This window comes from Urocampus carinirostris, chromosome 10 (assembly GCF_059441175.1).
Source record: "Urocampus carinirostris isolate Australia breed hairy pipefish chromosome 10, RoL_Ucar_1.0, whole genome shotgun sequence".
Taxonomy (NCBI): Eukaryota; Metazoa; Chordata; class Actinopteri; order Syngnathiformes; family Syngnathidae; genus Urocampus; species Urocampus carinirostris.
The window spans coordinates 29,244,296-29,359,268 of record NC_142358.1 but is presented as its reverse complement, the minus strand read 5'-3'; the positions used below and the strand labels follow the sequence as shown (position 1 = coordinate 29,359,268).

Sequence of the window (114,973 nt, the reverse complement as noted above, 5' to 3'; positions counted from 1 at the left end):
AAATAATAAAAAATGCTATTACTTTTTACTTTTAAGTCAATACATATCACCTTTGCTAAAAAGAAACTATAGGCTACTGATAGTATCTGAATAATAGAAGCTAACCGACTGGAAAATAAGCACATTGTTATGTTATGGATCCCTTAACCACTAGGGTTGTACGGACACCATTTCCTGTAGTGCATCTTGGGAAAGTACAGCATGGATGTACCCATCCCTCTCCAGGCCCCAAAAAATAAAAATAAATAAATAACAATAATAATGATAGAAATCTATTTTACTTCTGAGTGCTTTTCAGGACAACAAGTCACAATACTTGGTCTCACTATTGCCCTCTGTCACGAGGCAAGAGAATTGCGTGCCTCACGCTACATCTCCAGACACTCAGCACAGTAATATTTGTATTAATGTTACGGTAATTGTATTAATGATGTTCATAATGTGATGTGAACATTCAGCAATTTTGAAATAGAAAATGCCAAAAATGTGAAGTTAAATTAGAAATTGAACACTGAATGAATATAACTAAGATATGTTGATTATATAGTTCCACAACCAGTTCAGGGTGTCCCCTGCTCACTGCCTGATGATTGCCCCAGCACCCCCGCGACCCTACTGAGGATAAGCGGTGCAGAAAATGGATGGATGGATGGATATATAGTTCCATGATGACTGGTGAGGCAGGGCCTAATCACAGGTTAGCTTGTTGGCTTTGAGATGGTGTCTCCATTCCAGGTCTTGGAGGTCAGGGTTTGAATCCCGGCTAAATTATAATTACGAACTACAATAATGGTACTCATTTCTTTTGTCACTTCGTGACTCGAAAAAGAAAGTCCACGATATACCAGTATTTCCGATATGAACAATCGGACTTTTAATTGCATGTTGTCACCTGCTAATCATTATGTGTTCAATTGAGGTGCAAGGTAGACGGCCATATCATAGGTGTCAAACATGCGGCCTCTGGGCCAAATCAGGCCCGCCTAGGTTTTTCATTTGGCCAGCAGGACAACACCCAGAGACACTCTGATGGTGCCACTCGCAAATAAACTGTAGCTACATTACTTTCTCTCTCTTTCTTTCCCTCTCTCTTTCTTTTTCCCCTCTTTCTGTTTCTCTCTCTCTCTCATTCTCTCTTTCACTATATCTCTGTCTTTCTGTCTCTCTGTCTTATTTCTTTTTCTCTGTCTAGTTCACTCTCTTTTCTTTCTGTATTTTTCCCTCTATATCTCTCCTTTTCCCTATATTATTTATTTCTCTCTGCTCCTTCTTACTCCCCCCCTCTTTCTTTCTGTCTTTTCCTCTCTTGTTCTCTCCCTGTCTCCCTCTCTCCTGTTCTGTCTCTCTGTCTGTCTTTCTTCTCTTTCTTTCCCTTTTCTAGTCTGTCCCTCGTGAGAGTATTTCTTTCTACCATGTTGCCACTGAGCTAAAATGAGTTTGGCCTGGGTTATGGAAATTTAATGTAATGTTTATGATTGAACTGATGATGGCACCAGAGAGTGTTCTTATACAAAGAAATCCACTCAAGCGAAAACTGAGCAGAACTGCAGGCAATATTTGAAGGGACGTTGTGTATTATGCATGAGATTACATTACAAATTATATTAATGTTTGTATGCTAGGAAAGTAGGACAAAGCTGTAAGTAAATCAAAAGAGAAAGGGTGTGGTTTGGTCACTTTTAGTCTTAGTAGTTTGTATTCCTCCTTATGTTTTGCATCACTCGTTTCCAGTAGCACTATAGCGACAGCTAGTGGTCAAATATTACACTGTGTCCCTTTAGAAACAAATGTTCCACAGCTTTGCTCTTCTAAAATAAAACATGGACAAGATGTTGAAAAATCGATCTCAATCAATAATAACGAATATAATACTGATGTAATATTACAACAAAAAAGGACAAGATTTTCGGAAAAAGTCCCACGTTTATTGCATCGATTTAATCTCACTTCTCAAAATTGGACATAAAATTCATGAGACATTTAATATAATCAAAATGTATACACAGTGTTCTGTACTACAATGTATGTACTGGATATTGAAATTCCTATGTATACCGTCTGACAGGTGAAAATGGCTACTTCTTTGAAAAATACTCTAGGCAGTGCTAAAAACCTGAAAACAAACAAAAATGACACACATACACGTTGATACACAAAACAAACAAAAACACACATCTGTGTCATTCTGAGATGAGTCTTGTTGGAACTGATCATGGGAAATATTGCGCCATCAGAAAAATAATCCATCGGGAGTAAAAACTATATAAATAGACGATCCCTAAAAACAAAGTATGATGAGATTTTGAGCAATTACAGGCTATTAAAACACACACAATGAAAATGAACCAGTGTCATCCTAATGAACTGATATGTACTGTATGCACAATGCATGTGCCGGTCGCAAGCTCACACCATTCGGGCTGCAACAACAAATCGATAAAATATTTTATTCAAAGCGTCGGCAACGGATTTCATCATTGATTTGTCGCGCAATTTATCCATTGAATTTCCTTGTGACATTGTAGTGGAGTTGGGCTGTTGAGGGGACAAGCTTGTAGTACCACTTCAATCCAGCAGAGAGGGCAACTCCAGATCACATTTTTATGCTCAGTTTTTTTCATCCAGCAATGATCTTATAGGGGGTATTTTGATGCATGAGGTATTCCTGATTAGAAGTACTGACATAATCCTCAAATGTTGCCTCTTTTTTTTGCACTTAATAAAAAAAGTACCTTACTTATTCGCAGGTGTTTAGCATGAATTTGTATGTATTGTTGTTTATTGTTAAGCTATTTGACAAACGCTTGGAGATTATTATTGTTTATCTTATAGACTATTCTGCTTAATTTTTATCCGTCCAAAATATCAATATATAATAAAATGATGAAATAAAAAAATGCTTTTTCAAAAAAATCAGATTTATCGATTAATCAAAAAAAAATAATCGACCGATTCATAGATTTTAAAAATAATCCATAGTTGCAGCCCAACACGCCACCCCCCCCCATCACACACATACACTTGTAACACTCACTAGTGTACATCCCTACACGAGGACGTCTGCGGGCTCTTCTATTTCTGGTCCTGAAGTGGAAACGGCTGATCGGACAAATGTCTACTGAGGAGGGGAAGAAGCTAGGTCTACGGCCCCCCGCTGTACGAATAGTCCGCCTTGTTGTGCATCACCAGTTTGTTGTCCACAAAGTAGAAGCTGTCAGATTGCGTCTCATAAGGATTCAGGATCATCTCACGCACTGAAAGAGAAAACAGAAAGTTTGAGATTTTGGTTTAAGAGCTTTGTTGACATGTAAAAATAGGCATGAATTTGACTGTGTATGCTGTATGCACGTTTTGCTCACTCAAAAGTATTTAAGCAACACATTCAGCTCTTGAATTTGAGCTAATTGTCATGATTACTGATGCGGGGCACCAGAGTCTGGTCCATTGGGGCCAACAACCGCGGACGCTTAATTGGCTGCTTCGTCTTTTTTAAACCCCCGCCTTCCTGACAACACCCGTCGGATTGTTTGTGAACCTATGCTACACGCTCGGCAAGCTTTTGTGACTCTATGCTGCCCTGTTCTCCATCTGATTCCCGTTGCCGACCTTTTTCTGGACCCGTTTACTTTTTTGCTCCTCCGCCCCGGCCATTGACCTCTTTTTTTCTCGCTGTCAACGACTACCTTCACTCGACACGGAAGTGCCACTTCCGCGTACCAGCTATCTGCTACCCGTGACCGACGATCATCGGATCATGGATGCAAGTCCTTTTCTCCTTCTAAATAAAACTGAGGAAAACAAACGCAATTGGGTCCCGTCTCCGTTCATGGTTCGTGACACAAATTGTTTGAGGCGAACGTGAATTTTGCATACCTACTGACTTATGTAAAAATATTCATTATTTTCGGGACTGCTTATCCTTATTAGTGTGTTGGAGTTGCTGGAGTCCATCTCAGCTGACATCAGTGGGTAGAAGACACCCTGGACTGGTTGCCAGCCAATCACAGGGCACACATAGATATACACCCACCCACAAACACAACATTAGATAGGGACAATTTGGAGCCACCAATCAGCCTGCCATGCATTTTTTTGGAATGTGGGAGGAAACTGGAGTGGGAGTGGTTCAATTGCTGAAAATCCTTAAGCCGTGTATAGTCAGTGCTTATAAGCCCACCACAGGTCCCTTTCCTCATTTGGTTAGTCTGTACCCTGACATAATCATTTTCAATAATCACATTTATTGTACTCTGTCGTGATTACCTAACCGGAGTCACCTGAGGTAATCAGCTGGTGTGCTGGAACGCGATCTCTTGATTGGTGGAAGTCTACTACATAAGCTGTCAGCGTCCAGAGATGGACGTTCGAGTGTCTTCCTCATTTCCTGAGTGAACCTCCAACATTCAAGGTACCACAAGCCCATGTATATTCCAAGTCTGATTCTCGTTGCCTGACCCTTGTCTGTTAAAAGTTTTCGATCTACTCTTCCGTCCCGGCCACCGACTTACCTGCCACGTTTCGCCACGCGTTTTCACCACGGAGTTGCCATATCGTCCCAAGAGGCTTTCCGCTGCCAAGGCTCGACGTCCCAAGCCTGCTCCACCGAATCTTGTCACAATAAATCCTTTAACTGACGCTATTGGATCCGAGTCCTTGTTCTGTTCCATGACAGAACACTCGAACCAAAGCATGGATCCAGCGACAGTTCGTCCCACCTCTGAGAGATGCGGAAATGCCGAACAGGAATCCGCGCTACAGCGCCTACAACACACCGAAGGCGCAATACAACAGATCGTCCACGACGTATCCACACTAGTTCGGCAAGTACAACGTCACCAAGATTTTTTTGAACAGTGCGAAGCTTCCCCGGCAACACGAGCACAAGATCCAGTTCCGCCCCTTTCTGATCAGGTCGGCAGTGTTGAACCACGAGTAGGTTCGCCAGAGAGATTCAGTGGAGAGCCCGCCCAGATCCGCCCCTTTCTTATAAATTGCCGACTAATTTTTGATCTACAACCGCGAGCCTTTGTGAACGAAAAGGCGAAGGTGGCTTTTGTGATAAATCATCTGACTGGCAGAGCCCGCCTTTGGGGAACGGCAGAATACGAACGAGGGGCGACAGCATGCACCTCTTTTAATTTGCTAAGCCAGGAAATGATTAAAGTTTTTGATTCTGGAGCCTCATCAGTCGATGCTGCTCGTTCAATCTTGAACATTCGCCAGGGGAGACGCTCCATTGCCGACTATGCCATTGACTTTCGCACACTAGCAGCCCAGAGTCACTGGAACGAAGAGGCGCTGGTCGACGCCTACCTCCATAGCTTGTCCGGTTATATCAAAGACGAATTGGTTTCCCACGCTCCTCCGGTAACTCTTGACAATGCTATCGAACTGACCGCCCGGATCGACCGTAGGGTTCAGGCAAGACGCAGAGAGAGAGAAGATCCCAGACAACCCATCACCCGGCAAAGTCAAGACATTAGTAAGATACCGAACCCCCCAACCAATTCTACCGCACCTCATGAGATGATGGAGGTGGACCGCACCTTTCTCTCCGTCGAAGAACGCCAGCGAAGGCGTACCGAACGGCTATGTTATTACTGCGGCGGCCAGGGACATAGGGTGGTCAATTGCCCGTTAAAAGCCAACGCTCGTCGGATATAGGGGACATCCGATTGAGCTCAGCTTTATTATCGTCCCCCAAGACTGATAGACCTGTTCTCCGGGCAAATCTCATTATTTCCGGTACATCTCAACCCTTCCATGCCCTCATCGATTCTGGCGCCGAAACAAATATCCTGGATTTGTCACTCGCACACAAGATGGGGATACCTGTTGAAACCCTTCCTAACCCGGTATCAGCTCGGGCTTTGGATGGCCACCTATTAGGCACCGTATCTCAAATAACGGAACCCATTGAACTACAGTTGTCTGGAAATCACAGAGAGAAGATACGATTTCACTTACTTCACTCCCCTAACCAACCCCTTGTCCTGGGTCATCCTTGGTTGGTGCAACACAACCCCCATTTCGACTGGCGCACTGGGTCGATACTTGAATGGGGCATGGACTGTCACCAAACCTGTCTGCAAGCCGCTCCTTACCCAAATCATCCTGTTTCCACGAGGGCTCCACCTAATCTGTCCAAGGTCCCAGCCTGTTACCACCACCTACGGGAGGTCTTCAGTAAAGCTAAGGCCTCTTCCTTGCCCCCTCATAGACCTTATGACTGCGCAATTGATCTCCTGCCGGGGTCTGCTCCTCCTCGGGGCCGCCTCTACTCCTTGTCCATTCCCGAGAGGAAGGCCATGGAGGAGTACATTTCCGATGCCTTGGCGGCTGGTATCATTCGACCCTCCTCTTCTCCTGCTGGGGCGGGGTTCTTCTTTGTGGGAAAGAAGGACGGGTCACTCCGGCCCTGTATAGATTATCGGGGCCTTAATGAAATCACGGTTAAAAATCGCTATCCCTTGCCTCTGCTTGCCTCTGCATTTGAGCTTCTACAGGGGGCCACGGTCTTCACTAAACTTGATCTGCGCAACGCCTACCACTTAGTCCGAATCCGGGAGGGTGATGAGTGGAAGACGGCATTCAACACACCCAACGGTCACTACGAGTATCTGGTAATGCCGTTCGGATTAACCAATGCTCCAGCTGTTTTCCAATCTTTGGTAAATGACATTTTACGAGATGTGCTTAATCGTTTTGTTTTTGTGTATCTGGACGATATCTTGATTTTCTCAAAGTCCCTCGATGAACACCGAAAACATGTCCAGCTGGTTCTCCGTCGTCTCCTAGAGAACTCTTTATTTGTTAAGGCAGAGAAGTGCGAGTTTCACGCCAAGACAGTCTCGTTCCTGGGCTACATCGTGGCGGAGGGGACCCTTCAGATGGATCCTGCCAAGGTATCAGCAGTCACCTCTTGGCCTGTCCCTGAGTCTCGGAAAAAACTCCAACAATTCCTTGGTTTTGCCAATTTCTACCGGAGGTTCATCAGGAACTACAGTTCGGTGGCAGCTCCCCTCACGCTTCTTACCAGTCCTAGAGAGCCATTTCGGTGGTCTTCCGAGGCTAATGCAGCTTTCAACCGTCTAAAAACCCATTTCTCTACGGCCCCCATACTCCAGGTACCGGACCCTGCACGCCAACTGGTAGTGGAGGTGGACGCCTCAGATGTGGGAGTGGGTGCTGTCCTGTCCCAGCGGTCGGACAAGGACCAGAAAATGCACCCGTGCGCCTTCTTTTCCCGGCGGTTGTCCCCGGCCGAACGCAACTACGACGTGGGGGATCGTGAGTTGTTGGCCGTCAAGCTAGCCCTGGAGGAATGGCGGCATTGGTTGGAGGGGGTAACGGTGCCGTTCATAGTTTGGACTGACCACAAGAACTTAGAATATATTAGATCGGCCAAGCGGCTCAATCCTCGCCAGTCTCGTTGGGCCCTGTTTTTCACCCGCTTTAACTTCACTCTGTCCTACAGACCCGGATCTCGGAATGTGAAACCCGACGCGCTGTCCCGACAATTCCAGAGTTCCAATGACACACCTCAGGGTCCCGCAACGGTCCTTCCAGCTTCCTGTATGGTGGCAGCAGTCTCCTGGGATATCGAGTCCCGAGTCAGAGAGGCGATGCCCGATCAGGCGGGTCCCAGCTCTTGTCCCGAGGGTCGACTATTCGTCTCCGAACCCTTACGGTCCGAGGTTCTCCAATGGGGGCACAATTCTCACTTTTCTTGCCATCCGGGGTCAGCTCGGACTCACAGTTTCTTGTCCCGACGCTTCTGGTGGCCTACCATGGCCAAGGACGTTAGGGAATACGTCTCCGCCTGTCAAGTGTGCGCCCAGAACAAAACATCCCACCAACGTCCGGCCGGTCTGTTACATCCACTTCCGGTTCCCCGCCGCCCATGGTCCCACATCTCCTTGGACTTTGTGACGGGGTTGCCAGTATCCGAGGGGATGACGACTGTACTAACTATCGTGGACCGGTTCAGTAAGATGGTCCATTTCGTGGCACTACCGAAGCTCCCCTCCGCCAAGGAAACTGCATTGATAGTCCAGCAGCATGTGTTCCGCCTCCATGGCATCCCTCTGGACATTGTTTCTGACCGTGGTCCCCAGTTCTCATCCGCGTTTTGGAAGGAGTTCTGTCGTCTGTTGGGTGCCTCTGTCAGCCTCTCATCAGGGTTCCACCCTCAATCCAATGGTCAGTCTGAACGAGTGAACCAAGATTTGGAAACGGCACTTCGCTGCATGGTCTCTAGTGAACCGTTGTCCTGGGCTCGGCAATTGGCATGGGTGGAATATGCTCACAATTCCTTGGTTAGCTCATCCACTGGAATGTCCCCCTTCCAGTGTGTGTATGGGTACCAACCCCCTATGTTCCCTAGTCAAGAAGAGGAAGTAAACTGCCCATCAGCTACGGCGAATGCACGTCGCTGTCGGCGAACTTGGGCTCGTGCTCGGGCCACACTCCTTCGGGCAAGCATGACTCATGCCGTTGGGGCTAATCGACGGAGGAGTCCTGCTCCGAAGTACCAGGTGGGCCAGAAGGTGTGGCTCGCATCAGCTGATCTTCCACTGAAGGTTGAGTCGAGGAAACTGGCTCCTCGGTATCTTGGCCCGTTTCCTATAGTAAAAATTATCAACTCCTCAGCAGTCCGTCTCCGTCTACCAAGATCTATGAGAGTGCACCCCACGTTTCATGTTTCCCGAATCAAGCCCGTCAGCCAGAGTCCGTTGGCACCCATTCCACCTCCTCCCCCAGCTCCACGCTCCTTGGACGGGGAGCCTATCTATACAGTGCGCCGCCTGCTCCGCTCCCGACGCAGGGGTCGGGGCTTCCAGTACTTGGTCGATTGGGAGGGATATGGTCCTGAGGAGAGATCATGGATTCCCAGCAGGCAGATCCTGGACCGATCTCTTGTGGCAGAATTCCATCAACTGCATCCTGACCAACCAGCACCACGCCGTGGTCGTCATCGTAGGTCCGACGCTGCTGCTCTTCCACCGGCAGACCCACCCGCTACCACCCCTTCAGATGCGGACGAAGGGGCCTCTATCCACTCGGAAGAATTCTGAGGGTTCATCGGACGACCTCTGGGCCCTCCATTTTTGGATTATTGGTGATGTATTTTGGGTTTTGGGGAATTATTTGTAACTGGCCTGTGAATTTTTTTCCCTTGGATTACCGGTGTTGCCATGTGACGTGTTTGGATTTATTTTTATTTTTCCCTGGGGGACTTCTGGAGCCGTCCCTTGAGGGGGGGGTTCTGTCGTGATTACCTAACCGGAGTCACCTGAGGTAATCAGCTGGTGTGCTGGAACGCGATCTCTTGATTGGTGGAAGTCTACTACATAAGCTGTCAGCGTCCAGAGATGGACGTTCGAGTGTCTTCCTCATTTCCTGAGTGAACCTCCAACATTCAAGGTACCACAAGCCCATGTATATTCCAAGTCTGATTCTCGTTGCCTGACCCTTGTCTGTTAAAAGTTTTCGATCTACTCTTCCGTCCCGGCCACCGACTTACCTGCCACGTTTCGCCACGCGTTTTCACCACGGAGTTGCCATATCGTCCCAAGAGGCTTTCCGCTGCCAAGGCTCGACGTCCCAAGCCTGCTCCACCGAATCTTGTCACAATAAATCCTTTAACTGACGCTATTGGATCCGAGTCCTTGTTCTGTTCCATGACAGTACTCTGAATATTTTATACACTTTGAATGGCAATTCTTTGCCTGAAAAGTGCTTTACAAATACTTTTTTTTAATTTAATTTGATAAATCCTTTTCGACACTGTAGCATCGCTTACAAGGCAACAGATTATCCCAGATAGTTCCACCCATTCAGCCCTTGACTTAATGGTCTTCTTTAATAAAATTCAATGCATACAGGAAGAAATTGCTAAAGACAGTATTAATACAACACATACTAAAGGGCTGAAATGTATAGATGCACGACATGGTGGCTGTCCAGGGAATTTGTCCCGTTTTAGTTAACTGTCACTCGATAATCTTAAACAGGTGGTGAATACGGCCAAACCGACGACTTGCCTGTTCGACCCGCTTCCAGGTTCGCTTATTAAAGGTCTTTTTGGGATCCTTGGACCTTCAGTTCTAAATATTCTAAACATATCACTTTCCTCAGGTGTATTTCCAGCAGCTTTTAAGTCCGCTGTTATTAAACCTACACTGAAACGACCCAACCTTGACCTGTGTCAAACCTACCTTTCCTTTCTAAAGTACTTGAAAAAGTAGTGGCACAGCAGCTGAATGATTTCATATCCGAGAATAACCTTTTTGAATCTATGCAATCAGGATTCAGGGCTAACCACTCTACTGAGACAGCTCTGATCAAGGTAACAAATGATCTCCTACTGGCAATGGATTCTGGCGCTTCATCACTATGGCTGCTGCTGGATCTTAGTGCTGCTTTTGACACAGTGCACCAAAATTTCCTACTAGAACGGTTGGAAAAATGGATTGGTCTCTCAGGAACCGTCCTCTCATGGTTCAGATCCTACCTCTCAGATAGGACGCACTGTATTATATATGGCGAAATGACATCTGAGCGTGTTAGTGTTACCTGTGGTGTTCCGCAGGGTTCAGTGCTTGCCCCCCTTCTTTTCAGCATTTACATGCTTCCATTAGGTGATATTATTCGCAAGTATAATATCAGTTTCCACTGCTACGCAGATGACACTCAACTATATCTTCCTTTGGAGGAATCTGCCACACTAAATTGTGGAAATTTGGAGGCCTGCCTCACTGAGATAAAAGAGTGGATGTCACTCAATTTCTTGCGTCTTAACTCTGAAAAGACCGAAAAGTTAGTTATTGGTCCATCTAAATGCCTTGACTTATTCTCAAAAACTGCTGTGAACATTGACAAATGTCACATCACACAGAGTGACTCAGTTAAAAATTTAGTTGTCATATTTGAACCCGATGTGTCCTTTTAAACACATGTGAAGAAAATTACTAGAACCGCTTTCTTCCATCTTCGCAACATTGCTAAAATTCGTCCTATACTGTCTCAGTCGGATGCGGAGATTATAATTCACGCCTTTGTTACCTCCCGTCTCGATTACTGTAATGCACTACTCTCCGGTCTCCCGAAGTCCAGAATCAAGAGTCTTCAGCTGGTACAAAATGCTGCAGCGAGGCTTTTAACTAGGACAAAAACATCATCGGAAGATCCACACTTCCGTGTTCGGATCACAGTCAGAGTGCGAGAGCGACTTGCAAAGCATGTTTTGGAAGGAGGAAAGAACCCGGAGGGCCCATGAAGGCACTCAGAGAACATGCAAACACCAGAGAGGGAGGCCAGTAGCTGGAATTGAACCTCGGACCTCATACTGTGAGGTGAACTTGCTAAGTCAGTCGCCGTGCAGCTCTGCTTTTAATCCTAACATTTCATATATTTCAATTAATTATGGCAGTATATTCATTATTTTTGAATCAGGATTGTCAAATGGCCAATAGAGGGGCCCATATTGTTTCGACCACTGTCGCGAATCCCAATAAATCAAACAAGGCTGTTACCTGCACCAAAACCTGCTCCATGACTAAAATGAGGAAAAAGTCCTTTTAAATTTACGTATCCAATGTGTGTGACTGAGCTTACTGATGTCTTCGGACAGTGCTGGGAACTCGTAGATGTGCTCGCACGTGTTCTTGCTGCTGGGCATGCAAAAGCCAAACTCAAAGTCAAAGCTTTTGAGCAGCTGATCACGAAAGTAGTGTCTCTCGATCATGCGGAAGTTGTTGATGGGCGTGTCGCCGACTGTGAACTCCACCCTGTGCACACAAGAAGACCACCCAGTTTAGATTGTTGCTCTAAATACAACCGAGAAACTAATTTGAACAAGTGTTTGTGTGTAGTTCTGCAGATGAAAAAGTTATTTTCTGGTTTGAGATTGAGCTGGGGAAGACTTAAGCGATAGACGGGCATGTCATGATAACTGATTTGGGGCGGCTGCCCCGTTGGCGCCAACAGCCACCGGACCTGATTGGCTGTTGGACTCTTCTTAAACTCCCGTCTTCCGAAAAGAACTCGTCAGACCGTCTGCGAACCTATGTTCTCAGCTAGGCAAGCTTTTGTACTCCCCGACACTATTCTGCCCTGTTTCCTGCCTGATACCTGTTGCTGACCTTTTTTCTGGACCCGTTTCCGTCTTTGCTCCTCCACCCCAGCCATCGACCTGTTTTTCTCGCTGCCAGCGACTACCCTCGTTCGACACGGAAGTGCCACTTCCGCGTTCCTGCTGTCTGCAAGCACTGTTCTCTTTCTTAATAAAAACTGAGTAAACCGAACGCTATTGGGTCCCGTCTCTATTCCTGGTCCGTAACAGGCCAACCAAATTAATGACAACCAATGCAATGGATATTTAGGAAAACACATGTGCAAATGAATATAAATAGACGTATAGATTTTAAAACAGAATGGTTAATTGAAATCATATGTATTTCTTTTTTTTTCAGTTATTTCTTGCCCCCATGTAGGTTTCAGATTAGGGGATGTTGAAATGGTGCAGTCCTTTGAGACTATTTGTAATTAAGCTAAAGAAATAAATACGAACTGACTTAACAAAAACAAACATTTCTTATTGTCTAACAAATACAAGTACTTTATTTTATAAATCTTTTTATACAGAAATAAGTTCTGTACCATTAAATTATAATTTTTGAAAATAATTCTGCTGTTTTATTGCACAAATTTATGAATTAAGGACTCGATCCACATTAATTGGGATGATTCTTTGCCGCCATCATGTGGGCTTTATGGAAAACTTTGCGGTTCTGTCCTACAGAAATGAAAATTTTTGAAAAAGCTCCAGGGAGCCAATAGAAAGCCCCAAAAGCCTGCATGTGGTACTGAGCAGATTCGGCGTGTGAAGAGGTCCAACTTTGTTAGCGAAAGAATGCATCTACTAAAGTGTTCTTAGGCTCAGGGGATGGTGTCATAATAGTCTTTAGTTTGCAATAATCTGTGGTCTGTGCATCCCTTTGAGACACCTTGTGAATAAGGGTGTCACAAATAAACATGACTTGACTTTTAAAAAATATACCTTAACATACTTAGGATTGAAGATAAATCTTAAAAGTATGTATTTAATCAGTTTTAAACAAGAATAAAAGAAAGATGCTCAAGCAGTATTATGAAATATATTTTACTTTTATTTAAGAATATGTAGTGAATTATATCAATCTGACACTCAAAGAAATGAAAGGATATACATTAAGTTAATAGCCATACATTTAATTACTTGTAGTTAAGAAAAATATAATGTATCATATATCATATATAATATGAAATTTATAATATATAATATATAATATATGATATATGAGTGGCCAATGGGATACATGCAAATGAAGAAAATGAGAATTTATTGTGTACAAGTATGATTGTCATATTGCTCTTTGAGTATGAGTATGTACAAATGTGCACATTTATGTGATAATACATGTGTTTTTTTCCTAATAATTTAAATAAATATTGTTTTTAAAAGGTTTTGTCAGGATCTAGCATGCCACCTTTCCCATTGGGCACCAAACGGGTGTGGAACTGGACACACCAATCTCCCCACACAGATTCCCAAATATCTATAGACTTTCCATTGACCGCTCAGACAGCTCAGTGTGCCGGGTCATTGCCATTGTCATCCTGGTTGCCATATCATTTCTGCTTTTTTCCACTATCATGTCAAGTTTTATTTTGTCTGGACATTTTGTCGTTTTATAACTACTTTTTGTTTGTTACTTTGTTCCTCTTTTATTTTATTAAATACCACCCCTCTCTTTATGCACATCTGCCTCTATTCTGTTTCCCTGCATTTGGGTGCACCTCCAAAACAAGACTGAATTAATTTTTTTACATGTAGAATATGCTAAATAATACATAATATCCTTCAAAGCAGGCATGTCTTGAGACTACAATATTTTAAGTCTGTCGTACTATAGACCTTCTACACCAGAACCAATGCAACATACAAAGAAAAAAAACACGTTAGTGGTCATTTATACTGAGATGATATTGCTTTGTGCTGCTAATTCAATGAGAGGTCCCAATTAAAGGTTTTAGTTTTGTAATTTGCAATATAATGTTGTCTTCAGACGATCCCACACGATCGAGTTAGTAAAATGCTGGTCTACTAGTGATCCCAAGAGCCAAGATCCGCAGGTTTGAGAGCGTTCTCCATCCGGGCCCCGGTGCTGTGGAATTCTCTTCCCCCTGAGATTTGATCTGCAAACTCAATGGAAATGTTTAAATCTAAGCTTAAAACACACTTCTAATCTATAGCATATGAATAACCTATATTTTATATTAACAATATCTGTGTATCTGTATATTATTTGCCCTCATGTAGGTTTTAGATCAGGTGATGGTGTCATAATAGTCTGTGGTTTGCAATAATCTGTGGTCTGTGCAGCCCTTTGAGACTCTTTGTGATTAAGGGCTATTGTCATGATTGCTGATTCAGGGCACCTGTGACTGCCCAATTGGCGCCAACAACCCTGAGCACTGATTGGTTCAAAGACTCTTTTTAAACCCCCAGCTTCCAAGAGGAAGCCGTCAGACCGTTTGCGAACCTATGCGCCCAGCTAGGCAATCTCCATACCTTCTGACATTTTCCTGCCCTGTTTCCTCCTGCCTGATACCTGTTGCCGACCTGTTTCTGGACCCGTTTCTGCCTTGAACTTCCATCCCGACCATCGACCTGTTTTGCCCTGTTTCCTGCCTGATACCTGTTGCCGACCTCTTTTCTGGACTCGATACTTGCTCTCCCGTCCTGACTACCAACAGTGCCACTTCCGCGTTCCTGCCACCTGCTACCCGTGTCCGTCGATCATCAAATCATGGAAGCAAGCACTGCTCTCTCTCTCTCTCTTTATCAATAAAACTGAGTAAACGAACACTACTGGGTCCTGTCTCCGTTTCTGGCCTGTGACAGCTTTACAAATAAACACGACTTAACTTGACTCTATCAAATGAAGGCGGCAACAAGTGCTTCCTAAAATGCATCGTTGTTTCACATTAACTAGTGACCAGCAGCATTGACAGCTTTTCTGTTGTGTATGTTCTCCTTCGGCAGCCCACACAAACTCCCACCACATCCTGTCTCACTGTTCTGGTGGAGGGCACACAAGTCCGTCTTTACAATTTTCACATTCTGCATCACTTTCTTTGTTTATCTCGTTTTCTCATTTGAATTCTTTGTTGGCTATCATTGGGTCAGAAGGCTGACTTACGTTGCTCCGACCTGCCGCAATTGTAGGAAGGCTGGGGTGAACTGGTAGCGGACAAAACGCCCGGCGTTGGGGTCACATTGTTTTCTGCCTCCTGCAACAAATAAATCGTATCGTTTTTGGTTAAAACAATATATTGAAACACAGTGTACCCTGTATCTTATTTTTCTGTTCAAGTCTTTTTTTGCATGTTTGGACTGGAGTGCCATGTCCAATCTCATTGCAAACAATGTTCACAATGTTGTTATTTATGACCATTAAGACGATTCTAATTTTTAAAGGAAAGATTGTCTGGGACCAGGAATACAGAACATGTATGAGTGTTCTAGTACAGTTGTTCTGCAGCATATTCATGTGCCGTGAGTCTTTTTTGGCCGTGTCACTTATAATTGTTGAATAGCATGTAATTAGTAGCAACAAATGTATAATTATTGGCAAAAATTCTGCTGTTGTCAAGTATCAGCGCAGTCTTTTAGTGTTCAGTGAAATAATGATAATGTTCTTCCGTATAATTAGATGAAAGCAGATCACTATTTTATTAATCATCTAATTTAGAAAATCTGAATAAGCTTATACAGTATTCAAACAAGTGATCATAAATAATATAATCCAACTGACAGACAAGCTTGCCCAATTTTTATGTTTCTTTTCTTACTAGAAAAATAAGAATAGATTTTCCTATGTATTTTTGAGAGCAAGCCGTTTTGAGGGCCTGTTTTTTTCAATGTGTTTTCATGCTTTTCGTTCCACAGTTAGCAGTATTTAGCCAATATAAACAACACATTTCAACTTGTTACCCCCCATAAAATGAGTTAGGAAACTATACAGTAAAAAAGAAAAAAATGTGTGAAATACTAGATTGTTTTGTTGACATGCGTTCTTATAGAGAAACTTGAAATTGAAAAGTATTTGCTTAACATTCCTATGTGTTTTTGGCTTTTGGGGGTACCCGAAGTAGCAAAATTGTAGACAAACATGTCTGCTCCCTCTAGGTCAGTGTTTTTCAACCCTTTTTGTACCAATTTACAATTTTATTTTTAAAAAAGGTCCGAGGCACACTATCCTTCGAAAATGTTTGAAAATTAAGTTATGTCAAATATTTCACTGTACTACCTCATAAGCAGATAATTAATACAGTGGGACCTCGCTACTTCGCGGTTCCACGTTCGCGGGTTCAGAGCTTCGCGTGTCTAAGAAATAAGAAATAAAAAATAAAATAAAATAAAATTAAATTCAATAAAATAAAATTATATATAGAAATATATATATATATATATATATATATATATATATTTTTTTTTTTAAGCATTTTTGAAGGGGCGTCGCTACTTCACGGATTTTCACTTTTGGTGGGTGGTTTTGGTCCCCATTAACCGGGTCTCAAAAATAATAATAATAAAATAAAATAATTTAAAAAAAAAAAAAAAAAACATTTTTGAAGAGGCGTCGCTACTTCGCGGATTTTTACTTTTCGCGGGTGGTTTTGGTCCCCATTAACCGCGATAACCGAGGGATTACTGTATATAAAAAGACGAAAATAATACTTAAAATAAAAAAGAATGTTGTGCTTTATTAATGTTTTTATTTTTTTACAGTGCAATCTTAAAAAACTTTGTTAAACAAATCAATTATTAAATGTACTCATGAGCAGATAATTAGGATATAAAAAGTATATAAAAAAGTACTGCCACCTACTGATATGGATGACTATTACAGTTCCTTGTCTGAACATAGCAAAAATACTGAATAATGGCCTGATTTTTAGGAAAGATAAACTTGGGCAAATTCCAGCGGCACACTAGACAAGGTTTCACGGCACACACTAGTGTGCCCCGGCACACTGGTTGAAAAACACTGCTCTAGGTGATGCTCATGTTGTGGATAATAAATACACATTTCTCGACATACACGTTTTTAAAAAAATGCCCGTTTGTATGACGATTTATGTATGTTTGCTTATTTTCCAATTTGATATACAGTTAGTATTATTATTGTTATTTTTTTTACCACAAGGAGGGGCTAAGAAATATACAATGTCCCTTTACTTACACAGCTTTTCAATATTTTGGGTATTTTGGAATGCATAGGAACGTATAAAAACAAATACCGTTATTTCGTATGGGAGAATATGTTTCAGTATTCAAATAAATTTGGTGGTCGAATACTGAAGTGTAGTGCAGTAGTTAACACATTCGCCTATCATGCGAAAAGTCCCCATTTCAAGACTGGGTTGAAACATATGTTGGCCTAGAGAAAGATAGGCGCCATCAGGCTGTATATGCCCAAGAAACACCACAGGAAATGGTGGCCCTACAACCATAGTGGTTAATGCACCCAACCAACCAAGCGAGGTATCACTGTACTTACACATTTTATTAATATTTTGGGTATAAATGATACGTGCATTCCTTGAGAAATGTGTGCTTACACTTTTAAAAATGAACCAATTTTATTTTTAAAAAACGGTTGACAGCCCTAAGGCTTTGATGGACTACCATTGGTGTGGACAAGCATTCAGGTTACGTTGGGTACTTATCGAAGCCTTTACTTTTTCACCTGTTTTCTTTGATTATTACATTTTAAAGAGCAAGAAAGGTTTCAAATCAAATCAGAGCGCTTAGTGAAAGGGCCAGGAAAATCAATGATTCTTTCATTTTACTTTTTATTTTGTGTTACCAAAAAAAGCCTTGCAATGCCATTAAAATCATATTTAAGACTTTACACTGACCCGGGGATCGGCAACAAGCGGCTCTTAAGCGCCCCCTGGTGGCTCCCTGGCACTTTTTCATAATGTTTGATAATGGAAAATTATATGGTTTCTGTAGCACACAAACAAACAAATATCCATATAAACAGTATATACACTATGTACAGTATGTCCATAGTGTATATACTGTTTATATGGCTCATATAAAACTTGTAGTTTTTGGGACTCCAAACATGTTTTTTTGGGTTGTCAACCCCTGCATTACCCATGTGAGACTTGACACTAACCCAGGGATCGACAACAAGCGTCTCTGGAGCTGCATTCGGCTCTTAAGTGGTTCTGGTGGTTCCCTGATGATTTCTCAAAAATGTTTGATAACGTAAAATGATATGGTTTCTGTAGAATATTTTGATAGTTTTCCAATGTATATAAATATTTACAGTATATACATGTACAGTATGTGTTGCCTTCCATAGATGGCTAATATATAACGTTTTATTTTTTGTGGCTCCGAATAGGTTTTTTTCAGTTGCCAACCCTGCATTATCCATTAACCAAGAAACTGAAAACTTTAGTGATCCACTTCCTGGACCACTGTGAAGCTGGCAGCAAGTGATTTGTTTCGTTTTTATGTTTTGTGGCAATGGTATAAGCTGACCTGGCGCTGGAGGTTTAGTGATCTCAAACAGAACCGTTCCCGTTTCCATATCACGAATCTTAAATCTGGTGAAGTCAATCATGTGGACGTTTTCTTCTGGTGAGCATAAGTAGTCTGAAACAGAGAAGAAAATAGACAAATTCACGCACGAGCCTGTTGCAAACTATAATAAAATCTTGGTCATTGGGAACGTGTGTGTAAATTGTTCATATGTGTGTGTGGAGCGCTCCTTTGCCAAAATGGGAGAAGGATTAGGTGTAAGAGGCTTATTGTGTTTTACCCTCACATGGACCAAGCACCTTGGGAAGTCTATTTTTTTCTCATCCCATGTTGTGCAATACATCAAGCCTTGAGCAATTACATTCATTGCAGGATACAAAACCAGCTCAAGGTTTACACCTGAGGTGTGCCAGTCCCTGTATACAAACACAACATCCACTTGAGACCATTTGAGTATTTCTGGGGGTTATAGAGCAGATGGCCCACACAGGCTTTAGCCACCTCTTTGTAGTTATTTATAGACCATTTAGAACAATTTTGCACACTATAGTTAACACCGAAGCTTAAGGTGGTCCATAGTGTGAGGAAGAAACTATTGACAATGTCAGGACCAGAACAGAAACAGGACCCAATTGCGTAGTGTTTACCACAAGGTTTATTGAAGGAAAGAAGAAGGGCTGCGCCCACGATCCGGTGTTCGCTGGACGTGGGAAGCAAGTCGCTCTCGTACTCGGATTGTGATCGGAAAACGGAAGTGGATCTTCCGTAGCTAGCGGTGGTGTCAGGGGCGGAAAAACTGGTCGGTAGCCGAGACTGGGAGAGCAAGGCGTGGTCGGAAACGAGTTGTAAGCCAGAACGGGAGAGTAGACGTAGTCGGGGACAAAATGAGGTCGTAAGCTGGGACGGGAGAACAGACGTGGTCAGGAGCAAAACAAGTAGCCGGAGACAGACAGGAGCAAAAATGGGACAGGTGGGAGTCAGGGTCGAAAAAGGGCTTGCCTAGTATACACTGAGGTTTGCAGACGGACTGACAACAGGGGACAGACAGGACTGGGTTCAAATACTGACAGGGAGCCAATCAGAACCCGCTGCGTTTGGCGCCAAATGAGCGGGCACAGGTGTATCACATCAGTAATCATGACAAGGGCTATTGTATTTATATGGATTCATTATGTCCCAATAAATATATTTTGTACATCTATTTTTTTTCACGCTGTGAGTATGGATTGTAATTGTAAAAGAGATGTAATAATCAAAAAGTAGATATTTCGATTAAAGTATTATTTGTCGATTAATTGATGTATCTCCCCAAAAAATGTTTTTACTTTTGAAATAGAATATTTCAAACTAGTTTAGGTTTCCCAAGACTTCAAAAAAATCAATTCAGCGGTAAAATTGCATTTCCACACATTAGATTGCTTAATGATATATAAAAATACCACCTTCAAATGTGAACTGACTGGTAATAGACATTTTTCGAGAAACCAAAATTTGGCAAATAAGCATTGTTCCAAACGTCTGCTAACTATTTTTTAATTTATCAAAATATTGTCTTTTTTGCTATGAACAATTGCAATCAGTGAATATTTATTGTTGAGAATTATATTTTATGATTTAATAATAATTCTCTAAAAAGTATATAAAAGAATGTCGTGAAATACAAAAATGTCAGGACCAAAATGGGGACAGGACCCACTTGCGTTACGTTTCTCTCAGTTTTATTGGAAGAAAGGAAAGGGTTGCACCCACGATCCGGTGATCGCTGGGCGCGGGAAGCAGGTCGCTCTGAACGCAGAAGTGGGACTTCTGTGGAGAGCAAAGGCAGTGTCAGGAACGGAAAAACGGGTCAGTAGCCGGGACAGGAGAGCAAAAACTGGTCGGGTTCGGGAGCAAGTCGTAAGCCAGGAGAAGAGAGTAGACGTGGTCAGGATCAAAAACGGGTCGAAGACGGGGGACAGACGGGAGCAAATAACAGGTGGGAGTCAGGGTCGAAAAAGGCTTGCCTAGTTTAAGCTGAGGTTCGCAGACGGACTGACAAAAGGGGACAGAAAGGAGTGGGTTTAAATAGGGACAGAGAGCCAATCAGAGTCCGAGGCTTTTGGCGCCAAAGGAGCGGGCACAGGTGAGGCATATCGGTAATCATGACAAAAAATGAAAGGTATATAAATAATTAAATGATAATAAAATCAGTTAAAGATTAAATCACAATTCCAACTAGTTGTCAATAAATTAATTATTCTGGCACCTTTATTTTCTTACTATTGTGCTCATCACTGTTGATTGAGGTCTTTCTCATCCCTGAGGAGCAGGAGCACTTTACAATAAAAAGCAACGGCCACCCGATGATAAAGGTGGTGTAACCGAGTCAGATCAGGAGGCTTCTTCTGCTACTGGTAACCATATGTTTCATGTGGTGGAGGAAACCCGGATCCAAAATAAAAACCCTGGAGAGGAATGGGCGTATTAAGGCTATACTTGCCCAAGACACACCACAGGAAGTGGTGCCCCACAACCCTGGTGGTTAAGGGACCCGTGAACCCTGATTTATGTTTGGCTCAACAGAGTAATTACAAATGCATGATGGCCAGTGGTGAACATTAAAAGTGCAAATTTACAATCACTACAATCTTTTCCCAGGCAAATTTTTACTACTTTCTGTTGCTGTTTTTTAGTCTGAAGTGCTTTCATTTAGCATTTCTCTCACAGCAGTGAATGTGCATTGTCTCTTAATGCAAAAAGTCATCCTTATTTATTGGAAAATCCATGTTTACTCTTCTCATATGTGTTTTTTACCACCTATTGTCAAAAGAGCATTTGCATAAATACAAATAAATCAACGACGGCAAATTCATAGAGTTAAAAGAATAATGGGTTAATCAATATCCAATGTATTTTCCTACAAGAAATAAAAGTTTCTCCCCCAGGGCCATCACCACCCTAAACAAGCGAGCAAGTATGTGAAAAAAAATTCTATGTAAAGAAAAAGAGTATTAATATCTCATTTCATGACGTATTGTAGAAATTTGTCACTACTTGTCACTATTTTTTCAATGCACTATTATTCTGATGCGCATACGACTTAGGCCAGTCTCCAAGCACTACCTTGTAAGGATTTTATGCTGTTTTTCCTAAAATTCTTAAAAGTCTTTATTATGTGTTTATCCTGGAATCCATCCATTATCTGCACCGCTTATCCTCAGTAGGGCCGCGGGGGTGATGGAGCCCATCCCAGCTATCTTCGGACAGTTGCAGGGCACACAGAGACAGACTACTCACTCGCTCATTCACACCGAGGGACAATTTGGGCCGGCCAATTAACCTGACATGTTTTTGGAATGTGGAAGGAAACCGGAGAGCCCGGAGGAAACCCATGCAAACACAGGGAGAACATGCAAACTCCGCACGGGGAGGTGGACTTGAACCCCTAACCTTCGCTGCGCTAACCACCCATCCGCCGTGCCGCCGTTATCCTGAAATGTCATGTCTAATGTAGAACAAATTGTTATCAATGACAATAAAGACAATTCGAATTCTAATTCCAGAAATATTCCCCCCAAAATTAAATGATTATTTTAATTTAGCTTTTCCAATGTGTTTTTGGAGGCAAGCCAGCTTTTTTATATGTATTTTTATGATTTTCACATCACAGGAAGCAGTATTTGGCAAATATAAGCAACTGTCACGGTTGCCAAAGGCGCCCAATTGGCCCCGCCCGTTTGGCGCCAGCTGCAGCTCGTTGACTGATTAGCTTCCCTCCTATTTAAGCTCAGTGCTTTCACTCACCCTTTGTCAGTCCGTCAACGAACCTCCGCACCCGCAAGACGTGGGATTTTACTCTGTCCGGTTTCCCGTTTTTGTATCCTGTCCGGTATCGATCCCGTCTATTTCGTCCTGTTTTGATATCGGTCTCCGGCCTCCAGTGTCTGGTATAGTTCCCGTCTATTTCGTCCTGTTTTGATATCTGTCTCCAGTCTCCTATATCTGTTATCAATCCTGTCAGTCCCATTCTGTCCGGTATCGACACCATCTGTCCGGTATCGGCTCGTGTAATTGGTAACGATTTCGTCGACCTCTGGCTTCCTTTTGTTCCACGCCAGACTTACGCCCAGCGATTGCCGAATCACTGGCGTTTGTGTTAATGTGCATGACTGCCCCATTCCCATAAAATAAAGCTTGTGTGAGAAACATTACGCATCTGGGTCCTTCTCCTGTTTCAGTTCTTGACAAACAAACATATATTAACCCCCCAGAAATTGAAGTGGGAAACTATAGATTATTTTTATGTCCTTAATAATCAAAAATACATTCTCACTACATGTATTTAGAAGTATCGATTACATTAATATGAATGAGATTGAATCTGAAAAAATATAACCATTGTGGAATTGGATGAAATTGTTTGAGGAAATGATACCCAGCCCTTGCCTTAACCTTATCAGCAAAACAACATATATCAAAAATATAATTCTGAGCATACATTTATGGCGAAAGAATAAATACAATTACTCTAAGTAATTTTGTATTTACAGAGTTTGATGTTGACATGAACTGAAACGTGTACAGTACACTGATTCCTAGCATATTCGGGTCAACTTTAGATGTTTAGCTTCGTATACCTACCAACTTAGACGTTTTCCCCATATTTTAAACATTTTGATGATTCCAAATTGTGTACGCTGATTAACAATTTTGTTTGTAAATTTCCTCTTAATAAAAAAACAAAAAACAATCTTGTCTCACCTATTTCGACCTAAATTTGCATCATCTCGGACACTGGTAACAGACGCCAATGTCATCATAGCTTGCTAATATTGTCATGGTATTCTACATAGTCTGTCTTGCTGTGAGTAAATGGGTGCTGTGTTTTGCTTGTAAGGTTTATAACTGCAAAATAAGTGGAATTGCAATCATTTAAAATGGGAGTACCAATGATTGGATGAAGTTGAAAAGCATAGGTTCGTGCATGGGTTCGTGCTATACTCATAGGCTAATAATCGTATTTCATTTGCACATGGCAAAACATGAATGCTGGTGTTCATCAAGCGCACGATTGTAGGAGAGAACAGTATCCATTGCTATTATGCTATTAAAAGGGAAAGTTTGTCATGATTGCCGATTCAGAGCACCATTGGAGCCAACAGCCATGAGAGCTGATTGGCTAATGGACTCTTTTTAAACCCCCGGCTTCCAAGAGATCCCTGTCAGATCGTTGTGCTAACCGTTGTTCCCAGCTCGGCAAGCTCTCACGTTCAGACTCTGTTCCTGTCCTGTTTTTTCTCGGCCTGATCCTCGTTTCCAACCTGTTTCCGGACCTGACTCTGCCCCGTTCTGCCTTCTCGTTATCCGATCTTTTTTGCCCCGCTACCTGCCTGACACCTGTTGTCGACCTTGTTTCCGAACTTGACGCCGCCCGTGCTCTCCCGTCCCAGCTAACGACTTGTATTTCCTTCAAAACTTCGACCATCCTCGCTCGACACGGAAGTGCCACTTCCGCGTTCTCGCCACCTGCTACCCTAGTCCGTCCATCCTTGGATCGTGGAGGCAAGCCCTTCTCTTCCTCTTATCAATAAAAATGAGTAAACGAACGCTACTGGGTCCTGTCTCCTTTCCTGGCGTCGTGACAAAGTTATATTTTTCTGCTTGACCTAATGAGAAAAATAAATTAAGTAATGCATAATTTGGCTAAAACCTGGACACATCGTCTTTGCAAATTGAAATAGTTTGATTAAACCTTACAGTTGAAATATATTAGCTTTAATTTCAAGAGCTTTAAATTAGAGATATCTCAAGCGCAAATCTCATTCCACAGTGATAACATCGAGAAATATACTCATATGAGAATCGTCATAGCCTTCGTCAGCGATGACTTACTTCAAAAAGCTATTTGTGTCTTACAAAATGTTTCTTGAACTGCCTGTTTATTAAACGGAGTAGCTAATCCACATCAAAAGCTTTAACGCTGACTCATTCATAATGTGATTATAGTGCATATTTTGGGGAAGGCGAATCTTGGATCTATAGAGTGATTATGAATCCGAAAAATACTTCCCACCATTAGAAAGCCAACATTTTGACTCGTTTCTAAATATTTTTGCAATTTCCTGTCCTGTAAATAGTCTTTGAATGTTTCTCGAGTGCCATTTTGAAAGGAAGTGGATGCAGCTGTGTGTGTCAAGGCCAGAACGGAGACAGGACCCACTTGCGTGTGTTTCTCTTGGTTTTATTGGGAAGAAGGGAAAGGATAGTACACACGATCCGTAGATCGCTGGTCGCGAGGAGCAGGTTGCTCAGACGCGGAAGTGGCATTTCCGTGGCGAGCGATGGCGATGTCGAGAGGGAAAAAAAAAACAGAACAGTAGTAGCCGGGACGGGGGAGCAAAAATCGTGGTCAAGATCAGGAAAGGGGTCGGGGCAGGGAAACAGACGGGAATGAGAACAGGAGAGAGTCAGGGTCGAAAAGCTTGCCTAGCGTAAGCTGAAGTTCGCAGAGGGACTGACAACCGGTGACAGGAAGACGGGGGTATAAAAAGTGACAGGGAGCCAATCAACGTCCGAGGCAGTTGCCGCCAAAAGAGCAGGCTCAGGTGCCTCGCATTAGTAATCATGACAGTGTGTCCCATTCGTTCAGACAGACAGACAGACAGACAGACAGACAGACAGATAGATAGATAGATAGATAGATAGATAGATAGATAGATAGATAGATAGATAGATAGATAGATAGATAGATAGATAGATAGATAGATAGATAGATAGATAGATAGATAGATAGATAGATAGATAGATAGATAGATAGATAGATAGATAGATAGATAGATAGATAGATAGATAGATAGATAGGTAGATACCGTAGATAGCCTGTATTCTGGAATAATTATTGTAGTCTGAAGACTCAAGAAGGTAACTCATTCATGTTTACGGTACAAGTCATCAGTTTGTGCCAGTTAGAGGTTTTGGCTAGTATGCTAAAGATGGTTATCGGTCTTCTCTCACACTACCCTGGTGGGGGAAGCCGGCTCTGGTATAGTAGAGAGAGATTTAGCTGGGGACCAGGAGAAGATGCTGGCCCGCCAACTTGAGGGTGTTGTGGTTCAGGGTCAACCATGAGAAACAAAAGAGATAAAAAGTCGTGAGAGAGGGGGAAAAGAAACGGAAAGAGGAAGAAAAAAATCCAAAGAGAAATAGAAAGACAGAATGAGAGAAAAGAGAAAAGAAAGCGCGAAGGGTAGGAAGAGAGAAAGATGAAGAGAGAAAATGAAAAAAAAAAGAGACACAGAGAGTGAAAGAGACAGAGACAAAGAGTGGGAGAAAAGGGGTGGAAAAGAGGGAGAGAGAGAGAAAGAAATACAAGTACAGTGTCTTTGTCCGAGACACCTGGTTTTGGCAACATCAAGTTGACATATTTCAACCTGCAGCTTGTTTTTCTCTTGCGCTTGCGAGTGTTGTCTCGCGGGCCGGATTCAATCCCTTAGCGGGCCTGATCTGGCCCGCGGGCCGCCTGTTTGACACCTGTGATCTAATGACATCTTCTCCCGGTTGAAGGCCCCTTTCACTTTTTGTTGAGTGACTGGAAAATGTAGCAGTAGATTGTGTATATAATAAGCCGATCGAAGGCGACGAGTCACGTCGATAGCTTCGCGTGACAAAATGATTTCCGGTAGATATCGTGTTGATGGTTGATACTGGCTGAATAATAATAAAATACAAATACAATACAAAAAAAATAAATACAAAATACAACTTACCATGTGTTTGACATATAAGGTTGTTTGTTTATTTGATTAAGGAATGCTGTGCTAGTTGAATTTTGCGTTGGCTAACATGATTGCAAAACTATGAATGGAGCGTTAAATGAAGATTGTGCATTGGGTACTCTGGTATGGAAAATTGATCTTGACATATGTAGAAATACATGTATAAAGGAAAAAATACATACAAATATAAATAAATGAACATAAACATATGACGTAGTTCATTAATGTTTTCATGAATGCTGCCGTTCTTTCATTTCAGTATTCATTTTGTCATATATTTTGTCATGTAGTTTGTCATTTATTTACAACAAAGCCTTAATCAAATGACGAGGCGGCCCATTTGCCTGAGCTTTTCACCTATTGGTTGATCTGTAATGAATGACTCAGCTACTACACCGATCAACCAATGGGTGATGAACATAGCCAGGTCGACCCACCCCCTCATTTGAATTGTATTTTGTCTCGACAAATAAACGACAACATGAATGGAAAAATATGTCACGATTGCCATGACGCCCAATTGGCCCCCGCCGTGTGGTGCGGGCTTTTGTCACGGTTACCATGGCGCCCAATTGGCCCCGCCCATAGGCGCCAGCTGCAGCTTGTTGACAGATTGGCTCCCTGTCAGTATTTAAACTCCTGTCCTGTCAGTCCCCTTTTGTCGGGCCGTCTGCAAATCTCAATTTTTTCACAGCAAGCCCTTTTTTGCCAGTCCCGTGTTTTTGCTCCTGTTTTTCTCCCGCAGCAATAGGTTTGATCTCGACCACGCCTGCCCTCCCGGCCCAAATAACGACCCATTTTCTGATGTCGACTACGTTTTTGCTCTTCTACCCCAGCTACTGACCCGTTTTTTTCATTTACGACACCGCCATCGCTCGCTACGGAAGTGTCACAGACCAGGAACGGAGACGGGACCCAATTGCGTTCGTTTTACTCAGATTTTATTAAGAAAGAGAACAGTGCTTGCATCCACGATCCGATGATCGCCAGTCCAGTAGCAGATAGCAGGAACGCGGAAGTGGCACTTCCGTGTCGAGCAAGGGTAGTCGTTGGCAGCGAGAAAAACAGGTCGATGGCCGGGGCGGAGGAGCGAAAACAGAAACGGGTCCAGAAAATAGGTCGGCAACGGGTATCAGGCAGGAAACAGGGCAGGATAGTGTCGGAGAGAACAAAAGCTTGCCTAGCTGAGAGCATAGGTTCGCAGACGGTCTGACGAGTTCTTTTCGGAAGACGGGAGTTTAAAAAGAGTCCAACAGCTAATCAGGTACCGTGGCTGTTGGCGCCAACGGGGCAGCCGCAGTTGCCCCAAATCAATTATAATGACAGGAAGTCCCACTTCCGCGTCTGAGCAACCTACACCCCGTGACCAGCGATCTCTGGATCGTGTGTGCACTCCTTTCCTTCCCTCCCAATAAAACTGTGAGAAACGTTACGCAAGTGGGTCCTGTCTCTGTTCTGGTCTCTGACAATATACCGAAATAAATAATTCACAAAATGCCTCAAAATATAAATACATTTGCATTTATTTCATTTATTTAGGTTTAATGGGATTTATTAAGTGTTCATTTATTTATGTAGCATATGTTAGTAGGTTTTTTTATTTATTTATACGTGCGTTTATTTCTACATATAGCAGGATTGGTCCTCCATATAGTACTGTACAGTGCTAATCTGTGAATGAAAGCATACTGGGAAGAAGGAAGAAGGAAACCGCAATCTTACAAACCCTCTGTAGATCGTATATAATTTGTGAATATTAAATCCAAATTCAGAATTCAATATATGAAAAATACATCCAGAAATTCCTCACTGAACTGGTCTTTATACGATTCCTTTTTCCACAGCGTCAGTCATGTACTACAGTGGAACCTCGGTTCTCGACCATAATCCATTCCAGAACCCTGTTCGAAAACCGATTTGTTCGATCACCGAAATCATTTTTCTCATTAAAAATAATGTAAATCGTTTTAATCCGTTCCAACACCCTGAATGTTTACCTTGAATGTTTAACGTAAACATAAAGCTAACCCAGGCTAATCGTACGTTCGCGTTATCATAATCTTCCGTACGAAAGAGTCCCCTAACATGAACGTGTAAAAATAAAAAAATCAGGTCGTTTAAGTCATTTAGCACCCGGGTCTCCACAACAAGTGGTGAGCGGTTCATTGGAAAGGGGGCTCCGTTCCAATACCCTCAATGTTGGGCTCCATTCCAACACCCTGAATGTTTACCTTGAATGTTTAACGTAAACAAAAAGCTAACCCAGGCTAATTGTACGTTCGCGTTATCGTAATCTTCCGTACGAAAGATTCCCCTAACATGAACGTGTAAAAATAAAAAAATCAGGTCGTTTAAATCATTTAGCACCCGGGTCTCCACAACAAGTGGTGGGCGGTTCATTGGAAAGGGGGCTCCGTTCCAACACCCTCAATGTTGGGCTCCGTTCCAACACCCTGAATGTTTAACGTAAACTTAAAGCTAACCCAGGCTAATCGTACGTTCGCGTTGTCGTAATCTTATAATTAAGATTTCTTACCTTTGTGGTGGTCAGCAGAAGGCGCTTGCACACCTCCTTCATATTTGGTTATTATTTCTTTCTTAAATGCAATAGTTGTACGCACTACTTTTCTTTTTTTACTTGTAGCAACTTTGCTGCTTGCGCTGACTTTCTTCGGAGGCATAATAAGGGGCTAAAACACCCGTACGTCGCTCAGCATCGCACCCGAGCATACGCATTCACGCATTACCGGCGTTCGAACTCCGATTTTTTGACCAAACAGCGAAGCAAGAATTTCTCGAAATTTTGGGTCGGACACGGATTTGTTCGAACTGAGAGGCGTTCGAAAACCGAGGTTCCACTGTACTACAATATCTGTTGAGAAGCTTTTTTTTTTGGCACTAACAAATGATTTATCTTCTCCACCCCACACAGAGAGCAGCTTTGTCCGTGCCGGGTCACTCTGCTACCCCGCAGATATTGTCAATAATCTCAGTCTGCCCTTCGAACATGTTGCCAAAACAAGATATGTGAGACGCGCCGTATAAATTAAAATTGTACATCGTCTAAATCAGGGGTGTCAAACTCATTTTAACTCGGGGGCCACTCGATAGAACAAACATTCTCTCGAGGGCCAGACTAGTAAATTTAGGAGAAATAAAAAAAAGAATGAAATAAGAGAAAGAGAAGGAGAGAAAAAGAGAGAGGGTGAGACAGGGAAAGATAGAAAGTGAGAAAGAGAGAGAGAGAACCTGAGAAACACAAGGGATAAAGAGAGAAATAGTGAGAGAGGGGAAAGAAAGAAAGAAATCGAATGAGAGGAGGGAAAGAGAGAAGGGTAAAAAGAGAGAAGGGGAAAGCAAGAGAGAGAGAGAAAAAGAGAGAAAAGAGAGAAAAGGAAAAAAGGAAGAGAAAGCAAAAGAAGGTAAAAGGACACACATAGAGAAAGACAAAGGGGAACAAAGAAAGAGAAAAACAGAGATAGACGAAGTGAAAGAGAGAGAGATAAAGCGTGAGAGAAAAAGGGAGGAAGGGAGTGAGAGAGAGAGAGAGAGAGAGAGAGAGAGAGAGAGAGACTACAGCGTGTTTGTGAGAGGCACCTGGCTTTGGCAACATCAATTGGACATATTTCAACCTGCAGCTCGTCTTTCTCTTGCGCTTCCCTCAGAGTTGTCTCTTAGCGGGCCTGATCTGGCCCGTGGGCCACCTGTTTGACATCCCTGGTCTAAACTGAAAGATACGTGTTAGTTTGTGATAGAGGTAAGCTCCTTCACCTGAGCCTGACCCCCCACCCAAAAATCTGGTCGGGCCTAAAATGTCAATAACTGCATTCAGGTTCGGGCTGGGCGGGGCTTCTCTCTTGCTGACTGTTTTAATGCATTATCACAAATCAATGTTATTCTTTTCATTTTTTGGGGGATGGATCCCCGAAAGGAATTCTGTCCCCCATCTTGCAGGACAACTTCACGGATTTGAGGAAAAAGAGAAAAAAACCCAAGAACAATGACGGGTGGATAATCAAAACAGTCAGCAAGAGAGAAGCCCTCCTGCTCACACATGTAAAAAAGTACGTGTTATTTTTGTGGGATTTTGTATCAACAAGATAGAAGTAAGTAGAATTTAATGCGATCAACCAATTTAGAGAGTGTGGCTAATTATCCTTTATCTTTTTTTTATCCTCATGGTAAAATGTGAACCTGGAGTGCCACGTCCAATTTCGTTGTCACAATATGTTCAACCCATTTTGTAACAATGATAATAAAGGTATATTCTATTCTATTCTATTCTATTCTATTCTAATTTTTATTTGTACAGTAAAACAACATGGAGCTTGTGCTTCGTCAATGTTACCAATTTCATGAGATTATTTTTTTCAATGCAGTAATGTGGTCTAGCCACTAGTCTCAACTAAACACAGCAGTATTGTATTCCTAGAAGATGAATTCAGTTGCAAAATCCACCTGTTTAGGCAAAGCAAAGGGTGGCCATTTTGACACGAGCAGTTTGTTTTAAGTAACAAAACAGTTTCTCAGGCCTAAGCTAATAACGATAACGTTTATAGTTGAGTAGACACTAACCCTAACCCTAACCCGATCATCGGATCGTGGATGTAAGCACTGTTCTCTTTCTTAATGAAAGTGAGTAAAACGAACGCAATTGGGTCCCGTCTCCATTCCTGGTCTGTGACACTTCCGTAGCGAGCGACGGAAAAAACGGGTCAGTAGCTGGGGCGGAAGAGCAAAAACGTGGTCAACATCAGAAAATGGGTCGTTATTCGGGACGGGAGAGCAGACGTGGTCGAGCTCAAACAGATCGTTGAGGGAGAAAAACAGGAGCAAAAACACATAAACTATCATACCAATGCAGAAAGAAAACATGAATGAATTTTGAACTTGCCAGGAGAACAGGAGGGGACTGTATTTAATCCCCCAAAATGCCAAATACTAGGTTTCGAAAGCAGAACTTTGCCAAAGGGTGTGGTTATCAAAGAATAAAAGCTGTATTGGCTGATATTGACAATACAAAAAAACGTAAACAGTGCATAAAAATGCCTCCTAGTGGTACAAAATAACTTTCATTTAGTAAAAAAGACATTGTTTTGAATGTGTGTGTGTGTGTGTGTGTGTGTTGTGTGTGGATCCCTTAACTACAGGGTCATAGGGTCTTGTGTCTTGGGCAAGTACAGCCTGGTGGTGCCCATTCCTCTCCAGGCCAACAAATGTTTATACCCGGTTTCCAACCAGGGAGGCAAAATTACATAAACTATCATACCAATGCATTTCTTCTTGAACAACGGCAGCTTGCATTGTTTTTTTTGACATTGTCCTAGGAAGCGTCAGCACCCTCTATGGGTCAGGCCAAAGAGGTGCATGCTACACCTTAACAGGGCAGTATGTGTCATGAATATCGATGTGATGCACCTGTGCCTGCTCCTTTGGCACCAACTGCCTCTGACTCTGATTGGCTCCCTGCCACTATTTAAACCCACGTCTATCTGTCACCTGTTGTCAGTCTGTCTGTGAACCTCAGTGTACTCTAGGCAAGCTTTTTGACCCTGACTCCCACCTGTTTTTGCTCCCGTCTGTTTTCCACGGCTTTTTTTTATCCTGATCATGTTTACTCTCCTCTCCTGGCTTTCGACTTGTTTCTGATCCTGACCACGTTTTTTGCTCTCCTGCCCTGGCTACTGACCCGTTTTTTCCGTTCCCGACACCGCCATCGCTCGCCACGGAAGTCCCACTTCCGCGTTCAGAACGACCTGCTTCCCGTGCCCAGCGATCACCGGATCGTGGGTGCAAACCTTTCCTTTCTTCCAAATAAACTGAGAGAAACGTAACGCAAGTGGGTCCTGTCTCCGTTCTGGTCCTGACAGTATGAACTCTGTATTAGTGCAAGGATAGCGCATCAATTATGGATATTGATGAGGGTACATGCAAAAAATGATATAGTGTTTCCCAGTGGTAAATTGTAATGGAAAACCATTTCTGCAAATGTAAGCTAGTACCATATAATCATATTTACAGAACACTTTTACAGAGATTTGCCTTACAAATATTTACACGAGTATTGTTCAGATCCACAGATACTATAGCACTATGTAAGCTCATTATAGCCAACCCCTTATGTTCAATAATGGAGACTCGCAAACAAAAGCGTGCACACACATGGAAGATTGTGCAGCTCCGAATGATTTCCTTCAGTACGGTCACCTAGCAACCCATGTGGCAGTAGTACCGGCTCACTTAGCTTTTTCTTCGCCCTCGTCCACCTGACTGCTCTGCTCAATTGGCGCGGCGCGGCCAATAAAAGGCAATTTTGGGTCGGGCGAAGGAGCTATGCAAATGAAGCGTTCCGCTTTGGGAATTTGATGAAGGTGCGGACCCGAGGGCTTCTATTTTGATGGGCGTCCCATCTCAAGAGAAGAGGTAGACACAAAGTATATCATGTCGGGGATACAACGATACTGTCAGGACCAGAACGGAGACAGGACCCACTTGCGTTACGTTTCTCTCAGTTTTGTTGGAAGAAAGGAAAGGGTGGCAACCACTATCCGGTGATCGCTGGGCGCGGGAAGCAGGTGGCGAGGGATGGCGGTGTCGGGAACAGAAAAACAGGTCAGTAGCCGGACAGGAGAGCAAAACCGTGGTCGGGGTCGGAAACAAGTCGAAAACCAGGAGAGGAGAGTAGACGTGGTCAGGATCAAAAACGGGTCGAAGCAGGGGAACATACGGGTATCATGAGACCAGAACAGACTAGGAAACCCCAGAGCCTTCGTTTCAGTTCTTTATTTAAGGAAGCGTTCAGGGCTTGCGGGAGACGTGATGGCCGTCAGACGTCAGCAGCGGCGCCGGAGAGATAGCTTCGGATCGAGTGGCCAATCGGAGTGCGGAAATCAGGCAGGTCGAGTTTACCGGGGCTGGAGAGGAGATCGAAGCATGGGACAGAAACAGGTCGGATCGGAGGCAGGCAGAAACAGGTAAGCAGAGTTTTTAGACGAACGGGAAATCAGGAGAGTCACACAGAGTTACAAATGTATACTCTGACAAAGTAACTCTGGGCGCAGCGCACTTAAGAGCGAAGTGCCAGCCAATCAGAAGGCGCCCACATGATTGCTCCAAGTGATCAGAGTTAGTAATCATGACAACGGGAGCAAAAACGGGTGGGAGTCAGGCTCAAAAAAGGCTTGACTAATGTAAACTGAGGTTCACAGACGGACTGACAACAAGTGACAGAAAGGAGTGGGTTTAAATAGGGACAGGGAGCCAATCACAGTCCGAGGCAGTCGGTGCCAACGGAGCGGGCACAGGGGCATCACATCAGTAATCATGACAGATACAGTAGATGTGATCGAATATATTGCAGTACATTACTACATTTTAAGGAGGAAATTGAGCTTCTATCTGCATTTATTAATGTGTATTTGTAGTATCTATGTAATTGATAACTGTTAAAAAACATACAGTATTTACAGAGCAAAACCTCAAAAATAGGAAAGTAATAATTGATGCGAAGAAAGTAATGGAGGTGACAAAGGGAACTGAGTTTCCATGTTCGAGAAGTGCTTAAACATAAAATACAGCACATTCACACATGTATAAGGATAAGCAACATCTTTTCTCTGAATTATTAAATGTTCTGTAATCCCTTTGATTGGATTTTCAGGGTGAGATGATGTTAAAAATACACAATCTTTCCATATTTAGTATGTTCCCATACATATTGGATTAAAGTAAGGGTGTTTTTATAAAACATAAAAACGAAATTATATTTTCCTTATTCAAACACATCAGTCATAGTTGTTAATGGATGTGAATACAAGAACCACACAAACCCAAGATTTATAAAACTACATATTGCCTAATATTTTTTTTCATAAATAAATATGAAGCGTGATTATTAATTAACAAGAATTTATATTTTGTCAAAACATGAGCGCAGAACATAAAAAAACACATTTTTGTTAAAGATTATTTTAATAAATGTAGTAATGTCCATGAAGCAATCTTGTTTGTCTTTCAATTGTTCTTTTAATTCCTTCATATAGTCAAAAATCGTGATGTTGAAGGGACATTGTGTAATATTTTACTCCTCCTCATAGAAAAAAAATATTAAAAAACACAATATTGATTTCAATAATGGGAAAAAATACTGGAACGACCCCATAAATGTGCATTTTTCTTTAAATACCGCTAGAGGGAGATGATATTTTGGTCCACAATTTGCTGCTAAAGATACCCCTATTAACTAAAATGAGAAGAAAAGTAGTGCGGTCATTTCCATAGTTTGTATTCGTCCTTGAGATTTATAATACTTGTTTTGGTTGTGTTCAAATATTACACATGGTGCCTTTTAAATCTTTTTTTTTCTTTTTTACATATGTGTGCAATGTGGGGGGCACGGCGGATGAGTGGTTAGCACGCAGCTCCATGGTGCGGAGGTTCAGGGTTCAAGTCCAGCTATAAGTTAGATTTTGTATTGTGTTTTTAACCCTGACTCCCGCCTGTCCGGTTTTTGCTCCTGTTTGTCTCTGGCTACGACCTGTTTTGTTCCCGACCACGTCTGCTCTCCCGTTCGGCTTATGACATATTTTTGATCCCGAACACCGGATTGTGGGCGCCACCCTTCCTCTTTCTTTCAATAAAACTTGTGGTAAAAGAAACACAATTGGGTCCTGATTCCGTTCTGGTCTTGACACAATATGGTTGGTGTAAATTGAAAAGAAGAGACCGATTCCAATTGCCCGAGTTGATATCGGACAGATGGGGTCGATACCGGACAGGAAAGGACAGACAGGATTGACAAGAAATCAGGATCAGGATAACTAACAGGAGAAAATAGACGGGAATGAACTGGAGAAAATAACATACTGGACCAAAATAGACGGAAACAAAACTGGAACCCGAAATTAAACAGGACAAAAATCAACAGGAACAATACCGGACTGAAGATATCAACAGGAAAACAGGACCGAGTCAGAACCCACATCTTGTGGGACAGAAGTTCGTTTGACGGGCTGACAACCGAAGCGAGAGAGCGCTGAGCTTAATATAGACAGAAATCCAATCTCTCAACGGGCCGCAGGTGGCGCCCCACGGGCGAGGCCAATTGGGCACCACGGCAACCGTGACAAAGACGGGTGGGGCCAATTGGGCACCATGGCAACCATGACGACAGGTTACTTTTCCAACCTTTAAATATACTTATATAAACCTTAAACATACAAAATATAGCACTGAAGCAACTTACGAACACATTCAACTTACAAATGATCGACCGAAATTCATCAAGGGTCAAGGAGGCTAAGATTACAGTAGCGCTATCTCAAGCACAGAGTATGAGGGCCCGTCATTTCCGCCTTCTAAAATTCTTCCTACTGTATGTACAGTGAACGCATCAAAGCTGTATTTACAACCATAAAATAAAATATTAGATTCAGGGGTCAGTTTATATGCGCATATGTATTTGGTTGTGTGTCACCAGCATACCTGTCAACCTCCACGTGGATGCAAGCACGATCTCTTTCTCCATGCCCTTACAAACTGTCGTATTTTCCCTTACAAAATACAAAATAATCTTACACCATATTTTTTTTTCTAACTTGTTTATTTATGTAGTTTAACATGTTATATTGTACATGTATTTCGTTATATCATATATATTGTTAATTAACATTTTGTTGTGAGATCCTGAGTTGCTCGACATGAATGAGGTTTATTATAAGAAAAAGTTCAAAAATTAAGTCGCTTGGACGTTCACTGTAGAAGGAAAAGATACATGCAAATATAATTAAGTAGAATAATACATGTTTTTATTCAAATTATGAATTCATTTTCTGCATTAAATTATTGTTGGTAATATACTGATTAAAGGGATAACCACAAACCTGTCTTTTTTCATTTTCTCATTTCATACTTCCTTTTTTTCTTAACTTCTTTATACAACATAATAATTCGTAATATAATGCATCAAAGCAAGTGAGCCGTTTGAGAGCCGGCTCTCTTTAATGATTTGAGCCGAAAAAGCCGGTTCTCTAAAAAGAGACGGACTTCCTTTCACTACATCAAACCGCTCGCTTCGCTTGCAACGAAAAAAACGATACCGAGATACAGGCTTCCGCGGCAAACTCCTTTGACTTGATTTGCCGTTTCGTGATAGTCGGTGTATCGGTGACAAATTTGCGTTTTTCCGTACGGATTTTCTCATACGTCGTACACGTCTTAAAATACATAACAAACGTACTTTGTACGGCAAAACCGTACAGGTTGACAGGTATGCACCAGTAGAGAATGGTAGGTTGCACTTGGGTAGGGGGCGTGGCTTATGCAGGAACAACAGTGGGGCAAACATGAGCACAGAATTTACATAGTGCTGAATTATGTTTTTTTATTTGTAAAAGGATATTCGCAATACACCAAGCATGGACAGAAAAATTACGTTTAAAATGAAGAAACTAGTAACAGTAACTCATTGCTTTATTTCCACTAACGTGCCCAACGCTGACATGTTCCTGCAAAACTAGCAAAGTGAGATGCCACGTTTAGCTCTTTAATCCCAGAGATTAGCGTGGAATTACAGACTTTCAGACAAGGATTGACTCCCCACAACACATGTTCTTGTCCGTTGGACTTGCCCACAAAACTTGGCAAGTGTGTGCGCTCAAACCTCACCCTTGCAATAATCCATTGCTGGAGGCGTGCCACGGTGACATTAATGATACAAGTCTATGTTCGTATGGTACGATGCATCCGTGTTGGGCAGGTTGTGTCATGTCTCACTTCAACGGCACCTGAAGGCACCTTGGCACATTGTTGGGTTCAAGGGAAGGTTGCGGATATCCTTTATATGGGATAGCCAATTTACTTAGCATTTGCACAGCAGTTTTGCATAAGAGCATGTCAACAAATTGGCGAAGAGTAAAACATGTGCAAAGAATTAGTCCTCTTGTTTAACTGTTTGTGAGACAAGTTTTTCACAGTCTGCAGATTACCCTTTTTCTAATGTTCTTTTTCAACTATTTATTCATACTGTCAAAACGTAATAGCAAAACTACAAAAAATACACTGGTAAACATTTTACTCATTTTGTCAGGACCAGAACAGGAACAGGACCCAATTACGTTACGTTTCTCACAAGTTTTATTAAAGGAAAGAGGAAGGGCTTCGCCCACGATCCGGCGTTTGCTAGGGGGGGGAAGCAAGTCGCTCTCGTACTCAGTTTGTGATCCAAACACGGAAGTGGATCTTCCGTAGCGAGCGATGGCGGTGACAAAAAGGGAGAAACAGGTCGATAGCCGGGATAGGGGAGCAAAAACGTGGTCAGGGTCAGAAAAGGTCGTAAGCCGGGACGGGATAGCAGACGTGATCGGGATCAAAAATGGGTCGTAAGTCGGGACGGGAGAGCAAACGTGGTCAGAATCAAAACGGGTCATAGTCGGAGACAGACGGGAGCAAAAACCGGACAGGTGGGAGTCAGAGTAGAAAAAGGCTTGTCTAGTATACACTGAGGTTCGCAGGCGGACTGACAAAAGGGGACAGATAGGAGTGGGTTTAAATAGGGACAGGGAGCCAATCAGAGTCCGAGGCAGTTGGCGCCAAAGGAGGGGGCACAGGTGATTCACATCAGTAATCGTGACACATTTCATCTATTACTTGATTTACCTTATGTACAGTGTGAATTATTTAGTGCCTCGCAGTGGTTAAACAAAACAAAACACTATATTGATTTGAAAAATGAACAAAAATACATGGAATATTATATGAATGTACATTTTTATAAAATTTTAGGTCAATAAATGTGTCTTTTTTTTATTTAACATAAGGCTTACACAGAGGGAGCTGACATGCTGATGGTGTGGTTTGGTCACTTTGAGCCACCATAGTTTGTATTCTTCCACGTGCTTTGTGGCACTTGCTCTTGATTGCAAACTATTTTTTTTATAAAATAAGAAAACAATTTTAATGATAAATTAATTATTATTTTTGTATTTTATAAAAACGTACTTAAAATAAAACTGAAAAATAATAAAAACATTTCTAGCCAGAGACGAATGTTATTATCGTTATGTGTATCACATGTTACAATGACTATACATTTTATTCTTCTATCATAACAATGTAAATTACATACTTATTTTCATTCTAACAAGTCAAATAGAGAACACAATTTGTCTCTATTACGAAATTAAGATAGTGTGATAATGAGATAAAACCGAATGCCTTTTCGAATGTCATCTATTTCAATGGTACTCCAGTAGTAAGTGTTTGGAGCTCTTAATCTCACAATCTCGGTTCAAATCCTATTAGAACCGAAAATGCGCACCCAGACTTTTTTTCAGGTTAGAATATAAATTAAAATATTTTTAAAAATTTGAAAAAAAACCTGGTATTTCTCAAGAGTCTGAAACAAATGTGGAGGCGGGCTGCGTCCAGGCTGCCAATTACACAAATACCAAGTAAGTAAATAAATAATGACTCAATAATAAGAAGGTCTTTCTGATTATTAGGATTTGTTAAAGCCCTTATTCCTAAGGTCCTTTTTTTAAATTACAGCTATAACATTGTAACTATAAATGTAAAATGGAGGTGGCATTTAATAGTTTTTCTTCCCACTCTCTTTTTGAGCAGAGCTCCATTGTGTTCATGTATATTTCTAATGCGTATTATAACATTTTGCTTCGTTTATTATTGTCACCGTTGCCACGGCGCCCAATTGGTCCAGCCTGGGTGGCGCCAGCTTCGGTTCATTGTCGGATTGGCTTTCCGTCTATTTAAGCTTAGTGGTCTCATTTTTCCGTCAACGAACCTCTGCCCCGCAAGACTTGGGTTTTGAATCGGCCCTGTTTTCTGTTGATATTTCCTGTTCCAGTTTTGTTCCAGTCTATTTTTGTCATGTTTAATATTGGTTACCAGTTTCGTTCACGTCTTTTTTTGTCCTGCTGATTATTCTCTCAAGTTTTTGTTCTCATCTAGTTTGTCCTGTTTATTTTCGATATTCTGTTCCTGTCTGTCCCTTCCTGTCCAGTATCGACCCCATCTGTCCGATATCAACTCGGGCAATTGGTATCGATCTCGTCAGCCTCTGGCTTACAATCATTTCACGCCAGACTGCTGCCTAACGTGCATGACCCCCCCATTTCCCGTAAAATAAAAGGCTTGTGTGAGTAACGTCACACGTTTGGGTCCTGATCCTATTCTGGTCCATGACAATTATACTATATTAATTGTTTTTAAGCGGATAAGTCATGACATTAAAACAAATGACATGGGACTGGGGATGGAGACAGAGAGGGTTGAAACAATCCCCATTGGTAAAGCAGATTCATAGGGAATCATCCATTTTTTTCTATCAGAAAAGGTCTGAGGTCCCCTAGAGCTTTTTGCTCATTATAAAAAAAAAACAACAAAGGATGGAGGCAAGGTTGCTGCCAAATCCCCATTATTATTCCTCGTAGAAAATCCTAATGTTCTTATTCGATGTAGATAAAAGCAAAAGGAAAGTCATCAGAAAACCAAAGCAACCAACTGTGTGTCTCACATCACCAACTGTTAAATTTGAAGGTGAAAAGCACGAGGTTGTTCCAATTTTACTTTCTCTGCCGGAGGTGCGCTTGGCTGCCTGCGTTGTGTCTCAGTAATCGCAGTGAGGCACCATGACTGGTTGCCTCCGGGCTGCCCCTAAAACACGACCTTGCCGGCTGAGGCAATCACGGCTACGCTGACATAAGCCTCCATTTCCTTGTCTAGACTAGCAGAACATAACAAACTGAACGGTGCTTTAAAACAAAACGTGAAACACAACTGTGAAAAGGAACCGAATGCATTTTATATTGTGCTAACACATCAAACATTGAAAAGTAGACGTTGCAAAAGTATTGCCCCCCTTTGAGGTAAAACTTTGTACAACCTCCTTTTGCTGCAGTTTTTAGTATACCTCACATCTTGAAACCAAAATATTTGCCCATTCTTCCTGGAAAAAAACCCATCTTAAGTTCTTTAAGGTTTGATGGTGACACAGCATTTTTCGGATCTTTCCACAAATTATCTATTGGATTGAGATTTATAATTTGTCTTTGTCATTTTAACACCTTAATATGGTTAACTCTAAATTATTCTACTGTAGATTCTACTATATGTTTAGGCTCGTTGAACAGTTGGAAGGTGAACCTGCGCCCCATTCCCTTGCAGACTCCAATACATTTTCTGCTAGAATCACCCTGTATTTGGCTTCATCCATCTTCCCATCAACTCAAACGATCTTCTCAGTCCTGATGCTGCCACCACTATGTTCAACAGTGGGGATAGTGTTTTCAAGGTGATGTGCAGTGTTACCTTTACGCCAACACTGCGTTCAGCCCAAAAATTTCAATTTTGGTCTCATGTGAGCAGAGCAACTTGTTGCACATGTTATTTATATCTCCTATGTGGCTTTTTGCAAATGCCAAAAGGGCCTTTTCATAGTATTCATTAATTCTTATTGCCATTCTTCCATAAAGAGCATATTTCTACAAAGTATGACCAAAGCAGAGATTGTCCCACCCCAGCTGTGTATGCCCACAGGACATCAAATGTGATCAGGGGCCACTTTGTTGCTTCACTGATTAGTTCTCTCCTTGTTTGGGCTGAAAGTTTAGAGTGGCGGCCAGGTCTCGATAGGTTTGCAGTGGTTTTATGCTTTCTCCATTTTAACATTATTGCTCATTCAGTGTAAATGTTGCAAAATATTCTTGTATCCCATTCATGCCTTGAACTTTTCCTCTGCTTATCTCGGAACTGCGTGTTGTGTTTTTGGTCTTCATAATGTGTGTTAATGCTTCATAATGCTGTATGTTCAGGTGCATTTAAAGTGAAACGTAATGATACATAGGTGAACTCATTTAGGCAGAAATTGGATAATTCCGAAGTCTTCAGATACCTAAAACAATATTTTCATGGATAAGGAGTCCTAACAAAGAAACCAAGAGACAGAAAAAAATTGGTTAAAAATTGTTATTAGCTGTAATTTACGGCGGATTTAAAATACGAGTTGCCAGTAAACCGCTAACATAGGGGTCTTAACTAAAAATTAATACAAGAGGGGGGTTAAGCAAAAAATATCCTCTACATTGGGCCTCTGTGATTAGTGAGGACTTATAGCTATTCACGTTGTATGCATCGCAAGTGTAACATCTATGATGATTTTTAAAATCAAGTATGCAGTTGAACATTCCCCCCCAAAATGAAACAACTGGATAAAAATATGTGAGATAGGAAAAAAATTGTGGTAGAAATGTGTTACCTCAGAAAGATATAAACCATATTTCCGCATAGATTTTCGTAATTAATTATGTGTGTGTGCATCATTAGAGGATAATTATTGTGGTTACACCCACCTAATGTAATCCAGATTACGTGTTGTCAGTGGTGAGGCGCGATTATCGGACCATCACGGTTGATTTAAGAATTATCTCACTGATGCAGTCCTGATATAGTTTCTGCACTCATTACGCAGCCGGTGAATCTGTGTTTCTTTTAATTTGGTATTACAAATCTTCCCATTGCCTGATTAATGTGAATAAAATCAATCTAATAATTGGACTTCAGTTGAATATCAATAGACTATTCAATTGCATTACTTAATTAGCAAATATTTGTACTATTGTCCTTAATAGATAGAAAAGGCCACTGTAAATGTAAAAAACAGGGTTTGAGTAATATTTTTATAATTATAAAAACAAAAACAAATTGTTGCAGTAACAGGCAAATACTTAAATGGACATTGTGGATTATCTAGTAGATCCGAGTAGTAAAAAAAATAATTCATTAAAACAAAAAAAAAACAATATTGAACTGAATAACAAGCAAAAACACATGAACTTTCATCTAAACATTTACATTTCAAATAATCGTAATTTGAGAATTTATTTTATACAACATTGGAGTAACCCAACAGCCAACATTGGGGGCGGCAGTAGCTCAGGAGGTAGAGCGATCGTTTTAGGATTAAGGGATCCCAGTTCGAATCCCGGCTTGTCCGTGTTACATGTCAAAGTGTCCTTGGGTAAGACATTGAACCCCCAATTACCCCCAATAAGCAGGTTAGCGCCTTACATGGCTGCGCAGATCACGGACGCTATTGGGAAATGTGAAGCACAATGTAAAAAAAAACGGTCCAAGCAAAAAATAAGGCTTTTGCTTTCTTTTTGTGCGGCCCGGGACCAAACAACCCATAGCCCGGTATCGGTCCACAGCCCGGGGATTGCTGACCACTGCTTTAGTATACAGCAATACCAAAAACATCCAAAGAAAGGGCTATTTTTGTATTTATTAATCACTGAAAACAAAGAATTGTATATAAAGAACATTTGATATTATGTCTGATTTATATCATATCTACAACAGAACATGATGTGGAAAATATGTCTATGGGATGATCTCTCCTGATCAATGACTTTACTTTGCCACATCAAATACAAGAGTGGGGTCCATGCTTGTAGTTTCAATCTTGTCCATAGTACAACTATTTTTTTTGCAGAATATGACATTCAGGACTATTGAGTGGGAACAGTAGGACTGTGCGAAACGTCAACAAAATCATGAAGCAGAATAGGTCAAATCTCTGCATCGTGTTAATATTAATTCAGCCACCTTCACAGATTTCTTGTGCCCCTCTTCAAGCGAAAGTCTGCAGATCGATTTATAGATACATATAACATTGATGCAATTCCTTGGATACCAAAATTGAGATTTAATAGTTAATTACAAACTAGATTGACGTTAATGTGTGAATGAAACTTGCAATGCTAATTTGAAATAACAGCTTTGCAGTCCAATGATCTCATCACCTCTTGCTTAAACTAAATTGGGATAAAGTCAAGTTTATCTCTTGTCCATATTTGTTAAAATGGTAAAGATTTTGATGGAATAGATAGAGAATTATACAGTTTATAGGTCACTTTTAGGTTGTAGACAGCAGATTTTGCCCTATTTTTGCTGGGAGTTGCCTGATGGAATGTGCTTTTGTGATGTCACCAAGTCAATTTTGAATTTAATCTACAAACATTCTAACTTTTTGACATGTTAAAAAAATACATGTTATTGTTATTTTCATGCATGAAACACAATACGTCTCCAGAATATATGAAAAAAAAAAAGACAACGTGATTGTTTAAAACCAGAAGTGGCACACGTTCATCAAACTAGAAATCGAATGGGATCGTTGGAACAGTTTATTCACGCGCAAAGACTTAGTTTCACTTCAAGGTTTCAAGATAAAGCAGCTGTAGACCGAAATTCTAGTCTCCAATCAAGATTTTAAGTTGTTTAGATTTAAAAAAAAAAACAAAAACAAAAAAAACAATCGATTCGCATTTTTAAGGGAAAAAAACTGTAGTCTAACGCAATGGTCTGCAACCTTTTCAGTACTTTGGACCTCGCGGGCCGGCCCAATAATTACATTAGTAATAACATCAATAATAGTAATAATAAGCCCAAATCCACTTTTTAATCAATAGACCACTAGCGATTCAGATGGCATAGGAGAAGGCATTTGATTTAATCTCATCATCACACTATTTTTAACTCACGATACCACGTTGTGCGATGCTGTTTTGGCTAAACACTTCCCAAAATGCCAAATTACAACGATGCACCTTGAGTAAAATAGTGTCATGATGATATGAAATGCAATGCCTCTTCCTTTGTTATCTGTAATCCTGGTAGCCTAGTGCTTAGAATTTGGCGGTCTCACCTCTGTGATCAATTGCATCCAAACCTGAAAAAATGAGGTTGACGGTATTTGTCAACTGATGAATCAATGCTCAAGTACAGTAATAGAATACCATAAATCCTCTGTGTAACACGCACACAAACTGAGATATTTGGGGGGATTCTTGGTGTATTCTTGAATAGATACAGAATAAGTAAAATATAAGGCTTTTTTTTCTTTTCAGTGCGGACCAGTTCCAGAAGACCCACAGCCCGGTATCATTCTGCGGCCCGATGGTTTCAAGAATGGTCAAACGCAAAAACAAAAACAAACAAACAAAAAAAAAAACAGTAGTATTGGTGAGTATGTACATATTAAGAGCATAACGCAGATTGCTTTTGTGTTGTGCATCCATATATTGCTTACACAAGTAACTGTCCGATTGAAAACACAAGTCAAAATTTATTTCTTCAATTTTCATCCTAAAATTGATTGAAAAGATCCACACCACAGTACAGTGGAACCTCGGTTTTCGAATGCCTCTCAGTTCAAACAAATCGGAGTCCGACCAAAAATTTCGAGAAATTCTTGCTTCGCTGTTTGCTCAAAAAATTGGAGTTTGAACGGCGGTAATGCGTGAGTGCGTACGCTAGGGTGCAATGCTGAGCGGCGTACAGGTGTAGATCGCTCTTTTCGTGACCAACTGTCATTGCGTACGGACGTACTTCGTTTTGCTTTCGCTTGTAATATAGGTGTACGAAGTATTTTAGCCCCTAATTATGCCTCCGAAGAAAGTCAGTGCAAGAAGCAAAGTTGCTACAGGTGAAAAAAGAAAAGTAGTGCGTACAATTATTGCATTTAAGAAAGAAATAATAGCAAAATATGAAGGAGGTGTGCCAGTGTCTGATCTTGCTAGTGAATACCCCACCGTCCACCTGCGCCTTCTGCTGACCACCACAAAGGTAAGAAATCCTATTCATAATTCTTTTCTTTATCCTTTTTTAAATTTTTACACGTTCATGTTAGCGTAATCTTTCGTACGGAAGATTACGATAACGCGAACGTACGATTACCCTGGGTTAGCTTTATGTTTACGTTAAACATTCAAGGTAAACATTCAGGGTGTTGGAACGGATTAAAACGATTTACATCATTTTTAATGGGAAAAATGATTTCAGTGATCGAACAAATCGGTTTTCGAACAGGGTTCTGGAACGGATTATGGTCGAGAACCGAGGTTCCACTGTATATTGAGGGACAATCTGCACCCCAATGTGAAGTGAATTGAGAGTTTTCAGTGTCGCTGTCCATGGTGCAATCAGGTCTTTAAAAACCTCGTTGAATGCAAATGCCGCGTTGGAGGCTGTACGCGACATAAACTGACTCGGGGGGCACGGAAACAGATGGGCATCCCTAATCTGAAGCAGCGAAGATTTCGCTCACATTGCTAATTACACGCACAGGCTCCGAATCGGCGATTGCGAGCGTACTCACTCTTGGTGATCTTTTGTAAACCGAGCACATCCTCGGGCGTGATGACGCTGTTTCTGCGCAGTTCTTCCTCGGTGGTGACGGGGATGCCCATGTCTGACGAGTTGCAGCCTTGCTGCACTTTCATGTCCAGCGAGGAGAAGCTCTTAAGCGTGGAATTAACGGACGCTTTCAGGGCAGAGAGTGCAAAGGCGCTTTCGGCGTCGTCGACTCCCAGGCGGCCGTTGGGGAGGCGATTTGTTTGAGTCGAAGGCGGGCTAATACACCGCGCAGTGCCCGGGTCCAAAATAGCCCATTCTCCGTGTCTTGCACCTCCCCTTCTTCTCCTCTCGATCCGGTAAAAGATCAAAATCAGCCTTTAGTTCCCTCCCTTCCTCCTCCCTCCCTCCTGCGCTCGCGCTCAAGGCTCATCGGCTCCCGCGCAGGCTAATCCAAATCCTGCAGTTTTAAAAAGAGCGCTACGCACGCTTGACAGTCTGCAATCGTCTGCTCCTTGACACTGTACGGTCCTTGTTCCGACATCTCTCTCTCTCTTTCTCTTTTGCTCTTTCGCTCTCACTCTTCTCTCTCCCCTCTCCCTTCTCTCTCTTTTTATATAAAAGTAGGTTGTTATAATCCCTCACGATGTTCTACTGTCTATACGCATTTGTTTGTGTTGCACACATAGCTGTCAACCTCCACAGCTCCATGCCCTTACAAACGGTCGTATTTTCCCTTACAAAATACAACATAATTTTACACCATATTTTTTTTCAAACGTGTTTATTTATGTAGTTTAACATGTTATATTGTACATTTGTTTCGTTATATCATATATATTGCTAATTAACATTTTGTTGTGAGATCCTGAGTTGCTCGACATGAATGAGGTTTATTATAAAAAAAAGTTCAAAAATTAAGTAGCTTGGACTTTCACTATAGAAGGAAAAAATACATGCAAATATAATTAAGTAGCATAATCCATTTTTTAATTCAAATTATGACTTCATTTTCTGCATTAAATTATTGTTGGTAATATACTGATTAAAGGGATAACCACAAACCTGTCTTTTTTCATTTTCTCATTTTATACTTCCTTTTTTTCTTAACTTCTTTATATAACATAATAATTCGTAGTTTAATGCATCAAAGCAAGTGAGCCGTTTGAGAGCCAGCTCTCTTTAATGAGTTGAGCCGAAAAAGCCGGTTCTCTAAAAAGAGACAGACTTTCTTTCACTTCATCAAACCGCTCGCTTCGTTTGCAACGACAAAAACGATACAGAGATAGAGGGTTCCGCGGCAAACTCGTTTGACTTGATTGATTTGCCGTTTCCTGATAGTCGGTGTGTACCGGATGGTACCCATAATTGACAAATTTGCGTTTTTTCGTACAGATTTTCTCGTACTTCGTACACGTCTTAAAATGCATAATAAACATACTTTGTACTGCAAAACCGTACAGGTTGACAGGTATGGTTGCACACCACACGTAAACAGGTTATGCAGGCATGCCAACGTCATTTTGAGTTAACCTGGTAGATTTTCTTGATTGGTCCCTATGTTCCTGCTCCAAACTTACACCCGTAGAATGCTGGTGTACTATTAATTCCAAAAGCCAAGAAGAAATATGTTTGCTCGAGAGCGTCTTACGTTAAGGCCCCGTTGCATAGAGTAATGCACTGTCCTTTTGAGACCTGAGGCCATCTGGTGCCATTTCTAGCAGTGTGGATAAGCCTGCCTCAGGTCCATTTCCTCACATGGTTACTCGTTGCCTTGCCATGGTTGTATTCCATTTCTATTATGATTATTTATTTTGTTTTAATTGTATTCAAAACTTTGTGTGTGTCCGCATTATGCCACGCCCCTGCCAAGAACCTTGACCCACTTCCTGATTCCTGGGCCAGCCTACCTCGACTAGCATAGGTGGAGGGAATCCCAATCAGCGCAGCCACCTTCAATCAAGGCAGCAGCCTTTAAAACGGCTGGAGACAGACAACCGGTGCCGGAACGTTGACCAATGTGGTTTGTAGAAGCCAATACGCCTCCTGTTAACTCTCTGCTCCTATCATTTGCTTCCAGAGTCCCTCTGCTCCAAAGGCCGGTGTCCCAAACTCCATGCTAGCCTTACCCCTTGTAGGCTAAGAGCTGCAACCCCAATGGGAGTGTTAGCGGTCTCCTACCTTTTTCATGCTGACCGCTGCTTTTTGATAATAATAATAATAATAATAATGCATTTTATTTAAAAGCGCCTTTCAGGCCACCCAAGGACACTGTACAGAAAATGAAAAAAAATAAAATTTAAAAAGTTGTAAGCGAAATAATAAATTGCGCAAAGGCACCTGGTTTTATATGTGTTTCTAAAAAAACTGTCATTACTTTGTTGTTACCATATTTTTACCAGGTTAGTTATTGGAAGTAGAGTGTAATCGACTCAGTCAACCACTAAAAAATTCATTTAAAATCATAATAATCCAGCACTGGTGATCTATTTTTGGAACAAGCACTTGAGCTGTCCTTAAGGGGTAACCTTGTACCCGCAACATTGAAGACCCTTGGTCTACAGCTAGACTCTAACAAAACGCAGAGCTGGGTGATGCAGTAGCTCACGGAGTAGAACGTTCATCTTAGGAGAGGTCACAAGTTCGATTCCCGGTTCCTCCGTTTTATATGTCAAAGTGTCCTTGGGCAAGACACTGAGTCCCTAATGCCCCTGATTAGGAGGTAGCTGCCATGCATGGTTGACGCTGCTATTGGTGTGTGAGTGTGTATGAATGGGTAAGTGTGAAGCACATTGTAAAGCGCTTTGGAAGGTCTTGAGCGACTTGAAAAGCGCTATAAAAATGCAGACCATTTACATTTGTACACCTGTACAAATGGCATACATATTCCAGTTTAAAAAAATAGTGACGTAAATTCAACTGAAATTAAAGTGGAAGTAAACTATAAATGTCTCACAACTATATAATTATACATAAATTGTATGAGCGACCCTTTTCTAAACATACCATTTTGTTGAATGGCGTTTTTGTACAACATGAGTAAAAAAGCTAAATAACCTTGTTGGTCATTGTGAAACTTGATGCCGAGTAAAGATGACAAATTTATTGTATAGGACTAAAATATGGACCAATCAGAGTATATCTTCTCTCTGAGAAGAGCCATGTTTAGTCGTTCGCTTAAGCCTGAGCAAAATTAACGTCAGTTAGACGAAGTCTTAATATTACTGTCCTGGCTAGGGATCAAAAATGGTGGATATTGCTTTTTGATTCATATTCTACAAAGAATATGGTGTTTGGACTGGAAGGCGTCCGTTCATAATGATAGGTTTAGGTAATAACTGGGGTTCACATCCACTTTATCTCTGTACATGATTGTGATGAGCAATGCATCCATCCATTATCTGCACCTCTTATTCTCAGTAGGGTCACAGGGGTGCTGGAGCCCGTCCCAGACATCTACGAGCAGTGGGCAGGGGACATCCTAAACTGGTTGTCAGCCAGTCGCAGGGCACACAGGGACAGACAACTCACTCGCTCATTCACAGTTAGGGACAATTTGGACCGGCCAATTAACCTGAAATGCATGTTTTTGGGATGTGGGAGGAAACCGGAGTGCCCAGAGGATACCCACGCAGGCGCGGGGAGAACATGCTACTACACACGGGGGAGGGTGTGGTAGCTGGACTTGATCCCTGAACCTCCGCACCTTGGGGCTCTACGCTAACCACCCATCCACCTAGCGCCATGAGCAATACAATATTGATTTAATGTTTGCAAGTTAAAATTAAAAGTGATAAGTACAGGTCAAAAAATTATGATACTTCTCTTCAAAAGTGTTTGTTGAATTGCAAAGAATATTTAAGGAAACAAAAGTAGGACAATATGACAACAACTGCCTTTTTTTGAATGTTTATTTCAGTTTGTTTCCACTGGGAAGTTCCAGATAACAGCATCCCTGAGAAAGCATAAATGCAAGTTTTCCTGGCAGGCCCTGAGCAGTACGCAAGTGAACTAGCTTGACAGTAAACATGTCTCCAAAAGACACAGAACTGAACAGCCCACAGAGGTCCGGTGTGTTGTACAAGAAATACATTGAACGCAGGGCCGCATGTGCATATCTTAGAGCTGTCCAGGGTTATAATACTCTTACATTGTGTAACTTAATACTATAAAAACTGCTTTGTTATGCACACTGATTGGCATCATTGTTTTTGAAACAAATAAGTCGGTAAGTAAACCAATATGAATAATGAAAAATGGCTGAAATAGCATTAAAACAAATTTAAAACATAATCTGCGGCCGTTCATAGAACCAGGTTACTGTAAATGCCATTATAGATTCCATATGAGGTCCGGAAACACAAGCACATTGCAATTTACTGATGTTTACCAATAGTTCAGCTACTATGAAAGCTGAATTTTTAGAAGTTATTTGTTCAGTTAAGTGAGAGAGATCAGTGAAAACTTTGCAAGTCTCTTGTGTAACGATTTTTGCCCAAACTCTGACGAGCTTTAGGCATTCAATTCGAAGCAGCCTCTGCGGTGAGTCTGCATGTCTTTCACCCTACGGATGGATTGAATCTGGGGATGATGGGCACCCCACTCGTTCCAGTGCTTGAAAGAGCCAGATTCAATGACATACTGGAAACCACGGTAGCCAGGGTACTGGTAGGCCACCCACCTAAGACAAAATATGCATAATCTGTAATTCTACATACACTCAAATTATAATCAAAACCAAAGATGTGTAAGTGCTAATACCAGATATCGTGTATGTCCCAATAAATGTCTATTTTCAAGGCAGGCATGTAAATCATAGAGCCCGAGGGCCAGACCCGGCCAGTTGGTTGATTAAATCGGTTTTGCCATACATTTCCGAGTATGTCAAAAAAGAAGAGCGTCTCTAGGGTCATTTTTATCAAAAGTTGTTTCTTTTTTTTAAACAACCAAATGCTCCATCCAGCTTCTAGAGGACTGCGTTGAGTTAGTGTAGGGTGGTGAGTTGGTTCAGGTGTAAAACTGGATTCACTCCACTCTTATATAAAACTATATATTAAAAAAACAGTCAAAACATTCAATTCCAAACATAATTTTTTTCCCATTGTTTGTGAAGAAATGTGTCGTGTTTAAAAATGCCCCTTGTTATCCTTGATTATAATATGTAGGGTATCTTACTAACGTAGGCTGAATGATTAGGCAGAATATGCAATTTTAGGCAAAAATATGTCGAAATTAGAGGTATTTTTTATTTTTAATAAGTCATTTGGGGGTCTTATTTTATGTGTATTCGTGGTGTTGTTATATACTGTTTACTATATCTGTATTAATAGAGCTACTTAAATATTCAGCAGTGGTGTGAAATAAAGTGAAAACATGCTTTTAGTTTGGCTCTCGAATGATACCTTATTGTCTTAATTCAGGGCAATTTTTATTCTTAAAAGTTATTGTATCTTTTTCGTTTTTCCCTACAATTTTTTCCAATTTTACTTTGGGCTTTTAAACATGTATTTTTAAATTTTTTAATGAATATGTATTTTCTAGAGATACATAAAAACTATTACTGACAATAACGAATCAAACCCTGCTTTCGGAAACTGATGCCAATAACCAATAACGTTTTTTTTTAACACTTGCGTTATTTAGGATATTGAAGGAAGGAATTAGGTTTTTGGACCTCTAAACTCCATGGCACTTAGGCATTTTTTAAATTAAAATTTAAATAAATCAAATGTGATCTGAAAACGGAAGTAACTTACGTTCCACCAGTGACCTGAATGCTGGCAACCCGGTCCTGGAAGCCGTAAGACCAAAGGCTTGGGATGTCCTCATCGCTAACCTCCATTTTGCGACCTTCGAAGTTTGTGCCCTCATACAGGCAAATCTTGTAATCCTGGGGGTCCTACGAATGAGCACAATAATAAACTGGGTTCCATTTATCATTTTGCATATTCAGATGGAGACACTGTCTGAAGATTAGAAGTAGTGATTGTCAAGGGACTTTGCTATTTTATATTCATCGTTCGTCTGTATCTGCCTCAGGATGAGAGACTAACATTTTTGGCTCAATTTCCCTAAACTGACATAAAATATTGCTATTCATCAAGTTACCATTTTCACTGGCCTGACTGACATGAGACGGTCAGACCTATAGCTGTTGGTCCAAGTGTCCCATCGAGGGTACTCTCCTTTTTCCAGCATGAACATTTCACCTGTCATGTTCTGCTGCTCAAAGCCCACCCAACTGCAATGGCAGACACACAAAAACACACATTAGAGGAAAAGCACGGACTAATTACTTGTACCTACCATCTCCTTATAACTTACGGTCCACTCTCTACCCGAATAGAGCCGATCCTTTCAAAACCCTTTTCGGAGAGGTTACGAGACTCTCCGAACACATCCATTCTTCGACCTTGGAAGTTCTCAAATTCATAGAGGTAAATCTAGAAAAAAAGTGGAATATATTATTAGGCAGTCCATCAAATCTGCTCCAAAATTGGCAGCTCACTAACCTCATTTTTAGTACCTTATGAGTACGCAGCCCCATGGCAGGGTGGCTGCCTATGCTGCCTTGAGCTCCTGAGTGAGACATTGTCAGATCTAAGAACAAGGGAAAATATAGGTAGACACATTAGGAGAGTTAATTGCACATTTACACTGTTTAAGAGAAAAATCAATCACCCTATATTTTGTCAGAACAAGGTCTTTACAATTTAGCATCCACTTATATCAATGTTACAATCTAAGAGAGTTCTCCGTCAATTCCCGGTTATATCCCCACAATTACTCCTGTGAGAGAAATCCAAGTGCCAAAAAGCCCACAAATGTAAGATTGTCGCATTTCATTAAAAAAAGGAGCGAAAATGAGATGCGGCCTTTAATTTATTTTGTTGTCAGTTTTAGTTCCCCAGTGAGCCACTGAATAGTAAACGAAGAAATAAATCACACCCTGCTGCATTTTATGTCAATGTTCCATCTGCTCACTCAGTGCCCATGAAAAGAATCCACTCGCTGGAAAAACAACAGTCTTATCCTTCTATCTTCTGCAGGTTATAGAAAAAAGACTTACATTCACACAAGCAGCTTGAAATGAGTCAATCGTTAGAGACAGCAAAATGTAGTGTGCTAGCAGAGTGGGGTATATATATATATATTCACGCGTGGTAGGAAAGTACAGAGGGAGGATTCTGAATTCTCATTGGCTGGGGGCTGTTTTGGAGCACTGGGGGTTATAAGGTCATGATGTTCAGACAAGTCCTGCTGACATGGGGGACTGTTTTGTTGTAGAGCTCCATTGTTAGAACTTGGTGTACTTACTGTCATCAGCTTAATTTCAAGCCCATACACAAAACACTTGCACAACCTCGACAATATGCGCTGCACCCTAAAAACAACTAGGTCACAAATAAAGTTATGTTGGTAAATAATGGACTGATCCAAATACCACTTTGTCCACAACATAATGTGTAATTTTATGGTCTTATTATTCATATTTGTTACCCTTTTTTTCAACAAAGAAAATCTATATTTAACATTGAAGTGTTGGAGACTTTGAGCAACATCGATTCGGTGTAAAACAAAAACAAAAACCAGAACAAACATGAATTTGAGGATATATGGTAAAGTTTGGGTTTGTAAATTGGACCTTTTTTCGAATAAATATAATAAATTCTTGGCAGCACGGCGGCTGGGTGTTTAGTGGCAGCCCCACCGTGCAGAGGCTTCAAGTCCAGCTACCGCAGCCTCCCCATGTGGATTTTGCATGTTCTCCCCGTGCCTTTGTGGGTTTCCTCCGGGCACTCCAGATTCCTCCTACATTTCAAATGAGGAAAAAAAATACTATAAATAGGCCAAAATCTATGTCAAAGAAACCATTTTTTTAGATTTGACTAGAGAAGGGTTTAAAATCCGGGCAGCACGGGGAATGAGTGGTTAGCGCGTCCACAGAACAGTTCTGAGGTCTAGGGATCGAATCCTTTTGTGCGGAGTTTGCATGTTCTCCCTGTGCTTGCGTGGGTTTCTTCCCGGTACTCCGGTTTCTTCCCAAATTTCAAAAACATGCATGCCAGGTTAATTGTCCCTAGGTGTGAAGGAGCGAGTGGTTGTATGTCTCTGTGTGCCCTGCGACTCGCTGGCAACCAGTTCAGGGTGTCCTCCTCCCACTGTCCAAGGATAGCTGGGATGGGCTCCAGCACCCTAGCGACCCTACTGATGATAAGATGTACAGATAATAAATGGATGAACGGATAATCGTGATCTTGGCCTGGACAGGACTCGAAACAAATTTCGTTGATTACATTTCTCATAAACATTGTTTTCAGGGGATAATGATTGTTAGAATATTACAAACTGTCACTGCATAGAAGGTCCTGATTAAATCAGTTTTACAGTTATACCCCTTTAAATATTTAAAACAACATAATCTAAATTATGTTGTAGATAGTACACTTCATGATTATCTATGGATTACAGCGAAGCATTTACTTATGGCTTGTGTCAGGACCTTTGTCAGAACCTTGCCAGAACACACTCAAATTCCTATGAGTCAGCTTATCCTTCCGGTGGGTGAATATAAGTTCACTTGGTAAGCTTCCACTATGCACAGAGACTGCACAGAGCGCAGTGGTTGGCGCATGTTCTCCTCATGCTTCCGTGGGTTTCTTCCAGGCACTCCCGTTTCCTCCCACATCCCAAAAACATGCATGTCAGGGTAATTGGCTGGTTCAAATTGTTCTTAGGTGTGAATGAGAAAGTGAATTGTCTTTCTCTGTGTGCCCTGAGACTGGCTGGCAACCGGTTCAGGGTGTCCCCTGCCCACTGCCTGAAGATAGCTGGGATGGGCTCCAGCACCCCCGAGACCCTACTGAGGATAAGTGGTGCAGATAATGGAGGGATGGATTTTCTGTTTAATTGAACTTAACGTCTCGTTGCACCGGATACTTTGAATTGGACACACAAAGGGGGAATAAAGCTCCCGCCCTCATGATTAAACATGAGAAAATTTAACACGTTAAAAGAAACATGGTTAAAAGATAATAATAAAAAAAATGACCAATCCATTTTCACTCAATCATATTGTTAATAATAATTGTTAATTTCATTTTACAAAAGGACTAATTTCGTTGTCACAATATGTTCAACCCATTTTGTAACAATGATAATAAAGGTATATTCTATTCTATTCTATTCTATATTTGTGGTGTGTTTTAAATTACTCATTCATTTAAATGATTTTGTACAATATCAACTAAAGTGGGGATAAGCTTATCCTTAACCCAAATACTTTTTTTTTTTGCAACTGTTCTGAGAAAGTAGCATTCTAAATTATCTATAATTCAAATCATTTAGTTAGTCAGACAAAGGAATTGAAAACAGTTCTGCCAACTGTGGTAAGGAAGTTCCAGCAGCGACTACACTCCCTGAAAGTGCTCAGGAAAAACAATCTAAAACAAAAACTTCTGTTGTCGTTCTACAGAGCCACAGTGGAGAGCATTTTGGCATCTGCCATCATAGTGTGGTGTGCTGGGAGCACGGCAGTAGGCAGAAAAACCTTGCAGAAGGTGATCAAAACAGCCCAGAAAATCACTGGCTGCTCTTTGTCTGGTTGACAGGACAATGCTGGCTTGTGATACTGCAGCAGAACCAACATTATAAAGGACTTTGCTGCCCTCTGGCAGACTCACAGGTTCCTTAAAACAAGGACTAACAGGCTCAGAGAGAGTTTCTTCACCAATGCCATCACCACCCTAAACAAGCGCACAAGAGTGTGAAAAAATGTATTTCTTGCCTGTGTCTGAAAAAAATAGTTTTACTATCCGATTCCTCAACTTATTTTTGGGAAAATTATGCTGCTAAATGTCATTCTGGTGTGCTTACAACTAAGGTAAATCTCTAAGCACTACTTTGTCAATATTTTTGGCAATTTATTTTAACATTACTTTTTTCTCTTTAAGTTTAATTACATTTTATCCTGGAGGGCCAAGTCAAATTTTGTTTTTAACAATGTTCACTACGTTGTTATCAATATTAAAAAAGACAACTCTGATTCTAAATCCAACTAAAAGAAAGGTGCAGTCTAGAGACCCGTATAGTTTGAATTGGAATGTCGGACCAGTAATATATATATATATATATATATATATATATATATATATATATGTCTACCTATCAAATACCAGAATGTATCCAATCAAAAATGATATATTACTGGATGTCAATTTTGGCAAGTCAGAGAAAGTATTAAATGGGATGATTTATAATGCCGGCAGCACGGCAGCGCAGTGGTTAGCGTGTGTGCGGCACAGTTCTGGAGATCAAACCTCCTGTGTGGAGTTTGCATATTCTCCCCGTGCTTGCGTGGGTTTCCTCCGGGCACTTCGGTTTCCTCCCGCATTCCAAAAACCTCCATTTCAGATGAATTGGCCGGTTCAAATTGTCCCTAGGTGTGAATGTGCGAGCGAGTTGTCTGTCCCTGTGAGCCCTGCGACTGGCTGGCAACCAGTTCAAGGTGTCCCCTGCCCACTGCCCGAAGATAGCTGGGATGGGCTCCAGCACCCCCGCGACCCTACTGAGGATATGCGGTGCAGATAATGGGTGGATGGAAGGATTTTAATGCCAAGGAAGATACCAAAATCAGTTACCAGTTAGGATTTACAATTTGTGTGTTGGTGATTACTTGTGCACCTTGCATGTGGGATTGAATGCATCTCTGTTAATCAGAGTATGAACGGGCATTACTATGGTACGGTCTGCACAGAGATTTGAGAAAAGAGATGAAAGCAATGATGGGACACAAATAGAATGGACACATGTAAGGGATAAACTAAACTCTCTAATTCAAATTATTTCTTTACACATTTCATTTTGATATTTTAACATATTTGCCTATATGCAATAACAACTTGCATTTAATACACATTATTTGGCTACCAGATGAGTTCTTCAATCGTGTTCTGTCCAGTCCCATGCGTGGTGGTTTGCTTTTGCTTGCAAAAGCAAGAGCATCTGCTGGTCCTTTGCAAATGCTTATCTGTACTGGGCATGTTGCCCCTTTGTCAAGTTCCGCCGTGGCACATTAAAACCCAGCAGCTCAGTGTCAAACAATAGCATGAGCAGTAATGTGCTGACTGCGGTCCGGACCCGCAAGCCCTGTTACTTTTCAGCACCGCCATGTATAAATAGTCCCTTATGCTCTGGGGTCAGAACGCTGTTATTGTGGAACACCGCTCTCCTATTCTTTAGTGCCTGGTCAGGTAAGCCGTTATTCTATTCATCCTATAGAAAAAGCATTGTTACTGAATTTTGTGTGTGTCCCTGGTCTTTTCTGTTTCTGCTGCGACATAGAAATGTATAGGTGAGGTCCAACCACATACTCAACATCTGCAGGGAGGGCAAAATATAATTGAGGGTGTGTAGATAATGCATGAAGAGAATAAGTAACATGCAAACAAGCTAACAGGCAACACAACAGCGGCTGCACTCATTGAATCACTTTACAAAATGTTCAGGAATTGTATTAAGTGTTCTTCTGGTGCCACAATAAATCTAGAGCAGGGGTGTCAAACTCATTTTAACTCGGGGGCCACACGATAGAACAAACATTCTGTCGGGGGCCGGAATAGTAGTTTAAAGAGACAGAAAAAGAGAGATAAAGAAATCAGAGAAAGAGGGAGGGAAAATGAGCGAGGGCACGACAAAGAAAGAGAGAGAGGGAGAGCAGGAGAGAAACAAGAGATAAAAAGAGAAGTCGTGAGAGAGGGGGAAAGAAAGGGAGAGGAAGAAAGAAATCCAAAGAGAAATAGAAAAACCGAAGGAGAGAAAAGAGAAAAGAAAGCGCTGAGAAAAGGAAAAAAGGAAGTTAGAGCAAAAGAAGTTAAAAAGACACAGAGAGAGAAAAAGACAAAGAGCAACAAAGGAAGAGAAAAAGAGAGAGAGAGAGGGTGAAAAAGACAGTAAGTGGGAGAAACAGGGTGGAAAAGAGAGGGAGAGACAGAGAGAGAGAGAGAGATAGAGAGAAATTACAGTGTTTTTGTTCGAGGCACATTTTTTGGCAACATCAAGTTGACATATTTCAACCTGCAGCTTGTTTTTCTCTTGCGCTTCTCTGAGTGATGTCTCGCGGGCCGTATTCAATCCGTTAGCGGGCCTGATCTGGCCCGCGGGCCACCTGTTTGACACCTGTGATTTAGAGTGTGTTTGGTAGATTAGTCTTAAATAAGCTAGTAATGTTTGAAAACGGTTAGTATTGTTTGATTGAAAAGGACATATGACTGTCGGGACCAGAACGGAAACAGGACCCACTTGCGTTAAGTTTCTCACAAGTTTTATTGGAGGAAAGAGGAAGGGCTGCGCCCACGATTCGGTGTTCGCTGGACGAGGGAAGCAAGTCGCTCTCGTACTCGGATTGTGCTCCGAAAGCGGAAGTGGATCTTCCGTAGCGAGCGATGGCGGTCTCAGGGACAGAAAAAATGGGTCGGTAGCCGGGACTGGGAGAGCAAGGCGTGATCGGGGTAGGAAGCGAGTCGTAAGCCAGAACGGTAGGGTAGACGTAGTCGGGGGACAAAAAGAGGTCATAAGCTGGGACGGGAGAATAGACGTGGTCAGCAACAAAACAGGTCTTAGCCGGAGACAGACGGGAGCAAAAACGGGACAGGTGGGATTCAGGGTAGAAAAAGGCTTGCCTAGTGTTCACTGAGGTTCGCAGATGGACTGACAAAAGGGGACAGACAGGACTGGGTTCAAATACTGATAGGGAGCCAATCAGAAACGGGCCGGTAGCCGGGACTGGGAGAGCAAGGCGTGGTCAGGGTTGGAAGCGAGTCGTAAGCCAGAACGGGAGAGTAGACGTAATCGGGGACAAAAAGAGGTCGTTAGCCGGGACGGGAGAGCAGACGTGGTCAGGATCAAAACGGGTCAAAGCCGGGGACAGACGGGAGCAAAAAACGTTACAGGTGGGAGTCAGGGTCGAAAAAGGCTTGCCTAGTCTTCACTGAGGTTCGCAGACGGACTGACCACAGGGGATTGACAGGACCAGGTTCAAACAAGGAGGCAATCAGAACCCGCGCCAAATGAGCGGCCTCAGCTGATTAAAATCTGTAATCATGACAATGACATACTGAATACCGTTCTTATAAATCTTTGAAAATATAAATCTACCGTCTTTCTCGTTGTTTTCGGAATATGCCGGCCTAAAAAAAACAACATTAATTTGACTTTTTCAATATCTCTACTCCAAAGCCTTATCTTCCCTAAAAGACTCAACAGCATGGCTCAGAATAATCCTAACTCACAAGGAACCTGGAAGGTGAGTCTTACATCCAAGGATGCATGGTCACCAAACGGTAACACATTATTGGTTTGTGATGCATATAATGACGATGGGCATGTATCACTGATCAGTGCCTTTGTTTGTATTCATGCATTATACATTAGATCACAGTTTACGACCAGGAGAACTTCCAGGGAACGCGTCTGGAGTTTACCTCCTCCTGCCAGAACATCATGGAGTCTGGCACTGACAATATCCGGTCCCTAAAGGTGGAATGTGGAGCGTACGTTTTGATTAGCATATTGCTGTGGTTCTTTTAATCGGAGTATGTGAACAATATTTAAATTTCGATGTGGGATTTTTTTTTTACAGACTGAGAGCAGTACAAGTAATTTATTTCTTGTACCAATAAAAATGCCAGGCAAATATATCTTTGAAACATTTTTTAAAGAAAGAATGGTACTTCTCAAAACTAAAAGCATGTCCTTAAAAACTATTCAATTAACAATTTCTGTTCTTCATGATTATGATTATTAGTTACTGATCACAAAATGACACAAGTGTCAATACTTGGAAATAAGGCTAATTATTGGCTCATATCGGTACCTGGACTTGAAAACTTCCAGTCGAAAACATTTTACTACAATCAGTAAAGTCATCAAGTTTCCAATAAAAATTTCAGTTATCAGTTTGAAAATAATGTTGCCATTGTCAAGTTTAATGTTTGTTATTTTACAAAATTTGTCAAGAACCGGAACAGGGGGAGGAGAACACAAATACGTGACGTTTCTCACACACGCTTTTATTTTACGGGAAATGGGGCAGTCATGCACGTTAACCCAAACGCCGGTGATTCGGCGATCAGTGGGCGGAAGACGTAAGGCAGCAGTCTGGCATGGAATGACAGGAAGCCAGAGGGCGACGAGATCGATACCAATTGCACGAGCAGATATCAGACGGGTTGGGTTGATACCGGACAGGACGGGACCGACAGGATTGATATCAAAACTGGATATCGAAATTAAAGAAAACACAAACTAATTGGGAACAAAACTGGAGATCGATATTAAACAGGACAAAGTAGACGGGAACAATACCGGACAGGAAACACAAGCAGGAAACCGGCCATAGTCTAAACCCACGTCTTGCGGATGTAGAGGTTCGTTGACAGACTGGCAAAGGGAGAGTGAGAGCACTGAGCTTAAATAGAAGGGAAACCAATCTGTCAACGAGCCGCAGCTGGCGCCACACGGGCAGGGCCAATTGGACGCCATGGCAACCATGAAAAAATTGTCAAATTTTGGAATAAGAATGTTTTTTTCTGCTCATTTAACGCCCTGCGTTCTCATTCACTATTTCAATTTACTTAACGTTAGTTAAAGTTTGTTTATCTATTTCCTTATTAATAAAAAACTTTTTCTCAGATCATTTGCCCAAATATGCTTTGATATTTACGTTTATTTCTCTTGTTTTTTAGTAAAATATGAAAAGAAAAACCTAAATTAAAATGTTAAAATATTCATAATACAGAATCTAATAATTTTAACATTTTTAAATGACACTTAACACTCTTATTCGACTTTGAAAATAAGTGAAACGTTTGGTAAAATACAAAAGATAATTCTTGAAAACAACATAATTATCTGTAAGGAAAGCAATATTGTACTGGTAAAAAAAGTCATTGTAGTCAAAAATAAATAAACCAGAATTTAGAACAAATAGTAAGAGTACTAAGTCAGTAAACAAAACATGAAGTAAAATGAGAAATATCATCTTTAAAGGGACAGTGTGTAGTATTTAGTTCCTTCTAGTAGTACAAAAAAAATTATATCCTGTAAAAAACAAGAACATTGATTTGACTACTAGGCAAAAATACATGAACCATCATAACAATGTTAATTTGAATTAAAATCATAGGTTGAAAAATTCATATTTATTTTACACTGTGGAATACAAAGTACAATATAAGTCGGCGCCAAGTTTTTCCGACATCCTGTCCAATGCTGTGTCTTGTATCGCTGGTCCTAGATCGTACCAAACAACACAGTGCCATCTTATGGTCAAATATTACACATTGTGGTTTTAAAATTTGAAAAATTAACTTTTAATCAAACAATATATAATTACTTATTTGTTTATCGATACAATGCTGGGTCTTTTAGACCATAAAGTTGTTTTGTTACACATCCCTCATTGCCACCTTCAATTGTCATGCCCAGCACACAGGGTAGACCCAATCGCGTAACGTTTTCTCACAATTTTATTGAAAGAAAGAGGAAGGGAAGCGCCCGCGATCCGATGCTCACTGGATGCGGGAAGCAAGTCGCTCTCATACTCGGATTGTGATCCGAACACGGAAGTGCATCTTCTGTAGCGAGCGATGACGGTCTCAGGGACGGAAAAACTGGTCGGCAGCCGGGACTGGGAGAGCAAGGTGTGGTCGGGGTCAGAAACGAGTCGTAAGCCAGGACGGGAGAGCAGATGTGGTCAGGATCAAAACAGGTCGTAGCCGGAGACAGACGGGAGCAAAAATGGGACAGGTGGGAGTCAGGGTCGAAAAAAGGCTTGTCTAGTATACACTGAAGTTTACAGACGGACTGACAACAAGGGACAACCAGGACTGGGTTCAAGTAGTGACAGGGAGCCAATCAGAACCCGCTGCGGTTGGCAATTCTCTTGTACATAAACAAATGTTTGGACAGATGGTGTGGGGGAAAACATTTTTCTTAAAGTAGGCATCACTGGGTTTTTACACCTATGTAATGATGGTCTGACAGTCCCCTCAAAACTATTTGACATGATGCTTGTGTGTAGGTGGGCAGGATATGAGCACTCCAGCTTCTGCGGACAGCAGTTTGTTTTGGAGAGAGGAGAGTACCCTCAGTGGGAATCGTGGAGTGGCAGCAACGCCTACCACATTGAGAGGATGATGTCCTTCCGCCCCATCTGCTCTGCTGTGAGTCTTCCTCAAATCAGTGAAAAACGGTTGAGTTTGTAAAGCACCCGGTCTGACTCAATTATCATTAAAACTGGATTGATGATAAGAATCTAAAGATATCATGTTTACTAAAATCAAACAAACTTTCTGCAGAACCACAAGGAGTCTAAGATGGTGGTGTTTGAAAAGGAGAATTTTATGGGACGCCAGTGGGAGATACATGATGACTACCCATCACTGCAGGCTATGGGCTGGGAAACTAATGAGATTGGATCCATGCAAGTTAAAAGTGGCGCGTAAGTTGTGTGCATTTATACGGAAAAAGCTTAAGAGATTTCAGTGGCGGGCCGTGCATTTCACACTTAGAATCAATCCAAGCCTCAATGACTATTTTATGGCTATAAAACATTTACTGCAGCTACAGCTGTGACAAACATGAAAAAGCATAAATAAAATTGAAAAATTCTTTAGGAATATATAATTTTACTCACCAAATGTCAAGACCAGAACGGAGACAGGACCCACTGTGTTACGTTTCTCTCAGTTTTATTGGAAGAAAGGAAAGGGTTGCACCCATGATCCGGTGATCGCTGGGCTCGGAAAGCAGGTCGCTTTGAACGCGGAAGTAGAACTTCCGTGGCGAGCGATGGCGGTGTCGGGAACGGAAAAACAGGTCAGTAGCCGGAACAGTAGAGCAAAAAATGTGGTCCGGATCGGAAACAAGTCGAAAGCCCGGAGAGGAGAGTAGACGTGGTCAGGATCAAAAAACAGCAAAAAAGGTGGGAGTCAGGGCCGAAAAAGCTTGCCTAGAGTACACTGAGGTTCGCAGATGGACTGACAACAGGTGACGGAAAGGAGTGGGTTTAAATAGTGACAGGGAGCCTATGAGAGTCCGAGGCAGTTGACGCCAAAGAAGCAGGCACAGGTGCATCACATCGGTAATCATGACACCAAAAATCAATTTTATTCGTGGACTAATCCATCCTCCTTTCTTTCCTCATGAAGATTTGATTTTCTCTGTTGTAAAAACTCTGTGCGTTTCAGTTCCATCAAGAAGTTATTTCCCATCACCATCGACGCTCGTGATGAAAGTCAAGTCTGTCCTCTTGTCATTCTGGCATATATTTTTATTCGATTTAGGGCTGAAAATGTCCGTTTCACAGAAGCAGTGGACAAATGGATTTTTCCCACACGTTTTTGTTGTAACACCTCCATTACCTCCCCCTAGCCAATGGTAGTCTGGGAAACCGCTGACATTTACCTGTCACCGTACTCATTTCATTTTTTACAGAGGAAATTATTAACCACATAGTCACAATGACTAATTTACCTTCCCCTAGCCAATGGTAGTTTGTGAAATCGTTGACATTTACCTGTCACCGCACTCGTTTCATTTTTTACAGAGGAAATGATTACCCACATAGTCACAATGACTAATTCAATTTAACAAGCGGAGAGAATGACTCTGATCGGACTCTGATTGGCTAAATCAACAGTTTAATCGTCACTTATTTTATATTTGGGGCCTGCAGATTTGATTGAGAAGGCCTCCGGGTAGATTTCTGACCATGGCAACAAGGAATAGCTGAAATGTACTTGGTTTATACCTGTATATGAAAGCACATTTCTGGTAGTAGCACAACCAGAGGGAAAGCAATGAAAGGAAGCTGACAGACAATTTGGAATTATATAAATAAGTATTGATGGACAAAATATAAACAACATCTCATGATTCTGATATTTTTAAGCCAGAGAGAAGGCCATGCATGCCTGATGGCCCACCACTAACCAAATGTTAAATGCAAGTTTCTGTACATTATCAACTTATGTTTATGATCATGTATTCATGTACAAAATATACATTATGGGCCAGAAATCAAAGGTCAGGCTTCATTTGCAAATAATCAGTATCTTTTGCTTTTACTCTTGCCACAGCTGGGTGTGCTATCAGTTTCCTGGTTATCGAGGCCAGCAGTACATCTTAGAGTGCGATCGCCATGGCGGCGAGTACAAACATTACAAGGAGTGGGGCTCCCATGCTCAGTCCTTCCAGGTGCAGTCACTGCGTCGCATCCAGCAATGAGAGCGCACGATTCCATGCCCCCGAAAGAAGCTCCACGGCTTCCTCCTCTCCCCCCACGTTCCTCCAAGATCATTCCAGCATTTGGCACCAAAATCTCTGCCAAGCATTGTTTTTTTCTGTAGCTTGAAGGAAACTTAAGAACATATGAATATATGGAAATAAACGATAAAGAGAGGAAGAATGAGCAGCTGCATGCTGATCTCTAGAAGAAAGGACTATTGAAGGTGTCTTGAAATGTTCTGGAAGTCATGATGTTATTCAGATTTGATGCAGAGAGATCAAGAGAGAATGTACAAGTTGAAAAAAGGAGCAAAACTGTCTGCTGCTAACAGTCATGCAGTCTTTGAACTGTAAGACAGTTTTTGTCCTTGCTTCTTTGCCACATTAAGAACATTTGCGCAATGTAATGAGACCCAATAAAGGAGCTCTATCCAATACTTCAATTGTTTTGTCCATGCTATTACTGTATAATGAACATTAATTTTTAATTTGTACACTAATCACTGACAGATACTATCTGTCTGTCTGTCCATCCAAGTATGTTTGTTCAGCCGGGTAACTTTATAATTCATCCAGATTGCACCAGATTACTTGTTTTTAATATTTTTCTATACAGTACTAAACATCTGCCCGTGAGCTAGTACAGTATACTTAATAACTTTTTTTTTTTATGAAGCTGTTTAACGTAGCTTTCCAAAATATAATGAAATAAATCAATTATGGTAAGTCTTGCATACAATTTGCTGATTTAGTTATAATTTTATTTAAAGAAAAAAACAGAACCAGAAACATGTTAAAAAATTGTAAAAAATATTCTACTGCAAGATCCATTTTGCTCGTATTAAGTATATTTGTTACGTTGTCGTATCAATAATGAAAATGTATAATTAGGAAATAAGTGAAAGGAATACTCTTAATGCTTAATATTCAAGTCCTAATGAACCTCACTTGTGACTGCTTCAAGGACGTTAACAGTATATTTTCTTTATAAACGTGAACAAAAGCTGCACAAAAGTATGGAAACAAAATTGAGGACAAGGTTGGAGAGGCTTGTTATTTTCGAAATAAGATTGGAATGTGACACAGGGTATGGGTGCAGGGCCTCTGGCAGGATTTGTGCTGAGCTTGGACTGGCCTTCCAAGAAGATACAATACTGATGTCTGGCTTGACCTGTAAATATTGGTGTGAGTAATGCAGAGATGGCTTCGGGTGTGAGTAACACCGATATACCATCTTGGTACGCACTCAAAAGATGACACTGGAGAATATTCTTGATCAGAATGATGTCATCTGAGCTACAAAAAGCAATGGAAAGGGGGCTAGGTGGGCACTGGTCTGGACGGGCTTTTGTGGCTCAGTCTTGGTGCATGTCCAATCCCACTTTAAAACTTTAATATTTTCCCAATATTTTTTTTGTTTGTCACGGGTTTTACACATTGTATTGTTGTTTGAGAGTACAGAGGAAAATGATGTGAAGAGAATATTTTCTCAGAAACTGTAAAATAGTGTTTATATCATAGTTTAAAAATTAGGTCTCTGAACATTGACAAATATCACCCAGAGTGACTCAGTCAAAAACGTAGGTGTCATATTTGACCCCGAACTGTCCTTTCAAACACACGTTAAGAATATTACTAGAACAGCTTTTTTTCCATCTTCGCAACATTGCTAAAATTCGGACTATGCTGTCTCAGTCGGATGCGGAGATTATAATTCATGCGATTGTTACCTCCCGTCTCGATTACTGTAATGCACTACTCTCTGGTCTCCCGAAGTCCAAAATCAAGAGCCTTCAGCTGCTAAAAAATGCAGCAGCGAGGCTTTTAAATAAGACAAAAAAGTTTGATCACATTACCCCGATTTTAGCTAACCTGCATTGACTCCCTGTTAGCTTAAGATGTGATTTTAATGTGCTGTTGGTATTATACAAAATTATGCATGGACTTGGTCCCTCGTATCTTTCAGATTTAATTTTCCCCTATGTTCCGGTCCGGAGCCTTCATTCTGAAAACGCTGGTCTACTAGCGATCCCAAGAGCCAAGAAGAGATCTGCAGGTTCAAGAGCGTTCTCCATCCGGGCCCCGGTGCAGTGGAATGTTCTCCCCTGAGATTCGATCTGCAACCTTGGTGGAAGTGTTTGAATCGAAGCTTAAAACACACTTCTATTTTATAGCATATGAATAACCTACACTTTATGTTGACAATATCTGTGTATTATTTGCCCTCATGTAGGTTTTAGATCAGGGGATGGTGTCATATTAGTCTGTAGTTTGCAATAGTCTTTGATCTGTGCAGCCCTTTGGGACTCTTTGTGACTAAGGGATATACAAATACACATGACTTGACTTGACTGTAATGATGAAATACAATCGAATGCCTTTTCCTATGTCATCTATATTCATAGGGATCGAGTCATTACACAGAGGATTTGGGCTTTGTATTATTGTTATTATTGCTAAAGTAATTATCGGACCGGGCCAAGAGAATATTGTCAGACATCAAACCAGCTTGGTGTGTCTGAAATATCGATTGCACATGCGCATACAAAATGCTGGTCAAATCCGTAAAATTGGATTCGCGTGATGTTGTTTACTGCTTAATAATGTATACATCTTTGTTGGAGCGAAGACACCCGTGACGTCATACTGGCTAAAAATAACTATCCTCAAGGTTCCCTTCCACCTTAAAAAACACTCCCTCACACGAAACCCCGCCCCCTTTTCGCAAAGCGGAAGTTGACGCTCGCAAACGAGGCCGGAGAGCCTGGTCAAGAAAACACGTCTGTTGTCAACGAGCACCATATAACAGTTACTTTTCTAATTCATGGTGAATTTGCAACCGGAGCAGAGGTAGAATTATAAACATGACGTGTAGAGGGAGGACGGAGTCTGCGACGGGAAAACTACGTGTGTCACTTTTGCTACCTTTTGTCTGTGTTGCTTTCTTCCTGGGCAGCGCTGGCGCCAGGCTACACTGGAGACGAAATGCCGAAGAGATGGTCGAAAATTACGATCGATATTACAATTACGTGGAACTTACAAGGCGCCTGCGGTCCTACGCTCAGAAATACTCTCACATAGCGAACCTATCGAGCATCGGTCGCTCCGTGCAGGGTAGGGAGCTTTGGGTGATGCGGATCACCACAGACCCCCATATAGAATCACCGGGGAAACCCAGGTTTAAATATGTTGGCAACATGCACGGCGACGAGACCGTCTCCAGGCAAGTTCTGGTTTATCTTGTAGACTACTTGCTGTCTAAATATCAAGTGGAACCTCGGATAGCCAAACTGGTGAACACCACGGATATCTATATCATGCCCAGCATGAACCCCGATGGCTTTGAGGCTTCCAAAGAAGGGGTCTGTTCTGGAGACAGAAATGGACGGGACAATGCCAACGGCAAGGACCTTAACCGCAGCTTCCCTGATCAGTTTTCGAAATGGACTACAAAACCAGAGAGCGTTCCCGAGGTCATGGCTGTCATCAAATGGTTGCAGGACAAACAGTAAGTACATTATCAAGCTCACACATAGAAACGCCACATCTTTGACATGAATGTTATAGTCTGCATCAGTAAACACAATCACTTGTGCACTTATAACCCAATGTTAGATCGTCAAGTCCTGTTTATTTGTATAGCCCTTAATCACAAGGAGTCTCAAAGACCTGCACAGACCACATATTATTGCAAACTACAGACTATTAAACTATCCCCTGATCTAAAACCTACACGAGGGCAAGGAAAACGTAAAAACCTCAGCATGAGGAAAATGAAGGGACCGCACATGAGGTAATCCCCCTTCCGGGATAACCTGGCTGCAACAGATGGTGCAATAACAAATAATACTCTGATATTTTCAACATGAAATATAGGTCATTCACAAACTTTAGAGAAGAAGTGTGTTTTAAACCTAGATTTAAACAGTTGCACTGAGGTTGCAGATCGAATTTCAGAGGGGAGAGCATTCCACAGCACAGAAAGGAGAACACTCTCAACATCCCTGGTCATCTAGTCACAAGTTTCTGTACATTGTAACCTCATTTCATAACCCCATGTGGTGTTTTTATTGTTACTTGTTGTCATGTAACCTTCCGGCATCATATCCTTTGTGGGCATAAATCTCCAAACATGGTGCCCTAGGACTGTGTTTTTCAACTGAGACCTCGTCTAGTGTGCCGCAGGAAATTTATCTTTGCAAAAAGCATGCCATTGTTCCATGTATTTGCTTTCTTTCTCATCCAAGTACCTAACATACACCAATATCAGCTGGTTGAATGCAGATTGTTTTCATGTTTAGAATAATATTTCCCTGCTTATGGGGTAGTATAGGGAAATATATTTTAAAACTTGTTTGATAAAGCCATTTCAAATTGCACCATAAAATAATAGATAAAAGTTAAACATGAATTTTGCATTTTCATTAAAAATAAAATTGATGGTATATTTATTTTCTCAACCCACTTTTATGTAATTTTTGCAAACCTCAAGTGTTATTTGTGTTATTTTTGAAAAAAAAAAAAAAACCAGATAAACATTAAGCAAAACTAGAAGCAAAAACACTATACTGTCAATATAGGCAACATGATAAATTAATCTTTAACAAACAACAACATGAAATTGGTCTCGAGAATTTTTAAACATTTTTACCAACTTGGTTGCCTTGAGATTTTTTTTCATGAAATATGCAGATCAAAAAGCAGGAAGTGACATAGAAACCCGGAAGTAGTATTATTTCACTGTATTTTTCAACTCAAACACAGTACCGTAACTTGTTCAACAAAAAAAGTCGACGTAAAGACAACACAATATAAGCCACAGCAGAATACTTTTAAGGTATTAAATATAATAATAATAATAATTATAATAATTTCCTTGTATTGTCATTCTGTGTAACAATGTACACAGAACGAAATGTCGATTGCACCTGACCCGTTGTAGCGAGCCGATGCAGCCGCAGCCAACATACATAATTAATAATAATTAAACCTTTCAAACATTATCTTGATTTATATCTGTTTATTTTTTATTTTGGAACGATTTCGAATTAACTGTTCTACAGTTGACAGACATTTGAGCAAATTTTAAACTATTTTTTTAGTACAGTACACGAAAAATACACAATGTGCAAAATGGCTTCCCTACACACCTTCCTCCATTTTTGTAGTTTACACATACAACTAATAATTTAGAACGAAAATAAATAAATGTCTTCTATTCAAAAATACACCCTGCAGTGCCTTGATGTACCACCATTTGAAAACTATGAATATAGAGCAAAACAAATCCTTAGCTTTGAATGACACCGTTAGATGTCTTGATCATGTAGCGGATGTTTCGTACAGTAAAATTACTTTTGTCACTCATATGACAATATCTATTTTTCTACAGTTCTGCTATAGTAATAGATTAAATATAAAATGCTAAAGACATGCATCACCCCTGCGCTTCTTGAACCGAGATCTTACAAGGTTTATTGGTTTTCTAGTTAAAACTGTATTTTAAGGTTTGGTGTTATTTCATTTTCAAAGGCTAATCTAATAATGAAGATGATCATGGCAACTAAAATATATATTCCCTAAATCTTTAGGTTTGTTCTGTCTGGTAACCTGCACGGTGGAACTGTGGTTGCCAGTTACCCATTTGACGACTCGGCCACCCATGAGCAGCAAGGACATTACAGCCAGTCAGCAGACGATAGCCTTTTTCGCTACTTGGCCCTAGTCTATTCCAAGAACCACCCTGTGATGAAGACTGGACAACCCAACTGCCCAGATTCCCGAGACGAGACGTTTAAAGATGGCATCACCAATGGGGCACAGTGGTATGATGTAGACGGTGAGATCGTAATCAATCAAAAACTATTTAGTGTCAATATTTAACCTACTAAAGGAAGAGTGCTCATCGCAGAATGCTATTCATTAGCCCGCTAGAGACATGGAGGGCGCGATTAAAGTCTGTTGTAATGCACAACCAAGAGTGTCATAGTTTAACTGCAATCTGATTGCCTATATGTCATGAGGATATTTAGAATTTTATGTAGGTTTTGTGCTCTTGCATTATTGTTTAATTTGTTGATCAAAAATATCGATCCCCAGAACCATTGATCCAGCCTAATGATTATCACTGCACAGTTAGTGCTATTTTATAAAAATTGTGTGTATTTGTGTGGTATATTTAAAAGAACCATTTTTTACTGATATTATTACTAATTTAATGGTACTAGTAACTTTTTTCCACAGAACAATCAGATTAATCAGCCAAGCTTTTCCAAGCACAGTGTCGCAAGAGCTATCGCCATAACAACATTGTCTAAGGCGTCGTATCATACTTTAAAAATATTTGCTTATGTCTTATCCGACTAGGGAAGTTGACGTTGCTCTGCAAGGGGAATCTGTGTTGTTCAGTAATTTAAACCCATTTCAAAGCCATACAAATGATTAAACTTTACATGCGAATGTACAATGCGGCATTACAGCAGTTGGTAGAAAACAATCAAATTTTATTCAACACTTGATTGTTAAGTAGGATCTTCTAAAGATTTCTGTCTCAAAAATAGTTGTGTGCTTCTTACCTCATAGGTGAATATTCAACATGTTGAACACATTTACAAGACACTAAATGCTCATGAGGTTTTGTCTACTGAGCTTTTGTGAATGAGTTAGCATACTCTACATCAGGGGTCGGAAACCTATGTCTCTTTTCGTGGGTACATATGGCTCAGAGATAAAAGTTTCCCCATGCAGATTGCATCTGTTTTGTTCCGATTCTGATTTGCCCTTGCAAAGCCAATGTAATGCTGTAAAAACAAATGGTTTGGTCCAGTATATAAAGGCCAGTTTCCACTACAGTTTGCAGTCAAGGTGTCACACGAACTAAGGAACCTTTCATGTGGAAATTCATTAAATAATCTGTGGTCACTGTTGATACTTTATGATGAAAACATACAGAAAAAACTGTAAACTCCCCAAAACGCCAGTCAAATACACATAGCAATTTGATTAGGTAAGTGGTAAGAGTGGACAGATTTGATTCCCCCGACCGCCCAAAAAAAAAATCAAACTATTTTGCTATTTTGACTCTTTGGGTCAAAAAGGTTCCCGACCCCTGCTCTACATGTTATAAATGTTTTGTTTTCCCTGTGTGTACATTTAAGCTGTGCTTTTTACTATTGTTTTGTTAGGATTAAGTTGGTTTATTTTGAACCAGTCAGAAGAGACACATAACTGTTTCTTTAGTATCCCGCCTTGTGTTTGTGATTAAAATACACCTCTTGGGTAAATGTGCACCACTAGCTGGTATGCATGCAGTTTTGCTAATAAATGTACATAGTCCAAGTTAATGCGTTAACATATACCTAGGTCGTGTAAATTTATAACCAGTATTTAACACTAAATGGAACTTTAATAAGAACACCCGGCTTTAAGGTTGTGTGTTTGTAATGCGCCGCGTGGGCATTGATAAACTCGCCAATTTAATTTGCCACTGTTACCTTTTTCTATCATTATTTCTAAAATACCTCTTATAAGTGTGAGAAGTGTTGAAAATATGTTTTTATCAACTACTTTTTGTTTTAACTAGTGTTACTCGTAATCCCGTTTTCATCGTCAAATGTGCTTTATTTTCACTATGTTTTCCCAATCCACTTTTTCAGATGGTTTCATGAATTATTATTATACCAATAACAATCTCATGGTTGAAAAATTCTTCCATACGGATGTAATTGTAAATGGCGCTTGTTGTTTACATAATGATGTTGTGAAGTTTTTGGATTGTTTTTGAAAATATTTTAAATTGCTACTAGAGAGTATCCCAGATCTCTTTTTGCAAAAAGTGGGGTTCACCTGAACCAGTTGCTAGCCAATCATAAGAAATAATTTGTTGACGATAACAATTTACAATCAATTTACCAAACACACACACACACAAAAATTTAAATGGACATGATGTATTCGTGCATTTATCAATATGTTATAAATCCTCACTTAGTTTATTTCCTTGTTTGTATTTTTTTTTTTTGTCAAACATTCCTGCTGAGACCAAAAATTAAACTCAGAGCCTTGTTGTATCAAATTATGAATTAAATTGTCTTTATTGACATTGATATAAACGTTGTCAAACATTGTATGCAAATAGAATAGACATTACACTATTTCTAAAGTTGGCTAAGACATCAGCTATACAAACTTTGACAGCTTTATTCTATAAATCCAGGGTGTGACACTTGATCCGGTATTTGAATAAATACGGTTATTTGAGTTTTGGGTAGCTCGACTCAGTCTGCATACAGGGCCATGTTTACCCTCTCAAATCTGTTTGCATCTTCTATTCATTTTAAACCATCGACCTTAATGAAGAAGGGTTAGCTAGTGTCTTTTGTTTGTCAGGTGACAGCCCAATTAAATAGTTGCCACAGATTGTTGGTTTAAAGTTACCTAGAGTACTTTAGGGGTCTTTGGTCCTCATGTTGACTGCTAGTGTTTGTCAAGTCATTTGCAGTGTTTGTTTTGAATGTTTAGTGCATTCCTGAAAAGTTAAGTATCTGCAAAGCTTTTACACGACGACACTTTTAAATATTGAAGAAAGTATCATTTTGGGATATGCAGGAGGAATGCAGGACTACAACTACATCCATGGAAACTGTCTTGAAATTACAATGGAGCTGAGCTGCTGCAAGTATCCCCAAGCTTCAGAGCTCCAGAAAGAGTGGGAGCTAAACAAAGAGTCTCTCCTTGCATACATGGAACAGGTATATATTCATATATTATTTGCAGCCACACTATTTAGTAAAAAAAAAAAGTCAACTGAAGCAACATTTCTAGTTGACACTACTTATTATTTGAAAATCTAGAACAGCCTATTGAAGATCCTTATTGTTCTTGCTTTCACTCTATTTTCTTGCCATTTTTTTTTGGCTAGCTGTTTATTCGATGTATTCTCTGGAGCGACCTATTCATAAGAAATGTATACAATTTCAAACATGTACTTGCTTTTATCATACTTCTGTGCTTTATGCATGCTAGAAACTACAATTGATTTCTTGTTTGCTTGAATATAGATTTCTTACATGCAGAAAAATTGTAATTTCTTGTTATGCACCAAAATGTTTTAGCTGAAGTCTTTTTCAATGATTTAGTCAAATTGTGACATAAAACACAAAACAGGGGACTAACATTCCAGTCTGGCATGTTTTTTTTTCAATGTGGGAATTGTTTTTGGCCTCATGCGACTTCCAGTGTTTAAACTACTACTTAAACATAGGTATTCCATGGATACTTTACATTTGGATATTTACATCTAGTAGTCAATACCCAAATCCACCATATTTGTTTTTGTATCACTGGGGAATTATGAAGTAACACCGAATTGTGTTTTATAATTGTTTTTTTTTTTTACTGGTACTTGTGCACATTTGGTTTGCTCATCTGTGTCATTTGCATCCAAGGTGTATTTATAGGAATATGATGTTATGAGTGAGATATTATTTACCTAATGAAATTGTTTGGGCGTAGGTCCATATTGGCGTTCGCGGCTATGTGAAAGATCACATCAGTGGTTTGGCGCTTATCAATGCAAGTGTAGTTGTGGAAGGTATCAGCCACAACCTGACCACTGGACTATATGGGGATTACTACAGACTTCTGCTTCCTGGAGTCTACAACATCACTGCCGTGGCTGTAGGGTGAGCAAAACCAAAGATTTTTGGTAGAATAGATAAAAATGTGTATTCTTTTAAAGAAAACTCATCTTAGTCAGTATTTCGATGAACTGTTTTTTTAAAAATTCATTGGGTTGAAGTAAGGATTTTCCCTATAGAGATGCTGTATATTTTTATTGCAGGTACACGCCAGTGACGGCTATCAATGTGCAGGTCTTGGATGGAAATGCCACAGAACTTAATTTTGTCTTGAAACCAATTATGGAACCAAATCTTACAGACGATGTCAATGTGACTACCACGGTCACGCCATCAACTACTGATATTCACACCTCTGCCTCAAGTACCAACACCCCTCACACCACCCAGTCCCAGTTGGTAACTTCAGTGAGCATAAAAAGCACACCCAGTCCCTCACCACCTACACCACAACCTGTTCAGCCCCAAGAATTCCGTCACCACAACTATGCTGACATGGAGCTCTTCTTGCGCAAGTACAGCAGTGAATTCCCGTCTATTGTTCACCTTCACTCAATTGGCCGCTCAGTGGAAGGCAGGGAGCTTTATGTGATGGTCATCTCTGATAACCCAACGGTTCATGAACATGGTATAACAAAAACTAATGGTTGTTTCCTAAAGATATGGTTTAAAACAAATTTTTATGTTCCTTGTCCCTTTCTTTTTGCCTAATAGGTGAACCAGAGTTTAAATATGTTGGCAACATGCATGGGAATGAAGTGGTTGGCCGGGAGCTGTTGCTCAACCTCATCGAGTACTTGTGCCTTAACTATGGAACCGATCAAGAAGTCACGGAGTTGGTCAACAACACTCGTATTCATATTATGCCTTCAATGAACCCTGATGGTTATGAAGTAGCCACTGAAGGTATGGTAAAGAAATATAAAATACCATTTGCATCATTTCAAATAACAATCAGAGCACATGCCTATTTTTAGGTATGCAAGTTTTGTTGTCACAAGAGCTTACTGTAATTTGATCATCCTGCTGATTGTGTTAAAGGTCCGTGTAGCTTTTAAGTGTCCCAGAAAACCAGGAACAACTTGCATTGTATGAGAATGTATTTTAATATTTTGAGGAAGTATATCATTAATTAAAAAAAAGCTCATCAACCCTTAGTTTCAATGGTTTTTGCAACAGTAAACAGTACATACTTATCATTTTTTTTGAATGTTTTTTTTTCCTTGAATCTCATGCCTGGGGGTAGAGGTCACAATGTGTTTATATCCACAGGTGATAAGCGAGGCTATAGGGGGCGAAACAACAGCAACAATTATGACTTGAACCGCAACTTTCCCGACCAGTTTGTCACCATTAAAGACCCGAGGCAGCCAGAAACTATCGCCATGATGAACTGGCTGAAAAGCAACCCCTTTGTCCTGTCAGCCAATCTTCATGGAGGTACAAAATGCTTTTTAACAGTTCTTTACTAAATTTTGGATTTTAAGTTTTTCTATGTTTTTCCTGCTTTGGGATTCATACCCTTTCTTTATAGGTTCTTTGGTGGTCAACTACCCCTTTGATGATGATCAAGAGAGCAAAACCCGATACAGCAAGTCACCCGATGATGAGATTTTTCAGCATTTAGCACGGACATACTCACAGGTAATGAAGCAAATCGCTGCTTCATGCTGGTGTGTTTTCTTCTTATGGTTTATGCTCAAACAGAAAGAAACATGGGAAGGATTATTCATGAACTTTGAAAATGTTTGAGAAACAGACTTACAACAGTATTCTCGTCTTTTTTTCTTTGTGTGTTTTAATGCACTTTCAGGAAAACCCTTTGATGCACAGCGGGCATCCTTGTGCGAGGATGTACCCAGGGGAATACTTTGCAGATGGCATCACCAATGGCGCTAGTTGGTATAATGTCGCTGGTGGGTTGATGGACACACAGATTGCTAAATGACAAATGAGTGCAAGAGAATAGATATTCCTTGTGCAAACATTGAAAGAACATCTAATAGAGGACGTATTAATACAATATTGTTGTAAAATTGCAACATAGTTTGGCATCTTCAGAACAAATACTTGTGTTTGGTTAATCTCGTTGTTGTTGAGGCCTGGTTGCTAATTTTTCGAACAGAATATTTCACTATCTTGGATTGGATAAATCCCATTCAATCCACAAATATGCAATGTTGCCTTTAGCAAGTCTATATTCAGATAAATTATTTTATTTGAATATCAAACTTACAGAATCATTCGTTGTAGGGGGCATGCAGGACTGGAATTACCTTAACACCAACTGTTTTGAGGTGACTATTGAACTCGGTTGTGAAAAATACCCCTGGGCCAAGGATCTGCCTAAATATTGGGAACAAAACCGCCGATCTTTGTTTGAGTATATGCATCAGGTAGGTAAAAAAAAGCATGTTATATGAACCCACATTGTTTTCCCTTAATCACTGTTTTTTTGTGGAAAACTCAAGGTTCACCATGGAGTAAAAGGGACAGTCTCTGACATAAAGGATGGAATGGGAATTCCGAATGCAACCATCCAGGTGGAAGGCATCGACCACAACATCACAACAGCTAACACTGGTGACTACTGGAGACTGTTAGTCCCTGGAACTTATTCAATCACTGCCTCTGCTCATGGGTAAGATTTCAAATATAAGTTTACATGTAATACAATTCTTGTACATTTAAAAGTGCCGCATTTGTGTTTTAAGATATCAATCTGTGAGGACATACGCCACAGTATCCATGAATGGAGCAGAAATTGTGGATTTCCGGTTGACACGGCTTCACTCAGAACCGAATGGCCTGTCACCTTCTGGGCCCCAACCAACTCATAATCCATCTGAGGAGGAGTTTGAGAGCTTAATCAAGGAACTTTCACTTGGCCAAGGTTTGGAAAAGTTGGTCAAGAGCACAGACACAGAGAACAATTTTAGATTCCGCGGTTACAAGGAGATGTCTGCGTTCCTGCGAGGTCTTACCCTCAATTTTCCCAAAATTACGTCTTTGCAGAGGTAAGGAGGCTTTGTGTCTTAGACCACATATAGATGCAAAACGTTTATACAATGTGCTTTATTTCTATACAGTTTGGGCCATAGTGTAGAGTTTCGAACAATTTGGGCTCTGGAAATCTCAAACAACCCAGGAGAGGTTGAGCCCTCTAAGCCCAAGGTCCGCTTTGTAGCAGGGATCCATGGTAATGCCCCTGTAGGAACAGAGCTGCTCCTTGAATTTGCTGCCTTGTTATGCATCAATTATGGCAAAAATTCTGTCATCACAAGGGTGAGTCTAGAAAAACTCTGCATTTCTCTTGTCACAGATTTATTACTCAAATTGAGGTTGAAATGTTCTTTGTGTAGACAGCACGAGTCAGCCCCTAATAAGTGTGTTTCCTCCCCTTTAGCTCATCAACGAAACAACTATTGTAATTGTGCCATCAATCAACCCGGATGGAAGAGAACAAGCGTCGGAAAAACAGTGTGCCTCCACTCAAGGCTTTAGCAATACTCGTGGCAAAGATCTGGACACAGATTTCTTTGGTCAGGAGTTGCATTTTCAGTAGAAAAAAAATCCATCAGATTTGGAGAGGTTGTAATAATTATACGTTTCTTTTTTGTCTGTAACTTCCCTTTTTTAGGCAATGCTTCACAGCGTTCTGTGGAACCACAACCTGAAACCAGAGCAATGATGGACATGATTTTAGATAAAGGCTACACGCTGTCTGTGGCCCTAGATGGAGGATCCCTCGTGGCCACTTATCCTTATGACAAGCCTGTCCAATCAGGTAATGCAACAGCCCTGTTTCCACTCCTATCCAGCTTCAAGTTTAGCTTCAGTAGGCTTCATCCACCTCTGAGATCCAAAAGTAGCTTCCTCGGCCAAAATAAGTGCCTTTTGTTAGGTAGCTCATGAACATTGTTGATACACAAGGAATTAGTTTTGGATATTAATGATTCATGGTACAGCTCTCGAACAACCTAATGTGGCATCTGATTAGGTAAACTAGAAATGTAATTGTGTAATGTGTTTAATTCATAAATATGCCCAAAACTTGTTTTCATAAAATTTCATTTGCTTTTTAAACCCATGCTCATTTTATTACTTACACAATATATTTGGCATCATTAAAGCTATAAGAAATTAAGTCTACAAGCATAATTGTAAACTCTTAAGTTGCCTAATATAAATAGGTCACGGTGTCCTCAGTCCATATTAACAAGTCAAAGGAGAGTTATCTAGCTGCAACTCTAAAAGATTTGGGTGAGATACTGCTCAGCAACACAAAATAGCAGTATTTCTAACATTTTGTAAATTATTTCTACAGTTGAAAATGAAGGCACCCTGAAATACTTGGCCAGCGTGTATGCCAACAATCACCCCAAGATGCATCTCGGCAACTCTGGTTGTTCAAATAATGGCCAGGGTAAGCTTTTTCAGTTTTATTCCACTGTATGTTTTTTAATTTACCGTAAGTATTTTATCAGAACCTTGGACATGGTCTGTTGCATTTTAGAATAAAATCAGATGTGCACGTGTTTTATATGTGAAATGGCCTTTGACCCAGGAGGGTTATATCTGATATGATGGTTTTTTTCCCCCTTTTCTGTCCCTTCAGCAACAAACATTCCAGATGGAATTATGAGGGCAGCTGAGCGACAAAGTCACATGGGCAGCATGAAGGTGGTTATCAATATTGCTTCAAATACATTTTTTTAATGCAGGACATATTTTAAATGTAAACATTCCCCTCCCCCCAACTGCTTAAAAGTGACATTGTTTATATCTTAAAACAACCCATATGCAGAAATTTACTTTATGAACCTGAAAAGACTATTTACCTACTTTGAGTGTCATTTTGGACATTTACAAGAATTAATATATTTTTAATCTATTGTATGAATGGTTCTGACTTTGAAATGGTTTCTCGGAGACTATGTTTCAACAAATCCCAATCACACACAGGGTAGAATTCAAATACAGTGGAACCTCAGTTTTCGAACGCCTCTCAGTTTGCACAAATCGGTGCTCGACCAAAAATTGAGAAATTCTTGCTTCGCTGTTCGGTCCAAAAAAAAAAATCGGTCTTCGAACGCCGGTAATGTCTGAGTGCGTACGCTACGGTGCGATGCTGAGCTGCGCACGGGTGTAGATGGCCCCCACCCCTCGTGACCAACTTTTATCACCTGTGTTACAATGTATGTGTTTCACCCGGTGCGGTTAGAAGGGGGCACCAACTGTCAATGTAAACACTGAAGTATGTCACTCAGCTTTACCGGAAACTTCAGTGTTTACATTGACAATTGGTGCCCCCTTCTAACCGCACCGGGTGAAACACATACATTGTAACAACGTGCACACGTGCCTCTTTTTTTGCTTTTGACATCGAGGAACGGGGTAAGAAATCCTATTCATAATTCTTTACTTTATCCTTTTTTATTTTTACACAGTCATGTTAGCGTAATCTTTTGTACGGAAGATTACGATAACGTGAACGTACGATTAACCTGGGTTAGCTTTATGATTCGAGGTAAACATTCAGGGTGTTGGAACTGAGCCCAAAATACAGGGTGTTGGAACGGAGCCCCCTTACCAATGAATTGCTAGCCACTTGTGGTGCTAAATGACTTGTAAACGACCTGATTTTTTATTTTTACACGTTCATGTTAGCGTAATCTTTCGTACGGAAGATTACGATAACGCCAACGTACGATTAGCATGTGTTAGCTTTATGATTACGTTGATCATTCATGCTAAACATTCAGGGTGTTGGAACGAATTAAAACGATTTTACATTATTTTTAATGGGAAAATTGATCTTCGGTGATGGACCAAATCGGTTTTGGACCAGGCTTCTGGAACGGATTATGGTCGAGAACCGAGGTTCCACTGTAGTATATTTTTTAAAAGCACACAGATTGCCACAGAAGTGAAAAATGCGAAAGTAATTGTTATTCTTTTTTTTTTTTTTTTTTCAATTTTCTTGCAGGATTTCAGCATGGACTTTGGTCACTGTCCAGAAATTACAGTGTACACTGGCTGTTGCTTGTTTCCTCCAGCTGAACAGCTTGCCACACTTTGGGCAGAAAACAAGAAGCCTCTTTTGAGCATGTTGGTGGAGGTATGCTCCAATTTTTTTAGAATATTTTATTATTCTTTAATGCATCATGTTTCAAAATGCCTAGAAAAAAAATCTGACTTATTACCAGCTTTTAACTTGGATATATTTTTGGCTGGTTTTCATTTTGCTTTGAAACAAGCTTCAACAATAAAAAATATACATGAAAAAATATAGCTTATCCATTAAAAAATACAATTTTCTTTTGTTTGGTTCAAATGATGTTATTAAAAATTAAGCCAACATTTAAAAGGACAAATTTATACTTTTATATTTAAAGATGATTTGAATAATCAAGTGAATGTGTCCAATTGATAAATTCCGTATCGCAATTGTTCGATTATTTTTACTGCCGTTTTTCCTTTAGCTTAACAGAATTCAGTGTTGACAAATTCTTTGAATCTTCTCTAGTCAATAGCAAAATTCAAATTGTTGTTCTTTGGTTATTTATAGTGCATTACAAACATATCATAAAACCTCATGCTGAGGTTTTGAGTATTTCCTTGTCCTCATGTAGGTTTTAGATCAGGGGTTGGTGTAATAAGTCTGTAGTCTGTGTAGCTCTTTGAAACTTCATGTGATAAAGGGCTATACAAATAAACACTACTTGACTATTTTTTAAACTGTTACTATAATAGGGGCGGCACGGCAGCTGAGTGGTTAGCGCGTCCGCGGCACAGTTCCGAAGTCATGGGTTCAAACCAGCTACCAGCCTTCCTGTGCGGAGTTTGCATATTCTCCCCGTGCTTGCGTCAGTTTCCCCTGAGCAGTCCGGTTTTCTCCCACATTCCAAAAACATGCATGTCAGGTTAATTGGCCGCTCCAAATTATCCCTTGGTGTAAATGAGCGAGTGTTTTCCGTCTGGGTGCCCTGTGAACAGCTGGCAACTGGTTGATTATCCTCTGCCCATAGATAGCTGCACCCCTGCAACCTTACTGAGGATAAGCAGTGCAGATTATGGTTGAAGGGATGGTTACTATGTCACAACTTTAACCCATTCAGGTCCATAAAGGAGTACGGGGAGTGGTGCGAGATAAAAGTGGGAAGCCCATTGTTGGTGCCATCATCGTCATGAATGGAGGAGTCCGGGTTTTCACCTCAGAGGGTGGTTACTTTCGGGCCCTGCTGGCACCTGGCAACCACAACATTGAAGCTGTTGCTGATGGCTACCAGCAGCAGCGCCAAGAGGTACACAATCACATTTATTTTCTATATTACATGCTCCATTATCCTGATTATATCAAATTGAGTTTTGTTGAGGTTATTTGTGGCTGTGTTAAGACAGCTTTTCAGCCATCCATGTTTATCAAAATATTTATATACACTGTGTATAAATTAAAATGGTTACTACAAAAGTTAGTTTTCTCCACCAGTAATTAATAGTACAGTGGAACCTCGGTTTTCGAACGCCTCTCAGTTCGAACAAATCTGTGTCCGACCAAAAATTGAGAAATTCTTGCTTCGCTGTTCGGTAAAAAATCGGAGGTCAAACGCCGGTAATGCGTACGCTAGGGTGCGATGCTGAGCGGCATACGGGTGTTTTAGCCCCTTATTATGCCTCCGAAGAAAGTCGGTGCAAGCAGCAAAGTTGCTAAAGGTGAAAAAAGAAAAGTAGTGCGTACAACTATTGCATTTAAGAAAGAAATTATAGCCAAATATGAAGGAGATATGCGAGCGCCTTCTGCTGACCACCACAAAGGTAAGAAAACCTATTCATAAGATTACGATAACGCGAAGGTACGATTAGCCTGGGTTAGCTTTAAGTTTACGTTAAACATTGAGGGTGTTGGAACGAAGACCCCTTTCCAATGAACCGCTCACTTGTTGTGGAGACCCGGGTGCTAAATGACTTGTAAACGACCTGATTTTTTTTATTTTTACACGTTTATTTTTGGGGAATCTTTCGGAAGATTATGATAACGCGAACGTACGATTTGCCTGGGTTAGCTTTATGTTTACATTAAACATTCAAGGTAAACATTCAGGGTGTTGGAACGGATTAAAACGATTTACATTATTTTTAATGAGAAAACTTATTTCGGTGATCGAACAACTCGGTTTTCGAACAGGGTTCTGGAACGGATTATGGTCGAGAACCGAGGTTCCACTGTAATTTATCTACATATTTTACCATGGGAAATGATCCTGTCTGTGTGCTGTGCAGTGTAGTAAAACCCAAACTTCATTTGTATTATGTTTACTGGAAATACAATAATCCTGACTTGCGGTGTCCCATGGGATTGTTTTCCAATGAAAGTAATTTACCTTAGCTCAAAAAAAAAAAGTTTAAATAATTGCTCCACAGATTGGTCTTAAATATCCCTATATTATATGCAAGTAACCGTTCATTACATTTGAAGTATTGCACAAGATGTTTAAAAACTTGATTCAAATTGATTTTACAAAAAAAAAAATTGGGGAAAATTTTAGTCATTGTAATTGGGCACCTGTCTTCAAAAATGGTGCTCTAGGACTAGTGAGAATGTCTAGTGTGCTGCAGGAAATTCTCAATTTTTTGCAAAAAGCGTGCAATTATTTAGGATTTTTTTCCAGTGCTCTTTAGTAACCAAAATTCAGCTATATCAGTAGGTGAGCCTGTAGATTTTTATATAGGAAATATGATCAAGAGGAAGCACTAGGAAATACAGCAAAAGAACTTCATTTTCTTTTATTCCTTTAAATTAAAAAAAAAAAAGTTAAACCATAATATAAATATTTTGACTGGCAGATACTGTTTGCTCTATTTTTAAATAAAAAAAGACAATATAATCAAATTTAAAGGTTTAAAATTAAGTGAAATGAAAAACCTCTTACATAAGGAAAACTGCTGTCAATTTAGGCAACATAATTTAAGGTTTGAATAAAAAAAAAAAGCTAGTCATGTTTTTGATGGACAGTGGGCCTTTGATTCTTGTAAGTGGCCCTCGGGACCTAAGGTTTGAATATTTGTAAGCGGAGAAAAAAGGATTACCGCTACAATATAAAATGAATGACGGGTTTATTCTTGTCGATTTTAACTGAGGTGCTAAGTTTATTTGTAAAGCGGTTTTCTTTTCTATTATAAGCGCTCAGTTGGTCTAAGTGTAGTGTTTCCATCCATTTTTTCATATAATTTAACAACTTTTAAATTGGGTAAAGCTGGACATTGATTTGGCTGATGTGAAAACAGCACATTCCTATTCAGTTTCAGCTACCCTGAGTTAAATGCTTTCAGCATACGCTACAATGCTAGTGAAATTGCATTGGAAATATTTGAGACTTAAAACATTTAATGCTTTTATTGTGGAAAACCTCCATTACAGTCGATTTCTATTCTGGGTGTTGTGCGAAGCAGGCAAAACCGCTCCACAACATTCACTACTTCTTGTGCTTCATATGTTTGAAGCATCGGGTAGGCCAGTTCTGTAAACAGATGCTCCTTAATAGTGCGTCCCAGCTCCAAGCTGTACGGTCTTCGGTTTCCACAATGATCAACCAGCAAGGGGTCCACCACTAAATGATACATGCGCTGATATTCTTCCACTGTGAAGCCGTGGATCATTAAAGGTCCAGATTCTGGTTCTGATTCGTACGTCACAGCACGGTTGGAGTAGACCTCATGGAGGTCGGGAAGAATTGCTGCGTTTCTTTTGTACCGGTCATCCAATTGTCTTTGCACACAATCAGCGTTTGTTTGCTCATTCCACAGCTCCAGATCAGTTATCGGCGCCAACATATAACTCCTTTCCTTTGTCGATTCACCATATTTCTTGGGGCCTCTTATAAGCCGCCTCAAGCCATAGGAACTCATCTCATATGCAGCATCTCTGGAAGTGTAAAATATCTTTCAATGGATCGGCTTCATAACAACCAAATCAGATTTGTTAAGCACTTCACCTATTGAATTGCCACTCAGTCTTAAATAAAAACATTCAGTGTACAATAAGACAATCTTCTATTTCTCTGACCGAATCAACCGACATACTTAATACACACAAATGATTGTTTGAAAGCAAAAACAAAAATAAATGAAAAAAATTATCACAAGGGCACAGACCAACCATGTGAGGAAAGGGACCTGCGGGAGACTTGTGCTCACTGATGGCGTCAGGAAAGGATTTTAAGCCATTGAACCACACCCTACTGGGTTGTACTTTAAATTGTTGAATTTTAATGTTGATTGGAAGTTTAAAACGTGCTTGATATTGGGTACAGTGCTTAAAAGTGCTTGAAATGTTTGCAATGTGTCACACGTCTGCTTAAAAATGACTGCGACACTGCCCTCTGGTGGCTTTGCCATTGCATTTCCTCCTCGGTGATTAATGGCAGCTGACAGTAAGTATGGCATTGCCAAATGAAGCGTCATTGCCCCATGCTGGTCTGCCTAAGAGGACTAGTGCATGCTACACTTAAACAGCAGGATGAAATGTACGTATTAGAGACATTTGTTATGAGCCATGCATCTTACAACAGAAAATGTAAGTTGCATATTACCATAATTTTACCGAACATTGAAGAGATTAGTCTCAGATTTGCACATGTTGTTCAGATTGACCAATACATATGCCATTTACTCAAGATCTAGCAATTATGTGTTGATAAATGCTCACGCAAGATTTTTTTTTTGAAATTGCATTTGTGGATCCGAAAAATACAAGATTCACTCCAGATTTTGGAAAATGAAAAATAAGTGTACAAACCCTGCTCGCAGTGTAGTCCCCTTCCCCTCACGAGAAAAATTTAGATTGAAAAAACTGCAGAAGTAAAATATGTTACACTAAAATGGTTAGCAGTTCAATAAATCAAACTTAATAAAAATAACACATATTAAAAAAGATTATATGAAATCAAGTCATGCACTTACTGTTTTGCATACAACGTTCGAGGAGTATTTTCAGGCAGCATCGCTGAATCTTGATCTGGGTTATTTTCAGTCCACGCAGTATAAATTTCACAATTATTCCTTTTATAAAATGGAAAAAAAAATACTCTCACTTGTTGTCTGTTAGTGTCATGAGCTGAATGAAGGAAACTGTTGTATAAAGAATTAAATAATATATATTTTGAGTCAAAGATAACTAATTCCTGTTTGAGACTCAGAAGCCAATCTGTTGCCCATTATATATTGAGTAATCACACCTGTGTAGGTGGCTCTCTAATGAGGCGGTGTTGTCTCTTTAAAAAAAACAACCATAACATTTAAAAACAAATCGTGTTTCTTTTCCAGGAGCAATAAGAACCAAGGAAATATTTTACAAATGTTAGGTTCCTACTCATTTTTAAGAATGGCGCTCAAAGTTAATATTAAATTAATTAAAAAACATTTTGCATTGAGTAGCAATTTAGCGGGACAAATACAGTGTTTGTTAAAAAAGACAAAAAAGACAGTTTGTTTATAGTTTGTTATTCTTAACCTTTTTTTACGCCATGCACACTCATTCCAATAAAAACTATTGTGCCACAGAGTAGGTCGAAAATATTTAAAAAAAAAATGTTTTTAAATTTATTATGTTGCCTTAATTGACAGTAAGTTTTTTTGTATTTTTGGTCACCATGGCTCATGTGGTAACAGAGCTTATTTATTTTGGTTCGTAATTTTGCTGTCTTTTAAATTTTTTTTACCTGTTTTTCAAGGACTACTCAATTTTCACGTGTTTTTTTCTAGGAAAATTGTAATAATCATGCGTCTAAATATGATCAAAACTTTGATTTTTAATTTTTCTATATTGTTAACATTTTTTTATCCCATTATTCTTTATTTCTATCTTGGTTTTCTTAAAAAAATAACAAAAATATGATTTAAAATGAGTAGAGAATCTGCTAGTAGGGAAAAAAAACATGAAATATTATGTTCCTTCTTTTTCCAAAAAATAAGAGAGTAAAAATACAATAATACAAATAATAATAAATTAAAATTCAGTGCATGATTTTTATTTTATTCAGTTTTTATTCATCTTGTTTTTTTCTAGAAATTATAATTCTATAAATTAACAAAATTAACTGCTTGTGGATTTTTTTAAGCTCCTTTTTTTGTGAAAAAGAATTATAATAAAATTGTACAAATAATAATAGATCTCTGCAAGATTTGTATATTATTTGGTTTGTTTGTCTGCTTCTTACTACCCCTTTTCGAACATATTATGTAATGTTATTTTGTTGTTGAGTTATTGTTTTTGTTCTGTTTTTTATTTTGATGTTCGAATAAAATTTTCATTCATTCATATATATATATATATATATATATATAATTTTTTATTTTATTTTATTATTATTATTTTTTTTTATAACTGCGCCTATCTGCTTACTCTTATCAGCAATGTTCCGGCCACTGAGTGCATTAGGCTTGAGGGAAGGGGGATGGGGGGGAGTGTTTTAGTTTTTATTCCAGGATAAAAATGGTGAAACTAAGAAAAGGACTGTTTCAAATACAGCCCAAAAAAGATGAAAAAGGAAGAGTTTATTTGAGCGCTTCCAAAAATTTGACATACTTGCACACACAACAAAAGGAGCTGCAATGATGATTTCATCCAGAAGACTCCGTCAGCAAGTAGAATATTTTGAAGTTACGTACACCAACTTTAAAATGAACAGAAATTACTTGACAGTGCTGCAACTGGCTGGCAACCAGTTCAGGGTGTTCTCTACCCGCCGTTTTTTTTTTTTAAAGTAAAATTAAGAAAACCTAGTAAAATCATTAAAATTATGTGGAAGATTTTTACTTTGTTTCTATATTTTTTTTGCTCTGCAATCTTAAACATCTTCATCAAACAAAATAAGTTGTTAAATATATGTCTCTGTTATACCTCATGAGCAAATATTTAGGATAGAAAAAGAAAACCAAATAGTAATCTGCTGCCACCTACTGATATAGATGAATGTTACAGTTGCTCAGCTGATCGCAAGAAGAAAGCAAATATACTGTGTACAATAGCATGCTTTTTTGCAAAGATAAATTTAAATAATTTCCTGTGGCACACTAGACTGTCTCAGGCACACTAGTATTCTCAAACACTCTGAACGAAAAATACTTGGTTATAGATTTTTTTTTAATTAGCAGATATATGCTGCTATTGTTGTTGATAATGGTTGCGGTGTGTCTGTTTTTTCCCTGGCACAGGTGGTAGTTTCCTCCTATGAAGCAGCAAGCTCCATCATTGTCGAGTTTGACATGGATCACAGTCTTTTCGGTCTGCCGAGAGAATTTGTCGTTGCAACTGCAGGTAAATAAACAAAAAAATACAAATTCAAGTTAACTAGTTAGTACCAAACTAATTGAGAAATTTTCACTGCACATGTGTTTTGTTTTGGGAAAAAATGAGTGATAAAAACCCAACCCACCAACCCACTTTGTTTTCAAAATAAAAGAAAAACTAGGGAACATTTTAAAACACTATACTAGGATTTTTGGAAAAAGACAGTGTATTCGGTTTAATAAGTTAACAAAGATCATGCTAAAGACTTTGTTTACTACTGGTTTAAAAGAAATTGTGATTTTTTTTTTTTTTTCTATCATTATTGGGAACGGGCAAATACAGTAATCCCTCGGTTATCGCGGTTAATGGGGACCAAAACTACCAGCGAAAAGTGAAAATCCGCGAAGTAGCGACGCCCCTTCAAAAATGCTTAATTTTTTTTTTTTTTAATTATTTTATTTTATTATTATTTTTTTTTAGACCTGCGAAGCTCTGAACCCGCGAACGTGGAACCACGAAGTAGCGACGCCCCTTCAAAAATGCTTAAAAAAAAATCATTATTTTATTTTATTATTAATAATTTTTAGACCCGTGAAGCTCTGAACCCGCAAACGTGGAACCACGAAGTAGCGACGACCCTTCAAAAATGCTTAAAAAAAAAAAAATATATATATATATATATATATATATATATCTCATCTCATCTGATCAGCTGCACCGCTTATCCTCAGTAGGGTCGCAGGGGTGCTGGAGCCCATCCCAGCAATCATCGGGCAGTGGGCAGGGGACACCCTGAACTGGTTGCCAGCCAATTGCAGGGCACACGGGGACAGACAACTCACTCGCTCAGTCACACCTAGGGACAATTTGGACCGGCCAATTCACCTGAAATGCATGTCTTTGGAATGTGGGAGGAAACCGGAGTGCCCGGAGGAAACCCACGCAAGCACGGGGAGAACATACAAACTCCGCACAGTAAGGCCGGGAGCTGGATTTGAACCCACGCAGGAGGTTCCCACGACCTCAGAACTGTGCCGCACACGCGCTAACCACTGCGCCGCCGTGCTGCCCTATATATATAAATATATATATATTATTTTATTATTATTAATTTTTAGACCCGCAAAGCTCTGAATCCACGAATGTGGAACCGCGAAGTAGCGAGGTCCCACTATACATATACCAATTATCATTGCTGATATCTGACACTTTTTGAGGTTTCTGCTATCACGATGGCACTAGTATTCTATGTGCTATAGAGGCCATTAAAAATCAGGTAACGGAAATGAATGGAATAGTACACCACCATTAAATACATTCGATTTTAAAGGAACAGTTTGTACTATTAAGCGTCTGGTAGGGAAAAAAAGAAACTCTATTCATTTAAAAATACATCATTGATTTCAATAATAATCAAAAATGTACTATTATAGAAAGCATATAACGAAACTCACATTAAGGGAGCTCACATGATTGTCAGCTATCTTGCTGCTATGGGTACCCAAAATCTTTGGCAAAAAAATGTAGAAGAAAATGCAATTTCCCTTCGGGGATGAACAAAGTATCTATCTATCTATCTATCTATCTATCTAGTTTGGTCATTTTGAGTCCCTGTAGTTTGTATTATTCCTTGTGCTTTTTAACACCTATTTTCAGTTGCACTACACAATAGAAAACAGTCAAATAAGACACGCTGTCCCTTTAAGGAATTATATTATTTGGGGATTTAAATGTATTTTTTTTTCAAAATATTAGTTACCTTTGAAAGAGTGAAGTAAAATAATAGAATAATGGTATTTGTTTGTGGTATTGTTAAGTACTCAAAAGTTGGATATGAGTCTGAAAAAATGTTATTGAACATTTACTAATATTAGCTCTACAAGTGTTTTTTGCTTCTCATGTTTCTTTCCTATATTTTCTTTTCTGTAATCCATTTGGAGGAATTATAATTGTCTTCATTGTCATTAGTAACAACATAATGAATGTTGTTTTCCTCAAGATTCGACGTGGCACTTCTGAATAAACATCTAAGAAAATACTTTGAAGTGAAAAATAAGATTTTAAAAAAGAATATTAGGATAGATAGGCAAATATTTACAAGGTAGTGCTTGGAGACTGGCCTAAGGTGCAAGTGCATCCGAAAGCATAGCAGGTCTTGCTGTATATGTTGAACCTAGAATTTAAATGGTTATAGTCATTTTGTAATGAAATAAGAGGTGACTCATTTTAAAGATCTAAAAATAAATCGTCTGCATCACATCTTTGCAGAAATGATATCTGAGTCCCTGCGATGACATGTTTTTTCCGCAGCCGCCTCCATGACGGCATTGGTGGTGACGGCGTGCATCATCTGGTGCGTGTGCGCCGCCAAATCCAATCGGCAAAAAGACGGATTCCACCGATTGCGACAACACCGAGACGAATACGACGACGAGATCCGGCTTACGTCCATGGGCTCCAAGAAGTCTCTGCTCGCCCACGAGTTCCAGGATGAAAGCGAGAGTGACGAAGAGACGTTATATGCCAACAAAATTTGAGACTTTGCGACGTTTCATGTTTCCTCCTGCAGGATAAAGCCCGGGACAGCAAGACTTATTGAACGGAAGGCATTATCAGCCTCCTCGTGGATGCACCAAGACTGAGAGACGCTTTTATGCTAGACTAAAGAGTTTTGAAAGCCTGCTTTGTTGTTTATGGGATTGTTGCCATCAGTCACAAAATACTGAATTGTCTTTTTGTGCTCTGTCCAAACCGATCAAGTGGATCCTGTGCGCCAGTCACTATTTCTAGCTAAAACTACAGAAGCTCGTTGATTTGTTTCTTCTGTTCATTTTAAAATGTGGCACATCAGATTCCTGTTTCCCTAGAGGAAATGTCCCAATGTTGTGCCTTGGCTTCTTTGGTGCTGCAATGCAAAAAGTAAAAAGGAGTTTGGGCCTGCAATATTTTCATCCCTCCTATTCTCGGGTGGGAGGAAGAACAATATGAATTGGGCTTTCTTTGTTCTCATGTTGCACTATTCCTTTGCTGAAAAGGGGTTTATGAATTGTCTCAGTTGGTGCAAAACATGTCTGCTCCCTTTGCACTGAAGAGAGAAAATATGACAACTGAGAACAAATTACATTTCAATGTCTGTTTTAGCTTTCAAACCCTTTTTTTAAAAAAAAAAAAAATATGGCTCTGTGTCAAGGATCATCTCTAGAATGTGAGGCATGGTAAAGATTTTTTTTGTGTTCATAATAAATGTCCAAATTTACACATGATTGTAACCTGACCTAAATTACCACAGTTTTTTGTCACGTGATAACTGTCTAGTTTCCTCTGCCTGATAAGTATTTTTAATTGCCACTCCAAGGACATGCACTTCTTCCCCAATATGATCAATAGAACATGGCGAAAATTGCGGCATAGACGGACTAGACCGTTATTTTCACGTTTGGCATTGTCACCCTGACCCAAATCCGATTTTGAGTTTCTTGCTCTGCTATTAATAGCACAAACTCCATACATATTTGAAACTTTCTTCAGTTTATATAAAATAATTGCCTTTATTTCATTTGTCAGAATAGTTTGTTTAAATACAGCTGCTTTCAGTAACTCTAATTCTTTTTGAGAGGGCGTGAATGAGTGTTTTTCTTCTTACCATGTCACATAAGTGAATTGAAAGTTGTGAGAATCATGCAATGCTGTTTGAAAGATTTAATGTGCGTCGGAATGTATGTTTGTCACGCGTGAATGAGAATATTTGCAGTTATGATATTGCCAACACCAAAATGTTTTCATGTTAATGTGCTCAAAAGCTCACAGAACAATTTACACTGTGTCACTGTTTGTTTTTGGATGAATATAAATCGTTTCAAGTGATGCACAACGATCATGTTACGTTATTGAAGATGGTCAAGAAGGGTTTTATACGAAAGAAACTAAAAGTAATCGCTGCTGCGGTTGCAAGAGTTATGAATGGCCTTAAATTTTATAATGGTGTAACAGAAATTTACTGTTTTTTTCGGACTAGTAGCCGCACCTAAAAACTACATGCATACAATACTGTGCATTTTATAACCTGGTATGATTTACAACCCGGTGCATCTTGTATACAACTAAATACTGGTGGATTGGATAGGAAATGTAAACTGTATTTATTTGTGTGGGGTTTTACGATATGCTACCCTTTTTGTGCAATGATTGATCATTTAAAGAACATGGCTGATTCTAGTCACAGAACATTGCATGCAACCGGAATTGAATCCAGGTAGAGCGGGTAAGAATCCTGAAACCTAACCACAAGACCACCAGTGATACTGACGATATATGGAAAAATATATTTTCTCTGAACACACTATTTTTACTCACAGTGCCAGAAACGAATGTTATAGGGTGGAGAGATAAATAGCCCTATTCACCATCACAAAATGGTAAATGGTCTGCATTTATATAGCACTTTTCAAGTCAATGAAGACCTCCCAAAGCGCTTTACAATGTGCTTCACACTTACCCATTCACGGAGCGCTCGTCTTGGGATCAAGAGGTCTCAGGTTCGATTCCCGGCTCCTCCGTGTTATATGTCGAAGTGTTCTTGGGCAAGACACTGAATCCCTAATGCCCCCAATAAGCAGGTAGGCGCTTTGCATGGCTGACTCCCTATTGTTGTTTCCCTCGTGTTTTTTGGGCGTTTTTCTTTTCTTTTAGGACGACTTTGCTTTTTCCCCTAATATTAGTTTCTGGCACTTTGAGTAGAAAATAGTGAATATAATAAAATACAAACTAAGGTAATTTGTGTAAGCAAGTGTATTTTATTTACCAGATAAACAACAAACAGTTCTTTCTCTGCATATTTTTAGATCTTTCCCCACTTCCTGTAAATTCAGTGATGCTTTTTATTCAGAGCTTTGCAGTATCCTAGGCTATATTTGAAAAATAAAACAAAAAGTAAAAAGATTTTTTTACGGCGTGTACAAATTGAAATGATAGAATGAAACGTATTAAATACGGGGGGGCGTTTAAAACTGACACTCATGGTACAGTGCAGTACAATTATAATCTGTTGCGAAACACAGTGGGACCTCGCTACTTCGCGCTTCAACGTTCGCGGATTCAGAGCTTCGCGGGCCTAAAAAATAATAAAATAAAATAATTAAAAAAAAATATATATATATATATATATATGTATATATATATATATATATGTATATATATATATATGTATATATATATATATATATATATATATATATATAATTATATATTTTTTAAATTTAAAACATTTGAGCATTTTTGAAGGGGCGTCGCTACTTCGCAGATTGTCACTTTTCGCGGTTGGTTTTGGTCCCCATTAACCGAGTCTAAAAAACAATATTAATACAATTTAAAAAAATGTTTGTTTTTTTAAAGGTGCGCCGCTACTTCGCGGATTTTCACTTATCGCGGGTGGTTTTGGTCCCCTTTAACCGCGATAACCGGGGTCCCACTGTAGTTTGTCATCGACTGTACTGCAGTCTTGCATGTGCGGTTGCGTTGATATAAAACGTCAACAGGGGGCGACAAAAAGTATCTCAATGGAGCTGTTCACTGTTGCATTATCCCGGAAGTTGGTGACGTCGCAGACAAAACAAAGATGGCAGACATGGGAAGCAGTAACTACTGGGAAGGTAAGCAGTATTGATTTTAGTCAACTGTCAAAATACTTAAAACTACAATTTAATTCTATTGTTTTCAAGTATTTTTGTTTGTTGGTCTGTATCCACTCCTTTGTGTCGTGCTTACGTGTCTCGTATGCAGGCTGGCTGAAAGCTAGCTAAGCAACCGCTAAGTAACTTCATGTCATCGCAGCAACAGATTGTTATTTGGGTTGTCACGAATATCTTAAAACAATATTTCCGATGGCTTTCAGACTGGCGGTCCAGCTCTATGCAAATGAAATATTTGGGCTGTTCATTTGTGTTTAGAAGCTTTGCTTTGACACTCATTTCTGTGCTTGTCGTGTGTTTTAGATTTACGAAAACAGGCCAGGCAATTGGAGAATGAACTGGACTTGAAGTTGGTGTCCTTTAGTAAACTATGTACCAGCTACAGCAGCTCAAGAGATGGACGTCGAGGTGACACGTAAGATAACTAAACGTTTACACTGTGGAGTTCACATTTTGTGGCTTTAATGGATCACCACACATCAAATCACCGTTCTGTTTAGTTTACCATAACTCTAACAACTCTTGGTTTTTTTAAGGTTTTTCTTAGGTCCAGTCAGCTCCTTATCTGATTCAGTTCCAACAAAACCCTTGAACACACCATGTGCCCCAATCCTGTGCACATTTATAGAAAAACCGCATCCATCTCTATTTCTACCTATCTACCTAACTACCCACCCACCCTGGTCATATCCCTCGAGAGGGGTGACAGCTAGACAAACACGGACAAAAACAAAGCGAATTTAAGAAAAGGGGAAAAAGTAGAAAAAAACACACACAAAAATGTTTGGACCATGGCAGACCCAAATGCCCAAACACCCAAACAAGTTAAGCACCTCAGCACCGAAGTTGGTGATGCTTTCGTCCCTCCAGATGAAAGGGGACACAAGAAAGCGACCATGTCACTCGGGTCAGGGTGATACAACACACTCCTGTTCAACAGCAGGCCCCGACAGCTTTCACTGGTTTACCCCTGCCGCATCATATAGGTGCCCTGCCCATCCCTTAGAACACGTCTAAACATCCCACTATCCGTTTACAACACCTCTCCACTCGTTCTTAGCACCAACAAGAGCACTAGCTTCCGCTATATTTAGATCTCTTTCCTGCAGTGCACTCATGACACCATCCACCCACGTCAATCGCGGCCCTCCTCTTGATCTTTTTGCCCTGTGGTGAGGGGCCCTCGTCCCCTGGGGGGTGTGAGAATTCTCCCACCGTGGTCTGCTGTGTGTCGTAAGGGGCGACTAAAGTGGAGGGAGCGAGGGGACTGGGGATCCTCTCCTCTCAATCTGTACTCCCTAAGAGACGGAAAGAAAAAACACATCTACTAATATGAATTTCAGTTGCTTGAGTATCATTTAAGCAGTCAATTATTGGCTGGTGTTGGATCAAGGGCCACCTAATTGGCTTAGAATGTATATGAAAACAAAGTGACAATGCCATGACAACAAATACTGTAATGTTAGCTAAAGATGCGCCTTCAGAGTTCTGCAGAATATGCCATTTTCCTCCATATTGTGGCACATTTTGATCACGGTTTACTGATCTCTTAACCACCTAGGTCTTCAAGGTACTACTTCCTTTGGTGTGCCTTGGACAAGTACAGTCTAGGGTTGCCCATTCCTCTCCAGGCTTTTTTGGGGGGGTTTATCAACATACAAAACTCACCTCAGAAAAATCATTTTGTGTATTAATTGATGTGAACGTTCATTCATCTGTATGAACTCATTAATTTAAAAGATTTATGCAAATATAACCATTGATTAGTATTTATGTTGTACATATTTGGCAGTATATACCTGCTCGGTGGCATTGGGGTTGGGTGCCCGCCCTGAGACTGGGAGGTCGCTAATTTAAGCCTCGGCCAAGTCATACCTAAGACTTTCAACATTGGTCCCCATCGCCTCCCTGCTTGGGTTTCGGAATTAGGGGTTGGAATTGGGGGGTTTGGTCATCTAATGACTCCCAACGTTAGGTGTTATGACATGCAGCACCCTTTAAACACTTGATCTATTTATTTTCAACATTAAGGGTCCATGCATAACTTAGTAACTCATCAATGCTCAAGTTTGATCATAGATTTTAAAACTGCAATATCTGTGAGCACACATGCAAATGTGACAATGTTTAAATGCAACAACTGTGAGACATCCATCCACAAAATATTTAATTCATTTATTTCATAACTTTTGAGTAGCTCATCTATTATTAAGTTTGATTACAGGCAACTTTTTAAAAATGACATTTTAATTTGTGTCAATATGCTGTTTTCAACAGGTCCGACACCACGCCGTTATTGAATAACTCAACCCAGGACAGGATGTTTGACACAATGTCAGTAGAGATTGAACAATTACTGACTAAAGTAAGTGAATTAGATAATTCTTGTAGATTGTATTATGAATAATCAATAAGTAAAAACTGTAACCTAATTACCCTTTAAGTATTTAGACTTTTTTAAACTTCAACATAATTTTGGGAACTGACATATAACAACAATCTGTATGCATCCCTGACATGGTCAGCTGTCGGCAGTAAATGACAAAATGGCAGAGTACACAAATGGTCCAGGGACGGCTTCTCTGAATGCTGCTCTCATGCACACCCTCCAAAGACACAGAGACATCCTACAGGTATGTGTATCAGTCATGTTCTCTATTGTTAGTGGAAATAAACTGCTTCATCAATTCTTAGCGTTAAAACCTAAATGTTCATTCATATTTTAATTATGTTATCAATATTGTGTCTTTGTTTTTCGTGTCATAGGATTACACACATGAATTCCACAAAACTAAAGGAAACTTCTTAGCCATCCGTGAACGGGAAGACCTTTTAGGATCCGTCAAAAAGGAAATTGAGTAAGTGAACTACCAAATTTAAAGCTTTGCTGGTCATGTATTACCACTCTGTTTTATATGGTGCTGTTTTTTTTTTCAGAGTAGGATATTTGGGTGCAGTTGTAAACGTTGTGGGGAAAAAATGGGGCAAATAATATAAGTGGTGTACTAGTCTTGATGCCAGAACTTTCAGAGACAAAAAAATGTACTGCGACTGGGTAAAGCATAACATTAAATGGAAAATAGTTTTATAATTTTAACCACCGACTGAATAACTTCACATCAATTGACAACACTAAAATAAAGGACCTCGTCATCAGCCAGTTGTGTACAAGAAACCTGTGGCTGGAGACAATCCGTGCCAAGGTTTTGACTACCCGTACCCGAAACCTGTTCTTCTCTATATTAGAGTCAAGCAAATTAGACTCACCTTGGTAAATTAGCTCACTACCTGCTTTATAATCAGCTTGTTTACCTGCCTGATAGGTGCACGCACATGTGACCAAAGGTATCATGTTGCAGGGTTTTTAGTTCCTGGACATGAATTCTCCTCGCTTACAAAGACATTGTCTCCTTTTAAAAAAAAAATTATTTCAACATGCAGTGAAAAGCCATCTATCTGGTTAGAAAACAGAAACTGAAATGACTAAATAGTGATGAACTCAGATACCTGATGTCACTTTTTTAATCTTTTTACTGTTATGCTATCGGCCGTGGTTGGACTTATGACTACATTTAGCAAGTTATGCCTGGATGTAGTTTAGGGAAAAACAGACCTTACCACTTGGAAGTGTACTCCTATTTATAACATTAAAGCGAGTACCGATCAATATGCTAACTACGTTATATTTTCTGGTAAAATTGAACTGTTATAAACAGGAATGAGTTTTTAGATTGCGTACGCCATTGTGCCACTTTCCAAAAACACTTTGATTTAATAAAATACTAGGTCAAATAAAATTCTGCATTTCACTGGCAGATAATGTTACTAAAACATAATGAAATTAAAATCTAGAAAGTGAAAAAGTTATACGAATAAGATGGCAAATTCAAACGTTGTTACAGTATTTTTTTATCGTTTTGCCAGACTCCTAACAACTTCTTACGCCATTTTATTTTTTACAGCAAAATATGTTCCAAACATTGGTTATCGGCCTCCTCTAAATACTATCAACTGGTATTGGCCATGAAAAAACCCATATCAGTCAATCCTTAGTTTAGTTGGTTCTGTGTGTTTTTATCATAAAGTGCTATAACAATAAACATATATTGTTTAATGAGCTTCCATATAAAGGACTCTTTAGCGATGAATAATAAAAATGGGATCTGTTTGTGTGACACGATGACTGTAAACTGTAGTGGGGAGCTTGCTTTTTAAATACTTATTTAATGATGTCCTGATTTTGCTTGTGCAAAAACTGGCTTCGCATGCATTAATTCTGTAGATAGTTGTACATATATTGTACTTCATCTCTGAGATAGTTGTACTCATGAAAAGAGCCATATATTGCTCGGGGGCCAAAGGTTCCCAACCTCTAAAATTGCCCATTAATAGGCCCCTTTCAAGTGGAAACCAGAAGGCATGTGTAGTCTTAACTTGAGACACGGCTATAAATCAGAACAACAGATACAAAAATGACATTTGTGTATATGTTTGCTTGTTTATTTGTGTGTTGGTAAACTCCAAGTTCTACCCAAATATTGCTGTGATTGACTCTAGCTCACTTGCGAGTCCAAACCTTAGCGAAGAGACTCATTTGATATGATGGGTGGATGCTTTTTTTCAGTTTTCATATAATCAGAAAGGGGGCAGCAGAGTTCCTTTTTATATAGTTTACTATTTAGGTATGACAGTGCTGTTAGTGATTAGAAAATAACCACTATGTCTTTTGTGTGGACAAAACATCCGAGATTGGAGATTATGTAATAATGTTTTTAATTAGTACTATTTAAAAATGTTTTTGCACACATATGAGCACACAACCACCATCATGATTTAATTCATAAACTTGAAACATGAAATGAAACCAAGATTATTGCACTGGTTTATTATGTCAGCTACGAAAGAATGAGCCTTTTAAAAAGGCTCGCTTCATCCCAGCTACATGGGTGTACTGACTGCAGTGAATGCTGGATAACAAGATGTATTTCCTTGTAAAAAGTTGAGGATAGCGTAGGGAATCAAGCAGATGCATCTTATATTTGCTACATTGTATTCAAGTGCTTTTCTTTTTTACCCATCAGTGAAATGACCATAAACCAATGAGAGCACAGTAGCAAGCATCTATTAACTGCTGTAATACATCTATTTAAATGCACTAAGGAGAAACTGAGTCCTTTTTATTATCACCAGGCAATAGTTTCTTTGTTGTTGTCACCAGTAGAACGTCATCTTAGACTTTCATCTTCTGTTAATTTCAATATGTAAATGTCAGTACAGTGGATCCTCGACCATAATCCGTTCCAGAACCCTGTTCGAAAACCGATTTGTTTGATCACCGAAATCATTTTTCCCATTAAAAATAATGTAAATCGTTTTAATCCAATTCAACACCCTGAATGTTTACCTTGAATGTTTAACGTAAACATGAAGCTAACCCAGGCTAATCGTACGTTCGCGTTATCGTAATCTTCCGTACGAAAGATTACGCTAACATAAACGTGTAAAAATAAAAAATCAGGTCGTTTACAAGTCATTTAGCACCCGGGTCTCCTCAACAAGTGGTGAGCGGTTCATTGGAAAGGGGGCTCCATTCCAACACCCTGAATGTTGCGCTCCGTTCCAACACCCTGAATGTTTAACGTAAACAAAGTTAACCCAGGCTAATCGTACGTTCGCGTTATCGTAATCTTCCGTATGAAAGATTACGCTAACATGAACGTGTAAAGATAAAAAAAAGGATAAAGAAAAAAATTATGAATAGGATTTCTTATCTTTGTGGTGATCAGCAGAAGGCGCAGGTGGACGGTGGGGTATTCCCTAGCCAGATCAGACACTCGCACACCTCCTTCATATTTTGCTATTATTTCTTTCTTAAATGCAATAGTTGTACGCACTCCTTTCTTTTTTCACCTGAAGCAACTTTGACGCTTGCACTGACTTTCTTCGGAGGCATAATTAGGGGCTAAAACACTTCGTACACCTATATTAAAAGCAAAAGCAAAACGAAGCACGTCCGCACGCGATAACAGTTGGTCACGAATAGAGCGATCTACACCCGTACGCTTCTCAGCATCGCACCCTAGCGTACGCACTCACGCATTACCGGCGTTCGAACTCCGATTTTTTGACCGAACAGAGAAGCAATAAGTTCTTGAAATTTTTGGTCGGACTCCGATTTGTTCGAACTGAGAGGCGTTCGAAAACCGAGGTTCCACTCTACCAGCTTTCTCTGTATGGTTGCAGTTTTTTTTTCTCTCTGTAGGACTCCCCTGAATTTTTGTAGTGCTTTTTGCGACTGCTCCTCTGTTGTTCGAAATCACAACTAATGCAAGTCGACATTTTGTCTCGCTGCTGCGTCACATCAAAACCTTTTACTGGTGGACCACAGGAAGTCTTTTAATGTAAAATATGAAGGGAAATGGCATGGTATTGGTGCCAGCTACTACATAAGTTGTGCCACAATGATAATATAAACTATTCAGTACAACAAATGCTATAATTTCTAATGAGTTTGTCAGTCACCTTTTAAACATTCCCAAAGTCAGATCTTCTGTAAGCCTCTCAACCCAACCCTGAAGTGTTTTGTTTGCCACTTTGCTTAATTATTCAAAGCATCCACCCTGTGGCAGCAGGAAATGGCTCTCAATAGTGCCATAGGCAGGCTAATGTATCTTTGATAGTCTCAGAGTGATCTTTAGGGAATTAAACATCTGCTTGGTGCCTTTGACTTTAGGGCATGGTTTTACATTGTCAATACCTGAAACAAGAAAATATTGTCAATAGCAAAACCTTTTTTTCTCTTCCTTATTCAGAATGTATAAAAGTGGTTCTGGGGTAAACAACAGAAGAACGGAGATGTTTTTGAAGGAACACGAGCACCTAAGAAAGTAAGTTCCCCACCATGTCTGTCCTTTCCTCGGTTCCTAAATTCCTCAATGTAGAAATGAGGTGTGCATTCTGCCAGGATCGGGCCGACATGACCCGGCCGACATGACCCGGCCTAAGGGTATTGAAGCACCCTTAGTTTGAAAAATGAACTTGATATGAGAGACCGAGCCCAACGAAAACCAAAATTTTAATATTTAATTTGTGAGTATTTTTTTTTTTTGTGAGGAAGCGCAGGGTTTCTCTCTCATTGACATTTTTTAGGTAGCCACTAATCTTTGTTCCCAAGTTTCTTTTTCTTTGTGGAAGATCCGCACCACAATGTATTCCGCCCCCTTTCGTGCAACGCAGCCCATGTCTGCGGGTTTGGCGGGGCGCTAGGACATGGCGTGCGTAAAGGGTGTGGATGCGGGCTGCGTTGCGCAAAAGAGGGACGGAATCCATCGTGCACGTGGATCCTCCACAGAGAAAAATAAACTAAAAACAAGGATGGATAAAAGGTCAGCGAGAGAAAAGTGTACCGGAATCCAAACTAATGATTGACATTTTAGGCCTGACGCAACCTAATTTTTGGTTCGGGCTAGGACTTAAGATCTTACCCCTAGTTGTTTTGCATCTCAAGCGTTGTTTGGGGGTTCCTAAAGACAGTGGTTAGTTGTGCATCTTTTGGCAGGGCTTTAAGTGGAGACTTACTCAACCTAATAGTTCACTAGTATTACTACTATTCACCCTCAGTTCCAATACCTAACTGAGGTGTCTATTTTTCAATTAATTAGTCAAAGAATATTGCAATTTGTGTATTTTACCAGCATTTAAGGCTAGCTAAGAAAAGACTGATTCAGAAGGAAATGGCTACCTTAAAATAGGAGTGTGATTTTAGACAATGGCCTACAATATTTATAAGGAATGGGTTTATTTGACCCTGGCAATACAACCTGCACCAAGATACACAGGGCATGTTTCGATTGTATCTCGATTCAATTTTATATAATGCGATATGTCACATTTATTTTTATAGCCCTTAATCACAAAATTTCTCAAAGGACTGCACAGGTTACAATGACACCATCCCTGATCCTAAACTAACATGCAGGCAAGGAAAAACTCTAGAAAAATAAGAAACCTTGAGAAGGCACCTCACAAGTGGTAATCCCCCTCCAAGGATGACCAGGGTGCGAAAAAGTACAGATATACATGCATCTTAAATTAAGTTAAGAAAACTGTTTGCTACAAGATTAAATTAATATAAGAAATCATTGCGCAATGTTACATTTTTAAGGGTCGGACTAGGTTTGACAAAAAATAAATAAACCGTATTTCTCCGCCTGATTTTACTCAGAAAAGGGTTTACATATAAAATATCTGGTTCCAAATGCTTTATGTTATTATCTTACATTTCGCAATAAACATTTCATAACGGCAGTTCATAACAATAATTAGGTTTTATGCCCGAGAACAGGTTGAACACAAGCTAGAAAGTAATCAGTGCAGCCAAAACACTGCCTTTCCTTTGTAATAAACGTACTTGACCCCACATGCTATGGTGTCTGTACAAATATGCACGCGCAGTGAATATGAAAATTGATTAAGCAGGTTCTATGCGCTAAATTTGATGAAATGAACCGGGTTTTATCTGCGAGTAAGAGGTAACATCTTGGCCCTAATCCGACCCAAACCGGCATAAAATGTCAATGAAATGAAATGATCTGCATTTATATAGCGCTTTTCAAGTCAATGACTTCCCAAAGCGCTTTACAATGTACTCTACATTTCCCAATAGCGGCCTTGTATTGCAGCCATGTAAGACACTAACCTGCTTATTGGGGGTATTAGGGGTTCAGTGTCTTACCCAAGGAAATTTCGACATGTAACACGGACAAGCCGGGATTCGAACTGGGATCCCCTGATCCCAAGACGAGCGCTCTACCGCCTGAGCTACTGCCGCCCCCAATCATTAAGTTGGGCCGGTCGGGATTCTCTCTCGCGTTATTTTTATTTCGTTTTTCTCCTTAATGGAGGATCTACACACCATGCACTTTTACTTAAGTAATTATTTAGATAAAGAAATGCTTACCAAATTATCCGTAACTTTACATCACTAAATCCAATGAAACGTTCCTCCTCTGTGTAGAAGACGCATGGCCTCCTACTTCCACCTCTCTCACATCAGACATCATTTCTGCTTCTTGCCAAAAGCTTACAAGCTGCACAAACTTTCTTTCTTCTTTTTGCCCAAATCTTTAATCATTTGCAGTTTGTAATCTGCAGAATTTGTTTTTCTTTTCTGTGCCAATTTGTTCAGTTTTACTTCTTTCGCCGCTTGTCACCGACATGCGCATTTCAGCGCCAAAACGTTCATTTAGGCGCTGATTTGAGGGACTCGAGTAACACCCCGAGCTGCGTAGTTCGGCGCTGAAGTACGCACAACCGGAGTAAAGCTTCGTGTTTACTTTGGCGGCAAATTTAAAGCTTCTGCTTTATTTCGGGCCTGTTTATCAAATCAAATTAATCCATCGGGTTCGGGTATATATACCCATGACTCAGGCCGGGTTGGGCTACAATTTTTAAGCCTGATCTTACCTTTAATGTGAGTGGACTCACGTTCTGCTCCAAGTTCGCTCACTCATGGCATCTGCTTCACGGCCAGAAACTTCTGGCTTGGCCTTTTAGCAAGGCTTTGATGCTAGGTCCTTAGCTTGGCCTTGATGCTAGGTCCTTAGCTTGGCCTTGATGCTAGGTCCTTAGCTTGGCCGGCTTTAGGCTTTGATGCTAGGTCCTTAGCTTGGCCTTAGATTTTTTCATTCCGGAGATGGAATAAGAGCTTGCTCTGCCCACTCCACGCATCGGCCCGTTATTGCAGTACCTCCGGGAACGGTGCATTTGCAATGATTGCAGCAAGGCTATAGGGCTAGGACCTTAGCTTGGCCTTTTGGCTGAGAGTAAGTGTCCCGGCTCCTAGGCTTTGTAGCGTATTAAGAACTGACCGATAACGGATAATGGATAATGAATAACGAAGATAGATCAATAACCCTTAAACCCCCCCCCCCCCCCCCCTTGCTACACTGCAAGATTTGTCCTCACATAGCTTGCTTTTGTAAGAAGTGCAACTGAGTCAGTTTCTTATTTTGCAATAACAAATCAGTTTGTGGTTTGATTCTTATGTGTTGCTATTGCGTCAGCTACTAGCTAGCGTGGCAGCTTGTTTCCGCAGTAGTAAATAATATTAAAACCAAGTAAAATATTGATACAGTACTGATATTTATTCTATTTAATTATATTTTGAACCCACCCTTATCAATTATGATTCATTATACAGACTAAGCTTGTTCTTTGCTTGAATATGTGCTTGGGAAAAATGTGAAATTTAAATGAAAGTTTGTTCCAACTGCACACCCATTAAACTCATGGCGCCCTTGTAATAGGAGAAAGCATTTCAGAAGTCTTATGTGGGATAGGATGTATTGTGGTGGACTTCGCTTTAGTGAGTGCTTTTGTGGTCAAATTATATTGCTATCAACATTATCCTCCTAGAGCATTTGGTTTGTGTTGCTGGAAATTACAAATGTAGGATCCCGCTTTCAGTTTACCCTTTTAAATACGCTTTGCAATAATCAATACAGCCTCAACAATAGGCATTTTTTCGGGCTGATTCTGAAAAACAGAATAAAATGCTAATCGGCAAAAAAATTGAAACGATCAAAAGGGGAAAAAAATGACTTTTGAGGGTTCCTTAAGACTCATAACAATAAAAACATGGATTACAGGAAAGCTCATTTGAACTGATCAAAGATGGAATACGTCGTTTGAGGCGTTCTTAATTAAAAAGATGAAAGTTAAAACATTTCTCCATTAGGTATGTGTTAACAATACCCAACTCAGTTCAAAGAGCCCTTAAACTTTATTTTCCACTGTGCCTTATTCTGGGTTTGTCTTACTTTTAGCAGAGGTGTTTGGGGTGGAACACATTGGGTCCGAATAACTGGGGCTGGGGAAATGCTAGATAGTGAATTTATGCTTGTCCCCGCAGGTCTTTTTTTTTCTTTTTGTCAGTGTAGCATCAAATTGTGTGTCCAAACGCGATTCCAAACCCCAAGAAAGATGAAAAATGTTTATCCAAGCGTGTCTAAGACATGCACGTACTGGCACGCGCATTATTATATTGTCGGAACTGTTTTCTCCTTACAGTCATGTTTCATGAGTGGAATTTAACCATAGCCTTTGAAAATGGCGCCTTAGTTCGTACTCCACCTTGCTCTGTTATGCTCGCTAAATGTGATGTCACAGGCTCCACGGCGTGCTCAGTGACCCATAATTCAACCGACACAACAAATCGAACTCATTTGTGGCCAAACCCTTTAATTTTGGATTTAAATAGATTTTATTGATTCGTTTTTGCAGCTCTAGTCTGAACTACTATTGATGGTTATCGAACTTATTATGTAATAACAGGAAAAAGGGCTGGATAAAGCCCAATTTTGTTATCCCCTAGTCAAAGATTACCTCTAATTTTCTACTCCAATTTTTACATGGTAACAATCTACTGATTGCGGAAGAGTCACTCCGACACACACAAAGTAATGAAGGTTTTTACTGTGAGTGCTTTCCAGTACATCTCATCAAGATTGTCAAATGAAATTTCCCCACTGACCGTATTACAGGGCTTCCCCTGACCATAGATTGGAGCGGAAATCTGATAGTGAAGTTTTATATCAAGTTACACTTGATTGATTGACACTTTGTTGCATTAGTGCTCCTGCATAGCAGTAAAGCCTGACGAGAAATATTTCAAATGGCTTAGTAGCCAGTCTCACTTGTATTACATTGATTTGCACTATGAATCAGAACTGAAATGCTTTACTGAGCATTTGTTTAACTTGTTTCAGTTTTTTAAGCTCATTTTTTTGGCATCTGCTGAGTTGGTGATGTAGTTGAGAAGATAAGCCTCACTCACAGAAATTAGATTAGCACTCTTGGATACGTATTTATTTTTCTGTTGGCATTTTCTATCTTTGTGTCGTTATCCATCTGTTTTATCTGTGGCTCCCTTTCGTCGTATCTGGTTTTTCATCTCTTTTGATATAAAGGTCACTGTTCGTTAATAAATCGGAGGGAAGGAAGGGGAACAGTTTTATACTTCGACAATGAGATATAAACTTCCTTCCAAAATAATGCTTTTATGTCTTTTTTTCCCATTTATTTTTATGGAAAGACAAAATATCCTGCAATAATTAGCCATGGCTCCTGATTTTCAAAGTTAATTTATACATTCATTGGTTATTGCTGTTGGAAAGAAACAACCTGTATAAATAGCTAGTAAGTTGGGTTTTTCTAAACTTAATTAATCATTTTCATTATAAATTTAAACATGATCTAATTCATGAAATTCTCTCTAGGAAATTAGGTATTATCTTGATTACTAAAATCTATTTCTGATTATGAAACAATAGTTAGTAACTGTTTAATGGTGGCATTTAAACAAGTCATAGCATAACACCTATTTGTTTGCGTATGGTTTTGTTAAAGGGACAGTCAGTGTCTAATATTTCGTGCCTCCTAAAGGTACAACAAACTTGCATTCAGTAAAAGAAACATTGATTTGAATATGTGGCAAAAATACACGAACTATTATATTAATGTTAATTTTTATTTAAAAAAACAAAACATAAGTCAACATCCAGCCGCCACACTTTGCTGTGTGGCAATGGCCCTCGCTCGCACCAGACAACACAGTGCCATCCAGTGGTCAAACCCTACACACTGGGGCTTAAAACCTATTTAAAATCATTTTTTTCTGCTAAAAAAATTAACCTATTCCAATAGCTATGAACCAGGAATTAAACTTTAATTAAAGCTAGTAGTCATCACCAGTCACTTTTGCTGACGCAGTCTCAGGTCTGTAGAGAACGCATGATTCGCTGAGTGCTTTCCTTCAGTAAAGTAATTGTTTCCCTTGAGCAGGGAGACATTGTTTATTACCTCCAGTTCTAAGCTTAAGCTCCTTGTAAAGAGCCCGTCAACAAATATCTTGTTTTACATATTACGATGGTTTTAAATAATGAATCGACGGAGTGTGATCTTAAAGGAAAATATAGTTTGTCTTGACAACTTTTAACACTTTCACAAGTGTGAATAGCTGGTTTGCTCACACAAACTACAACACACCACATCTACCATTTGGCAGCTCACCTATTCCCAAAGTAAGCTAACTGCTTTGTCCCAAAAAAAACTCAAAATGAAGGTTAAAGTTAAAAATTCCCGGTAGTTCCTAGCAACAAGCTGTATGGAAAATACCCAACGCTTTGATTCTGGATTCACAATAACGTATAAGGACTTTCCTTGTGGATGGGTTTTGATGGAAGCAGGAGGGGCCGTTACCTTTAATTGCTCTCAGAATTATGTTAGTCTGGTAACTGAAACCGCACATTAGGCTTGACTTTGAAGGCTTTTTAAAAGGGGCCCATCAGCGATGGGATGCTTTGGTTTCTGCTGGTTTGGTTTACTTGGGGAACATCATTCAAATTGGCTCTTATTACATGATTGTGTAAGCCAGGCAGCATTGGTTTGAAAACATTTGCATAGGGTCTGGCCCCGAGGGGAAAGAAAATCCTGGTAGTTATATTTCATTTAGTGTATATGCCGATAGAGAGTATTAAATCCAATACCTTGGCAATTTCCCCTAACCATTAGGGTTGTAGGGGCACCATTTCCTGTGGTGTCTCTTGGACAAGTATAGCCTGGTGGCACCCATCCCTCTCCAGGCCAACGTGAGGCAAAAAGATAACGTAATCCAATCCATTTTTTCTCGTTTGCATTTTCCTGTACATTGCCTAGTTGTTGTTAAGGAACCATTTTATCCAATTGTTTTTGAAGCATTCAAAATATTTAAATATATTTACAAACAAAAACTTTGATTATGAGTAATGGCAAAGTAAATGTCTTTTTTTAGCACCAAATTTGACCATTTGCATCTAAAACCCCAATGTTATAGGGCTCCTTAAGAAGTATTATTGTATGAAATGTAGTATCTTGATGGGCAGCATGGCGGCGCAGTGGTTAGCGTGTGTGCGGCACAGTTCTGAGGTCATGAGATCGAACCTCCTGTGTGGAGTTTGCATGTTCTCCCCGTGCTTGCGTGGGTTTCCTCCGGGCACTTCGGTTTCCTTCCACATTCCAAAAACATGCATGTTAGGTCAAATGGCCGGTCTAAATTGTCCCTAGGTGTGAATGAGCGAGCGAATTGTCTGTCCCTGTGTGCCCTGCGACTGGCTGGCAACCAGCAATCCACTGCTGGGATGGGCTCCAGCACCCCCGCGACCCTACTGAGGATAAGCGGTGCAGATAAGGGATGGATGGATGGTAGTATCTTGATAAGTAACAATGATTTTTAAAAAAACAAGCACATCATAATGTACCCAGCTTTTTAAATCTTGGCCATGAGCGTACTAAAACAGTGTTCATGGGGGCACAAGGGTCACAGGGTAAAAAAAACACCAAAATAACAACGCATTATTATTGTTGGCACTTTCCTTAACATATATGTTAGCATTACATTAAACAATGGTTTTATGTTTTAAAATTATTTTTTGCTTTTATTTTCATTTTTAATAAAGAATGTTCACCTGAATTTGGGAAATTTGCTGTTCTATTTAACACCCACGTCCTATTTCTCAATTGTGTACTTACTATAATCCAGGTGAGCGTAATATATTGCCTTAAACAGGGCGTCTATTTTAAGTAAAATAATATAGGAATGGTTGGTTTCCTCAAATGTTCTCTGTTTCATAAAGGTTGGTCAGCCAATACAGCTTTGGCAACATCTGCTAGGCATATTTAAAACTGCGTGTCATTGTTTGACGATACAGCCATTTTTCCCTTGTGCTTCTCTCAGCTTTCTCTTGCGGGCCTGTTTTAAACCGTTTGGGAGGCCTAATCTGGCCTGTGGGGCCGTAGTTTTCCCATCTCTGGTATAATCTTTAGTGAGTTGTTTGTATTTTTTTAAAATTGGGTGGTGGATACAAATTTAAATTATGTGAGTATTGTATAGCCAGAGAGGCTCCCATTTTTTTTTCCAAAAACTTCCTGTTAATTAACCTTGGATACCCTGTTTTTTCTCCCATGTTTAGTTCTGACCGGCTGATGGATGACACAATAAGGTAGGTGTGCTTAATTTCTTTTTATTTGGTGCCTATACTAAACATTTTAATATTCCTCCCCCCCCCCCCCCATACTCAGAATATCAAAGTTTGACTAAATTAAGTGTATTTCAAATTGGCCGATTGTGCAGATGAATTTGAAACTCCGGATTTTGCACCCGTTTGAAAACGCTCTCCAGTCTGGTAATTGGTTGCACTTTTACCTCGATGTAATAAACAGCTCCCGTCGTTTCGTTGTTTCCGGCGGTATCATAAATTCCTCCCCAGTCCTGGCTCTTTTTTACCTTCCTTCAGGCCCAAATTACAAGTATATTGGTTCTGGTCAGTGATGGCTCTTGCGGGACCGACGTATTCAGCACATTTGATTAGTGGCCTTTGTCACTGTGAGAGCACAACACCCACTGCACGTGTGTGCACATAAATCTTTAGTGATTTTAATATGTGGTTTAATCAGTGCACGGGAAAGGTTGTTCTTACGGCATTATTGTGATTTCACTGCATGGGTGTAGTAACAATATCCACTATACCACAGAAGTGAAAGTGCAGCAGTGGTTTTGCTGGCATTTCTTTGCGTAACATTGGGGCTGCAATAACTAATCGATAAAGTTGATGAAAATGGAATATGCAAAGCGTTGGCAACTCATTAGATCATCGATTCGTTGTATCCCGTGATTTATAAGCCTCTAAGTACGGGAAATCAATGCAAATACGAATGCACACAATTCCAGTGACGCTGAATGGTGTAGTGCCACCTTGGTCCGACAGAGGGCACCAAGACCGTTTTTATAAAAAAGCTACATTAAAAAAAAAAAATATAATAATAATAATAATAATAATTTCCTTGTATTGTCATTCTGTGTAACAATGTACTCTGAACGAAATGTCGATTGCACCTGACCCGTTGTAGCGAGCCGATGCAGCCGCAGCCAACAGAGGGCGCCGCCGACCACTTTTTAAGTCTTAGGAATGACTCGGCCGGGGCACGAACCACCGACCTCCCAGTCTCAAAGCGGGCGCCTTACCATCTAATTCATCATTGCATCGTTTTGCATTTTTTCATCATGAAACAAATAAGCTAATTATGAAATAGCAGAAGTAGAGAGGGAAAAACAGAAAATGAGTAAATAAAGTAAAAAGAAAACTAATTATACTATGTTTAACTCTACAGAAGGGGCAGATTCTTAAGCATATATACATTTCGTATTGGGAGTGTTTATCATATTCAAAGATTTAACCCCCCAAAAAATCCAAATTTGTTTTTTATTTTATTGTGAAAAGTGGGTTTTTAGAAATGCATACCAAAAACTAGTTGCTCCATTGTACCCGTTTCATGAGGAATGTCTATAAATTCCTGTCTCAACACAGGCGCACTACCTTTTTATCTTCTCGCGTGGCGGGTGCATGCTGCCATCTTCCGCTTGCGTGTTTTTTGGGGGGAGGGGGTCTCCTAGAAGGCTGCACAGGGTTTGTTTGCGATCTGGTTTATAGCTTGCCTTCGCCTCTCTTTGGGTTAGGGAGCGTGGCCTTTGTTTTGTCCACCACGTGTCATGGTCGTTTTGATTTGGCTGGCGTAGCTAGCATCAGGGCTACTGGGTCTGATTTTGGTGTTTCCGTGTTGTTTCTTTATTTAGTTTCAATCGTAGTAGACACTCGAAACAAGGAGAGAATAAATCAATGGATTTTGTACTTGCAAGGAGAAACCGGCAGAGAGGGCTTCAAATAAGAGAATTCCATTACCCTTTTCTGCAGCCCCTCCCTGAGCCTCCTCTTTTATTATATCCTTCAAGGTTACGATAAAGAGATCAGCCCTAAGAGGTGTGGGGATCAAAGAACAGCATTGTGACTGGCAATAACAGTTAAAATAAGGAAATCATTAAAAAAAATCTCTTGCATTTGTCATATGTTAAAAACAGATTAAATGTATAATCTTTCCATCCTTATTTTGAGCTCCAAATGCTGAGCAATTGTAGCCACACAGTGTGAAAAGAAGCCCGAGCTCCAATTTCCTTGTGGTGGTTCTTATTGGAAGCAAGATGGCGGAAGTTGCTTCGGTCAGCAAGTATTTGCACCTGACTGAGGAGAATACGATCTCGTTGCTTGAAGGGGGAAGAGGGGGGATTTAAATGTCTCCTCAGCAGCTTCCACAACAAAGGAAAGGCACGGCTATTTGCTGCAATTGTTTTTGACACGCTGCTTTTGCACATGGCACGGCAAATGAAAGAACTAAAGCAAATTATGAAGTCACTTTCTTCATTCTCTTTACATTGTTTTCATTCAGTGCCATTGTTGACTATATATTTCTGAAATTATCAGAATCTGTGTTTTTTGGTCAATCCGAATTAGCAGTTTATATTACTCTGGAGGAGTTGAGTTCACCCTGTGTCGTGTAATCACTCATTTTTCACATTTAATCAATATTCTTGCATTTCATGGAATTGCAACACGCATCAGTTACTATAAAAAAAATATTGCGGTCTTTTGACGACTGTTCCGCCTCGGATTTTTTTATGTAGCAACAAGCCCTTTTTGTAAAGATGAGCATATTGAATAAATAGCAAACCATCACTGTCCAGGAGTTTAATGTGCTCGCTGTGCACTCTTGTGGCAGATGCTGTTTAGCCAATTATAAGTCTGAATTCTGGGGTTTGTATACCATATGAATTCTGGCCCAGTCTCCTGAATAAAGGCCATCTTTCTATTATGCAAAGGCAACTTGCGTGGCCTTTTATTCAAGGAATATTTTTTTTAACCGACGGTGCACCCAAATGGGAAGCACAAGTAACAAGAAATTACAGTAATTGACCTTGGACCTAAATGCAAGGCGAAAAGCGAGGGGGACCTCATTTCACCATTTCACTTTTCACAATTCAGAAAATATGATTTACTTATGTCATTCATCACAATCTAGGAAGTACCTAATTTGATCTGCTGCTGCGTATTGTGTGTTTGTTTACAAGTAGTTCTCATACATTACTTGGCAGATGCATGTACATGCACGATAAATGTATGTATAGATATAACTGACATTTTTGCTATATAAGAAATGTCCTGGAGGAATTAATCACTGAACATAAGGTTTATACAAAGAGTTAGCCATTATTAGTACTTAGTTGTTTCTAAAGAAAACAGCAAAAGTACAGCAAAGTGTATATGGCATTTGAACTGCTAAATGGGTTAACATGGACAAGAACAGTGTCTGAAACTCATGACAAAAAGTTACCGGGCACCAGGGCAGACATCTCTGAAAAGTTGCCTGCCCAGCCATAAAGTTGCCTGCCCCATTTTTCACAACTTGAAACGCAATAAGACGACTAATCGCAAAATAACCTGTTTTTGCAAAGTATTAAGGATTGATAATCAAAATATATAACAGAACAACACTCTAAAATTAAGTTTATTATAAATCTACTTATAACATTTATTGCATTTATATGACATCGCTGTTTTCCATCTGCCATCAGTATGTACCTGTATTTACTCATCTTCATTCATGCAATGTTTGTGTTGCAATGTTTGTGTTGCGTCGTCTGCTACAAGCCCTGTGAACTCCTCTTTCCATGATGCTTTTAATGTACGTTTTGTAGCGTCATAAATTGTGTTAGCTTCTTTTGAACCTTTCTTCTGGGGCTGGGGTTTTCGGTTTGATTCCTTAACATTTATCCATTGTTCTTGTGTTCTCTGTGCATCTACTTTGGAAAACAATATGCAAATGCACGACCTTATAACGTTCGGGAAAGTCCAGAAGCACGAAGTTATTCGATGCAGGCTTCTGATTGGCTGCCCAGTATGCAAATTGCCAAACGAGCTGAAATTCCCATTTCCAAATCGGAATAAAGCAAACGTTTGATTTGAGAATTTTTTTTTATTTTTTTGTAAAAAATGTTTTTTCTTTCTTGAAAAAGTTGTCGGCCACCCGGGCGGAGACGTTTTGTAAGTTGTACGCCCGACATAAAAGATGCACGCCCTGGGCAGACGTTATTTCAGACACTGACAAGAACTAGATTAACCCAACCCTCTTAGTTGTACGATTCACAGCAGTGCCAAAGATGGCATGTTTAGATTACTATATGCATTTTTAGGCGTAAAGAAACCAAAAATTATAAATAATCTGATCTTAATTGAATTTGACCTCATAGAGTGTGCCCTCATTAGGACCACTTACTCCTTATCGGTCCCACTCATCGTACATACGTTTTTATCACAACTTTGGTTGCTTGAAGGTGTGATGACAAAATAAATGGAATGTTAGCAAGATGTCTCACAGTTTTACTTGTATAATATATGTATAATTTGCCCTTGTCTTTTGTAGCATCGCAATGGCAACTAAGGAGAATATGACATCCCAACGGGGCATATTGAAATCCATCCAGAGCCGAGTCAACACGCTGGCCAGTATCCTTTTTATCTACATTATGCTTGAAAGCCAAATTGGTTGGTTCCCTTTCATTTTCTGTATTTCATTTTTTCTATTGTAGTTTCTGTCTCAATGCTTTGGCATAGCATTTTAGTGAAATACTCTTGGTGAACTACAGAGAATGCAGCTAGTTGTGTTATTTAAAAAGAAAAAAAAATCGAATCTTTTGCCATCGTCCTTAATCATTTGCTCCCAAGACCGTTTCCCAGCAATCAACAACCTCGTCCAGCGAATCAACCTGCGGAAGCGACGGGACTCGCTCGTCTTGGGCACTGTGATCGGCGTCTGCACCATTCTCCTCCTCCTTTACGCTTTTCATTGAATATTTCTAAAAAGAGTGAAGAGATCAATACCCTGTTGTGTCAGACTACAAGGAAAACTGCTCATGGGATGGAGGACCCTTGTGACTCTTTAGCACGAAGATTTGAGTTGGACTGAACTCTCATGGGACAAATGGACAACTTACTGACTGGTGGATTACTGTGAGAAGGGAGTAGGCAGGTGAAATAGATGCTAATGACTAAAAACTTGTATTATAGTCTGCCCCTTTGAGAGACATTGTTCTGAAAAGTCAAAATCATTGAAATGTTTTTTTTTCCATGTACAGAAGATTTTTATTTTAATGGCTTTTTAATTGATGTACAACCAATAGATGGCTGTTATGTGAGTTAATAAATTATTCATATTGAAAATTATGTTGGAATACAATCTGTCTTTTTATTCATTTGAAATTTCAAACCACTGCAAGCTTGGATCATTTGGATTGTTTGCTTTAATTTCGTGAAAGCGTCTACAATGACAAAAGCGAAAATGGATGTCACCCAAAACTTCCAATCTCAGGTCGACTCAGTCTTTATATAGATAAGAATTAAGTTTTATGTTAAGTTTGATAAACAAGGGAACAGCCAGAAGTTTAGGTATTCAGTAATTTCGGCAATATTTCTGCGATGGAGCATGTAAAAAGTAATGACAACACAAATCCCAGAACTAATGTTCAGATGATAAAATCAGAATGGCTCTGCCTATAGTCAGCATCTGTCCGCCACTCTCAAATGAGTTTCTCTTTCCGTAGCGGTTATGTTAGTGTCGATCATGTAAATTAACTCTTGTCAGCTTTTGTACATTTTGTAATATAATATATAGTACTGTACCAATGTTGATTTTATGATTTAAAATATGTGACTTTTTGGTCCTCAAATCCGTCACATAGCTCAGGACTAGCTTAGCTCTTAATAGCACTTTTTATAGTACCTTATTAAAAAAAACAAGCAACTGTTGTACGATTCAGAAAGTACACATAAAAACAATGATATTAAGAAGATAAAACTCATCTGCAACAAAGGCGAGGAGTAAAAACAAAGCACAAAACGTATCAAACCCGGAGCAATGTCCCAAAGGGAGCACTTTGAACACAACAAAACATTGTTTTAGCTTTTTGCTTCTGTTAAGGGTGAAGTTAAGATTAACAATAGCTTGTAGGTACATGCCACCTTACGCAACGCTTCCCTGGTGGAAACGACAACAGAAGAAAAAAAACAGAAGGTTGCCTACTCAACTGTTAGGAAATGACATGTAATATACTTGTGCAGAAGTTACAGTACAACCAAGGGGTAAGATTGGGCCTAAACATTTCAGCCCAACCTGACCTGAGTCGCACGTATGACCAAGCAAGGACCCATCTTCAATGCACCAACTGAGGGAAGGAGGTTGTTCCTCAAAATCGCACATTACACGGCCCCAGTCATCCTCTTTAATGCAGTGCATTCATCCTGTCTCATGTGTAGAATAACACCCCCAAAGCATTATGCTACCACCACCATGCTTCAGAGTAGGAATGGTGTTCTTCGGATTGTACTCATTCTTCTTAATCCAAACATGCTAAGTGGAATTATGACCAATAAGTTCTATTTTGATCTCATCTGACCACAAAACTTTCTCCCTTGACTCCTCTGTATTATCCAAATATTTGTATGCAAAACGTAAGACAGGCCTTGACATGTGCTGGTTTATGCAGAGGAACCTTTTGTGCCATGCATGATTTCAAACCATGCCTTAGTGTATTACCTACAGAGACCTTGGAAACAGTGGTCCAAGCTCTTTTCAGGTCATTGACCAACTCCTGTCGTGTAGTTCCGGGCTGATTCCTCCCCTTTCTTAGAATCATTGAGACCCCACGAGGTGATATCTTGCATGGGGCTCCACTCCAATTGATATTGACCGTCATGTTTAGCTTCTCCCATTTTCTAATGATTACTCCAACAGTGGACCTTTTTTCACCAAGCTGCTTGGCAATTGCTCTGTAACCCTTTCCAGCCTTGTGGAGGTGTACAATTTTGTCTCTGGTTTCTTTGGACCGCTCTTTGGTCTTCCCCATGTTATAAGTTAACGTCTTATGGATTGTATGGGGTGGACAGGGGTCTTCACGCAGCTAACAACCTCAAACAGGTGCGTCTGATTCAGGATGATACATGGAGTGCAGGTGGACTTCTAATGGGCGGACTAACAGGTCTTTCAGGGTCAAAATTCTAGATGATACACAGGTGTTCAAATACTTATTTGCAGCTATTTCACACAAATTGTCATTGTAATTTCTAGATTTTTATTTTTAGTTTATCTCTTTCACAGTGGACCTATGATGAAAGTGTCAGACCCCTCCATGATTTCTAAGTGGGAGAAATGGCAAAATAGCAGGGTGTTCAAATGCTTATTTTCTTCACTGTGTATATATAACTCTCCAATTCAAACTACCCAATAACCCCCCATAATTTATATTGTATGACAATGGAAAACATTTATAAAGGGTATAAAAAGCAAATGTAGACCAAGACACAATATGTTATCCATGCACTGTAACATTTATTCCAAACATGCAAAATTTACACCACAAAGATAAAACTGGAAACATTCATTACACCTCCGTAGGAACACTAAAAATGAAACATACCACCAGCTGAGAAAAATCAATGTCATAATAAATGCTTTTAGTTCTAATGGTATCGGTTTTGAAGTTGGCTATTAAATAAAGGCAATCATTGGATAAGGCTGCTCATGGATATTTGATGGAGAATGTGTAGAAAATTTGGACGTAGCCGACAAGTGAACGT

At 40.1% G+C, this 114,973-nt stretch overlaps 6 protein-coding genes and 1 pseudogene across 7 annotated transcripts; 4 read left to right on the top strand and 3 right to left on the bottom strand.

Annotated features, from left to right (window-relative positions):
- Window positions 1-1,903: 1,903 nt before the first annotated feature.
- Window positions 1,904-46,055, bottom strand: unc119a1 (unc-119 lipid binding chaperone a1). Its single transcript, XM_088345281.1, has 5 exons — window positions 45,539-46,055; window positions 18,611-18,724; window positions 15,249-15,339; window positions 11,620-11,792; window positions 1,904-3,254 (listed from the first exon to the last, which is right to left on the bottom strand). Exons 1-5 carry the CDS (start codon window positions 45,660-45,662, stop codon window positions 3,142-3,144), a joined length of 615 nt encoding a protein of 204 aa, XP_088201407.1. The 5' UTR covers window positions 45,663-46,055; the 3' UTR covers window positions 1,904-3,141.
- A 3,351-nt stretch (window positions 46,056-49,406) lies between these two features.
- crybb1l3 (crystallin, beta B1, like 3) lies at window positions 49,407-52,705 on the bottom strand. Of its 2 annotated transcripts, none has more exons than XM_088345134.1 (6): window positions 52,583-52,705; window positions 52,040-52,113; window positions 51,838-51,956; window positions 51,622-51,754; window positions 51,270-51,412; window positions 49,407-50,194 (listed from the first exon to the last, which is right to left on the bottom strand). In XM_088345134.1, exons 2-6 carry the CDS (start codon window positions 52,103-52,105, stop codon window positions 50,026-50,028), a joined length of 630 nt encoding a protein of 209 aa, XP_088201260.1. In that variant the 5' UTR covers window positions 52,106-52,113; window positions 52,583-52,705; the 3' UTR covers window positions 49,407-50,025. The 2 variants fall into 2 exon arrangements, with proteins under 2 accessions (XP_088201260.1, XP_088201261.1); XM_088345135.1 differs by having other exon boundaries at window positions 52,026-52,113; window positions 52,583-52,629.
- A 3,908-nt stretch (window positions 52,706-56,613) lies between these two features.
- Window positions 56,614-64,238, top strand: cryba1a (crystallin, beta A1a). Its single transcript, XM_088345672.1, has 6 exons — window positions 56,614-56,765; window positions 58,750-58,816; window positions 58,945-59,063; window positions 61,595-61,736; window positions 61,872-62,014; window positions 63,654-64,238. Exons 2-6 carry the CDS (start codon window positions 58,778-58,780, stop codon window positions 63,799-63,801), a joined length of 591 nt encoding a protein of 196 aa, XP_088201798.1. The 5' UTR covers window positions 56,614-56,765; window positions 58,750-58,777; the 3' UTR covers window positions 63,802-64,238.
- Window positions 64,239-66,536: 2,298 nt separating this feature from the next.
- Window positions 66,537-90,601, top strand: cpda (carboxypeptidase D, a). The gene is made up of 21 exons (XM_088345132.1): window positions 66,537-67,309; window positions 69,393-69,640; window positions 72,409-72,551; window positions 73,315-73,484; window positions 73,643-74,067; window positions 74,154-74,345; window positions 74,712-74,879; window positions 74,974-75,083; window positions 75,253-75,355; window positions 75,693-75,835; window positions 75,911-76,080; window positions 76,154-76,456; window positions 76,529-76,724; window positions 76,846-76,981; window positions 77,080-77,226; window positions 77,767-77,865; window positions 78,058-78,122; window positions 79,429-79,560; window positions 80,561-80,746; window positions 86,655-86,757; window positions 89,041-90,601. Exons 1-21 carry the CDS (start codon window positions 66,666-66,668, stop codon window positions 89,265-89,267), a joined length of 4,110 nt encoding a protein of 1,369 aa, XP_088201258.1. The 5' UTR covers window positions 66,537-66,665; the 3' UTR covers window positions 89,268-90,601.
- Window positions 82,822-84,675, bottom strand: LOC148358619 (uncharacterized). Its single transcript, XM_088345133.1, has 2 exons — window positions 84,402-84,675; window positions 82,822-83,364 (listed from the first exon to the last, which is right to left on the bottom strand). Exons 1-2 carry the CDS (start codon window positions 84,440-84,442, stop codon window positions 82,836-82,838), a joined length of 570 nt encoding a protein of 189 aa, XP_088201259.1. The 5' UTR covers window positions 84,443-84,675; the 3' UTR covers window positions 82,822-82,835.
- A 1,660-nt stretch (window positions 90,602-92,261) lies between the features above and the next one.
- On the top strand, window positions 92,262-112,564 carry gosr1 (golgi SNAP receptor complex member 1). The gene is made up of 9 exons (XM_088345380.1): window positions 92,262-92,378; window positions 92,721-92,832; window positions 94,695-94,782; window positions 94,943-95,050; window positions 95,184-95,275; window positions 99,230-99,304; window positions 107,426-107,455; window positions 111,765-111,847; window positions 112,067-112,564. Exons 1-9 carry the CDS (start codon window positions 92,345-92,347, stop codon window positions 112,189-112,191), a joined length of 747 nt encoding a protein of 248 aa, XP_088201506.1. The 5' UTR covers window positions 92,262-92,344; the 3' UTR covers window positions 112,192-112,564.
- LOC148358617 (U2 spliceosomal RNA) lies at window positions 102,044-102,187 on the top strand (annotated as a pseudogene).
- Window positions 112,565-114,973: the final 2,409 nt, after the last annotated feature.

Coding starts and splice junctions, on each gene's coding strand:
- gosr1 (XM_088345380.1), top strand. CDS start 92,345: ATGGCAGACATGGGAAGCAGTAACTACTGGGAAG. Junction 95,276..99,229: donor TCCGTCAAAAAGGAAATTGA/GTAAGTGAACTA, acceptor TTCCTTATTCAG/AATGTATAAAAGTGGTTCTG. Junction 107,456..111,764: donor CTGATGGATGACACAATAAG/GTAGGTGTGCTT, acceptor TGTCTTTTGTAG/CATCGCAATGGCAACTAAGG.
- unc119a1 (XM_088345281.1), bottom strand. CDS start 45,662: ATGAAAGTGCAGCAAGGCTGCAACTCGTCAGACATGGGCATCCCCGTC. Junction 18,725..45,538: donor TTTACAAAAGATCACCAAGA/GTGAGTACGCTC, acceptor TCTCTGTTTCAG/ACTACTTATGCTCACCAGAA. Junction 15,340..18,610: donor CACTAAACCTCCAGCGCCAG/GTCAGCTTATAC, acceptor TATTTGTTGCAG/GAGGCAGAAAACAATGTGAC.
- cryba1a (XM_088345672.1), top strand. CDS start 58,778: ATGGCTCAGAATAATCCTAACTCACAAGGAACCTGGAAG. Junction 58,817..58,944: donor ACTCACAAGGAACCTGGAAG/GTGAGTCTTACA, acceptor ATTATACATTAG/ATCACAGTTTACGACCAGGA. Junction 61,737..61,871: donor TCCGCCCCATCTGCTCTGCT/GTGAGTCTTCCT, acceptor AACTTTCTGCAG/AACCACAAGGAGTCTAAGAT.
- cpda (XM_088345132.1), top strand. CDS start 66,666: ATGACGTGTAGAGGGAGGACGGAGTCTGCGACGGGAAAACTACGTGTG. Junction 74,880..74,973: donor GTCAGCCAATCTTCATGGAG/GTACAAAATGCT, acceptor CTTTCTTTATAG/GTTCTTTGGTGGTCAACTAC. Junction 78,123..79,428: donor GTCACATGGGCAGCATGAAG/GTGGTTATCAAT, acceptor ATTTTCTTGCAG/GATTTCAGCATGGACTTTGG.
- LOC148358619 (XM_088345133.1), bottom strand. CDS start 84,442: ATGCTGCCTGAAAATACTCCTCGAACGTTGTATGCAAAACA. Junction 83,365..84,401: donor CGAACGTTGTATGCAAAACA/GTAAGTGCATGA, acceptor TTACACTTCCAG/AGATGCTGCATATGAGATGA.
- crybb1l3 (XM_088345134.1), bottom strand. CDS start 52,105: ATGTCTCACTCAGGAGCTCAAGGCAGCATAGGCAGCCACCCTGCCATG. Junction 51,957..52,039: donor TGGGGCTGCGTACTCATAAG/GTACTAAAAATG, acceptor CTTTTTTTCTAG/ATTTACCTCTATGAATTTGA. Junction 50,195..51,269: donor ATTCAGGTCACTGGTGGAAC/GTAAGTTACTTC, acceptor ATTTTGTCTTAG/GTGGGTGGCCTACCAGTACC.